Source organism: Capricornis sumatraensis, unplaced genomic scaffold (genome assembly GCF_032405125.1).
Source record: "Capricornis sumatraensis isolate serow.1 unplaced genomic scaffold, serow.2 scaffold1, whole genome shotgun sequence".
Classification (NCBI taxonomy): domain Eukaryota; kingdom Metazoa; phylum Chordata; class Mammalia; order Artiodactyla; family Bovidae; genus Capricornis; species Capricornis sumatraensis.
Genome location: NW_027184612.1, coordinates 5,212,089 through 5,333,342, shown reverse-complemented (window position 1 = coordinate 5,333,342; position 121,254 = coordinate 5,212,089). Strand labels below are relative to the sequence as shown.

General features: G+C 38.2%; 2 protein-coding genes and 1 non-coding gene across 3 annotated transcripts; 2 read left to right on the top strand and 1 right to left on the bottom strand.

The window, feature by feature from the left end:
* Positions 1-34,585: 34,585 nt before the first annotated feature.
* Positions 34,586-34,657, top strand: TRNAS-GGA (transfer RNA serine (anticodon GGA)). The gene has a single exon. It is a non-coding gene; the product is annotated as a tRNA-Ser (tRNA).
* A 9,195-nt stretch (positions 34,658-43,852) lies between these two features.
* LOC138072315 (CDGSH iron-sulfur domain-containing protein 1) lies at positions 43,853-61,938 on the bottom strand. The gene is made up of 3 exons (XM_068963430.1): positions 61,812-61,938; positions 54,470-54,675; positions 43,853-44,308 (listed from the first exon to the last, which is right to left on the bottom strand). Exons 1-3 carry the CDS (start codon positions 61,834-61,836, stop codon positions 44,219-44,221), a joined length of 321 nt encoding a protein of 106 aa, XP_068819531.1. The 5' UTR covers positions 61,837-61,938; the 3' UTR covers positions 43,853-44,218.
* Positions 61,939-63,526: 1,588 nt separating this feature from the next.
* On the top strand, positions 63,527-114,351 carry LOC138072297 (inositol polyphosphate multikinase-like). The gene is made up of 6 exons (XM_068963403.1): positions 63,527-63,716; positions 83,727-83,812; positions 90,213-90,309; positions 97,598-97,770; positions 112,553-112,634; positions 113,729-114,351. The coding sequence occupies exons 1-6, from the start codon at positions 63,527-63,529 to the stop codon at positions 114,349-114,351; spliced, it is 1,251 nt and encodes a 416-aa protein (XP_068819504.1).
* Positions 114,352-121,254: the final 6,903 nt, after the last annotated feature.

Here is a 121,254-nt window from a genome sequence, read left to right as displayed (position 1 = left end):
CGTAAACTGGAAGGCCACCCAACATAGCCGGAGAAGCGTGGGCTTTGTGGACTGACCCCTCTCTTGGGATGGAATCCAAGCTCTGATCCCTATCCACTGTATGACCTTGTAGCACTTAAATTCTCTAAGCCTCAGTTTCTGCGTGTCCAAAGAAAAATAATCTCCATATATTATTGTAAGAATTAACTGATATTAATATAATGTGCCAAACACACTACCTAATATGTTGAAAATGCTCTATAAAAATTATTTCCTTGTTTTTATGTATATGATGATGATTTTAAGATCTCTCTTTCCAGCCAAACTCTCACCCCAGTTTCAGCATTTCATGTCCAAAAACTTCCTGGACATGTCCAGCCTTCTTCCCTGTGGCCAGGAATCAGATTGTGTTACAAGGTGAGGGTTGGAAGAAAGCTTTCCTGGAAACCCTAAACAATAGCCACCATACCATTCTAAATGCTTACAAAGAGCAAGGAACAAAAATCCACTCAGGTAACTTAAAAGAAAATGTTCAGGGAAATAAGATAGTGAAAGAATGATAGAAATATTAATAGAATCTGAAATTTAATTTAGAAGCCTCTCATTCTACCTTCTCACCACCCTCTACATCCAAAATAAACATAAAAACTAAAACCAGTCTGGAGTCTGAGTACTCTCTTATTTTCCTTTTCCTGAGATCTTGGTTCTCTCTGTATGCTGGCCCACCCTCATTTTTCCAGCTCCCCCTTAACTTCTCTTGTACAGGGTATGAGCTCCCACCATCCTTACTCCACTTTCTGACACTCTTCAAGCTACTGTTTCTGCTGCTAAATGGCCAAGCCTTTTGGTACTCCCTATTTATCTCCCTAAAGGGAAGAATCCCTTTGACACAATTCATCTTTTTACTTCAGGCTATACATTTTCAGTTAGTGAGCAAAGAATAGATTGACTACTCTTGGATTAGTTTGCCAACCATGGTCCAATCAGCTGTGGGAAATTTGAAGTACTTTGGGGCAAATAGGTTTCTGAAACACACCAGCAAGGTCATATGATCCTGCAGAGAGGTGTACTGGGGCTAGCTTGATGCGCCATCTTTGGGCTCCTGAAAGTGGGACCCTACAAAACATTGCTCTTCCTTTTCATAGGGCAAGTGTGAGAGTGTCCTTGTAAATAGGGGAGAAACAGTCTGGGTTTGGGCACCAGCTGCGTTGGAGAGTTACATTCCCAAACTGATAGTATCTGGATATAATGCAGCAAGTGAGGCCATCCCCAGCCACTCGCACTATGGGGAAGCACTAATTCCAAGTAAGTGCTCATTACCAGGAAGCCCAGGAAAAAAACTTCCAGTGTTGTTAAATGGACAGTCCTGATAAGTCAGTCTGTCACCACTCTATAGATAAAAACAAACAGTCAGAGATGACAATCAGGGCAGTTTCATTCAAAAGACACTGAGAGTCTAAGACACTGGCATTAATTTCTCCCTTTTCAAGGCTATTGTGTGTGTGTGTGTGTTCAGTTGCTAAGTCATATCTGACTCATTGCAACCCCATGAACTTCAGCATGCCAAGCTTCCCTGTCCTTCACTGTCTCCCAGAATTTGCTCAAATTCATTACCATTGAGTTGGTGATGCTATCTAACCATCTCATCCTTTGCTGCCCCCTTCTCCTTTTCCCTTCAATCTTTCCCAGCATCAGGGTCTTTTCCAGAGTTGGTTTCTAGGTTACTATACATACTACTAAAAGACATACGATTCATATCACTCCATTGCTTAAAAATTTCTATTAGAAGTTCAATGCCTCTGTGTACTGAAAAACACTTATCCCAATTTGTCCTTAGAGGCCTCATTTTCATCTTTTAGCTCACACATGGTCATGTATCTATGCACAATATAGTCTCTTTGCATAGAATGACCTCCCACCATGCACCTGACAAACACATCCTTCATGACCCAACTCAAATGATACAGACTTTATAAGAGGGATTGTGCTCACTTTCAGAAGCTCGTATTTCAGGATATGAAACAGTCATTCTTAGCACTTGGAATATGGAATGGTTGCCAAATGCTGTTTATTGGGGAAAAGCATGATCCTGGGGAAGAAACTGAAATAAGGAATTAAACCATTTGGAGAAGTTTCTGGAGAGGTTTGCTCATTGAGTAAAAGAGCTTCTTGGGACCAGGAGGAGAGTGCTGACTCTTTGATAGAATCAAAGCAACAATCTGGGCAGTTTAATGAAGACCCTAGAGAAACTAACACATTGTTCTCATCAGAAATTTTCAGAGTAGAGTGAAAAGGAAGGGTTTGATGAAAAGATTCAGGCGTTCCTGATGACTGTGGCATGATGGAACAGGGCATGAGTCAGGAGTCCAGAGTCCATAGTTTCTGAACTTAACCATGGATAACTGGGGCAAGCAGAGTGTCTGCCCTGCTAGGAATACCACCACCAGCTCTGCCTCTTTGGAACAGAAGTTACTTGTTTCCTAGGTACTTCTGGGAGCAGCTACTGATTGCCAATTTTGCTTCTCTTCCACCTGTTCTCCATGAAAACACATTTGTCTCTGCAAATATAAGAGCTCCTTTTGGTTTCTTCTTTGTGCCTCTTTGTGGCTGTGCTTTCAAAAGTCTTTGTAGGGCTTCTCTGGTGGACTAATGGTTAAGAATCCATCTGCCAATGCAGGGGACATGGTTTCAGTCCCTGGTGTGGGAAGATCCCACATGCTGTGGAGCAATGAAGCCTGTGCACCAAAACTACTGAGCCCACACACCACAATTACTGAATCTGGAGCACCTAGAGCCTGTGCTCTGCAACAGGAGAAGCCACCAGGATGAGAAGCTGAAGCACTGCAATGAAGAGTAGCCTCAGCTGTCTGCAGAGAAAAGCCCATGCAGCAGTGCAGCCAACAATAAGTGAATAAATAAAAGTCTGCGTGAAAGACCTCCCCACTCAAGTGCTCCCCTTTCTTTTGACCTCTGCATGCTCTTTTCGGCTGATGAGACCTCTCATTTGTCCTAGAAGAGTCAACCCACGGTATGGTCTTCAGACACAGCAGGACCTTTTTCCCTTATGAGTCTATTGTCCCATAACTGAAAACCAGAGTTATCAGGAGGCGAAACTCAGTCAGGAGAGTTGGGATGGCTCAGAACAGGTGTTTGGCACACATATAATTCAAGCATTCTCTCTTGAATACCTTTAAAAGTATTTCCAGAATATCTGTCTGCTTGTTGACTCACAGATTCTATCCTTACACCCCCCTCACTAACTCTCTCTAGCTATAGGCCAGAAGATTCAAGGCGACCATTCCCCAGCTGGGGCTTGGGCTTGAAGCATGAACTTCCTTGTGCGCAAGTAAATCTCCATAGGGTCAGAACCCAGTGTTGTCTGAGTGTCTGCTTGAAACTAGGCCAGAACCTAGAAGGGTATTAAGAAGGGCACCGAGCAGACAGCCTCAAAAGTTGTGAGGTCAACCGTAAACTTTTCAGGAGTGACAGGCAGGTACTTCCTTGGGTATTTTCTGTTACGTGTAACCTTCTAGGGCCTATGTGTCCTTCAAAACTGTTTTTGTCCATTTTTTAACATATTTTTTAAATGGTTAATTAAAACCAACTGAGTGCTGAACAGCAAGCACAAGAATGTTTAAGTATTTTTTGTTTTCTGTTTGATGACGTCTGAGAAGGAAAATGTTCTGTGGTTCCAGTCATAATCTATTTTAATAAAGTTTGAATCAGCCCTGTGTATTAGGCAGGACTCTCAGGAGAAACAGAACCAATAGGGTATATGGTACATAGATATATAAGAGGAGATTTTTCATAGGGATTTTCTTACATGATTATGGGGGCTGAGATATGCCATGATATGCTGTCTGTAAGTTATAGAACCAGGAAATCCAGTGGTGTCCAAGTCTGAAGGTCTAAAAATCAAAGTAGCCTATAATGTAATTTTCAAACTTAGGCCAAATGCCTGAGACTGAGGAAGAAAAGAGAGGGGTATTGCTGTAAACTCTGGAGTCTAAAAGTCCCACATCAGGGACTCTTGTGTCCTCCTATGTCCAAGGGCAGGAGGAAATGGATGTCTGAATTCAAGAAGAGAGAGAGACAATTTGCCCTTTCTCAGTTTTTTTCTTCTATTCACCCCTCAAAGGATTAGATGACACCTGCTCACATTGGTGAGGGTGGATCTTCTATATTTTATTTTATTGGAGTATAATTGGTTTACAATGGTCTGTTAGTTTCTTCTGTACAGCAAAATGAATCAGCTTTGCATATATATATATATATATATATATATATATATATATCCCCTCTTTTATGGATTTGCTTTCCACTTAGGTCACCGCAGAGCACTGGGTAGAGTTCTCTGTGCTGTCCAGTCAGCTCTCATTAAGTGAAAAGTGAAAGTGGAACTAGCTCAGTTGTGTCCGACTGACTCTTTGTGACCCCATGGACTATACAGTCCATGGAATTCTCCAGGCCAGAATATTGGAGTGGATAGCTGTATCCTTCTCTAGGGGATCTTCCCAACCCAGGGATTGAACCCAGGTCTCCCACATTGCCCGTGGATTCTTTACCAGCAGAGCCACAAGAGAACCCCAAGAATACTGGAGTGGGTAGCCTATCCTTTCTCCAGGGGATGTTCCAGACCCAGGAATCGAACCATGATCTCCTGCTTTGCAGGTGGCTTCTTAACCAACTGAGCTATCAGGAAAGCTCCCCCCTCCCCACCCCAGTTCTCATTAGTTATCTATTTTATACATAGTAGTGTATATATACAGGACTTCCCAGGTGGTACAGTGGTAAAGAACCCTCCTGCTAATGCAGGAGATGCAAGAGATATGGGTTTGATCCCCTGGGTCAGGAAGCTTCTCCAGAGAAAGAAATAGCAACCCACTCCAGTATTCTGTCTGGAAAATCCCATGGACAGAGGAGCCTGGTGGGCTATAGTCTATGGGGTCATTGCAGTTAGAACTGGCCATGGAATAACAGACTGGTTCCAAACAGGAAAAGGAGTACGTCAAGGCTGTATATTGTCACCCTGCTTATTTAACCTTTACGCAGAGTACATCATAAGAAACGCTGGGCTGGAAGAAGCACAAGCTGGAATCAAGATTCCTGGGAGAAATATCAATAACCTCAGATATGCAGATGACACCACCCTTATGGCAGAAAGTGAAGAGGAACTAAAAAGCCTCTTGATGAAAGTGAAAGTGGAGAGTGAAAAAGTTGGCTTAAACCTCAACATTCAGAAAACGAAGATCATGGCATCTGGTCTCATCACTTCATGGCAAATAGATGGGGAAACAGTGGAAACAGTGTCAAACTTTATTTTTTCGGGCTCCAAAATCACTGCAGATGGTGACTGCAGCCATGAAATTAAAAGACGCTTACTCCTTGGAAGGAAAGTTATGACCAACCTAGATAGCATATTGAAAAGCAGAGACATAACTTTGCCAACAAAGGTCTGTCTAGTCAAGGCTATGGTTTTTCCTGTGGTCACGTATGCATGTGAGAGTTGGACTGTGAAGAAGGCTGAGCACGGAAAAATTGATGCTTTTGAACTGTGGTGTTGGAGGAGACTCTTGAGAGTCCCTTGGACTGCAGGGAGATCCGACCAGTCCATTCTAAAGGAGATCAGCCCTGGGATTTCTTTGGAAGGAATGATGCTAAAGCTGAAATTCCAGTACTTTGGCCACCTCATGTGAAGTGTTGACTCACTAGAAAAGGCTCTGTTGCTGGGAGGGATTGAGTGCAGGAGGAGAAGGGCATGACAGAGGATGAGATGTCTGGATGGCATCACTGACTGGATGGACGTGAGTCTGAGTGAACTCCAGGAGTTGGTGATTGACAGGGAAGCCTGGCATGCTGCGATTCATGGGGTTGCAAAGAGTCAGACACGACTGAGCGACTGAACTGAACTGAACTGAAAGAGTCAGACATGACTGAGTAACTGAGCATACACACACACACAGTGTATATATGTGAGGGTGGCTCTTATTTACTCAGTCTAGTGGTCACTGTCTCACACTCCCCCAGCTGTCTTGACATCCATTAGTTCAATCAAGTGGACACATAAAGTTAAGCACATCTGGGTAGCTAGAACTCTTCTTAAACAGAGCAGCTGAGTCACCTCATTCTTTAGCACAGTGTCCAGCAAACAGGCTACAGACTGTTTTCTCTGAGGCAGAGCAGTGTTTCACTGAAGTCCCCGAAGCTAGGACTAGGATTGTGGAAGGCAGGACAAAACAGGGGAGAGGGCAGATGAGCAGATGAGGCTCTAGGCCTGGCTTCTCTCAACCTCAAAAGGAACTGGAGCAGTTCAGTATGTAGCTGTTTTTCTAAACTATCTTAGTGGACGTGGGTAAGTTTCCTCATATAAACATGGGTTTAATAGCACCTACCTCATATAATAAAATGAGCTAATGCATGTGATGCGCAAGCACAGTGAGGGGATCATGGCACTTTTCAGAAAAATGTTAACTGCTATTGTGTTTGGATTCTACTTTAGACTTGGTTAGAAGGTTAGCTTCTATGTACTTGAAAAATGGGTTTGGGACTCATTGATGTGGCCCTCATTAAAAAACTGTTTTGATAAATTATATAACTAGTACATGAATTCATTTGTATAAATTTTTTTAAAGAAGCAACAATGACCATACAGCAGTCTCCCCTCATGTTTTCTTCTCTAAAATGAGGGGGGGGGGGAATCTCTGTAAGAAAATGTCATGAATTAACTCAGTTCAAATTTTTAATGTAAAACAGATTAAGGCAGTGATAGTCCTAGAGTGGAAAGCTATATGTAGAGAGAATTTTATTCCCTGATTAGACGTGGTCTACTCTTTTGAAGAATTCTTCCTTCTCAGATCTCTCTCTCTTTTTTGCAATTCCATTTACCAATTCTCTCCCTATGCCAGGACATCTCTTGCCTCTCCACAAGTATTTTCATTAACTTAGTTTTTTTCATTCTTTGATACAACTTGTTATATTAGGCTATGATATAAATATTATGGATGCAGCCTTTCATCTTCACCCCCACATTTCATTGCTCTGAGAATTTTCGTTCTATTTTACAACAGTTGTTCCTTTTCCATTTTATATTGCCATGTGGTGGTAAAGATTATTCTTTAGAGGCAATATATGACTGCCCCACTGTAAATTCTCCAAGTAATCCAGGACAATTAATGACAATTTACTGAGAAAGGGATGCTAGTAACTTTTCTCCCCAGTTTAAACAATATTAAGCATGTCAATGCTATAAAAGCTATTTAACATGGACTTCCCTGGTGGTCCAGTGGTTCAGAATCCATCTGCCATTGCAGGAGACACCAGTTTGATCCCTGGTCCAGGAAGATTTCACATGCCACGGGGCAACTAAGCCCATGTGCCACAACTACTGAGCCCAAGTGCTGCAACTACTGAAGCCCGTGTGCCTAGAGCTGCAACTATTGCAAAATTTAAAAGTAAAAAGAAGTCAGCTGCTTGGCAAACAGTGAAGGGAAAACATATTTGTCCAGGAGAAAAAAACCGAGACTTTTACTTGTGAGAGAACTCCACCCATTGCTGGAGTTCTGCAACAAGAGAAGCCGCTGCAATGAGAAGCCCATGTGCCACAACTAGAGAGTTGCCCCCGCTCACAACTAGAGAAAGCTGGCACGTGGCAATGAAGACCCAGCCAGCCAAAATTAACTAAATGAATAAATAATGAATTTTTAAATAGTTGTTAAACAAGTCTACATGATATAGCCCTTTAACAAACAAAGTCATTTCCAGGTGCCCTGAATCATGGCAGGATGTGCTTTTCTGCAAAGTCTAATAGGATCTAATTATGCACAGTTAATGCAAACCCAACTGCATAATCAATTCAAAACTGCAAGGACTCCAAAAATCAGTCTGGCCTGGAAGACCTTTCTATATATAAATATATATTTCTGCCTTCTGAAAGGCAGAAAGGGGATTACTTCTGACTTCCTAAGGGAGTTTGGTGGTTGGGCTTACCTTGGCCAAAACGGGATAAAGTGTGCATTCCTAATTTCTTTCTGTATTTCTTTCTCCTTTTCAGAAACTTTCCTCCAGAATATCCTTCTCCTACCTTCCCTCCTCTTTTCCTTCTCTTTCCCCTTCCCTCCCTTGCACTTAAGACTGCACAAGAGACTTTGCTTAACCCTCAGGGTGATAAATGTTCCTTAGCGTTTAAAAATCCATGCCTTCAACCTAAAAAGAGAAGGAATAAATCTTGAGGACATTATGCTAAGTGAAATAAGCCAATCACTAGAAGACAAATACTATGCGATTCCACTTATATGAGGTATCAAATTCACAGAGCAAGTAGAATAGTGGTTTCCAGGGTATAGGGAACAAAAAATAATAAAAGAAAAGAAAATATAAAGTAAAATAGATTGTCAGAAATCCTAAATGACATCCCAATTGTAAATATTTAAATCCAAAAAAAGTCCACATTTAAATTAAGGAAATCACTTTTAAGCCCTTTTTACATATATAGAAACTAAGATTTAAAGAGGAAAAGTTATTTTGTGAGGTCACATAACCTGTAAGTGACAGACCAAATATTCCATGTTGTTAGCCATGGCACTTTAGTCCCTTCCACTCCACTAGAATACACTTTTTCTAAATGTATAATATATGCTGTCTCAACAAATAATCCCCCTCTCTTGAGAACAGTTGATCTCTCAGTGTGGGATGTGGCATTCACTCTGCCAACCCTTCTATTAGAGAGACAGCAGATGGGTGACTCAACTCGGAGCCAGTCCCTTTTGCACACTGTCTCTGGCTTTTATTTGTGAGAGAACTCCATCCATTGTTGTCCTAAAGAAAAGATACATACTCTATCATTAGATGATCAGGAAATGCAAGAGATGAGAAGAGATTGAAAATGAAACAATCTACCTTGTAAAACTTAAAAAGAAGTCATCTGCCTAACAAACAGTGAAGAGAAAACATATTTGTCCAGGAGAAAATGTGCAAGACTTTGGGCAGAGGCCCTCTGTTTGCTAGGAGACAACTGTGCTGTTTTGATGCTTTCCTGTTGGGAAATCAGTTTAATTCAGTTCAGTCGCTCAGTCGTGTCAGACTCTTTGTGACCCCATGGACTGCAGCACGCAGGCCTCCCTGTCCATCACCATCTCCTGAAGTTTACTCAAACTTATGTCCATTGAGTCGGTGATGCCATTCAACCATCTCATCCTCTGTCATCCTCTTCTCCTCCTGCCTTCAATCTTTCCCAGCATCAAGGTCTTTTCAAATGAGTCAGTTCTTCACCTCAGGTGGCCAAAGTATTGGAGTTTCAGCTTCAACATCAATCCTTCCAATGAGTAAATATTCAGGACTGATTTCCTTTATGATGGACTGGTTGGATCTCCTTGCAGTCTAAGGGATTCTCAATAGTTTTCTCCAGTACCACAGTTCAAATGCATCAATTCTTCAGTGCTCAGCTTTCTTTATGGTCCATCTATCATATCCATACATGAGTACTGGAAAACCATAGGGAAATGGGAGAGGGCAATTGTATAGAAATGGGAAAATGTCTGGCTTTTGACAAAAACATCCCATAAAGGTGCACTTATGTAAGTGACTGCTATTTAGTTAATTTCTTAAGTCTCCCCAGCCCACCACTCTAGTAGGGGATGGGAAAAAACTGAGTCACCTCTGAACATTAACATCCTACCGACCCCCAAATAAAATAAATGTTTGGCATCTGGATTGAAGTTTCTTTTGCCTTTGCAGGAAAAAGGAGGTGGAATTAGTGAGGATGTAGGTGTTGTAGTTACATAGCTACTGTAGCCTTCATACCTTAAAAAAGAAAATCACCTTATTCTGCTGGTGTTAAAATATCTCAGAAAACTGACAGGTTTAAGAACATTAAGCCTCTTGGAATAGTTTTCAGATATTTCTAACACAGAATGCTGGGGAAGGGAAAGGGAAAGAGAGAGAGTGTGGGAGAGAGAGACACAGGAACCACAAGAGAGAAAATTCATTATCAGAGGCAGGGAAACTGCAAAGTCATCTCTGAATGTCATTTAATACTAGATTCCACAATCCCCTGGGTTACTGTGTAGTTTAGCATTTGGGCAGCCATAATACAGCTGCCCTGAGCTGAGATTATAAAGGAGTAAAATTTAATGACAATTACATTACATAGAATTATAAACACATGAATTGACCCAGTGGCATGCCAAGTGAGCTGTACACCCTGGGTACAGACTATATGAGGCTCATTGTAGAGAATTTAAGAATAATATAAAACTGCCTGTGATAAAATTCTCCTACCCACAAAAATATTTCATTGATGTAAATTCTAGACTACTGCTGCATCTCCTTTTGAGTTTTTAAAAGTACCTTTACTGTGATATAATCCACATACTGTAAAATTCATCTGTTTATACAATTAAATAATTTTTAGTATATTCACAGAGTTGTTCAGCCATCACCACAATCTGAGTATGGAACATTTTCATCACCTGTTGGGTTTTAGTAATACATATGTAAGCTTCTAATTAGCACATCTTTATTACTAATCCTTAATAGCTGTGCATACTACACAGAAGTTAATCTAGAGAATTCCAAATATACTGTTGACTTCTGACCCAGTAGAATTTAAATATATCCATTCATTTGGAAAATAAGATCATAATGATCAAGAATTGTTAGGTCTCTGGGAAGTTTTTGCCTCCAACCCTTGTAATATATATATTCTTAACATTTTAACTGCAGATTCAAAATAAGCAATAATAGCTGTAAGCTTTTTGTTGTTGTTGTTGTCTTTTTTTCTGGTATGAAAATTTTAGATAAAGTTAATCAGATATGAAAATGCTTGCAAACAGTGAGAACCAGACTTGAATATCTGACAAAATACCACACCTTGAAATTGCTCCCCATAGAGCTATGCATAGAAATTGAGGATTAAGCTATACAACAACCAAATGTAAGGAAATGGTATATTTACATTAAAAAAAGAAGAAGAAGAGCTCAAAGAATGCTCAAAGGAACAATGAAAAATCCTGGTCTTACATTGCTAAAAGAAATCAAAAGTCAATGTTTGAATCCCAAGCTCTGGACACCCATTTTAAAGCAATGAATAAAAATAAATGTCAATATTTACTATTATTCGTTCATTTTTTTAGATCTTGTAATGTGATACAAAAAGTTGAAAGTGTTTACTAAATTGCCGAGAAAGTAATCTCTGAGAAAGAAAACATTTTAATAGAAAATGTTTGATTGTGGGGACATTTGAAAGCCTCTAGAATCATTCGTGAAGACAAAGACATGAAGCATATTGCAGTTTCTGGAATTTCTTGTTAAATTTTATTTTTATAACTCTGCCAAATTTATCCTCATGTTTAAGCCTTTCCCTAACTCTTTGTCTGTTTTTTTGTGTGAAAGAAACTTGTCCAAATTAAAATTATTAAAACATGTTGTTTGCTCTAAAGATAGATCGACAAATCTATTGAATGTGAAGAGATGAAGAAGGTCTGCTTTGATGAAGTCACTGACAAATTTCTCTAAGTCAACACCCCCAAAACAGAAAATGTAATGTTAATTATTTCCGTCACAGACAAATCTGTACATATTTTTCTTTTCTTTCAAGAAATACATGAGTGCAATTTTAAAACAATGCTTATTTTTCCTTTGTTTTACTGAAATATTTTTAGTTTTTACCAGCATGCTTATAGATAGATAGATAGATAGACTTTTTTTTGTTTTATATATATATATATATATATATATTATATATTATATATATGAAGCTAAATAAAACAAAAATTTCTCCATCTCTATTTCTTTTCTGGCCACTATTATTATTTATTCCCTTTTATAATCTTACTGAGGCTTCCTGAGTAACACTAGTGGTAAAGAATCCACCTGCCAAAGCAAGCGATGTAAGAAACTCAGGCGAGTTCAATCCCTGGGTTGGTCAGATCCCCTGGAATAGAACATTGCAACCCACTTCAGTATTCTTGCCTGAAAAATTCCATGGGCAGAGGAGCCTGGCAGGTTACTGTCCATGGGGCCACAAAGAGTCTGACATGACTGAGGGACTGAGCACACACACACAACACAATATTGCTAAAGCTAATTTTTTCTTGTAGAATAGAACGTGTTTAAAGCAACAACAATAAAATAATCTGCTCTGTCCAGTAAGCAAGCTATTTGATCACTACATTGATCATCTTTGAAAATTACTTTTACGTTTGGTTTCTTTTTTTTTTTTTTTTCAAACCTATGTTATCATAAATAAAGATAAACTTAGCTGGGAAATTCCTGGCAGTCCAGTGGTTTGGACCCTGTATTTTCACTGCCCTGTGGGGTGGGGTCGGGGGGGATGGGAGTGGTGGGGAGATAACATTAATGACTTCCTGAGAGCACATCTGGTATTCACATGTGTGAGATGCTAAGACAGTTTCTCCAGTGCTTGAATCAATCATCCCAACTCAGTGGGTAGGTCTTACTGTTTTCAACTTACAGGTGAGGTTTAGAGAGGTTTAGCAAAGTAAACCAGAGAAGGCAATGGCACCCCACTCCAGTACTCTTGCCTGGAAAATCCCATGGACAGAGGAGCCTGGAAGGCTGTAGTCCATGGGGTCACTGAGGGTCAGACACGACTGAGCAACTTCACTTTCACTTTTCACTTTCATGCATTGGAGAAGGAAATGGCAACCCACTCCTGCGTTCTTGCCTGGAGAATCCCAGGGATAGGGGAGCCTGGTAGGCTGCCATCTATGGGGTCGCACAGAGTTGGACATGACTGAAGTGACTTAGCAGCAGCAGCAACAAAGTAAACAAGTTTACATAGTAACATGCTTTCTAACTACTGGATTTGAATCCAGGTCTACTTGGATGAGAGGCCTTGTGTTGTTGGTGTTTACAGCCTAACTGGGAATTCAGAACCCATAACTGAAGATTAAAAAGATAAAATAAATAATACATATCAAGTGCCTGACCAACAACTTTACTGAGTCAAAAAATGGAGCCATTAAAAAAAAAAAAAAACAAAAAAAAAAGAACCATCATTAGGAGCTCTCGCAGTTGAGCAGGTTTTGTGGGGAGAACATGGAGCAGGGCCTGGAGGAAGTATTTATATACAGAACTATAAAAGAAAGAGGAATCTGCCTAAATATACACATACAAAATATACATTTTCACAGAAAAGATAGCTATGGATAAAGCACATGCATATTCTTTTGCACCTTTTAAAAAATTTAATATCAGTGCATAAAGGTATGCCTTAATTTTCTTTAATATTTATTCATTTATTTTTGGCTATGTCCAGTCTTAGCTGCAGCACACGGGGTCTTGACTTGGGGTATGTGGGCTTAGTGGCCCCTTGACATGTAGAATCTTAGTTTCCCAGCCAGGGGTTGAACCTGTGTCTCCTGCAGTGGAAGGTGAATTCTTAACCACTGGACAACAAGGAAGTCCTGAATTTTTTATTTTTAAAAATAGTGAAAAAATTCCTTCATAGAGGTTGGCACTAGTAGTTTTTAACTTACCTAGGACCAAATTATTTTCTTGTAGAAACAAAAGATTGATCCAGGCTTTCCTGGTGGCTCAGTGATAAAGAATCCACCCGCCAATGCAGGAGGCATGGGTTCAATCCCTGGTCCAGGTACACACCACATGCCGCAGAGCAGCTAAGCCTGTGTGCCATAGCTACTGAGCCTGCACTCTAGAGCATGGGAGCCACAAGTACTGAAGTCCATGCACCCTAAAGCCTGTGCTGGGAAACAAGAAAAGCCACCATAGTTAGAAGCCCGAGCACCAAAACAAACAGTAGCTCCCCCTCTCCACATCTAGAGAAAAGCTCTTGCAGAAACTAAAACTCAGAACAGTTGGTGGAGGTGGGGAGAGGTTGGGGGGGCAGGGGAGTGGAGTTGGGGGTGGGAAAGATTGATCCATTAGTATTTGTCCTGTCTTCTGGGTCCAATAAAGCAGCCTACCATGAAAGTGCAGTCAATTCATTTCAGTCCATATTTCTGGAGCCTGTGAAGACTGAGGGGGAGAAATGGGAACATATTGCGAATACTAAGAGAAGAAAAAAAAAAAAATCCTTCTTCACCAAAACACCCACTTTCACACAGGAAGAAAGTACAGAGAAATCTTGAAAGAAGAGCCCTTTCATTTTTTTTTTTTTTTCCTAAGGCCCTCTCACAGCCTTGAGAAGTCTAGGACAGGCAAGGTGAGGGGGTTGGGGGTCCCAGTCTTCAGACAGGCAGGAAACTCTGGCAACAGAGGTCAGGCTTGAGTAAGTGCACTGAGAAAATGGATATCATCAAGGTGCTCAGCTAAGAAAAAGTCTGGGTGGTTGGTAGTGGAGAGGAGGGAGAAGCTTTAGAAGGGGAACCAGTGGGAAGGATGTATCGGGCCTCTTGAGAGGCAGAGAGGAAAGAGATTATAAAAGGAAAAGGTAAGGGGAAAGGATTTGTTGAAAATAGGTTTATTATAATCTCTTTCCTGCCTTTATCTCTTGAGTTTTTTTCTCTTTAAAGCCACTTCAGTACCAACCTAGACTCAAGACCACTGTTTTCCTTCTATTGAGATACAAGCCAAAGCATCTGGTGGCCTCATCTTCCTCTTCTTGCCTCTTTCCTTCTCTGTACCAAATGGTTGGTGCAAACCCCGGCAGATGGTTACCTCCTTTGTAAATGGGATCTTATCCCTGAACTCCTTACCCACTGCAGCAGACAGGATACATAATGTAGGGTGAATCAATTATCGAAATGCAGGCAGGATTTGCTTTGCTGAAAAAACTCTGAGCTCTTTCTACTTCCAATTCCATCACCAGGTCCTCCAGAAAATATCCCCTCATATATCAACCTCAAGAAGAAAATACAGATAAGATGCTGCTGCTGCTGCTGCTGCTGCTGCTGCTACTGCTAAGTCGCTTCAGTCTTGTCGGACTTTGTGCGACCCCATAGATGGCAGCCTACCAGGCTCCCCGTCCCTGGGATTCTCCAGGCAAGAACACTGGAGGGGGTTGCCATTTCCTTCTCCAATGCATGAAAGTAAAAAGTGAAAGTGAAGTCATTCAGTCGTGTCTGACTCTGTGCGACCCCATGAACTGAAACCCACCAGGCTCCCCTGTCCATAGGATTTTCCAGGCAAGAGTACTGGTGTGGGGTGCCATTGCCTTCTCCGAGATAAGATGCTAGTGGGAACTAAAAGTTCAGTAACTTTATAAATTCATAGACTAGAAGTTTGGAAAGAATGTTAAAGGGTCACGTGGTCCCATCATTCAACAAATATGGGAATTTCCAGACCAGTGCTCTCTAATGACAAGAAACTCTAGTAAGTTTGGGAACAGACAGCTCCAGGGATTGTTTCATCATTAACACTTCTTTTTACAATAAGTCTAAACTTGATTTCCTTGTACTATTCACCTTGTAATATCTTTAGTCATGAAATAAATTTAACTTCTCACTCCTTTGAATGCTTATAGTACTTACTGTCTATGTAATTTCTGTAGGACTTATTATAATTTATATGAGATATTTAATATGACAGTTTATCAGGGAACACCTATTGCTGCTCTATAATGTAGCAGGCATTTGCTTACATCCTATTATTATCTCAATGACTAAAACAGGTTCATACCCTCGAATCTGGAAGTATGTAAGACCATAAGCAGATAATAATAATAATTGTTAAGTGCTATCTGTACTAGAGGTTTGAAGAAAATACTGTGGAACAACAAAGGAGGAAATAATAGAACAGATGGATGGGGTACCATGAAAAAACACTTACTTCATCATTAAATAAATATTTTATCTAGGCTTTGCATTTGGCAGGTGAAGGAATGGGGAAGTGATTTTAGGAGACGTTGGTTTCAGAGATTTCTTTTGGGCTCATAGAAAGGCAAATTAGAGCTTGGAGACCTGCAATTCCTTGCTCCTTGTGGTGGACAGACTTTAAAGATGGCCTTCACTGATGCTTGCCTCTGGTATTGATGCAATTGTGTAATCCCTTCCATTTTATTGTGGGTGGGTCCTGTATTTTGCTTCTAACCAACAGAACATTGCAAAGGTGACAGTCTGTCACTTCAGCAATTTTACTATACGTGGAATAATGCCCATCTCAACAGCAATGATGAAACAAAGTCTGTATTGGGAGGCCTACATGGTAAAGAACTAAGGGTGGCCTTTGGCCAGCAACCAGCCAAAACTGAAGATGGCATCTGCTGATAGCAAGAAACTGAAGATCTCAGAACAACTGGCCACCCAGAACTGATCTCTGCTAACAATCACCTGAGTTTGAAACAGGTCCTTGCCCAGTCAGACCCTGAGATGAAACGAAAGACTGGCCAACACTTTGATCTTTGGCCCCATGGGGCCCTGAAATAAAGAGTCATGACCCACAAAAGCTGTGAGATAATAAATGTGTATTGTTTTAAGCTACTAGATTTCTGATGATACTATTATGTGCTGCATAACAGTATTGCTATAGATAAGTGATACCTCAATGCATTTTCTCTTCCTGTTCCTTTTCTTCTTCTTCATTATCTTCCTTTGTTTTAAAGCATCTCCTTTCTTCACTCTTTCTTTCTTTCAAAGAGAGGAACTAAGCTGACTTTTCTGCCAGTCAGTCCAGAATGTTCTCTCTCCTGTGTATTTATTCGGTTACACTGGGTCTTCGTTACTGTGTATGGGCTTTCTCTAGTTGCGATGCGTGGGGACTACTCTTGGTTGTGGTTCACAGGCTTCTCATACAGTGGCTTCTCTTGTTGCAGAGCACAGGCTCAAGGTGCATGGATTTCAGTAGTTGCAGCATGTTGATTTAGTTGCTCAGCAGCATGCGGAGTCTTTCATTCTGGACCAGGGATCAAACTTGTGTCCCCTGCATTGGCAAGCAGATTCTTACCTGTCTGGGGGAACTCCTCTCTCTTCTATAAATACAGCATGTAATAACTTTCGCATTCATCTTTATCTAGGAGTGAGTGAAAAATGGAACTGCGCCATTGGGTTTGTGGAGTCAGAAAGATTTGGGTTTGAATCCTGATCCATGCACATAATACCTATATGAACTGAGGCAAGTTAGTTATTGAATCTCTCTGTGCTTCACTTTAAGTAAAATGGGCATAAAATTATTGAACCAGGGCGGAAGATTTAAATTTTAGGAATTTCCTTGTAGTCAAGCTGCTTCTTCTATGGGCATCTCTAAATACTATGCACTCTGAGCAGCAGAAGCACTAGCAGCTAACAGTTCTCTCTAGCAACGCCAAGTAGCATTAACTGCTGCTGCTGCTGCTGCTAAGTTGCTTCAGTCATGTCCAACTCTGTGTAACCCCATAGATGGCAGCCCACCAGGCTCCCCCGTCCCTGGGATTCTCCAGGCAAGAACACTGGAGGGGGTTGCCATTTCCTTCTCCAATGCATGAAAGTGAAAAGTGAAAGTGAAGTCATTGTCGCTCAGTCGTGTCTGACTCTTAGTGACCCCATGGACTGCAGCATACCAGACTCCTTTGTCCATAGCATTTTCCAGGCAAGAGTACTGGAGTGGGGTGCCATTGCCTTCTCCAAGTATTAACTAGTGCCAAATATAAAACAGGTCCTGATTGTACAGGAGTCCTTCACTCTTATAACATCTGGGGAAAATACCATTAGATATTAAATTTTAAGTCCTGGTTAGTTCTTCTAAGAAAATGTACTTATTCATCTGGGGAGAGGAAATAATTTGCATATTTATTTTAACCTATTGAAATAATGGGAGATTTCAATTTTGCTTTTATTTTGCCTTTATAATGATTTAAACAGAGATGACCCCATTTTAGCAGGCTCTGATGGAATACACACCATTCACTTAAAGAGTATTCCTAGTGTCTATTTCGGGCAAAATGCATTTTACAAAATTCACCTATCCTAGAAATGAGAAAATATTTTATAGAGGAAAGTAGTCAAGTAAATTAGGGAAAAAAAAAAAAAAACATTCCTTATATTGTTTAAAAAGAGAAGAGAAGACAGAAGAGAAGTGGCTGTATTCCTACTCCCAACAGACACAGGAGATGAAAGGACACTTTAAAAATCAGGTGTCCAGAATGTCCTGGTCTCTACCACAGGGCTTGGCAGTCTCTGTATTTATAGCTTCTGCCTAGTGGAGAGAAACTGAGGAATAAAAGGAAGAAAATAAGGCAGAAATGAGAGGACAGGAAGGAAAAGGACTGGGAGGAGCACATTTTTTTTGAGAAACTTCACTCTCCTTTTTTAACTCAATCACTCTCAAGGGCTACAGAAAATAATCCAAGGCCTTCAAGAAACAAGATGAAGCTCACATGCTGGGCATTTCTCAAACAGAAGTCTTAGTCTCACCAGGGTCTTAGTCTCATCAACATTATCTTGAGAAGACAGGCTAGGTGGAAGTAAGTGTAGGGAGAAACATTAAGCGCTAGCTACTTCTATATGGGAAGTAGAAAAGGGAAAGGAACAGAGAAGTTTATCCTATAGGAGAGGCTATAACAGTGTTTGAGAAAGGATGTAAAAGCTAAAGTAGAGATAGTAGAAACTTTCTTCTGGTCGTTCACCCCTTTGGACTGTAATGTTGGAACAGGACTGTGGAGGCCCTTTCGTTGTTGGGTTACAGGGAAATAGGTAGAAGAGGAGTCTGGGAGAAGATACATGAAAGCTGGGGCAGCACTTGGGGGTTATCTCTGGGCAGTAGCCATTTGCCATCTGGTTCAGAGGAACTTCAATAATTTCACATCTTGAATGCCCATCCTGGTGCTTCCTGGCCTGAGCATCAGCCCTGCCAGGGTCCCTGCCCAGGAGCCCCTCAGGTTCTTAACTATATTTTCCTGAAATCAGTGAGGCTAATAGCTCAGCCATTGGGCCAAATGCCCCTATTCCTTTTTCTTTTCTAGTTTTCAGCGCCCTGGAATGAAGTACTGAAGTATCATTACTTTTCCTTCCAAACAACAATACCACCACCACACAGGTTTTAAAGGAAGTTCACTCTATGATAAATATTCGTCCACAGTTTGCTTTTCCCATATAAACATTTCACAAGGATCTTCCCAAGGTTACAAACTCCAGAAGCAAAGATATACCATATATAAGAAAGAAAGGGATTTCCCTGGTGATTAGGGACTAAGATATCGTGCTTCCAATTGCAGGAAGCTCAGATTCCATTCCTGGTCAGGGATCTAGATCTCACCCACAGCAACTAAAATATCCTGCATCCTGCAGCTAAGACCCAGCTTAGCCAACTAAATATATATTTTTAAAGTATCGAATTAAAAAAACATAAAAAGTAGTGTTTCTTTGGTGTACAGACACAGCATAGAACTCATCCAACTCCATGGAATAGAATTCCTCCACCACCTACCAAAGGTTCCCCCAGTCCTCCATTTGAAACCCTCTGTCAATACATATGGGCTTCCCTGGTGGCTCAGATAGTAAAGAAACTGCCTGCAATACAGGAGATTTGGGTTCAATTTCTGGGTCAGGAAGATCCCCTGGAGAAAGGAATGGCTCCCCACTCCAGTATTCTGGCCTGGAGAATTCCGTGGACAGAGGAACCTGGTGGGCTACAGTTCATAGGGTTGGTCGCAAAAAGTCGGACACAACTGAGTGACTAACACACACATCACTATGTATAATTTGCATGTCCTGACTCCAGTATTGTCATTGGATTTGGTGCTATCCTGCTGTTACCATTAGTGCCCAGAGAAGAGCTACATCCAATGGGGACTTGTCACATGCAATGAGCCCTGCTTCCTCTGCTTTCTCCAGACCTCCCAAAAGGAACCATCCACATCCCAGATCTTACAGCCCTTTAGTGGCATCGTGTTCTGTGCAGCCCTCAGTGTTCTGTGTGCGGCCCCTGGAGAGCATGACATATCCCTGCCTGTCTTGTCCAGAGTGCTCAGATATGGTCTCAGCTCCCAGCTCTAGGAACACTCTGCAAGACCAATCTCTTCTTATTGTCCAAAACCCTCTCTCCCTTGGCATACTCTACCTTCTTCCTTCTCTTTCTTGGTTTGGATCTTTTAAATCCCTTTGCTACTCCCTCATTCCTGGGGTTTAAATTGTTCTTATTGCTTGGGTTATCAGATGGGGCCAGGGATTTTCAGATTTTAAAGGTAGAACAGGTGGTGCTAGTAATAAAGAACCTGCCTGCCAATGCAGGAGACATAAGAGACATGGGTTTGACTCCTGGGTCAGGAAGATCTCCTAGAGGAGGGCATGGCAACCCACTCCAGTATTCTTGCCTGGAGAATTCCATGGACAGCAGAGCCAGGCAGACTATAGTGCATGGGGTTCCAAAGAGTCAGACATGACTGAAGAGACTGAGCACACAAAGCTAAGGCAAGCAACAAGGAAGAGGCACTTTCTGTGCTCTGTACAACTGATGGAGTACCTTAAAAAAAGCCAGCTTTTCATGCTGTTAAAATTAGCCTCCTGTCAACACAGCTCCAATAGGCTGAAAGGATGTTTGTCTCCTTCTTGGCCTTGAGTTGCATTACCAAGGCTCCTGTCTGTTTTCACAGGCTTAGTACATATCACGAGTCATAAAAGAAATGTGAGGAAAAAAACCTTGCCCATCCATGCCTTACACCACTGTGTCTCCTAGAATTTTAAAGAAACTATTTTCAGTTTTTATTTATAGAACCTCACTCCCTCTCTCTCTCCTCCTCTCCTCTCTGCCAGTTTTCCCCAGCAAACCCTGGGCATAAGCCCATGGGGGGAATAGAGACTTGGATCAATGAAAAAAGTGAGTAAAAACATCACGTGTTACTTAAAATCCCAACTTCCCAGTGATGACTAAGGCTTTGGTACTAGATTAAAAGCTTGTCTCCTTCTCTCTTTAAATTATAACATATTTTAAGCATACAGAAAGGCCAAGTTATATAAAAGACCCCAGTTCAATTCCTACTACTCAGATATAATGAATGTTTATGTTCTGTGATGTCTAATATTACAGATAAAGACATTTCATTCCCTTAGTTCTTTCTGGAGAGGTAGCTCCTCTTTTGAAGTTTTGGTGATCTTGGTATATGCTTTTATAATTTTATCCCATTTCTGAACACATAGCTCTGTATAATATTGGTTATATAATGTTAGATATACAATGCATATGTATCAGTTCAGTTCAGTTCAGTCGCTCAGTCGTGTCTGACTCTTTGAGACCCCATGAATCGCAGCACGCCAGGCCTTCCTGTCCATCACCAACTCCCAGAGTTCACTCAGACTCACGTCCATCTAGTCAGTGATTCCATCCAGCCATGTTATCCTCTGTCGTCCCCTTCTCCTCCTGCTCCCAATCCCTCCAAGCATCAGAGTCTTTTCCAGTGAGTCAACTCTTCACATGAGGTGGCCAAAGTACTGGAGTTTCAGCTTTAGCATCATTCCTTCCAAAGAAATCCCAGGGCTGATCTCCTTCAGAATGGACTGGTAGGATCTCCTTGCAGTCCAAGGGACTCTCAAGAGTCTTCTCCAACACCACAGTTCAAAAGCATCAATTCTTCAGTGCTCAGCTTTCTTCACAGTCCAACTCTCACATCCATACATGACCACTGGAAAAACCATAGCCTTGACTAGATGGACCTTTGTTGGCAAAGTAATGTCTCTGCTTTTCAATATGCTATCTAGGTTGGTCAAAACTTTCTTCCCAAGGAGTAAACGTCTTTTAATTTCCTGGCTGCAGTCACCATCTGCAGTGATTTTGGAGCCCCCCCAAAAATAAATAAATAAAGTCTGACACTGTTTCCGCTGTTTCCCCATCTATTTCCCATGAAGTGATAGGACCAGAAGCCATGATCTTCGTTTTCTGAATGTTGAGCTTTAAGCCAACTTTTTCACTCTCCACTTTCACCTTCATCAAGAGGCTTTTTAGTTCCTCTTCACTTTCTGCCATAAGGGTGGTGTCATCTGCATATCTGAGGTTATTGATATTTCTCCTGGCAATCTTGATTCCAGCTTGTGCTTCTTCCAGCACATATATATGTATATACATATGTATATAGATGTTAAAATATTAGCCATATTGGTTAATGATTTAATCATTATAACCAGATAAATATTATTCAGAGCAGAGCCACATGCATATATTTTTCTCATTCTGTATCATATTTATTTGTCCTAGAATTTATCATGCATCTACTAACTCCAAAATGACTTATCTGTTATTGGTTTGGCCTGGTGATCATTGGCTATTGGTTCATATTTTTAAAAAAGGCACTGAAATGCTGGCTTCAGCCTCTGAGTGTGTCAACAGGGTTTGCTGACCCATAGGTATTACTTTAAGGTTATCTATTTAAATTACAATTGTCAGTGTTTTCTCGCAACTATTCTGAGTTGGGGTGACACTATGAACCAGATGTTTGTGTCCACCCCACCTTTAAGTTTATATGTTGAAACCCTAATGTATTTGGAGGCAGGTCCTTTGGCAGGTAATACATTCATGGATATGGAGAACCTATTATGGGATTAGTGTCCTTGTAAGAAGAGCGAGAGGATTAGTCCTCTCTCGGCTCTCTACCATGTGTAGATACAACAAGGACACGTTCATCTGTAAACCAGGGAGTGGGTTCTCACCAGTCAGTCACCAGATCTTCTGAGCACCTTGATCTTGATCTTAGCCTCCAGAACTGCGGAAAATAAATGACTGCTATGTAAGCTACCCAGTCTATGATTATTCATGTTCAGTTTAGTTTAGTTCATTTCAGTTCAGTCGCTCAGTCATGTCTGACTCTTTGAGACCCCATGAATCGCAGCATGCCAGGCCTCCCTGTCCATCACCAACTCCTGGAGTTCACTCAGACTCACATCCATCAAGTCAGTGATGCCATCCAGCCATCTCATCCTCTGTCGTCCCCTTCTCCTCCTGCCTCCAATCCCTCCCAGCATCAGAGTCTTTTCCAGTGAGTCAACTCTTCACATGAGGTGGCCAAAGTACTGGAATTTCAGCTTTAGCATCATCCCTTCCAAAGAAATCCCAGGGCTGATCTCCTTCAGAATAGACTGGTTGGATCTCCTTGCAGTCCAAGGGACTCTCAAGAGTCTTCTCCAACATCACAGTTCAAAAGCATCAATTCTTCAGCGCTCAGCCTTTTTCACAGTCCAACTCTCACATCTGTACATGACTACTGGAAAAACCATAGCCTTGACTAGACGGACCTTAGTCAGCAAAGTAATGTCTCTGCTTTTCAATATGCTATCTAGGTTGGTCATAACTTTTCTTCCAAGGAGTAAGCGTCTTTTAATTTCATGGCTGCAGTCACCATCTGCAGTGATTTTGGAGCTAAAAAAAAATAAAGTCTGACACTGTTTCCACAGTTTCCCCATCTATTTCCCATGAAGTGATGGGACCGGATGCCATCATGTTCGTTTTCTGAATGTTGAGCTTTAGGCCAACTTTTTCACTCTCCTCTTTCACTTTCATCAAGAGGCTTTTTAGTTCCTCTTCACTTTCTGCCATAAGGGTGGTGTCATCTGCATATCTGAGGTTATTGATATTTCTCCCGGCAAACTTGATTCCAGCTTGTGTTTCTTCCAGTCCAGCGTTTCTCATGATGTACTCTGCATATTCATGTTACAGCATCCCAAACTGAATAAGAGTGGAAGGAGAAGTGTAAAGGAGTTATAAGCAACTCATCAGGAAAAGGAGCTGCAGGTTTTCACATTTAATAACAGATATCAACTTAACCCTTCTGTTTTCAACCCAATTTCCTGCTAAGTTTAGGGCCTGGAATGCAGTGTCCACTCATGACAACCTTTCCTCAGAATGAATTTCAAGTCATCTTTCAGAGAATGGAGGCATGGGAGGGACAGACCTGCCCATACAAGCCTCACAGGAAATTTGATGAGGGGTGTATACAGCTTCCTAGTCAGATGTTGAATATATTCTCTTGTTTTTAGTGCCATACCCCTTCCCCCGTGGTCACAGTTACTCCAATTCCTGAATCTCTATAGATTTCTATTTTCTTATCAACATTTTTACCATGAGATTAAAAAAAAAAATTTTTGTTACTACAAAAAGTTGACAAAAAACATAATATATGTCTGCTCCAATATCCCCCACCCCCCAAACTCCCAGTTTCTTGTTTGTTTTTAAATTTTATTTATTGGGTATTTGTCATGCAAAAAAAAATTTGTTTTTAAAAATGAAGTAAAAAATGATAGCTTCTGTGTTTGTGTTATAAAATTCCGTCCCACTTCAGGAGTTAAGAAATACTGTCATTGGAATTCCCTGGCCGTCCAGTGGTTAGGACTCTGCCTCTTATTGCTGAAAGCCAGTGGGGGAACTAAAATCCTACAAGCCGCACAGCGCAGCCATACAGATATACATGTAGGGACTTCCCAGGTGGCACAATGGTAAAGAATCTGCCTGCTAACGCAGGAGACACAGAGATGCAGGTTTGATCCTTGGGTTGGGACGATCCCCTTGAGGAAGATATAGACACCCGCTCCAGTATTCTTGTCTGAAAAATTCCATAGATAGAGGAGCCAAGCAGGCTTCCATCAATGGGGTCTCAAAGGGTCGGATAAGACAGCACACACACACATACACACAACAACAGTTCTGTTTTTGCTTCCAGACAACAACTGTTTCATACAACAACAGTTCTGTCTTTTCTTCCAGAACTTTATAATCTCTCATCGTCTTTAATTTTGAGAGAGGATTAGCAGTTATTTTAAGATCTCAGGTAGCAGCAGGTATCCCATTCTTTCTTCCCAGCTGGCTATTTAGTTGTTTCAGCACAGTCCTGTGAATTGTTTATTCTTTTGGTGATGATTAGAAATACCACTTTTCCTTTAAGTTTTTAATTGACTTAATGTCCTTTCTAGGAGGTTTCTATTCTTTTCATAGATTTTTTTTGGGGGGTGTGTGTAAATTCATGCTCCATTATCACACCATTTCAATTATTATTGTAGCTTAATAACAGGTTTAACTATCTGAGGTTGCTAATTTGGGGTTTAATAATAGGTTTTGCTTTCCTCCTACAGCAATCTGGAGAATGCTCTGTAAATGCTCAGGTCAAAAGCCTTGCAGTAATCCTTTCTCTTTTTCTAACAGGCTACATTCTAACAGACTACATTCATATCAGTAAAATCCAAGCTATTCTAGTTTCAAACTATATCCTGCATCTGACCAATGTACTACTATTCTATCCCAGATGAAGCTGCCATTATTTCTCTCAATTGAGTTATTGGAGCAGACTCTGGAATGGTGTCCACATTTCTGTGCTTGGTGTCCCTACAGTTATCTCCATACAGAAGCCTGTGTTGTATGTAAGTCAGATGTTAGCCTCCTCCTCAAAAACCTCCAGTAGCATTTGATCTTACTCAGAGTAAAGACAAATACAAAGCTCTAACCTCATCACCTCCCACTCCTTCCTTCACTCAGCTGCAGCCCCAGGGGCCTCCTTGCTATTCTTGAAACACATAAACAAAAAACACTTAGCATAATTTACTCCAGGTCATAAAAACTGCTGATCTGCCACCCATAACTTATTTTCCTCAGATGCCTATTTCAGTAGGCAGCAAAGAGGAAAGAAAGGGAGAAAGAAGTGCAAGTATGCTCATGTCATAATTTTTGAATAGATAGTAGTAAGACTCTACCTAACGAAATAGAGGAGAAAGTCTATTTTATAATAAAGGTAACAACTAAAATAAAAATATGAACTTCCCCAAACTGTCAGATGAAAAACATGTACCATTATAGAACAAGCAGAGTGTATATAGTGAAAATCTATTGTGAAAAAACTAAAAATAGGAAGGAAATCCTTACAAAAACTATGGAACTGAGACTCATCTAACTATTGTATCCATAGGAGGAAATATGTTAAGAACTACCCATTAAATAAAAGACTCCTTAGTTCAGTTCAGTCACTTAGTCGTGTCCAACTCTTTGCGACCCCATGAATCCCAGCACGCCAGGCCTCCCTGTCCATCACCAACTCCTGGAGTTCACTCAGACTCACGTCCATCGAGTCAGTGATGCCACCCAGCCATCTCATCCTCTGTTGTCCCCTTCTCCTCCTGCCCCCAATCCCTCCCAGCATCAGAGCCTTTTCCAATGAGTCAACTCTTCACGTGAGGTGGCCAAAGTACTGGAGTTTCAGCTTTAGCATCATTCCTTCCAAAGAAATCCCAGGGCTGATCTCCTTCAGAATGGACTGGTTGGATCTCCTTGAATGGACTGGTTAGATCTCCCTGCAGTCCAAGGGACTCTCAAGAGTCTTCTCCAACACCACAGTTCAAAAGCATCAATTCTTCAGCACTCAGCTTTCTTCACAGTCCAACTCTCACAACATACATGACCACCAGAAATACCATAGCCTTGACTAGATGGACCTTTGTTGGCAAAGTTATGTCTCTGCTTTTCAATATGCTATCTAGGTTGGTCATAACTTTCCTTCCAAGGAGTAAGCGTCTTTTAATTTCATGGCTGCAGTCACCATCTGCAGTGATTTTGGAGCCCCCCAAAATAAGGTCTGACACTGTTTCCACTGTTTCCCAATCTATTTGCCATGGAGTGATGGGACCTGATGCCATGATCTTTGTTTTCTGAATGTTGAGCTTTAAGCCAACTTTTTCACTCTCCACTTTCACTTTCTTTTTTTTTTTTTATTTATTTATTTTTTATTAAATTTTAAAGTCTTTAATTCTTACATGTGTTCCCAAACATGAAACCCCCTCCCACCTCCCTCCCCATAACATCTCTGTGGGTGATCCCCATGCACCAGCCCCACTTTCACTTTCATCAAGAGGCTTTTTAGTTCCTCTTCACTTTCTGCCATAAGGGTGGTGTCAACTGCATATCTGAGGTTATTGATATTTCTCCCGGCAATCTTGATTCCAGCTTGTGTTTCTTCCAGTCCAGCATTTCTCATGATGTACTCTGCATATAAGTTAAATAAGCAGGGTAACAATATATAGCCTTGACATACTCCTTTTCCTATTTGGAACCAGTCTGTTGTTCCATGTCCAAAGACTCCTAGTGAATTATAAAACAAAGACCTTTATGCACTTCTCTATGTTTATTCTGTACATAAAGTACTAAAATTATTCAGAAACTTTGTAAAGAAAAGGATGAACAAAAATATCCTAGGGAAATACAAATAAAAGGAAGTAAAAGTGAAAATTGCTCAGTCGTATCTGACTCTTTGTGACCCCATGGACTGTACAGTCCATAGAATTCTCCAGGCCAGAATACTAGAATGGGCAACCTTTCCCTTTCCCTTTCCCTTTTCCAGGGGATTTTCCCAACACAGGGACCGGACCCAGGTCTCCCACATTGCAGGTGGATTCTTTACCAGTTGAGCCACAAGGGAAGCCCAGAGTCCTAGAGTGGGTAGTGTATCCCTTCTCCAGTGGATCTTCCCAACCCAGGAATCAAACTGGGGTCTCCTGCATTGCAGGCAGATTCTTTACCAACTGAGCTATCAGGGAAGCCCAAAAGGAGGTAGAGTTTAGGATATTAATATCATATGAGATTAAATTCTGGAAAACAATCACAAAGATGATACTTCATAAACTGTCCAATATACAATGAAGTTCTTACAGACAGTTATGCCCGACTCATATGTACAATTTGACCAAAATGGTTGGAAATTACAGGTGAGGATGGGGGTGTGGTAGTGACAGAGAATCTGGAGGCCCCTGTATTGCTGTCTATGGCCTGTTTTTCAGTCACTAAGTCTGTCCGACTCTGCGACCCCGTGGACTACAGCACCCCAGACTTCCCTGTCCTTCACTATCTCCCAGAGTTTGCTCAAACTCATGTTCATTGAGTTAGTCATGCTATCTAATTATTTCATCCTTGAATCATCATTTGAGTACCATGTTCACTTTTTAGGATGTATCCAGATACTGCCTGTACAGTTATTTACCTTATGCTTTTCTTTGAAGTGACATATTCTTTAACTGAAATAAGTTTATGTAATATAAAAACTGGTAAATATGAATGTCATATCTAAGAAAGGAAGCTATTCCTCAGATTTGAGAATGTAGTTCTATGTTACTAAATTCTTCAAATAAAGCCAAAAATCTACCTTATTCTATAAAAATCTTCTGATTTTCTTTTAATATTAGCTTAAAAGGGCAAACAACACTTGCCTGTGGCGCTTTGGGCCTTGCATCTACCAGTTCTTTGTGTTCTGTAGGTGCTGGGGACACACAAAAGGGAAATCTCCCTCTCCCTCTTCTCCTTTCATCCTCAGCCACTGATAACACCATCTGTGACTATAAACTCCTTATCTGAACTGTAAACGCCTTAAGAGCAAGGATTATGTCCTAATTGCATCCCTCTCTGCCTCCCTTCCCCTCCCAGGGTTTCTGGTACTTACCAGGGGTCCATTCATTCATTTTTTTGTTCAACAAATGTTAGGTAGCAGGAAAAATATTTCATAGCTTAATTGAAAAGGCTTACAAGTATAATTAGGATTCAGAAAATAAGCAGAGTTCTGTGGGCTGCAAAGAAGGGACACCTAATCCTAACAGAGAGAGTAGGGATGGTTCCCAGAGGAGGCAATAACTCTCTGAATTGATTGATTGTTATTAAAAAAAAAAATGTGTGGGGAGGCATTCCAAGAAGAGAAAGCAGGGTGGTATGAGATTTAAATTAGGCTGGGGTTGCTGATTCCTAGAGCACGCGTTGGGAATGATTAATGACAGTGCTGGAGGATAGTCAGCCTTGGTCACAAACAACTGTGTTGAATCTGTAACTTCATACGACAATTAGCACTCTGCACAACTTGATGACTATTCACTTTTTTTCTCAATGGGTTTTTTCCCCTGCATTCTATAAATTTCTTGTTATTTTCTGACTGGGAACATCTCATTTATCCTTCATGTACCAGTTCAAATGCCAGTTTTTTTGAAAAATGATCTCAACCTCTCTGTAACTCCTTTTATTTTTGTTGTTCAGTTGCTCAGTCATGTCCCTAATAATGGAATTTGAATTGATTGAACCACGGTACTTTGCACATACTTTTATTTTAGCTGTAATTATTTTGTTTACGTGAAAGTGAAAGTGTTAGTCACTCAGTCATGTCTGACTCTGTGACCCTATGGACTGTAGCCTACCAGGCTTCTCTGTCCATGAAATTCTCCAGGCAAAAATACTGGAGTGGATTGCCATTTCCTTCTCCAGGGGATCTTCCCAATCTAGGATTTGAACCGGGGTCTCCCGCATTGCAGGCAGATTCTTTACTGTCTGAGCCATTATAGTTATTATTATTAATTCTCAAACTAAGCTGGGAATGTTTTGAGGTCAAGGGCTGCTTTTTAGTACATCTTTGTCTCCAAAACATCTGTTAAGATATTTCATATTTGTTCCTCAAATGACTATCTCCATATTAGTGTCTTGGAAGTACAAAAGGAATGGGAGATTGTCATTAACTTCTCAGAGGAAATAGCATTTGCGGATGTTGAACAGAAGTGACATACACACAAAAAAAGTGAAGGAGGGCATATATGCAAATGGAATGGCACACATGAAGATGTGCCTTTTTAAATAATATAATTTATTTTTTATCATGTATTTTGGCTGTGCTGGCTCTTTGTTGCTGCGAGCACGCTCTCTCTAGTTGCAGTGCTCAGGCTTCTGTTTTAAGTGGCTCCTCTTGCTGTGGAGTGTGGGGCTCTAGGGTGCTTGGGCTTCAGTAGTTGTGGCTCACAGGCTTCAGAGCAGGGGCTCAGTAGCTGTGATGCATGGGCTTAGCTGCCCCTCAGCAAGTGGAATCTTCCTAGAGGGTTAGAACCTGTGTCCCCTGCATTGACAGGTGGATTCTTAGTTACTAGACCACCAGGGAAGCCAAAAAATATGATTTCTTATTAAATCATTTGGATTAAAATGATTGTCCAAGTGATTAGTGGGGATAAAGAAAATTTGATAATATTTGCCTAGGAGGAAGATTGTAATAAAATTCCATTTCACACTGAGCTCTTCTATTACTTTATCCTTGTTCAAACATTTTTGAGGTGGTGGAGCTATTTGTTCTTGTGTGTGCATGGGCTAGTGCCGTTGAACAGAGTATTATGACAGGTCTTCTAGTCCTGTGTTGTTGTTTAGTCACTAAGTCATGTCCAACTCTTTTGTGACCCCATGGATGGTAACCCCCCAATCTCCTCCATCCATAGGATGTACCAGGCAAGAATAGTGGAGAGAGTTGCCATTTCCTTCTCCATGGATCTTCCTAAACCAAGGATCAAACCCTTGTCTCCTACATTGGCAGGTGGATCCTTACCACGGAGCCACCAGGGAAACCCATATTTTATCCCTTACTAAATGTATTTTAAGTTTGTTTTTGGCTCTCCTGTGAAGTCTTTCCCAACTATTGAAACCTCAAGGGCTCCTGTATCCTTTCTGAATTTCTCTGGACTTTCTGCTGGTTTGGTTCAGTTCAGTCACTGAGTTGTGTCTGACTTGCAGCACGCCAGGCTTTCCTGTCCTTCATTAACTTCTGGAACTTGCTCAGACTCATGTCCATCGAGTCAGTGATGCCATCCAACCATCTCATCCTCTGTTGTCCCCCTTTCCTCCTGCCATCAATTTTTCCCAGCATCAGGGTCTCTTCCAATGAGTCAGTTCTTTGCCTCAGGTGGCCAAAGTATTGGAGTTTCAGCTTCAGCATAAGTCCTTCAAAGAATATTCAGGATTGATTTCGTTTAGGGTTGACTGGTTGGATCTCCTTGCAGTCCAAGGGACTCTCAAGAATCTTCTCCAATACCACAGTTTAAAAGCATCAATTCTTTGGTGCTCTGCTTTCTTTATGGTCCAACTTTCCCATCCATACATGGCTACTGGAAAAACCATATCTTTGACTAGATGGACCTATGTTGGCAAAGTAATATCTCTGCTTTTTAATATGCTGTCTAGGTTAGTGATAGCTTTTCTTCCAAGGAGCAAGTGTTTTTTTTTTAACTTCATGGCTGTAGAAACCATCTGAAATGATTTTGGAGTGCAAGAAAATAAAGTCTGTCACTGTTTCCATTGTTTCCCCATCCATTTTCCATGAAGTGATGGGACCAGATGCCATGATCTTAGTTTTCTGAATTTTGAGCTTTAAGCCAACTTTTTCACTCTCCTCTTTCACTTTCATCAAGAGACTCTTTAGTTTTTCACTTTCTGCTGTAAGGGTGGTATCATCTGCATATCTGAGGTTATTGATATTTCTCCCAGCAGTCTTGATTTCAGCTTGTACTTCATGCAGCCCAGCATGTTGCATGATGTACTCTGCATATAAGTTATATAAGCAGGATGACAATATACAGTTTTGATGTACTCCTTTCTCTATTTGGAACCAGTCTGTTGTTCCTTGTGCAGTTCTAACTGATGCTTTTTGACCTGCATACAGATTTCTCGGGAGGCAGGTCAGGTGGTCTGGTATTCCCATCTCTTTCAGAATTTTCCAGTTTGTTGTGATTCACACAGTCAAAGGCTTTGGCATAGTCAATAAAGCAGAAGTTTTTCTGGAACTCTCTTGCTTTTTCGATGATTCAGCGGATGTTGGCAATTTGATCTCTGTTTCCTCTGCTTTCTAAAACCAGCTTGAACATCTGGAAGTTCATAGTTCATGTACTGTTGAAGCCTGGCTTGGAGAATTTTGAGGATTACTTCACTAGTGTGTGAGATGAGTGCAATTGTGCGGTAGTTTGAACATTCTCTGGCATTGCCTTTCTTTGGGATTGGAATGAAAACTGACGTTTTCCATACTAGACCATTCAGGTATGACTTAAATCAAACCCATTACAATTATACAGTAGAAGTGACAAATAGATTCAAGGTATTAGATCTGATAGTGTGCCTGAAGAGCTATGGACAGAAGTTCTGCTGGTACATCTTCTGCAAAGGCAGGATTATTTCTTTTGCAATTGTATACTTTTTATTTTGATTTGTATTTGTAAAGTGACTTTTTGACTTGGAGCTGATACATGCAAAATATAAATATTTATGAGAAAGAGAAGACAAAGAAAAAATAAAAAATGAAAAACAAAACAAAAAATATGTAAATATTTACCACATATATAAATACACAGAGAGAAAGAACTGACTCTTCATTTCACCTTCCCAGATAATTATAAGTGTATTGATCCTTCTTACCAAGAAGAAAAGGGCTTTCCTGGTGGTTCAGACAGTAAAGAATCTTCCTGCAATGCAGGACACCCAGGTTTGATCCCTGGGTCAGGAAGATCCCCTGGAGAAGGGAATGGCTACCCACTCCAGTATTCTTGCCTAGAGAATTCCATGGACAGAGGAGCCTGGCAAGCTACATACAGTCCACAGTGTCAAAAAGAGTCAGACATGACTGAGTGACTAAGATAGAAAAATAAATCTTATTTCTCTTTGGAAATTAGGAGATTAAGCCTAGAGAAATGTACTTCACTTAGGAAGTATTTTAAAAGTTTCCTATCATTTAAGATGTGTTTGAAGGCAATAGGAGATTAGAAATATTATTTGATATTACACATGGACTGTTACCAAGCTCTTCTCCTGCAAGTGTGCATTTTTTCTGTGCTTACTGATAAAGAACAATCTCAAATCCACTTGCTTTCATCTGCTTATTATTTAGAGTTTGATTCTGCCCTTAGGGTTTACATTCTCTTCTTCGTAGGACACTAATAAAAACTGAACTGGATGAAACAGTTTCTTTGAAATCTTGTTAGTCAACAGTACTGTTCAGTTCAGTCACTCAGTCATGTCCGACTCTTTGTGACCCCATGGACTGCAGCACACCAGGCTTCACTGTTCGTCACCAACTCCCGAAGTTTACTCAAACTCATGTTCATTGAGTCATTGATGCCATCTAACCATCTCATCTTCTGTTGTCCCCTTTTCCTCCTGCCTTCAATCTTTCCCAGCATCAGGGTCTTTTCCAATGAGTTAGTTCTTCACCTCAGGTGGCCAAAGTATTGGAGTTTCAGCCTCAGCATCAGTCCTTCCAATGAATATTCAGGACTGATTTCCTTTAGGATGGACTGGTTGGATCTCCTTGCTGTCCAAGGGACTCTGAAGAGTTTTCTCCAACACCACAGTTCAGAAGCATCAGTTCTTTGGTGGTCAGCTTTCTTCATAGTCCAACTCTCACATCTATGCATGACTACTGGAAAAACCATAGCTTTGACTAGACGGACCTTTGTTTGCAAAGTAATGTCTCTGTTTTAATAAGCTGTCTAGGTTGGTCAGACTTCCCTGGTGGCTCAGATGTAAAGCATCTGCCTACAGTGTGGGAGACACGGTTTCAAACCCTGTGTTGGGAAGATCTCCTGGAGAAGAAAATTGCAACCCACTCCTGTATTCTTTCCTGGAAAATACCATGGATGGAGAAGCCTGGTAGGCTATAGTCCATGGGGTAAAGAGTTGGACACAACTGAGCGACTTCACTTTCGCTTTCTTTCTAGGTTGATCATAACTTTACTTCCAAGGAGCAAGCATCTTTTAATTTCATGGCTGCAGTCACCATCTGCAGTGATTTCTGAAGCTCCCCAAAATGAAGTCTGTCACTATTTCTACTGTTTCCCCATCTATTTGCCATGAAGTGATGGGACCAGATGACGTAATCTTAGTTTTCTGAATGTTGAGTTTTAAGCCAACTTTTTCACTCTCCTCTTTCACTTTCATCAAGAGGCTCGTTAGTTCTTCGTAGTTGTTCTAATCTCAATTCAGTTCAATTCAGTTGCTCAGTCGTGTCCGACTCTGCAACCCCATGAATCACAGCACACCAGACCTCCCTGTCCATCACCAACTCCCGGAGTTCACTCAGACTCAGGTCCATCGAGTCAGTGATGCTATCCAGCCATCTCATCCTCTGTCGTCCCCTTCTCCTCCTGCCCTCAATCCCTCCCAGCATCAGAGTCTTTTCCAATGAGTCAACTCTTCTCATGAGGTGGCCACAGTACTGCAGTTTCAGCTTTAGCATAATTCCTTCCAAAGAAATCCCAGGACTGATATACTTCAGAATGGACTGGTTGGATCTCCTTGCAGTCCAAGGGACTCTCGAGAGTCTTCCCCAACACCACAGTTCAAAAGCATCAATTCTTTGGCGCTCAGCGTTCTTCACAGTCCAACTCTCACATCCATACATGACCACTGGAAAAACCATAGCCTTGACTAGACGGACCTTAGTTGGCAAAGTAATGTCTCTGCTTTTGAATGTACTATCTAGGTTGGTCATAACTTTTCAGATTAAATGTTAATAAACTTGCAAAATGAGAAACCTCCACTCTACCTAGTACCTTGCCATAGAAATCTGTGGCCAGGTCTCCCCCTGGTGGTCATGGTAAAAAGTACATGAGAGTCTTCAGAACTTTGCATTTCTCACTAGGAATTTTCATTCTTTGGAGTAGACATTAATAGAAAAGCTGCTGCTGCTGCTGCGTCGCTTTAGTCTTGTCCGACTCTGTGCGACCCCACAGAAGGCAGCCCATTAGGCTCCCCGTCCCTGGAATGCTCCAGGCAAGAACACTGGAGTGGGTTGCCATTTCCTTCTCCAATGCATGAAAGTGAAAAGTGAAAGTGAAGTCGCTCAGTGGCGTAGGACTCTCAGTGACCCCATGAACTGCAGCCTTCTAGGCTCCTCCGTCCATGGGATTTTCCAGGCAAGAGTACTGGGGTGCGTTGCCATTGTTTTCTCCGTAATAGAAAAGGCTAAAGGACAAAACGGGCTTCCCTGGTGGCTGAGAGGTTAAAGCGTCTGCCTGGAATGCGGGAGACCCCGGTTCGACCCCTGGGTAGGGAAGATCTCTTTAAGAAGGAAATGGCAACCCACTCCGGTACTCTTACCTGGAGAATCCCATGGAGGGAGGAGCCCAGTAAGTTACAGTCCACAGAGGACAAAAGACTTCCTTGTTGGCTCAGTCAGTAAAGAATCTGCCTGCCAGTGTAGGAGACAAGGTTTCTATCCCTGGGTCAGGAAGATACCCTGGAGAAGGAAATGGTAACCCACTCCAGTATCTTTGCCTGGGAAATCCCATTAGTAGGAGGAGCCTGGTGGGCTACAGTCCCAGGAGTTGCAAGAGTCCAGTACGACTTAGTGACTAAACCACCAAAGGACAAAAGGGGAAGGAGAATAATGTAACAATGTTTGGGTTACTTTTCTCAGCTTAAATTTCCAATCTTATTACCTTTGTGTGGTATGCTTATTGCTTCAGTTTTTTCCAGCTTCTTGTTCAGGATACTGATAAAATAAAGCAAGTAACAATCCAAGCCTCCTTACACTCAAATCTAAATATGGTTGGTTGGCTATAGTTCTAACCAAACAATAGTTTTTGATTAAGAAAAGGTTTCTTTGAATTGAAATGGTCACGGCAGATGCAATAGCAGTGATTCCTACAGCATTTTGATACACTGTTAAACAGCTAAAATTCAATAAAGGACAATAATAACTGAGTACACCTACCTGGGGCTGAGCACAGTGTGAAGTGCTTCACATGCATTTCATCTTCATGACAGCTCTGTTAGATAGCCCTATCATTGCTGTTTTACAGGGCTCAACTAGGTTAAGTGATCTGATCAAGTTCACACAGTGGAAAACACAGAGTCCCTAGCTCTTAGTCACTTCAGTTGTGTCTGAGTCTTTGTGACCCTATGGACTGTAGCCCATCAGGCTCCTCTGTCCAAGGGATTCTTCCGGCACGAATAGTGAACTAGATTGCTATGCCCTTCTCCAGGGGATCTTCCTGACCCAGGGATCCAACCCATGTCTCTTACATCTACCTGCAATGGCAGGTGGGTTCTTTACCACCTTTAATGCCACATGGAAAGTCCTTTCACTTCACTATCTTTTTGCTTTGTTAGGGACCCTCTAGCATGCTCATGGATGGGCAGTGAGCAACTAGGATGATTTTAGTATAAATACCCAATTAACCTTCTTCAAAATTACTTTGTTGTATAGTAATTTTAGTACACTCCAGTACCCCAGTTGTTTGGGGGTACTGGGGAGATTTATGTAATGATTAAAATTTGAAACATTTTCTTTCCCAGGGCTGAAAAAAAGTGAGTCGTGCAGCATTACCAATGTCTTGGCAAATCAAACACCAAAAGCACAAGAGAATCACAGAACTGTAAACTGAACTTGTAAGTCACTAGAATTATGGAGTTATTAAGGTTCTTGCAAACAGCTGAGAAAAGAAACTAAATGCAAAGGAGAAAATGAAAGATATACCCATTTGGATGCAGAGTTCCAAAGAATAGCAAGGAGAGATAAGAAAGCCTTCCTCAGTGATCAATGCAAAGAAATAGAGGAAAATAACAGAATGGGAAAGACTACAGATCTCTTCAAGAAAATTAGATATACCAAGGGAACACTTAGTGAAAAGATGGGCACAATAAAGGACAGAAATGGTATGGACCTAACAGAAGCAGAAGATATTAAGAAGAAAGATCTTCATGACCCAGATAACCATGATGGTGTGATCACTCACCTAGAGCCAGACATCCTGGAGTCCAAAGTCAAGTGGGCCTTAAGAAGCATCACGACAAAGTTAGTGGAGGTGATGGAATTCCAGCTGAGCTATTTCAAGTTCCAAAATATGATGCTGTGAAAGTGCTTCACTCAATATGCCAGCAAATTTGGAAAACTCAGCAGTGGCCACAGAACTGAAAAAGGTCAGTTTTCACTCCAATCCCAAAGAAAGGCAATGCCGAAGTATGTTCAAACTACTGCACAATTGCACTCATCTCACACACTAATAAAGTAATGCTCAAAATTCTCCAAACCAGGCTTAAACAGTATGTGAACTGTGAACTTCCAGATGTTCAACCTGGATTTAGAAAAGGCAGAGGAACCAGAGATAAAATTGCCAACATTCACTGGATCATAGAAAAAGAGAGTTCCAGAAAAACTTTTACTTCTGTTTTATTGACTACACCAAAGCCTTTGACTGTGGATCACAACAAACTGTGGAAAATTCTGAAAGAGATGGGAATACCAGACCACCTGACCTGCCTTCTGAGAAATCTGTATGCAGGTCAGGAAGCAACAGTTAGAACTGGACATAGAACAACAGACTGGTTCCAAATAGGGAAAGGAGTACATCAAAGCTGTATATTGTCACCCTGCTTATTTAACTTGCAGAGTACATCATGCAAAATGCTGGGCTGCATGAAGCACAAGCTAGAATCAAGATTGCTGGGAAAAATATCAATAACCTCGATATGCAGATGATACCACCCTTATGACAGAAAGTGAAGAAGAACTAGAGTCTCTTGATGAGAAAGAGGAGAGTGAAAAAGCTGGCTTAAAACTCAACATTCATTGGGAGAATGGCATTGAAATATGTATATTATCATATGTGAAATGGATCGTCACTCCTGGTTTGATGTATGATACACGGTGCTCAGGGCTGGTGCACTGGGATGACCCAGAAGGATAGGATGGGGAGAGAGGTGGGAGGGGGGTTCAGGATGGGAAACACATGTACACCGTGGCAGGTTGATGTCAGTGTATGGCAAAACCAATACAATATTGTAAAGTAATTAGCCTCCAAAACACTCAATTTTAAAAAATGAGTCTGAAAAAAACAAAACAAAACAGCTCAACATTCAGGAAGCTAAGATCAAGGCCTCTGGTCCCATCACTTCATGGAAAATAAATGGGGAAACCACGGAAACAGTGACAGACTTTATTTTCTTGGGCTCCAAAATCACTACAGATGGTGACTTCAGCCATGAAGTTAAAAGACACTTTCTCCTTGGAAGAAAAGCTATGACTAATCTAGACAGCATATTAAAAAGCAGAGACACTACTTTGCTGACAAAGGTCCATCTAGTCAAAGGTATGGTTTTTCCAGTAGCCATGTACGGATGTGATACTTGGACCATACAGAAAGCTGAGTGCCGAAGAATTGATGGTTTTAAACTGGGGTGTTGGAGAAGACTCTTGAGAGTCCCTTGTACTGCAAGGAGATCCAACCAGTCAATCCTAAAGGAAATCAGTCCTGAATATTCATTGGAAGGGCTGATGTTAAAGCTGAAACTCCAATACTTTGGCCACCTGATATGAAGAACTGACTCATTGGAAAAGACTGTGATGCTGGGAAAGATTGAAGGCAGGAGAGGAAGGGGAAGACAGAGGATGAGATGCTTGGGTGGCATCACCGAATTGATGGACATGAGTTTGAGTAAACTCCAGGAGTTGGTGATGGACAAGGGAAGCCTGGCATGCTACAGTCCATGGGGTCACAAAGAGTTGGACACGATTGAGCGACTGAACTGAAAGGTTCTTCAGGATCAGGGACTCACCTCAAGTGCATATGCTGGATGGCACTGTTAAATTAAGACATGTAATTCTCATGGTATAATATTCCCATAACAAGAGAGTCTACAGCAGGTGGTTTTCAGGGTCAGGATAAAAACAGTACCCAACAATGAAAAGTCAATGTTGTTTTAGCTTCTGTGCTAGAAGCAGCTTCCCAGTGGGTCCTGAGAAATAGTATTAAGTGAGAAAGGGATGAGGTTGCTTTATATGATGATCAAAATGCTCTTCGCCCAAAGAACTGCAGAGGTGAAGAGATAAAGGTTCATGTGATGACTGCCAGGCAGAATGCAAGTTGGAAAGATAAAGGCTGACCAATTCTAAAAATATAAAATCATAATGATATTAAAGGGAACATATAATATCTTATTGTTTAGAATGAGGAGAGGAAGTCAGTATCAAGAAAGTTTATGGTAAAAGAGTGCTGTGTAGAGATGGAACACATAAGTGAAACTCCACTTTTCATAGTTGGGAGATTTCAAAATAAATTTAACACATTTAGTTAGCTAAGTTTAATGGTTGATACAGACATAAGAGACACCATCTTTCATGCCTATTTTATACATGGAGTGAGATGGGCTGCTGCCTAACCCAATAATGAAAGTTGTCAGTCAGTATTATCAGCAGAAATCCAATTTACCCTATAGTAGTGAGCATGTAGAGGCAGTGGGCAATGTTCAAAGTTATTTCAAATTAGAAATAAAGCTGAGAATCTATAAAACTCTATATGCTTACAAATGAAAAAAACTTTTGAAATAGCACTTGAAGAACCAAGTCTTGACAGAAATTGGCTTCTGTTCATCTGTAAGGGTCAAGCTGGAAGAACAAGAAAGACATAGACTATCCTCAAAGACACAGGTATTACCGCAAGTGAAGAACATCTAGTTTCTACATGGCCTAGCTGACAACATTCTCAGCCTGGCACTGTTCAGTTCCATATTTGAGGTTGAACTGCCTTTAATGTTGTTCAGAGATCTTAGGATAAACATCATACCAATACCCTTAATTTAAAATCTGAATGATATTTACCCATTTACTGATTAACATTTGATTTCTAGTCTTTCCCCTTGAGCATGATTACTGGTAACTTCAGCTCAACATGCAATTCTTTTGTTTATGAAATACTGTTTAAGTCCATAAAAAATACTGTTAACTGCACATCTGCATTTTCTGAGAAAAGTATTTCCCCTGCATTGGCAGGTGGATTCTTTACCACTGAGCCAGTAGGGAAGCCCAGATTGACATTATTTTTAATCTTGATCATGATAGTAAGTTGAGTGTAAGTAAAATCACTTTTCCTACATTAATAACTTTGCATGAAGTTTCACTCATTGTCTTAAGTCATATATGAATATTTTCAAATTTGCAAACTAAATATCAAGATCAATGAACCTATTGTTTTAACATCTTTATAAAATAATAACTAAGTCCCAGAACTTTAGAAAAACTCTTGGTTTAGTGGTTCCCAGACTTTTAGATTTCATGGAGCAGTTCAAGTGGGAGCTAATATGAGGCTGTCAACACTTTATTTTGCCAAGAATATTGGAACCAACTAATACTACTAACAATAGTATTTCATAAAACAATAGTTCAATACCACAAAAGTAGGGATTAATCATGTAATAAAAATGGAGTTCAAGTTGATCGTCTATCAACCCTTTTTTTCACCCCTTTGGGGATGCTGAAATTTTAGTTGTGGCCTAGAATTGGGGAACAAATGCCTAACATGCCATTTTGTCCAAATGTTCTAATTAAAAGGCTAAGAGGTGGCTTTGCCTGACATCAGTTGGTGTTAAAATTGGGGAGGAAAAGCACAGCTCCTGACAGCTAGTAGAGTAAAATACCCTGAGAGACTCAAGCATCAAACATGTTGCTAATTAGGAGGAACCTTAACCAATTAAAAAAGTTATGTATTTATTTGGCTGAGCCAGGTCCTAGTTGCAGTGTGCAGGTTCTTTAATTGTGGCATGTGGGATCTTTTACTAATAGCTGCTGTGTGTGACTCCTTAGGTGAAGCATGTGGGATCTAGTTCCTTGGCCAGGGATTGAACCCAGGCCCCCTGCACTGGAAGTGTGGAGTCTTAGCCATTGGACAACCAGGGAAGTCCTACCAATGTTCATTTTAAAATCTCTGATAACTAATATAAAATCAAATAAATCCACCTACCTGGTAGAAAGAATTGGTGTACTGACTGCACCTGTTATAATGTCAAGGAAAATAACCCAAATCATAAATTATCATAATAATATAAACTATGTCATAGATGATATAATCCAAACTGTGAGCTCTTAATTCTATAAAGTGTTTTGTTCTCAATTACACAGTCTATAATAAATGCTTAATGAATATCTGCATGAATAGGTGTATATCACTCTAAATAGCTGCAAAACAATTTCTTCATAAGAAACTTCCCAACCTGGCAGATTCTTACTGCAGAAATCCATAAAACATAAATGATATAAAGAAAAAAAGATAGTGATGGTATGGGGGAGTCCCACTTGCTTGATCTCTAATCAAAGGAAAAAGCAATCAGAAGTTTTAAGGTGTTTAAGTGAGAACAGTAACTGTACACAACACCTACTTAACTTTTAGGTTAGTAACATGAAAAGGTTTTAAAATCCTAAAGGAATTCTAGTTCAAAAGCATGTAATAGAATTTTACATGACCCTGGAACTACACTTATCTAATTAAATGCTATAGTAGATCTGCCTTTCACAATAAGGTGGTCATTTCCAATTTTACCATAAACATACTCACCCACCTATACCATTGATAAAGTTTTGACAATTGGCACTAGTTTTTTTTCTTCCGCTAGCTATAAAAATGCATGACTCATAATTTATCATTTTAAATTCAAAATTAAGACTACAGAATTCACTGGTGGTCCAGTGGTTAGGATTCACAACTTCCACAACAGGGGACACGGGCTCAATCCTTTATCGGGGAACTGAGATGCCACATGCCATGGCCAGAAAAAAAAAAAAAAAAAAAAAAGCTTAGTCTGTTTAAAGGATGTCCTTTCATCAGTAAATCTGGGAGTTCATAGATGTATTTTTCTTTAAAGCAATTCACCTTTAAAAGCATGATGCTATTGCTGACCTAGTCATACTTATTATTAAAAGGGGGGAAGAGGCATGAAAAAATTCACCCTAAGAATTTTTCAGGTAGAATCAGAGTTTGTATACCATTGCCAAAAGCTCTGCCTCTCTGTACACTGGTGCCAGTCAAACCTCAGAGATGGTTTTGGATGTAGTAGAAAGGATGGCTTTTATTGCTTTACCAGGCAGAGGAAGACAAACCTGGCTTCACCCTTGAAACACTGTCTCAACTGGAGACCTTGATGAGGGTTTCTCAAACAGTGGATCAAAAGTGGGCTCTGATTAAGATAAGGAACTCCTAATCTTGATGACTATGCCAAAGCCTTTGACTGTGTGGATCACAATAAACTGTGGAAAATTCTGAAAGATATGGGTATACCAGACCACCTGACCTGCCTCTTGAGAAATCTGTATGCAGGTCAGGAAGCAACAGTTAGAACTGCACACGGAACAACAGGCTGGTTCCCATTAGGAAAAGGAGCACGTCAAGGCTGTATATTGTCACTGTGCTTATTTAACTTGTATGCAGAGTACATCATGAGAAACGCTGGGCTGGAAGAAGCACAAGCTGGAATCAAGATTGTCAGGAGAAATATCAATAACCTCAGATATAAAGATGACACCACCCTTATGATAGAAAGTGAAGAACTAAAGAACTTCCTGATGAAAGTGAAAGAGGAGAGTGAAAAATTTGGCTTAAAGCTAAGCATTCAGAAAACAAAGATCATGGCATCTGGTCCCATCACTTGATGGGAAATAGATGGGGAAACAGTGTAAACAGTGGCAGACTTTATTTTTGGGGGCTCCAAAGTTACTGCAGATGGTGACTGCAGCCATGAAATAAAAAGACGCTTACTCCTTGGAAGAAAAGTTATGATCAACCTAGACAGCATATTAAAAAGCAGAGACACTACTTTGCCAACAAAGGTCCATCTAGTCAAGGCTATGGTTTTTCCAGTAGTCACGTATGGATGTGAGAGTTGGACTATAAAGAAAGCTGAGTGCCAAAGAATTGATGTTTTTGAACTGTGGTGTTGGAGAAGACTCTTGAGAGTCCCTTGGACTGAAAGGAGATCCAACCAGTCCATCCTAAAGGAAATCAGTCATGCATGTTCATTGGAAGAACTGATGCTGAAGCTGAATTCCAATACTTTGGCCACCTGATGCGAAGAGCTGACTCATTTGAAAAGACCCTGATGCTGGGAAAGATTGAAGGCAGGAGGAGAAGGTGACAACAGAGGATGAGACGGCTGGATGGCATCATCGACTCGATGGACATGAGTTTAGTAAACTCTGGGAGTTGGTGACAGACAGGGAGGCCTGGTGTGCTGCAGCCCATGGGGTCGCAGAGTCGGACACGACTGAGTGACCGAAACTGAATCTTGATGAGTATTTTTGCTCCTTTTAATCTTGCCTCAGGTGATTTCTTGGCTGCTCTTCTCTTGATTTGCAACTGTTCAAATCTACCCTTTGGAATTCGTGGAAGATCACAATGAAATGGGGGACAGAAAGACCTGGTAGAAAGCCCCACAGGGTTCCACTCAGTTTCAGTAACTTTAGATTTTGTGAAGATATGTCTTGAAGACAAGTTTAACTAAGACACGTGCACTACTTAAAAACTGGTACACACAATTTTGGGATCAACTCTATCTACCGTAATATACAAACCAATATGTTAAAAAAAATGCCAATGAGCATGTTTAATATAATAACACTGATGTTTGGTTTCACTGACTTCTGTTACTTCCAAGGTAATTCTGGATTCTACATGACCGATTACTACTGAGAATTCAAGCATCTGCAAAGAAATGAGTTTACCTATTAACTTTGTCAGTTTCCAAATATGTCTGCCTATATACTATTCCTGTCTTCATTATTTTATTGCTCCTAAATATCTTCAGTTTTCATATTCTTTCCTAAATCAGCAATGAAATGCAAAGTTACTGGTCTGTCTTTGAAGAATATTACATAAAGAAAAACTTGTCTTCAAATTTTTGCTTTTAAGATTATATAACTTAAAAGAGGATGTAATTCTTATGTTTCTCTCCAAAATAGTTTCTTTTGTAACCATATGCCTGGTAATTGAGAATGAGGAAATAAAAATCTTCCCATGCCTTTGATCTACCCTCATTATCACCATTTCTGCCAAGGATGTGTGTTTAGTGTTCAAGAGACTTGGCATTATGTGCTCCAATTCCTTCAGTGTCCCCAGTTCAAGTGCTTGCCACTTCTTGGTGAGAATTCTGGAACCTAACATTTTAAGACATCCTTCATGACAACTTAAAATCTCTTATTACTTTCATCTAAATTTTGACTATTGGTTTCCTTAATGGATTGATGAAATTTCCAGGAAGATGAATACAAAGAAGTTACTGTCCCTTTATTACTGACCTGGCCCACTTATAATTAAGCAGAATTAACATTCATTTTGATTGAAAACCCAGAAACTGTATTTTCTTAGTATCAGTATTATGATCAAGGAAAAAACCAAGGTCATAATAGGCTTTTCCTAGATTGTTATTAGGAGATTAATGTAGCTTTAATCACACCCATTTTACTTTCTAGGCTAAGTAATATTAAATGGTGATTAATTCTTTGAAACTTACAAGTACAATCTGCACATACATGATTTTGAGAATAATTTAATACGTTAACTTTGACATACAACTATATTCTAATGTCAGTTTTAAATGTAAAGAAACAGATCCTTACATGACCAAAATAACCCACAGGCCATGAGATTGGTTTTTTGTTTTTCCTTTTTTGTTTCAACAGATGTGCACCACAATGGTTCCACATGTAAGGCAAATGCCGTGAATATGAAAGCTACAGTTTACCACACATCTAGAACCCAGGGGAGGTGAATTAGATGGAAGTGGTAGTCATTCTAATTAAACAATCAGGAAACATCATGACAAGTTGGTTTGCAGCATCAAAAGTGTCCATTTAAGTGTCTTTTTTCTTAATGATCAGAGGTCCCACGTTGTCTCCAGTTTCTTCATTGTGTTTTGTGTGAGATCCATCACAGAGTGGGAACTAGGAAGAGAAAGAATGTGAAATGTCTAACTGCAAAATCAATATTATGTTTGGCAGAGTAGGGTGTCACTTAATTCACATATATAACACAATAACTCAGTAGATTTTTCTTGGCTACCTTAGAGATGGTTTTCTGAATGAGCATACGTAAAGTGTACACACTAAGGAGGAGAAAGAAATTGACTTGTGGATAAAACACAGATCATTAACTGCATTTCCATTTGTGATATCTGCTTATGGATGTGAAAAACCTTTTTTATGTTTATGTACTAGTCATATTTCCTTTCTAGTGAATTGTATCCCTGACCTATCTACTGGAAAGAGTTTAGGTTCATAATTTGTTCAAAATCAATCTGTTCATTATCCTTTTGCTAATCAACTTTATAGCAATTTTTCACCCTAACCCTTTTTATTTTGCTTATTTGTTCATATCTTTAATTTCTGTACTTTCATACAAATAAGCCAGTATTTCCCTTGTTAACATCCATCATGGAGACTTCTTTCTCCTGGAGATGTGATAAATTTCCATTTGTTTTCAAGATCTCACATTGGGGAAAAGGGACAAAACTAAATATTTAACACGGTGCTTCCCCAGAGCTCACTGCAAAATAAGAAGTCCTGCAAAATATTCTGATTTGGTTTCATTTCGTATACAAAAAACATATACAGTTCTCTTGGTTAACAACATATATTATTATTTTAAAGAGGAACTACTATTAAAAACACACACACACGGGGTGGGAGTTGGGAGGGGTGGTTCAGGAGGGAAAGGACATATGTATACCTGTGGCTGATTTATGCTAACGTATGGCAGAACCAACACAATATTGTAAAGCAATTATTCTCCAATAAAAACACACACAGATACACAATTTTAACCTCAAATTTCCTAGGCTGACTGGATTTACAAACACTTCTTTGATGTCCATTATCATCAGGTTCTGTGGAGTGCCACTTGCAAAATGCTGTTCTAAGAACAGCACTTAAGAATCTGTTGCTTCAGTATTATTAGAAGTGATTGCCTCCCAAATTGTTATACATTCATTCAAAATTTTATCAAAACTAAGTCTACATATAAAGTGCTTATTTATAGGTTCCACATTATCTTATTCATCAGCCTATTACGAGATAATGACTGTGTTTAAAATTGCTTCAGTATTAGGTAGGGCTGGTTTTCCTTCACATTTCTTCTTTGTTAAAACTTTCCAATTTACCCTTTACCTATTTATTCTTCCAAATAAACTTGGGAGTTTTTTGGCCAAGTCCTATTTTATTTCTCTTCTGTTCTTCATCCTCAGGTCTCATGCATTTTTCTGATATGAACATTTCTGCTTTATATGTTTTACAGGCATTAAGTATATATTTCATATCTGACTATTCTTGATATATATCACATATATATAAATATATATTTGTGTGTGTGTGCCTGTATATCACTGGTTTTTTGCAAGTATATCCTCTTTATTGTTAAATGATGAAAATAAGAATTCAACAATGTTTTTAGGTGTTTCTCAGGATTTTATAATTATCAGTAAATTATTTTCTTTCCTTCTATATTTTACCTTTTATTTTTATTTCATGTCAAATGATGATACCTAGAATCTTTGTTTTATTCTTTTTGTCTGGAATGTAACTTCACTCTAGAATAAGGTATACTCTTCCACTGAAGGAGCCTATTTAGAAGAGTAAAGTGCTAGGAGTCTTGGTCTGAAGAGTAAGATCACCTTATTACTCCATCAAGGAAGTATAATTTTCAGTACCTGAAACTAGACAATGATGGTATATAATCTTTAACCTTGATGAAATGTGTCAAAGACTAAAGTGACATTCAGTTGATGTTAAAGAAGTTCAATCTTAATTTTACTATCTGTATATAATTCTGAGAGGCAGTAAATTAGTTAAAAACTACCTTGAAAAAAACTCAAGTTATCATCATATTGTAAATTTCTAGATGTAAAATCTATCCTGGGGTAGCAATACAAATGTGATATATATGAAATTTAAATTGTTTCTGTCAATAAGATGTGGCACAGTATATTCATATTACAAACAAGTCCTTGTAGAAAAAGATGAACTCAAGCTTTCAGGGTTTTCTTGCATGGATGACAAAACAGGCCATATAAAAATCAAATGGAACTGTATTCCAAAGCAAAGAACAGCATTTCAAAGTGACATATATTTAATATACAAACACAGGTGATTTTACAGTGAGAAAAAAGGTTTGCATTGTTAAAAAAAAAAAAAAACTCCATTTTTAAAATAGGGATTGACATATACACACTACTGTATATAAAATAGGTTAACTATTTGGTTAATGTATACAGGAAAAGAAACTAGAGTGGATATACGTATATGTATAACTGATTCACTTTGCTGTACACCTGAAACTAAGACAACATTGTAAATCAATTATACTCCTCCCCTCCTCCAAAGGGCTTCCCTTGTGGTTCAGCTGGTAAAGAATCCTCCTGCAATGCAGGAGACCTGGGTTTGATCCCTAAGTTGGGAAGATTCCCTGGAGAAGGGAATAGCTACTCACCGCAGTAATCTGGCCTGGAGAATTCCATGGACTGTACAGTCCATGGGGTCACAGAGTCAGACACGACTGAGTGACTTTCACTTTTGTTTCTCCTCCAGAAAAAAGGAGTGACTAAGTAGACCCTGGCTATTTCTTAATTAACTTTTATGCTTTTTTTTTCTAAGTATATAAACCTCTGCATGCCTTTAAAATGTAAACTCAGGATTCAAAATCATTCTGTTCAGAGGCCAATACATCTTTTAATAGTACTTCCTATATTACCTAATATTAGTCAGAATAATTTCCCAAACTTCATGTGAAGATTAGGCATTCTGTATTTATCCATTAGTTCAGTTCAGTCGCTCAGTCATGTCGGACTCTTTGCGACCCCATGAATCGCAGCATTCCAGGCCTCCCTGTTCATCACCAACTCCCAGAGTTCACTCAGACTCATGTCCATCGAGTCAGTGATGCCATCCAGTCATCTCATCCTCTGTCGCCCCTTCTCCTCCTGCCCCCAATCCTCCCCAGCATCAGAGTCTTTTCCAATGAGTCAACTCTTTGCATGAAGTGGCCAAAGTACTGCAGTTTCAGCTTTAGCATCATTCCTTCCAAAGAAATCCCAGGGCTGATCTCCTTCAGAATGGACTGGTGGGATCTCCTTGCAGTCCAAGGGACTCTCAAGAGTCTTCTCCAACACCACAGTTCAAAAGCATCAATTCTTCAGCACTCAGCTTTCTTTACAGTCCAACTCTCACATCCATACATGACCACTGGAAAAACCATAGCCTTGACTAGACGGACCTTTGTAGGCAAAGTAATGTCTCTGCTTTTCAATATGGTATCTAGGTTGGTCATATTTATCCATTAGAGATTTCTTATTTTAAGATGATGAAAAGATTAAACTTTTTTTTTTCCCAACAAACAACAAAGAGCCAAAATGAGTTATTTCAAGAAAGGGTTAGCAATTTCATAAAAATGTGCTATATGTATTACTGAAATATATTTATTAAAATTAACTCATACATCTAAATACAGTATAAACTAATGAATGGTAATTATTGGTACAAAAATTCAAGTGGCAAATTATCTGACAATATTTGTGTTTTTCAGAAAGTATCTTATTTCATTTTTTACCTTTCTGTGCAGGAGAAAGAAAACATGTGGTGGATATATACTTTTGAGCATAATCTAGGAAGTACAGCAGTTTTTGTATTAAATAATAATATAATGAAAACAAATTTTATTAGCCCTCTTTCATTTAAAATTTTAAATGTGTTAAAAATGTCAAGCAAAGAGCTGAAATTTTTAAAAAAAAGGTATATTTAATTCAGTTCATGTAGTATCAATACTTAAAAGAACCAGAAAATTGATGAGGAGAAAACGTTTAGCTCACAGATGATTCTAAATTTGTTCTAAGATGTCACTGTTTATTTATTAACAAATCCTGGGGAAAATTTTGAGAATTAAATTGGCTGCCTTCTCTGTATGTCCAGAAAATATCCTATCATTTGTTAACCCAATTAGAAAATTACAAATCTTAAGCAGCTTTACAAGTAGAGAAGACAGGGTGTGGAGAAGAGATGGGAATAAATGTTTAGGGGAAAAAACCCTAGAGATCCTTGTTCTCCTCTTGGAAAGTTAGCAGACTTGGTAGGATGTTCATAAGAAAACACAAAATGTGTTTCTTCTTAATGGTTGGTTCTCACATCCCAAATTAAGCTGTTTCTGTTTTTAGGGAGATTCAACATAGAGGTAAATAAATACTCCTTGAATTATCTATTCTACTTGCAAAAATTTAAAAAAAAAATTGAATCTTCTTTCTCTAAACTTTGTATTTTTAATTAGAGTTTGGATTATAATTTCCAAGGAGGCTGCCTGGGGCCATCTGGCTCATTACCATAAATTGTTCTGAGGAATGAACTTGCTTTGGTTGAGAAAGAACATAAAAGCAATGAGATCTTTGAGACTACAAGAGAGAATATGACATTTTCTATCATTCTTATGTACTTAACTTTAGCAATGTTAAGCATAAGATAGTAGATATAATAGGAAAATACATAAGAAAAAATTAAGACTTTACAAGACTGTCTTCATATGGATTGGGCAAGCAATGTAACCAATATTTAGAATATTGTGTCTGTGAAGAAAGGGAGTCAGTGCAACACACCTCTAACCATTAATGGGATGGAGACTTTCCATAATCACAGCCCAGCTCCTCAAAACAAAAACAAACTCACCACTAACAAAAAACTGCAACTCAAATTCTGAAGTTGTAAAGGAAAGAAAATGATTCTCCAGTTACATTTCAATTTCAGTTGAGCTACTGACATGAACTGGCTCATCTTTCCCCTTATTTCTTAGTCTGCTTTCTCCTTCGGTCCTTGTTCAAACTTTCTCCTGCCTACCCAATGGCCACCACATAACTCAGTAAATGATGTAACCTATTTGAGGTGTGTAGGGGATGGGAATCTAGTAAGACTGCTGAAAACTGTTCCCTTTGATATCAAGGTTCCCTCATCTTGTTTTGAAAGACTATTTCTTGTTAAGGGCGAATCTCAAATCATTGCTTGTCCTTTTGTTTCCTTCCAGTCTCTCAACCCACCATGGTCTCAGATGGGATTTCTCCCTGTAGTTGTTTTAATCATTTCCTTTGTATTGGCTCCTTTTTCTCTCACTTTACTTAGGGATAGCCCTTTTGTGAAATACTATCAAACAAGCTAGTTTCTGAAGAGCAGAGGCCACACTAGGGGGGCGGGGTGTGGGTGAGAAGAGAGGAGGAATGAACCATGTTGCTGCTGCTAAGTCACTTCAGTCGTGTTCGACTTTGTGTGACCCCATAGATGGCAGCCCACCAGGCTCCCCTGTCCCTGGGATTCTCCAGGCAAGAACTCTGGAGTGGGTTGCCATTTCCTTCTCCAATGCATGAAAGTGCAAAGTGAAAGTGAAGTCGATCAGTCGTGTCCGACTCTTAGCAACCCCATGGACTGCAGCCTTCCAGGCTCCTCCATCCATGGGATTTTCTAGGCAAGAGTACTGGAGTGGGGTGCCATTGCCTTCTCCGAACATGACTAAGAGATCTGATTCATTAGGTCTGAGAAAACTACTCAAAATGTTAGAAACACAAAACAGGTTACTAGTGACTGTATCTTAAGAATGAATTAGAGGGGAGATGGACAAATTAAGAGTATAGGATTAACAGATACAAACTACCACATGTAAAAAATAGATAAGCAATATGGATTATTATTATTGGATATAATAATATCCAATATCTTGTAATAACCTATAATGGAATATACTCCGCAAAAAAAAAAAAAAAAAACAAACCCAAACTGAATCACTCCACTGTACACCTGAAACTTACACAATATTTTTTTTTTAACTTTTTATTTTGTATTGGGGTATAGCTAATTAACAAGCAATGTTATGGTAGTTTTAGGTGAACAGCAAAGGGACACAGCCAAACATATACAATGAAACTTACACAATATTGTAAATTGACTATACTTCGATAAAAAAAGAATGGATTAAAATTGAATTAGTTTATATCACATGAAACTTTTTTTTTGGATAGGAGCTTAAATTTTGTTATATTATTAATATTATAAAAACAACTGGTTTATATGAAGAAAAACTACTGAATGTAAACTCAATATAGGCATCTAATCAAAGTTATCAATTATAGGCCTTCTGTGCATAGACATGTAAATATATGACTTGGCACCTGTGTGACAACCTTAAAGAACCTCAGGAATGTGTGGAGTTTTCAAAAATTTCTGGAGAACAAGCACATCCACTAATTTGAAAAGCATTCACAGTGATCTCTGAATCCACTCATGTGAGAATAAAAAGTGCCCAAGCTTCAGTGAAAATTCAGAACTGACAAATCACAGATGCAAAGAGGATTAATAATGACATAAAAGACAAGCCTAAAAAGAAAGAAGACATTGAGAAAATGGAAACATTTAAACCATTAGCTTGTGTCCATTTGTGATTTTTCCTGAAATACTTGAGATCTTAGTTTGTAAAAGCCCATATTTGCTTTATTGACCCTTTGTTGCTGTAGTTCAGTTGCTTAGTCATGTCAGACTCTTTGTGACCCCATGGACTGCAGCATGCCAGGCTCCTGTCCTTCACCATCTCCTGGAGTTTGCTCAAGTTCATGTCCATTGAGTTGGTGATACTATCTAACCATCTCATCCTATGCCACACCTTTCTCCTTTTGCCTTCAGTCTTTCCCAGTATCAGGGTTAATTCCAATGAGCTGCATCTTTGCATAAGGTGGCCAAAGTATTGCAGCTTCAGTTTCAGCATCCATCTTTCAAATGAATCTTGAGGGTTGATTTCCTTTAGGATCAACTGGTTTGATCTCCTTGCAGTCCAAACACTCAACCAAAGCAAACACTCTTGGCTTCACTCAAGCAGTCATCGTATTTCTTTTCTTTTCCATGCAGTGTCATATTTATACATTCATACTGTAACCAACTTGGACACAGCTCCTATTCTAATTATTCTGTTCAAATGATGCCAAAAGGTCAATTGCCTAATTGCTTTACCCCACAGTCTTAGTTTAACAGTCTATTCACCTCCTTGTCTTTTGCACACACTGATGTTCATAACAAAATCTTCTTTGAAACTTTTCCCTTTTTCACTCTGAAGCCACGATATTCTTAGTTTTCATTTAACTCTGGTGTCCATTTCATCTCCTTTTTTGACTCTTTTTCCTTTTTAGAAGACACAGAAAATTCTCCAAAGATTTCTTACTTAGCCCTTCCTTGATTTTTATCTGTACCAAGGATCTGCTGCATTCCTATTCTTGACTCACAGTTCTGCTGATTGCTATCTCCAACCCTGATGCCTCAACTTTAGTCCCACACTTCAGACTGCTGTATGTTTCTATTCAAATGTCACCTCAATGTCACTTTTGATATTGCAATTTTCATTGGTGTCCTGAAAAATCAGCCATTCACTCTGAATTTCTTATTTCCATTGATGGCACCATCTCATCTAACCCTACAATCCTATCTTAAGCAAGACACTTCAGTGAGCTTCAGTTTTCCTCCCTCAATCTTCCACACAAATCATTCACAGTTAATCCTTCCTTCACTGGCTAATCCTTCCTTCAAAATGTTTCATATATCTGTTCATTTTTCTTCATTCCCACAGTGAGCACTCTGGTTTAAGTATAACTTTATGTCTGAACTCCCCGACAGGGTGCTCCCCCATGTTGGGAGGCAAACTCCTTTCGAAGATGAAACAGGAGGGAAGGGCGCAGGGCACAATCTTTAAAAGAATGATGTAGCCCAAGGACATGACATAAACCGATTAGAACCAAAAAGGTCCAAGATGGCAAACAAGTCAACTTCCACTAGAACTTAAGCCTCCATATAAGATCAATGGAAAGCTGGGTTCCAGTCCCCACCACATGGGCTACAGTCCCAAGCAGGGTTCTGGCTGTGTTCGAGACCCTGCACATGGGTTCAAGTCCCAGTTTGAGGTGAACTGTTTCCTTGGTACTTAAGATTTTTGATTCGGACTTATTCTTTTGAGGAAGGAGGTACAAGGATCAGAGTAGAGTCTTCATTGATTCATCTTCCCAGGGGGCAATTGAACTCCTATGGATATCACTATGCCTTTCCAGAAAATTTGAGCCCACAGTGTAACAAGCTCTTTCTTTTATTTAAAGCACTCATAGTGCACCAACTATACACATCTATGACACCTGCTGTTTCACTATTTTAAGTGTTCTCATGCATGTATCTAGTAATAGAAACTAAATGAACTATTTTAGATCATTGACTAAAGGACCAATACAACTCTGGACTTAGGATTCATGTCAATGTATGGCAAAATTAATACAGTATTGTAAAGTAAAATAAAGTAAAAATAAAAATAAAAAAAAAAGAAATTTCTAAAGATATTACTAAATTCTTAATCTAAGTGGTCTGTCATCACTGGATTATACAACATCAACCGCAGCCAGAGAAGGGGGTAAGTAGGATTGCTTTCCAGTACCTGGTATGTGACTTCTTCCTTATCTGTAACATGTAATTTGTGATAATAGATTTCCACTGTGGGATGAGGTCCCGAATACAACATGCTTTCAGAAATAGATACATCATTTTTATTGTCTATGTTCTTAGGCCTCATAGTATCAAATCTATTTTATTTAAATGCTAAATAGTGGCAGTACACACAGTATGTCATTGTATTTCTCTAAATATGCCAGAAATTCTAAAGTCATTCAATGTATGAAGCTTTTCAAGATGACCTTAGAAGAACATTTTACCATCTTTAGATCACTAGCTGTCATCACTATCTAGAAGCTGCATGTATCACAGGCATACTTCCAAATGGAACTTGATAAAATGCAATTCTCACAAAAGAAAAAAAGATACAAAAAAATCTTGTGTTAGATATTTAAATATAGGAGTTGCAGCTTAAAGAAAGCTTAGGATACAGGGTCAGTCCATATGTACTAGGTAAGAAATCTTCAGGGGCAATTTTCTCATAGTTTCTCTTGATATTTCTTTTTTTAAACTAGCAGTTAATTTTTATTTATTAAAAAAAAAAAAAAAACTTTCATTTTCTATTGAGGTATAAAATAAAGACTCAGTCATGTCTGACTCTTTGCGACCCCATGGACTATATAGTCCATGGAATTCTCCAGGCCAGAACATTGGAGTGGGTAGTAGCCTTTCCCTCCTTCTCCAGGGGATCTTCCCAACCCAAGGATTGAACCCAGGTCTCCTAAATTGTAGGTAGATTCTTTACCAGCTGAGCCACAAGAGACGCAAAAGAATACTGGAACGGGTAGCCTATCCCTTCTCCAGGGGATCTTTCTGACCCAGGAATCGAATCCAGGTCTCTTGCATTGCAGGAGGATTCTTTACCAACAGAGCTACTAGCTGATTAATAAACAATGTTGTGATAGTTTCAGGTGAATTTCTAGATATCTCCAAAACTTATCCTAGAATCCAGGAGCTTGAAATCCCAAGAGGAGGAAAAAAAAAAAAAAAAAAGACCTATTTCTCTTTGCATTTATTTATTATTTTAATTTTTTGTTTCTCTTTTTATTTAGGCTGCATACTCCTTTTCCTGGGATAGGGGACACTAAGACACACTTGGGGAAGAAATTCTAAACATAAGCAAAGGAATTTTTCCCTCTTCTTTGGCAAAGAATATGGTTACATTCACCTGACTCAACAAGGCTGTGATGTAACTTTATTGCGTGGTGGTTATACATTTCAGTAAATATATTCCTGAAGAGTACACAGAAAATAGAGATTCCATTAAAAAGAGAAAGAAAAGAAGAAAGGATGGTGGTGGTGGTGGTGTAGTTGCTAAGCTGTGTCTGATTCTTGAGACCCTATGGACTGCAGCCCACCAGACTCCTCCGTCCATGGGACTTTCCAGGCAAGAATACTGGAATGGGTTTGCCATTTCCTTCTCCAAGGGATCATCCCGATCCAAGGACTCCAGGTCTCCTACATTGCAGGTGGATTCTTTACCGATTGAGACACCAGGGAAGCCCAAAGAACAGATCTTAACAATTCATGATGATGCCAGCTTGACAAGATAGTTTAAAAAGGAATGTTACATTAAAAATGACATTGACATAAAGGACTTGTTTCTCTTACCTTTTTGGACCTCCAACAACGGCAGTACACGGCTTTATCTCCCAAATCCTCCATGTCAAAAGCATGTACTACCTTGGGGTTGTCTTTCTGGATGTGAGGGTTTACCATAGATTTGTTGCGATGATCTTTAACATAAAATCTTTTGTAAGCTAGATAACCAATTGCAGCTGTTCCAGCAGCAATGGTAACAGCTGCAATCCATTCAACTAGAGTAGGGAAGGAAAACAGGAATAATTATCAAAACCAAAACGCATACTTATAATCTAACAAGAACGTTCAGGAAATGCAAGTTTTGAGTATTAAGTATCCCAACAGTCAAAGGTTTTTAACGTTAACAAAATGATCAGAACACACTGGTGTAGTAGTCCCTTGTTAAAACTTTCCCCAGCCCTTACTGAGGCAATTGTATATTTTCTATTGAGTGATGTTAGTTAAATTAGTGAGCCTGCACATATCTATTGCTTAAAAAAAAGGCAAAAAAACCTCACACATAATGAAATCCAGATTACAAATAAGGCCATAAAAATTCAGATTACAAACAAGAACCTCTTATCCCTCTTACTATCAGGAGGTGATTATGTTAACAAAGTGATTCATTTAAATAGTAGGTCCTATAGTCATTTAAAAAGGAATAACCTCAAAGAGAAATGCAATCCAAAGAAAAAGCAAGAAAGGACAAAATTAAACCAAGCCTTAATATTAAACATTCAGTCACGCAAATTTTTTTTTTTAATTTCAAAGTGTCTCATTAAAATAAGAACCAGAATATACTAATTTCATAGAAAACATAATATAATTACAGTTAGATTCTCCTTTAATAAATTCTAAATTTACATGATCCACTAGTGAATGATGTGAATTCTCCACAAATTCATTTTAAATTTAACGACTGTTTGTATGGCTGAGTCCTTTCACTATTCACCTGAAACTATCACAACATTTTAAACCCCAATACAAAATGGTTCAGTGTTATAAAAAAAAAAAAATTAACTAAAAAAAAAAGACATTTTCCTGCCCAATTATTTGTTTGACTAATAGGCCATCTATTTGTTCTTTTTTTAAAGTAGCTTTTCAAGGATCCTTTGGAAATCCAAGCACTTAACAACTACCCCAGTTCCAGAGAATTGTGGAGAGAAGAGGGTGCTGCATAGTCTGGTTAGCCTCAGCCTCAGAGGAGAGTTGTCTAGTCCCAGCATGGAGTGGACTGCAGGAAGAAGTTGAACAGGGGTCAGGATAAACACACTGGACTGCGTCCCAGCATTTCCTGAGTCAGATCTTCTCAGTGTTTGAAATAAGTTCCCAGACTATCAAATAAAGCCCTAGAGAGATAAGTACAAAAAACACATTCCAAAGCCAAATAAAAACATAAAATGAATAATTAACTGTATGGCTTACTTGCACTACTGAGTCAAATTTCTTATTGTACTAATGTGAGTAATCATTGAATCTAATTGTACCTTACATAAAACTGGAGCTCATTCTTACAAAACTCTAATGGAAGGAAATAACCATTCTCACACTTAGTTCCTTTTATCTTAGTCTTCCCTTCTAGCTTGTTTAATAATTTAGTTTTTATCAAGTGTTTCTAATTAGCATGTTCCTTGGCTCCTGTTTTCAACCACAGTATTTTTCTCTGCGAAAAAATTTAGTTTGTTTTTCTGGCAACGTAACCCTTCTATTCCTCTCTGCTATAATCCCCTAGAACAAACATTAACTTTATACCCTTCCCATGTGCTGCATGACTGCAAAAAGTTAATAAGTCATTTGATAGCTTCAAACCTTTGGCCTCATTGAAAGATATTTTCAGCTACACGCCTTGTATAGATTTGTCTTGAATGCTATGTTTCATTAATCAAACATTTTTCAAAAATTTATTTCTTTATTACAAATGTTATTTTTTTCCTCAGTGATAAAGGTTATAGATTTTTTGTTTTTGGTGCCACTGTGCATCTTATGGGATCTTAGTTTCCTGACTAGGGATTGAACCCAGGCCCATGGCAATAAAGGCATGGAGTCCTAACCTCTGGATTGCTGGGGAATTCCCTGCCTTGAATTTTACCTGCTTCATAGTATCATTCTGTGGCAACTCCAAGCAGGGCTGACACTAGCTCTGGATTTCTAGTTTGATTCAAGATCTTCGTTTCTGATGCATTTTTTCAATCATGGAATTCCCTAGACAAAATGTCAGGAGGTATGGGAATCCACTTCTTAGCTAAGGGAAAGCCACTCTGAATAGCTAATTACCCATCACAAACTGGGCTAACATAGAGCTTCAAAGGTATATATTCAATTACGTCTTCTGAATGCTGAATCCTTAAGGCAGACTTAAAAGCGGCAAACAGCCAAAAGACTGAAATAAAATAATTCCCTAAATGCTGTTGATCTTAGTTACTACTTACTTTGGAGGTGCAATTTGAAGTATTGCTAACATATATGTTTTAATGGTGCTTACATATTATATAAACGTCTGAGATTGAAAACATCTGCAACTGGCTAGGATTAATTTGTCTCAAAACATGTACTCTGTTACCCTAACCCAAGGAGGGTCACTTATGACAGTACATAAATTTCACGGCACCATATGTGTGCTAGGGAAATGGCTTTGCATTTGCTCCAATGAGTTTGATAGAATCAGAGTCAGATAAAGTCTTAAGAAAACAACTTCCATCCCTCCCTCCTTCCCAAATTCTAATTCTCTAACCTCATTACAGACAAATATAAAAGTTCCCAGAATAAGAAAAATGTTGCTGTTTTATCATTTCATTACTGCAGCTTGAATCAGTCTTTCTGGCAAAAAGCTATGGATGCCACTGGCAACTCTAGGGAAAAGAGAGAAAAGGAAACTATATGGAGATAGATGAGAATAATGATGGATTCCAAAGTCAACAATTACAATGGACAAAGAATTGAAAACCCAAGACAGTAAACAGATAAAAGCAATAAGCAAAACCCTAACATTTAGTTCTTGACAGTGTATACACCTATGAAGAACAGACACAATCTCAGGGTAAACAAGGGATTTTATCAAGACCTAATTTCTAAAGAGATTTCAGTTGGCACCTTTCAGACATTCTTTCAAAACTGGGGTCCAGAAATATCCTGAGCTTTATTTCTGCCTCTTCTAGTTATCCTTACTTCCCTTTTTTGTATGCCTCTCTCAATGCACAGTAGTCCTATAGTTAGATCAAATGCTTCCTTTGCTTAACCATGCTTTCTATCCATACAATTATCACATATGCCAATATAGAAAATACAAAAAAATACATTTTTAAATAATCCTTCCCTTTCTTACTTTTCCCTTGGCTTACATTCTTTGTATATATTCTTTGGTTTTCTTAGTATTAATTACAGATATAGAAAACATCAACTTGTTCCCAAATCCCACACCCTCATTTATAACTCATTTCTTAAATTTTCTTTACTGTGGGAATCATTTGCTTTAACCCAAGACAGAAATCTCACCCTGCTTCTTTTCCTTTAGCCTCTTTTCGGCCCCAAACTGTCCTCTCCTATCCAGTGTCAACTGCCATGGAATCAGAATGTACCCTCCACCTCAGGAGAGGGGGAGGGGAGCTGTGCTTAAATCTCTGCCTTTCTTGGGTCTACCTCAGATCTGTAGGCTATGCCTGGTAATGTTTTTCTTTCCAGGACAAGTGTACAGGCAGTGTCCAATGTTAGTTCAATAAAAAGATGTAACAGATTCCTAATTTGAATTTGCTACTGCGTCTGTCTATACTACTATCACATTGCTCTCACAAAAATGACTTCTCTTTGGCCTTATCTTATCCTTCAGCATCAAAGAGTGGAATTCAAATACTTCCTGAGATTAAAAATAAAACTTCATTATGGAACGCTTCAGATCAACACAGAAAATAGTGTAATGAACTCCCACTTACCCTCACTCAGCTCCAACAAATATCAATTCTCTATCAATTTCGTTTCATCGATAGCTCCCAAGTCCCTTCATTATTTATTGCTTATAACCTATAGGAGCTATCTCCTTTATTTGCAGTATGATCTGCACATTCCTTCTCAGATAAAAAACAAATCCTTTAAATGACTTGATAAATTTATTGAACCCAAGCAGTATTTTTATATGTTGAGATTAAATGGAATGGAAAATCATAGTTAGTTTCAATAAAAGAGACAACGATATAACAGAGGATTAGTTTTGGTTATATGCATTGTAGTGGTGGTGGCTTCCTTGATGGTTCAGCGGGTAAAAAATCCCCTTGCAACATAGGAGAGCAAGATTGGAAAGATTCCCTGGAGAAGGAAATGGCAACCACTCCAGTATTCTTGCCTAGAAAATCCCATGGACAGAGGAGTCTGGAGGGCTACAGTCCATGGGGTCCCAAAAAGTCAGATACCACTTGGTAACTAAGCCACCACCTCCATTGTAGTGCTCAGGGTTTGGGTTACATAACAAAGCACAAGGCAGACAGCCTAACACCTATTTTCTACCTTGAGAGTAAAGTAGAAGGAAAGGGATTAAATTAAAGATGAGAGCAGATTCAGTGAGTTTTAGAGATACAGAGGAGCAAGAAGTTTAGTAAACTTCCTAGAAGTCATCTATTGGGTATGAGGAAGAGTCATTCGAGAATGGGGACTCTGTAGCAGTGAAAGCTGCTTAATGTTTCTTATAGTTTCTAAAACTGCAATAAATATTTGGTGTCCTATAAAAAGGGGCTTTTCAGGTGGCACTAGTGATAAAGAAATCTGCCTGCTAATACAGGAGATGCAAGAGTCTTGGGTTCAATCCCTGGGTCTGGAAGATCTCCTGGAGTAGGAAATGGCAACCCACCCCCATATTCTTGCCTGGAAAATTTCATGGACAGAGAAGTCTATCAAGCTATAGTCCATGGGGTCCCAAAGAATTGGACATGACTGAGCACACATACAAACACACACTCACAAACATTACATAGAAAGTAAGTTTGGTATAAGAATGTCAATTATACATCAGTAAGGAAAAAAAAGTGGGTACCAAAAGCCATCTCTCTGACTGCGATTGTTGGATTACAATTCCAATTATTCATCCTCATTGCCTCTACCAGATTCATGTCCTGACCTGATCTTCATTCATCTTATTTCTAGCGCAACCATTATTTTTTTTTAATTTATTTTATTATTCTTATTGTAATTTATTTATTTAATTTTTGGGTGAGGCGAGTGGCATACAGGATCTTAGTTCCCGGACCAAGGACGGATCCCAGGACCCCTGCATTGGAAGTGAGTGACAGTTGCTCAGTCGTGTCTGACTCTTTGCAACCCCACAGACTGTAGCCTGCCAGGCTCTTTTGTCCATGGAATTCTCCAGGCAAGAATACTGGAGTGGGTTGCCATTTTCTTTTCTAGGGGATCTTCCCCACCCTGGGATCAAACACAGGTCTCCTGAATTGCAGGCGGATTCTTTACCATCTGAGCCACCCCAGAAGCTTACTATTATAAGAGACACTACTAAGTATAAAGATAGGTCAACTTAAAAAGTATCAGCAGATAAATGCTTGACTTTATCTTATAACTATAGACAATACATTAGAATACGTAATGAATTCACACACCTTTTCCATAGGAATACCTAAAACAGAAGTAGCAATAAAGCTGTAAATGACAATCATCAATCAGATGAAATAATTTAGATGAAGCTTTTCTCTAAGAGATTTGCTACTCCATCTGTTCCAAGTCCTAAACACCAGACCCTCAAGGAAGTCTCCCACCCATTATTTTTTTACCTGAATATAAATAAGAATTCTGCATGCATATACACATCCTTTAATTTTTTATTTAACATTTATTTATATCGTGCTTTGTTGTTACGGTGGGTTTAGTTGCTAAGTAGTGTCTGACTCTTTTGTGACCCCATGGACTGTAGCCCACAAGGCTCCTCCGTCCAGTGCCAAACACCATCCTATTCCCTTTATAACAATATAATATATACACAAACTATAAAACATATATATATATAATTCACTTACTTAACTGAGAAAAGACATGATCATCCTCCCCCAAATCAAAAGATTTAAGCTGATTTTCAATCTATAGCAATTAACAGGTTTGGTTTAAAAACAGAGTAGAAGAATTTGAGATCTAAATGGATCTGTCCCTTGCCACACCACAGTATTTGTGGAAGAAGGCACCCGTAGAGGTGATTTACAAAGGCTTTGGGCCCCTCCTCATAGTCCTCACAACAATCTTTATGCTTTTAGGTGAAATAAAAACTTTCAAAACTTGAAAATAAGTTGTGCAAATAACCAGCTCTTATATACTGCATTAGTAACTTAAAAAGGTCATGCATTATCACTCTCATTCAGTTAGGTAACTTTTGGCTACAAGTCAATTTTCCAATTTATAGAATCTATTACAAAATTAGGGCACAAGTTACCAGGGATCTGTTATAGAATCTGGCAATACATGAATCAATAAGGCTATTTTAAATTAACTTCTGGACAATCTTTTTACCTAACTACTTTTACAGGGAACCAAACCTTGAGGTGTGGTGTTTTATATCTGGGCAAAGATCACTTCTATCACGCAGCGGGTATACACTATTATATTAACAATTATACTACCACTAAGAGTTGCTATAAAGTGAAGCTCCATATTAATTGACTTCTAGAAAGTCCCTTAATTTTAATCGGACCTTCTCTGAAGTAACATTTCAGAAAGCTGGGTACCAGCACTAGGGAAGCAAGGCTGAGAAACGTGAAACGAGCTGTTTTTTAATCCTTGCTCCAGGACTACCGCCACCGAGCGCCAGATGCTAGAGGCATAATTGAAAAAAAAAGGGGGAAAAAAAAAACCAAACTGGTAAAACTGAAGACCTCGGATTGGGTTTCTTCCTTTCAAAAAAAAATGTGCAAAACTAAAATGTGATTAGTCATGCCTCGCTTGAGAGCTGCAGGAAATCCACGTTTTCGCTCTACGGTGATTTAAACCTTGAGACGGGGGAAGTTTTTTTTTTTTTTTTTTTGCTTTTGTTTTTACCTTTCCTTTTTCCCCAAGTCTTGTGACCTAACAGAGAGGAGTTTCAGGGGAGAACAAGAAAAGCTAGCAGCGTAGCGGGCTCATTAGGATTTAGGGTTTAGCTAGCTAGGGGAAACGAGGTCTACACCTGGGGAGATACCTGCATGGCCCCCATGGCACTTATGCCCCGCGATCGTAGCCTGATCTCACCCCCTTGCCCCATGCGGCCCGGGGAGCCTGCAGGCCCGCGGAGCTTTTGCCCTTCTGTATTTCAAGGTTACAGGACTGGCGGGAACGCACGGCAGCAGTATCAGTCCAAGCAGCTGCAACCAGTGCGCAGGCCGACAGCCGCACCCACTCCCATGCCCCACTTCACCTCGTACGCTGGAAGTCATACTCATGGCGCCGACGATTGCAAGGGTGTGCACAGGACACTGAGCACAAACCGGCTCTCGCGGACAGCAGGAGTCAAGGTGCGACAGGCGTACGTCCTAAGGGCACTGACTCCAGGCAGCTACCGCGCAGGCGCAGCGACTGGCCGTCAGCACGTGTGTATTAAGCACCCGGGCTGATACTGAGCATGCGCGGAGCTGAGTCCCGGACCTTTAGGAAGTGTTGAGTACGGATTTTGACAGCCGCAAGAGGAGGGAGGAGGGAGAGACCGAGAGAGGTAGCAACTGAGTTTGCGCAATCCTGAGGGGCTTGGTCCTGGAGCCCAGCGGACCCACCTTTGGAATAGAGTCCGGGCCAGGTTTTATGTCTCTCCCAGGTTTGCGGATTTATGAGGGCAGATTGTATGTGCTGATATAACACTTGCCATATTCGGATATCTAAGATTTCACTCCCAAATTTCTTGCTTAGTCTGGTACCTGTAAGGCCAGGTCCAGTTTTAATTTGAAATGCCAAACACAGGAACCAACTGTGGTGTCCCATCCCAGAATCTCGCCCTCGCTCCCGGTGTGCACTGCTCCCCGCCCCCCGCCCATTTCCCCCCCCTGATTTCGACACAGTTCTCCATCTATGGAGCATCTTGGAACTTGGGTTAAGGGTGCAGTGGGAGAGAGAGAGAGGAAAAAAAAAAAAAAAAGCCTGCTCATTTCTTTTAAAAAACGTACTCACTTAAAAAAAGTTAAGATTATTTCCTATCTTCTACAGTCTGAAATTAGTGTCGGTTTCAAAATTTTTTGAATAAATTGTTTATAACTTGTTATAAGTTGTTTAAAGGCACCAATTTGGTGAGGAGGATAGGATTACTTAAAGGGTGTTTCGAAGGCTGCCTGGTTTTACTCCTATTGTATCTTTCCGGAGCGGGGAGTTGGAGGAAGGTGATTGCGGTAAAAGGCGGTCTCCCAAGCTACCCAGGGCAACGGTTCTGCCTCCCAACTCTTAACGAGTGACTGACTGCCTCATACAACTGCAAGAACCAGACGTCTTTAAGCCGGGGACGCGCTGAAGCGCGTACTAAATGAATGAAGTAACAGCCAGGGCTGCACCAAAAAGGCCCATCGGGTGTGGATGAGAAAAGCTCCGCTCGTGCTCGCCCCTTCCAGGTCCTTCCGCTCGCCCGGGCAGCGCCAAGCGCGCGCCCCGCCTCGGGGGGTCCCGTCGGGCGGCCTCTGGGCATGCTCAGTAGCGGCGAGTCGCGCAGTAGGAAGCTAGCGGCAGAGGCGGCCGTGCAAGCGGCGCTGACGCGCGCGCGGCAGCTAAGGGGACTGGAGGACGGCGGGAGGGGGCGGGGGCGCGGGAGGTGGGGCTGTCGTCGCCGTCAAGGCCCCGGGGAGCGCGAGGCGCCGCCGCCGCCGCCGCTGCTCTTGTCCTTGGATCTGTCTCCAGGGCTGCGCCGGGATCGGCAGCCGCGGCGGCAGAGAAGCGGAAACCTAGAGCCGCCCCGAGCGGAAAATTGGGCAGGGGAGCGCCTGCGCCTCCGCGGCGTCATGGGCCCCCTCCCCGGGCCACAGCGGGCACCAGCCGCAGGAACCCCCGGGCCTCCTCGCGGCCGAGCCTGAGCGACCCTCGGGTCCTACGGAGCGCTCTCCCTCCGCCCTATTTTTTCCCCTGCTATCGCGGCTGCTGCCGCCTCGGCTCTCCGTTATGGCAACGGAGCCGCCATCCCCTCTCCGGCTTGAGGCGCCTGGCCCCCCAGAAATGCGGACCCCACCGGCGAGCGAGACCGCCCCCGAGGGCACTCCGAAGCCGGCGGGCGGCAGGCTCCGCTTCCTCAACGGCTGCGTGCCTCTCTCGCATCAGGTGGCTGGGCACATGTACGGGAAAGACAAAGTGGGTAAGTGGGGGTGGCGCGGGGCTCGCCGCTCCCCTTCCGCCTTCGCGAGACCCCGGCCGGCGGAGGCACCGGGGGCTCACTGATGGGGCTGGACGCCTGTGCTGGTGTGCACGCCGCACCCTGGATCTCTTTCACTTCCCCCCAGAGCCTCGCGACCGGTGCAGCAGGGGCTTGAAAAGTGGGGCGATTTCTGGGATGTGGGGTGTCAGGCCTGCAGTGGGAGATGGCGAGAGAGGAGTGTCTGGTCTCCCCAGGGAGGGTGGATATTGATTGGAGACGGCGTTTATTGTTAGTGAAAATAAGGAACTTCGTTTTTACTGGATGGGGAAGTAAATTCTCCCCTGAGCACAAGGTCTGTTTATTATAGGCGGGTAGCTAGTATTGCAAAAGAAAAGGAATGAAACGCAGATGATGCTAATTTGCAGCTGCATAGCTAGAGGGGAAGAAAAAACAGTTTTGTTTTTTAATGTTTGTTTGTTTGGGTTCTGTTTTGTTTTGGGAAAGCTTGTCCTCGTTTATCTCTCTCCCCCGCCCTTTGGAGAGGTTTTTCTGATGGCTCTTGGATTTCTATGGGAGGCGTGGTTTCAGTAATGCTGAAACTCGGATTCATGGTCGAAAATACACCCTGCTGTTGTACCAGGATGGTACACTGTTAAGACAGTCATTCTTGATCATCTTTTTAAGACTGTATCTTTAGCCTGTGTAATACATTTTTTGAGTCACAGCGTTTAAAGCACAATCCAGGGCCTTTTTATTCTCTTGGTAATGTAAAAGTTCAGTTTAGGAACTGGAATTCACCTGGCTTACTCACACTGGTTCCTAGGCCATGATTACTTGGGGAAATCAGATGAGTATGTGAGTAATGCGGATCTTTGACCTGGAAACCACTGAGGACGATTTGGTTTGTGCTGGTAAGATGATTCTGGCTTAGGCTAGTAAGATAATACTGACATTTTAAGCTGAGATAATAGGCCAAGACTGGTGGTTAAGTGACAAACCTAAGGTCATACAGGTACTGTGTGGAGAATATGGAAACCAAGGGCCCTGCCTCCTAGCACTTTTTTCCCACCATGTTCTCAGGTGGCCCAGTGGTAAAGAATCAGCCTGCCACTGCAGGAGACTGTGGAGATGAGTTCCATCCCTGGGTGGGGAAGATTCCCCTTGAGGAAATGACAACTCACTCCAGTAATGCTTGGGAAATTCCATGGGCAGAGGAGCCTGGCAGGCTGGCTACAAACCATGGGGTCCCAAACAGTTGAACAAGACTGAGTGAACACACACACATTGTGCTTGCAGAAAACCACTCAAACAAGGATTTTTGAAAATGGATGGGACAATGTATGTATGTTAATTGTCAGAGAACAACATTTTCCAATACTTTTATCTACTTTTCTCTTTTTCAAAGTTAGGAGTTAATGATGAGTCAATTGTATTCCTTTCTTCCCTTTAAATTGTTAAATTGTTACTTCCTTAGAGACTGAATCTTTTTATTCCAGTAGCCTCCTGAGTGGCCTGAGGCTCAGTTAAACTCCGGAAATGTTGAAAGAGTGAAAATTATCAGTTCTTTTGATACACCTAGGTTAGGAAACAAATAATTGTTCTCAAGTGCTTAGCTTAGAAGTAAGGAACATTATCAAGGTGCTTAGAATAGCACCTTGATAGCATTCTTCTATATGTCCCCTCTGTTAATGGAAGTTTGAGAGTAATTATGGAATACTTTTTAATAGATTTATACTACATACCTATTGATTTATATTAATGAATTATAAAGATGATATTCTAAATAATATTCTAGAGGCATGACAAAAATAATTGTTTCCCTGAGGGCCCCTAAGATGGACTTATGTACAAAGGAGAATGAACAAAATATCCGAAACTGAACCACAAACACGTTAGTGTAACCACTGCTTATCAAAGTATGTAATAGTGAACCTGTTCAGAGTTATCTGTGACTAATAACTAATGTACCTTAAAGCTACATTGTAAACAGTGACTGAAAGAGTTTGTCATCCAAATGAACTAATCAAAGGAGTAGTATAGATTCTAGAAGCTGGAATCCTTAGCTTTATTTATTATTACATTTAACTTAAAATGTTATTAGTGAAAGGACGCCTGATGATGATAATCTACTTTATTCATAGCATGGATAACCAGATGGTCAGTAATTCAAAGTTCGAGTTTATTATGTCTCTGTACTATCATAAATCACTTAGAGTTGTAAAGTACATATTGTAGTTCAAGATGTACTTTGGCTATCAACTGAAATTCTCAGAATAAACTTTGCTAAAGACATTGTGGATTTTTAAAAAGAAATTATTACTATTCATTTAGTAAGCAGGGTTCTTCAATTTAGGGTTAATGTCTTACCTATTTCCAAGAGGGATTTGTTGGCTTTATTAAATTAAAATATAAAAACATATATAGCACCAAGTACTTGAATAGAAAAATATATCTTATATTATAACTGCTTAAGGTTATGTTATAGTTCTGATATCACGAGCTATATTTTTTGTTCTTCAGTGAAATTATTTCATCAAAGTATATGTCTTGTTTTTAAGAATACAAAATATTTGCATTTTCAAGTTGTAAATTGTACATGATCTTTCAAGGTAAAAAGTTCAAATATATATCAGTGCCTTTCCCCCTATTTTCCTTCTCCCAGGGCAATCACAAACACTGGTAACTTTCTGGTGTATCCTTTCAGGCCTTTGTTTCTGGTCACATATGTAAACACAATAACACACTTCCAATTTTTCGTGCAAGTATATCTGCAACTTCTGGCTTTCATTTTGTATTGTGTTACATAGTATGTCATATTTTCATGCTTATACTTCATCTAAAAAACTTGTATGGATAGTGGATAGTGTAGTATGGATATGTCATAATTAGTCCTCTGGAGATGAAATTTTAGATTTTCACTATTTTGTGTGTATGTGTTAAAAATAATGTATTAAACAGTCTTGTACATCACAGTATACCTTGCACATTATACAACCTTTTTTTGGCTATGTGCAGGCCTTGTAGGATCTCAGTTCCCTTGACCAGGGATTGAACCAGGGCTTCAGCAATGAAGGCCTGGAATTCTTTACCACCAGGGAACTCCTGGGTCTTGTTTTATACAACTTTTTTATAGATATGTTTCACAAAAATGTAATTGCTACCAATTTGAAATCCAAAAGCTTGCCAAAATGTAAAATCCTTTTTTGTTTTGATATTTAACATGTACCATTAATTTCTTTCAAATGTCCTTGAGGTTTTAAACAAGTTGAAATCAGGTATTTGTATCTTAATCCAATTTAGGATATAGAAATGAAATGGTCTATAGGGAAAAGAAGGATTTAAACTGATATTGTCCTGGGGGGAAAACCCACAACTGTTTTGGCTTACTACTGGTCTATTTTTTTAAGATACCCTCTGAAACTAATTGACTTAAAATAATTTCAGGCTTCCAGAAGAGTTATAAGAATAATATAGGGAATTTAACATTTTTCTGAATTTATCTCTCTGTATATACATATTTATTTTTTTCTTGGGCTTCCCTGGTGGCTCTGTGGTAAAGAATCCACCTGCCAGTTCAGGAGACGTGGATTTGATCCCTGGGTTGGGAAGATCCCCTGGAGAAGGAAATGACAACATACGGCAGAATTATGTCTCTGAAATCCCACGGACAGAGGAGCCTGGTGGGCTACAGTCCATGGGGTCACGAAAGAGTCAGATATGACTTAGCGACTGAACAACATTTTTTCTTTATTATTTGAGAGGCACTACTATCATTACTTTCTTTACACAGTAATACCTCAGTGTGTAAACTTAAGAATTAGTGTGTATTTCTGTAACCACAGCACATTTAACAAATATGGAAAATTTAACAGTTTGATACAGTGACAGAGCTGTGGAGCACAGCCCTTAGCACCTGACTGTCCCTGAGCTCCATTACCATCTCACACCAGACACCCGCACCCCCAAACAGGTAGCGGTCCTGTTCTGCCATTGGTTGACACCACAGTGGGCCTCTCCCACAAGCAACTGTCAGTGAGCAACGGGTAGTGGTCCTGCTCGGCCATTGGCCAGTGCTGTAGTGGTCCCCTCCCACGAGCAACCAACTGTCGGTGAACTACCATTAGTGGGGGATTCAGCCAACAGTTGGGGGAGTGATGGTCGCCAGGGGGGAGAGTGAGGTAAGAGGCAGACCCCAGCCTTTGCCTCGGGGGCCCCTCCAGCTCACCCAGTCTTGGGCCGCTGGATGATCTGGGGGGCCCAGGGAACAGACTGGGCGCTGTATTCCAGAGCCCTGGCCAGGGTCACCCACTGGCCTGGCCCAGGCCTGGGGACCATAGTGAACCTCTCCTCTACCCCTGCCTGTGCCAGCTAATGGCAGTGGTGGTCTGCATGGGGCCAATCTATGGGCGTTGGCCCCTGCCATTTGGACGGCCTGAGGAGCCTGAGGGCCAGGTGGGTCCAGGGCACTAGGCTCCCTCACCGATGACAGTTAGGCAGGGTCTGGGGACCTGGCCCTGAGAGAGCCACCAGCTGAGATCTGCCTCCTCTTGCTTAACCAGGACCTGGATCTCAAAGGGTGAAAGTTGTGCCTTGGGACCTGGTTCTTTCTTATCAGAACAGAAGATAACACATTAACACATAATTTGTTTGGTGGAGATTTATGGGAACATCATTACCTGATCATGACCTGACCTCAAGAACAAAGGATCTGACCCTGCAACAACTAACCACACCCCTCGCTCACCTTTCCTTTAACACTGCTTTGCTGATAGCCCTTGGGAAGTTTGGGGTTTTTAAGGCATGAACCACTGATTTCCTTGCATGGCCCTGCAGTAAACCTTTCTCTGTTCAAGTTTGTTTTGGTATCGTTTGACCTCACTGTGTGTTGGGCACAGTAACTTGTGTTTCGGTAATAATACAGTACTTCATCTATAGTCCATATTCTGATTTTGTCCACTGTTCCAATAATGTCTTATATTTGTTTTTTTCAGGATAGGGTCTAGTCTAGAATCATTTGTTGCATTTAGTTCTCTTGTCTCTTGGAATTCTATAATTTGTAACAGTTTCTCAGCCTTTTTAAAAATGAGAAGATTTTGAAGAGTACAGGCTAGTTACTTAATAAAGTATTATTTAACTTGGGTATATGATGGGTTCTTACGATGAGATTCAGGTTATACTTTTCTGGCTGGAATGTTATACAAGTGATATATAAGATATCCTTTTTAGGGTATCACATCTAGAGGTCCACACTGCCTATTTGCCTGTTATTAGTGATGTTCACTTGATCACCTGGTCCAAGTGTGGTTTGGCTTCTCTAGTATATAGTTAATATTTTCTCCCTGTGTTACTAAGCTGTCTGTGGAGAGATACTTATAAGTTCATGCAAATATTGGGATCCTCATACTTTACTCCTAAATTAGACATCTAATGATAATTCTGCCTGAAGCAGCCTTTACTCTGATAGTTGAAAAATTGTGATTTTCCTTTTTTCATTCTACCACTCTATTTTAATAGTCAACATTCTATAGTCAGTGAGGTTGCAAAGAGTCAGACACTACTGAGTGACTGAGCACTGATTCTAAGAAATAGCTCCAGGAGAGTGCAGGGGTTGGGGGGAGCCCTTCCACTCACAGATTTAGAGAGTAAACTAATGATTATTAGAGGGGATGCACACTGGGGAGCAGTGAAATAGGTGAAGGGGATTAAAAGATACAAACTGAGATATAAAATTAGTTACAATGATGATTAACATAGAGGATATAGTTGATATTTTACTTATTGAAGCATAGTTGACTTTGTAAGAAAAGAAATAGCTCTCTGTTATTCCTATATATGTGTTCTTTTTTATGATTAATTTGCAGTCATAGATTTTTATTTTATAGTGTCATAATCTATTATAGAACTTGTTTATTTTGCTGTTCAAATTGTCCCAGATTTGACCAGTTTGGAGCACTTCCTTCCTTTAACCAGGGAAGTCCACACAGCTCTGGAACCTGCCATTTCTCCAAGGAGCCCTGGTTCATTTTTAGTGGGAAATGGTTGTTAGAAACCAAGATCTGGGTGCAGGTTTGCTTGTTACCACTGGGATGTCACTGCTTCCAGGTCTTTTCAATGGATATTACTAAAAAGTGTGTATAAATATTTTAGAAATCATAATTGCATACTGATACTTCTAGTTTCATTCCAACTCCATGGAGTTCTTTTCCTTTTCCTGATTCTATATTTGTATTTTCCATTTACCTCAGTGAGCACCTGGCTCCCACAATATTAAATTTTTTTTAATCCTATGATCTTCAGAATTTCTGTGCTTTTGTCAAGATTAGATTCCTTTCATTGAGGGTATGTGGTTGGACACTTCTCAAAAGCTCTCTAGATTAGGATTTGTGTGTGTGTGTGGTTATTTTTACTTCCCTCTTCTCCATGGTAATATTATTCATTTGAAATATGTTTGTTTCTGTTTAAATTCATTTCGCTTCCTTCAGTGATCAGTTTTTGAATGCTTATAAAATTAATATGCTTCCAAAAGCAAAACTTTTCACAAAAGGTGTATCAGAAGTGTTACTCTCTTCAGTATTACTCCATCCCATTTCTCAGCATCCCTTGTAGGTTAACCAGTTTCATTGTTTTTGATTTATCTTTTCTGAATTTCTTGTTCTAGAATTAAGCAGATCTCTATTTTCTTCTTTTCCTTTCTTCCGACAAAAAGTAGTATGCTGTATATACTCTTTTGTACTTTGTTTTTTAAAGTTAGCAGTATTTCCTAGAAATCAGTATTAGCAGTTCATAGAGTGCTTCCTTATTGCCTTTTTACAACTTAGTACTCCATTGTGCATATATACCTCAGTTCTTTCAGTTTCATATTGGACTTGTTTTACTGATTTGTTTATCCTAGCAGTAATACCTCACTGTCTTAATTTAAACTGCTGTATAATAAATCCTGATGTATGGTAGAATAAACATCTCACTTCTGATTGTCTTGACTATTTCTGGCCATTTACATTCAGTGTAAAAGTCTTACACTAGATTTTACCTAAATAATTGATGCTACTCTATATCATGCTTCCTTTTTAAGGAATTTAAAACATTTCTGTGTTGGGAAACTTCAAACTTAAAAGTTGCAAATATAGAATAACAAACTATTACATATTACCATTCATCTGTATTTGGCTGTTAATATTCTGCCACAATTGCTTGGTAATGGTTTTGTGGAACCATTTAAAACCAAGTTGCAGGCATCATGACCTCTTGTCTATCTACTAAAAATAAGAACATTTTCTTACCTAACCATGGTAAAATTATCAAATTCAGAATATTTATCACTTTGCTTTTGCCACTATTCCTATGATATTTCTTTATAGCAGTTTTCCCTAATATTCTTTATAGCAGTTTTCCCCCATCTAAGGTTATATACATTGCACTTAGTTATTATCACCCTCTAGTTGCCTGTCATATGGAGCAGTTCTTAAATTTTTTCCTTTATCTTTTTTTAACTGTGAAATATTTGAAGACAATAGGCATATGACTTTTAGAATGTTCTTCAAGATTCTCTAATTATTTCCTTATGATTAGAATCAGATGAATGCATTTTTCTAAGAATACCAAATGAATTATGTTGTTTTCTTGAAGCATCATCTCATACAGCACAGGATATCAGTTGCATTACTGATGTTATAACTTTGATCAGCTGATTAAATGATGTCTGCCAGATTTTTCCACTGTTAAGTTTAATGTTTCCTATTGCAGGTAAATAATTTGAGAGGAATATTTTGAGACTGTTAAACATCCTGCATATCATTGGCATTTTCACCAAATGTTACAGCACTCGTTAATGATATTTGACCAACTCAACTTATTACCGTGTTAGCTGGAAAATGATGTTCTAATCTCTTACTCCTGTTACATTTGGTAGTTGGCATTCTTCTTTAAGGAATACAGATTTTCCTTCTCTCTCTAATTCGTAGGATGGATGGCTGGGTTTTCCAAATTTCTGTGGATCTTAGCCTTTATTGTTGCTGCTTAATTTTGATGCTCAATTGTCCCAGATTTTGGCAGTGGGAGCTTCTTCAACCTGGCTCCTGTGTCTTTTTAATGTTCCCATATTTTGAAGCATTTTCTCACTTTGTGGCATGAAAAGATGTCCCACGTTCATCTTATACCTTTCGGGTCCCAGCCTTAGAATAAGACACTATTTTCTCAAGAATCTAGTTCATTTAGGGGTTGTTGTTGTTCAGTTGCCCAGTCATGTCTGACTCTGCAACTCCATGGACTGCAGTATGCCAGGCCTCCCTGTCCCTCACCATCTTCTGGAGTTTGTCCAGTTGGATTCATGTTTATTGCATCAATAATGCTGTCCAGGCATCTCATCCTCTGATGCCCTCTTCTCCTTTTGCCCTCGATCTTTTCCAGTATCAGGGACTTTTTCATTGAGTCATCTGTTCGCATCAGGTGACCAAAATACTGGAGCTTCAGCATCACAGAAGAGTAATGTCTCTGTTTTTCAACACACTGTTTTGGTTTGTCATCGCTTTCCTTCCAGGAAGCAATTGTCCTCTGATTTCATGGCCTGTAGTCACTGTCAACAGTGATTTTGGAGTCCAAAAAGAGGAAATATGTCAATACTTCCACCTTTCCCCCTTCTATTTCCCATGCAGTAATGGGGCCATTCCATGATCTTAGTTGTTTTAATATTTAGTCTTAAGCCAGCTCTCTACTCTTTTTCACGAACACAAAAGAATACTTTACACATGGACATCACCAAATGGTCAATACCAAAATCAAATTGATTACATTCTCTGTAGCCAAAGATGGAGAAACTGTATATACGGTCAGCAAAAGCAAGACCTAGAGCTGACTGTGGCTAAGATGATAAGCTTCTCATAGCAAAAGTCAGGCTTAAACTAAAGAAAACCAGGAAAAACACTAGGCCAGCCAAGTATAATTTAAATCAAATCCCATATAAATTCACAGAGGTAATGAATAGATTCAAGGGACTAGATCTAGATAGCAGTGTGCCTGAAGAACTATGGACAGAGGTCTGTCATATTGTGTAGAAGGTGGCAAACAAAACCATCCCAAAGAAAAAGAAAAGCAAGAAGGTAAAGTGCTTATCTAAGGAGGTTTTATGAATAGTGGAAGAATGAAGAGAAGCAAAAAGCAAGGAAGAGATGGAAAGGTACATCCTTTGGGGATAAATCGTATTTAAAAATCAACATCTGGGCAACAGGTATACTCATTGCTTCTTGATTGTTATTACTATTGGTCCTTTCAGCAGAATGAATTAAGAAATAATTTCTTACTGGTAAAAATTAAAATTAATATTCATATCTATAATTAAAATCTAATATCACAGGGTTCTTCTCCCTGTTCTATATTCCTATCTCCCTTTTTTCTCAGAAAACTGTCTTCCCAAACATCAATACATTTACTCATCTTGGAATATTTAAATCAATTGTGCGTTCCTGGATTAAGGTCTATATGTTTGTGATAAATTGTTGTTCAGTTGCTCAGTCATGTCTGACTCTTTGCAACCCCTTGGACTGTAACATTCCAGGCTTCCCTGTCCTTCACTATCTCCCAGAGATTGCTCAAACTCATGTCCATTGAGTTGGTGATGCCATCCAAGGAACTTGTCCTCATGCCCTTCTTCTGCCTTCTGTCTTTCCCAGCATGAGGGTCTTTTCCAATGAATCAGCTCTTTGGAAGCATCAGGTGGCCAAAGTATTGGAGCTTCACTTTTAGCATCAGTCCTTCCAAAGAATATTTAGGATTGATTTCCTTTAGGATTGACTGATTTGATCTCCTTGCATTCCAAGGGACTCTCAGAGTCTTCTCCAACACCACAGTTCAAAAGCATCAGTTCTTCAGCACTCAACCCTCTTTTATGGTCCAACTCTGACGTATGTACGTGATTAATGGAAAAACCATATCTTTGACTGTAGGGACCTTTGTCGACAAAGTAATGTCTCTGTTTTTTAATATGCTCTCTAGGTTTGTCATAGTTTTTCTTCCTAGGAGCAAGCATCTTTTAATCTCATGGCTGCAGTCACCGTCCACAGTGATTTTGGAGCCCAAGAAAATAAAGTCTGTCACTGTTTCCATTGTTTTCTCATCTATACACCATGAAATGATGAGAGCAGATGCCATGATCTTAGTTTTTTGAATGTTATTTCAAGCCAGCTTTTTCACTCCTCTTTCACCTACATGAGGAGGCTCTGTAGTTCCTCTTCGTTTTCTGCCATTAACATGGTATTATCTGCATATCTGAGGTTATTGATATTTCTCCCAGCAATCTTGATTCCAGCTTGTGATTTATCCAGCCTGACATTTCACATGATGTACTCTGCATACAAGTTAAATAAATAGGGTGACAATATACAGCCTGACACACTCCTTTCCCAGTTTTAAACCAGTGTGTTGTTCATGGTGGGTTCTAACTGTTGCTTCTTGACCTTCATACAGATTTCTCAAGAGGCAGGTAAGGTGGTCTGATACTCCCATCTCTTTAAGAATTGTCTACAGTTTGTTGTGATCCACACAGTCAAAGACTTTAGCATAATCAATGAAGCAGAATTAGATGTTTTTTTTTTTCTGGAATTCTCTTTCTCTTTCTGTGATCCAGCAGATGTTGGCAGTTTGATCTCTGGTTCCTCTGCCTTTTCTAAATCCAGCTTGTGCATCTGCAAGTTCTTGGTTCATGTACTGTTGAAGACTATTTTGGAGGATTTTGACTATAATAACCTTGCTAGCATGTGATATGTGTGCAATTGTGGGGTAGTTTCAATATTCTTTGGCATTGCCCTTCTTTGGGATTGGAATGAAAACTGACCTTTTCGAGTCCAGTGGCCACTGCTGAGTTTTCCAAATTTGTTTGCATGTTTGGATTTGGTTTCTTAGTGTTTTTATTAAAGATTTCTGTGACTGTATTCATTTGAGATAATTGCCTATAATTTTAAGTCTTTGTTGAGGTTTTTAAAAATGAATATGCTGGCTTCATAAAGTGAGCAGGAAAATGTTCCCTACTTTTCTTGGTAAAACTGGTATCTTTTTCTGTAAATGTTGGATAGAATTTACTAATGAGCACATTTTGGCTTCATTTGTCTTAGTATATTTACAAATATGAAATCAATGTTTTTGGTATACATAAAACGTTAATACTGAGTCGTGTGTGACTCTTGTGATCCCATGAGCTGTAGTCCGACAGGCTCCTCTGTCCATGGGATTCTCCAGGCAAGAATACTGGAAGGGGTTGCCTTTTCCCTCTCCAGGGGAACTTCCTGACCCAGGAATTGAACCCAGGTCTCCTGCATTGCAGGCAGATGCCTTACCAACTGAGCTATGCAGGAAGCCCTTGGTATACATCAGTTCAGTTCAGTTCAGTTCACTCAGTTGTGTCCGACTCTTTGAGACCCCGTGGACTGCAGCACACCAGGCCTCCCTGTCCATCACCAACTCCAGGAGTTTAGTCAAACTCATGTCCATTGAGTCAGTGATGCCATCCAACCATCTCAGCCTCTGTCGTCCATTTCTCTTCCCACCTTCAATCTTTCCCAGCATCAGGGTCTTTTCAAATTAGTCAGTTCCTTGCATTAGGTGGCCACAGTATTGGTATACATAAATTAACTTAAACTTTTTATTCTCTGTCTAAAGGTGTTTGTACACTTTAAATTTTTTTTTTTTTAATTTTATTTATTTTTGGCTGTGCTGGGTCTTCATAGGCTTTTCTCTAGTTGCAGTGAGCTGAGACTACTCTTTGTTGTGGTGTGTGGGCTTCTTACTGTGGTGGCTTCTTTTGTTGCAAAGGATGGGCTCTAGGTGCATGGGCTTTAGTGGCTGCCGCACATGGGCCCAGTAGTTGCAATTCCTGGGCTCTAGAGTACAAGCTCAGTAGTTGTGGCACACAGGCTTAGTTGCTCTGTGGCATATGGGATCTTCCTGGACCAGGGATCAAACTTTGTCTCCTGCATTGACAGGTGAATTTTTTACCACTGAGCCACTGGGGAAACCCCTATCTAAGCTGTTGAATTTATTGGTGTGAAGTTCATAATTCATTTATGCTTTTAATGTTTGTAGCATTTGTAGTGACATCTCATCTTTCATTTATTTCTAATAATGATTATTTGTTTTCCTTGATCTGTCTAGCTAGAGGTTTATCAGTTTTATTGATCTCAGAGAACCTTTTAATTTCACTGATTTTTTTCTGTTGTCCATTTTTATTGCATTGTTTTTTTTTTTTTTTTGCTCTTGTCTTTCTTTAATATCTTTTCCCCCCTGCATCTTAAGTTGGAACCTTCTTTCTTTTGCAATATAAGCATTTAAAACTATGCATTTTTCTGTAAGCACTATGTGGTACTTTTAGTTGCATTCCACAATTTTGATATGTTGGTTTCATTATCACCTAGTTAAAATGTTTCCTAATTTCCCTTGTGAATTTTGATCCATGGATTAGTTAGAAGTGTGTTTACATTCTGTCTATTTGGTATTTTCCCAGATGTCTTATCATTGCTTATCATTGTGGTCAGAGAATATTCTCTGTGTGATTTTTTTTCTGTAGTCCAGCAGATGGTCAGTTTTGGTAAAAGTTCCATTTATACGTGAAAAAATATATATATTCTGTTGGACGTAGTATTCTATAAGTGTCAGTGTAGTCAAGTTGTTTGATACTGTTGTTAAAGTTTTATATATCATTACTAATGTTCTGAATACTTGTTTTTATGAATTATTAAGATAGTAATTGTGAGTTTATCTTTTCAGTTTTTGTTTCACATATTTTGAAACTTTGCTACCATTGTGTCTTAATGAAACCTTCTTATCATTATGGTATGTCCTTTACATTCAGTATTTCTTTTCTTGAAGTCTATATGACATTAGCGTAGTTTGATATATAAGAATATTAATATATCAACTATCTTATGAGTAGTATATCTTTTTTTAATCCATCCTTTTAACCATTTTTGTTTTTGTATTTAAGGTTTGTATTAAAATGTCTAGGAGGTTTTTTTTTTTTTTTTTCCCATAGTATGTATGATTCTCTGGGCTTCCTGGCTCTATAGTTTGTTTTTATTAGTTTTAGAACATTTTAGACATTGTCATTTTGGTCATTAAAAAAAGTCTTTTTAATAACTTGGTTACATAATTGAGATTATACAGAGTATGTAATTATTTAGTGTATATGTTTTCCTGTGTCAAGTATGTTTTCTATTAATGAAAGCAAAATATGTTTATTATAGAAATTTCTGGAAAAAGTTACCCCAAAAAAAGAAAAAAGTTAAAAATTACCTAGACTATTCTATCTGCAGATAGAAAAAACACACAGTTTTTTTTTCTCTTTTTGTGTTTCAATTTGGGTAATTTCTGTTGCATGCAGAAATTGCATGCATGTGTGTGCTAAATCACTTCAGTCATGTCTGACTCTTTCTGACTCTATGGACTGTGGCCTGCCAGGCTCCTCTGTCCCTATGGATTCCTTGTCCCCACATTTACTGATTTCTTCCTCTGTTGTTTTATGTCTACTGGTAAACTAATAGAAAGCAGTTTTTAATCTCTCTTACCATGTTTTTTTATTTCTTACATTCCATTTAACTCAAAATTTATCTGTGCTGAAATTCCTCATCTTTTCATGCATGTCTTACCTTTCCTGTTACAGTTTTTAATAGATTAATTATGGTTATTGTAAGTTTGATAATTATAACATCAGTGTAATCTCTGAAACTGTTCTGTATGTTGCATTATCTCTTGGCAGTGTTTTTTCCCTTAGTTTTTTATATGACTTGTGATTTTTAAATTAAAATCTGGATATCATATGTAGGACTGAAGTAACTGAGGCAAACAGTATTTATGCCTGAAATGAATATACCTCTTCTGCTAGGCTGTTAATGTTGGTGATTGAACCAGTCTAGTCAGGAGTAGAGCCAAGTGTGAATTATGTTGTAGTTACCTTTTGTTGTAGATTGACTGTTGTGCCCTCCAAAATTAATATATTGAAACACTAACTCCCAATATGATTGTATTTGGAGACAAGGCCTTTAAGATTAATGAGGAAAGGCTTCAACCCATCTTCAGTTAGTTTAGTCGCTCAGTCGTGTCCGACCCTTTGCGACCCTATGGCTTCCCTGTCTATCACCAGCTCCCAGAGCTTGCTCAAACTCATGTCCCTTGAGCCGGTGATGCCATCCAATCATCTCATCCTCTCTGCCGTCTGCTCCTGCCTTCAATCTTTCCTAGCATCAGGATATTTTCCAGTGAGTCAGTTCTTTGCATCAGGTGGCCAGAGTATTGGAGTTTCAACCTGTCTTGTCTCTCTCTTTTATAAGTTTTGTCTCCTCCACCCCCCCGCCCCCCCTCCCCTATCCAAATTAGGGCTAGCTAGGAAGGGGGTGTGTTTGTTTCACCTGAGGTATTGGTACTTCGATTTTCTTTTGTTCTGTTTTTGAGGGCTTTTCCGTTTGTCTTTTAGCCATTCCTTTTTCTTATTATAACTAAACAAGATCATAAGGTGGGGCCTGATCCCATAGGATTAGTGTACTTCTAAAAATAGACATGAGAGCGTATCCTCTTGTTTCCCCACCATGTGAGGACACAGTGAGAAGGTAGGAGCTGTCCACAGGCCTGAAAGACGGCTCTTGCCAAGGTACCTGGCACCTTGATCTGGGCCTTCAAGCTCTATAACTGTGAGAAAATAGATTTGTGTTGTTTAAGCATCCAATCTTTGGTATTTCAGAAGTACAAGCAGACTAACATACCTCTAGTGTATCTTGGGCTTGAAATTTCTCTGTTTTAATCTTACGTTTAGAGTGAGAGTGATTTGCTGGAGGATTTTTCTCAGTATTCCTTTCCAGCCCTCTGCTTTAGGTCTTCTTTGCACCCATGCTTCAGAAGTTTTTTTTCTCTATGTTCATGCCCCTCCTCCATCTGTAGACTACTGTTGCTTATTGGTGACAGACCATGTCAGAAAGTGAGAGCTGGCCCAGGGCATGGGGGTCTTGGATTTTAAGGGCTCGGTAATTTCATGTGCTAATGAGGGTGGTGAGTATTCTTGTTACGTCTGGGAAGGGTGGGGATTTCCCAGGGTTTGGGCCACTGCCCACCTTCTGACCTTTTATGATCTAACTGTCTCAGCTTAAGTGGGGGTGATTTTTAGTACTGGTTGTGGTTGTATGTGTTCAGTTGTGTCTGACTTTTTCGACCCCATGGCCTGTAGCACACCAGGCTCCTCTGTCTGTGGAATTTTCCAGGCAAGACTATTGGAATGCATAGTCATTCCTTTCTCTAGGGGATATTCCCGACCCAGGGATCGAACAAACCCATGTCTCATGTCTCCTGAATTGACAGGCAGGTTCATTACCAACTGTACCACCTATTACAATGAAGGTATAATGAACTAAAGGTCAATGATTGGGCTGTTCTCAGAGCCACCTTAGTTTTAGCTGGTTCCAGCCAGTCTGTATCCCAAGGGTTGCACCCCTTCATTTATCTAGCATGTGTGTCCTACCCTTTTCCCTCCTGTCTCATGCTCCTTTTTATTTTTTGTGGGAGACAAACTCTTTAGCAAGTGAGTTTCTTTCTCTTCCCCCAGCAATAGGCCACCTCTGGAGTCAGGATTTATCATGCTTTTCTGGTTCCTGTTTGCCTCCAGGATTAAGGATTTTTTTTTTTTCTTTTACTATTCTCCCCATCTTTGTGCCTTGGGGGCAACATGATTTACTGCCCTTACCCTAGAAGTTTTAGAATTTTGTTCACAGGGGAAAAGGTTCTGGTAGGAACTGTTTTTTCCTGTAGTCGTGTTACCTGAAAAATTGGGTTTCTCTTGGTGGGTGTTGAGCCAAAAGACATAACCAAGTCAAAGATCGGGAGAAGAAGGATTTATTACCTATAGCAAGTAAGGAGCTCTTTCCCAAAGCAATGTCTCCCCAAATGGTAAAATTGGGGAAACTTTAAGTTAAGGAATATTCATGAAGGGGCTTGAGGAGAGAATTCAGTATAGAATTGGTGCAGAGATCGACAGAGTCCAAGTTTTAGTTGATTGAAATCGCAGAGGGTTCGAAAAGGAAACCTCATCATTCCATCCTTCACTTGAGTAGGGGTGTAGTTCCTGAACAGCTATGATCTGTATCAGATTGTTATAATATATAACTTGAGGAGGAACTAGGACTTTATCACTGAACTATTGTTTCTTGGGGCTTCCCTGGCAGTTGAGAAGGTAAAGAATCCATCTGCAATGCGGAAAATCTGGGTTTGATCCCTGGATTGGGAAGAACGCCTGTAGGAGGAAATGGCAACCCACTCCAGTATTCTTGGCTGGAGAATCCCCATGGACAGAGGAGCCTGGCAGGCTACCGTCCATAGGGTCGCAAAGAGTGGAACACTAGCGAGCGACTAAGCACAGCACCGCACATTGTTTCTTGACTGCTTTTCCTTTGTTCCTGCAATCCTTCACTTCATTGTTCAATTGCTAAGTCGTGACACTTTGTGACCCCATGAACTGCAACATGCCAGGCTTCCCTGTCCTTCACTATCTCCCAGAATTTACTCAAACTCTTGTCCATTAAACTGATGATGCCATCCAACTTCCCTTAAGATTGTTAATTACTGAGTCCTGTTCAAGGGCAAGCATTGTGGCCAGGCTTAGATCCCCAAACAACTTAGACCTAAAATGATTTCTCTTATGTCAAGAAAGCTGTGCCTGGTTCTTTTTCTCCAGGGACTCCCTGCCCTATCTGCTTACAGGAATGGTGTCTACTTCCTCAAGGACTGTACCTTTGAGGGTTGCTTTTTATCTTTTTATTCAGTTTTTTTTTTTTTTTTCTTTTATTCCAGTCTTTTTCTTGGACAGAGGAGAGGGGTTTCTGGAAAAGATAATGCAAGTGTTTTGTAACTTTTTGAAGTCAGTATTCTCTCCCTAACCTGTATTTTGTTATTGTTAACTGTTTGTTAAAAATATTAGCTAAATTATTCTTACTGCCTTGTAAGGTAGTCCCATCTTCTTGCCATGTGCTACCATAAGCAAGGGAATGTTCCCATTGGGCATATCATAGTGGTTAGATTATATGTTTGTAGTTTACAGTCTCAGTGCGCTAATAGTTTCAAGAAAAGTTATAATTTTGTAGATTATCTAACTTTTCCTTATTTTAAGATGGGAGTGGCGTTCTTTCAGCTTTTTGTATACTATGTAGAAGTGGAAGTCCAGAATTATTTTTCTGACCCATTCTCATTTCTCCTTATGATACTCCAACTGTGTATTTGTTAGAATACTTGATATTATCCTACAGGCTGCTAGTGCTTTATTCCGTTTTTCTTTTTAGATACTTTTTCTCTCACTGCACTAGTTTAGATATCTTCTATAGACCTTCCTTAAAGTTTATTATCAGTCTCTTCGATTGCCTGTTCTTAATCATCTGCTGATAATTGTATTTCAGATACTGTGTCTTTTTACTTCTAGAATTTCTTTTGGTTCTTTTTTAGACTTTGCATTTCTCCCGAAGTATCTATTTAATGTTGATATCCAGTTTTTCCTAGAGTTTCTATTGCATCATACTTATAATTATTTTAACATCCTTGTTTGGTAGTTATAAGTACTCGTTCATCTATGTGTCATCATCTGTTGACTGTATTTTCTTTTGGTTATACATCACACTTCCTTCTTTTGTTATGTCTCAATTTTTAAATTGAAGTTTGGATATCTTATTTTAAATAAAAGTGAGAAAAAAGAAAAGAATGCTGGGAAGTGAAATATATTATTTTTTGTTTTGTTTTGTTCCACATAGAGTATAAGCCCTTCCCCTCTGTTTAGCGTGAGGAATGATAAATCATATTCCCTCTAGAATTTAGTTGAACTGGGGCTGGGCTGCATTCTTAGATTCAGTTCATGTGGTGTTGGCCCAGCCTTCCAAGATGTTTCTTTTCTTATCCTGACTGTTTTTCAGCTGTGAGGGATTTGGCTGCAGTGTAAGATACTAGTGGTTTACTTTTAGATCCTATAATTCATTCACTGGGAGAATGCCTGGTATTACTGTCTCCTTCTCCATGGCTTCTTTCTCTGAAAACCTGGAGTGGTATTTTTCAGAGTGAATAGTGTGGGAGAATTGCTGGATAAAGCAATCTGTTTTTGTATGAGGACTATTGTCTCTAATCCATCCTGCTACTCCACACTGTTGTCTACAGTCTGATTTCTGCTTGCCTGCTAAGATGTTTGTCTAATGGCAGACTCACCTGTATCTAGATGAGGTATCTGCTTCAAGGTGGGGAAGCTTCATAGTTCTCTCTTCACTGATGAATGCTCCCTGCTCCCTCCCAATTTAGCTCATCAATCCTTTTTTTTTTTTTTTTTTGAAATAAAGTATTTTTAAGGTTTATTTATATATTTATTTTTGGCTGTTGATTAAATTCTGCATTTTTGTTGTTGCTGCACACGCTTTTGTCTAGTTGCGGAGAGGGGGCTAATCTGTAGTTTTGGCGCATACACTTCTCATTATGATGGCTTCTCTTGTGGAGCACAGGCTCTAGGGCTCGTGGGCTTCAGTAGTTTGTGGCATAAAGGCTCAGTATCAGCTCCTGGGCTCTAGAACAGAGGCTCAGTAGTTAAGGTGCAGGGGCTTAGTTGCCCTGCGGCATGTGGGATCTTCCTGGATCAGGGATCGAACCTGTGTTTCTTATGTTGGCAGGCTGATTGTTTACCACTGAGCCATCAGGAAGCTCCAGGGCTTTTTTACATCTGCCTTTATTCATTAGCCCATTGAAAATATTTGTTACCATGGGTGTGAAGGCTCTCCCAGACTTTGGGAACAGCTATGTTAGACTGTTCTTTGAAGTCCCAAAATCTTTTCATTACTTACCAACCAATCTTACCCATATGAATTAATGTTTACCTTCCTTATATTCTATAAGTAGCACTTAAACAAACTCAATCACTATATCTTTTAGGTTGATAGTTTGTAGATTAAATTCTGCATTTTTGTTCTTAAAAATTCCTGACACTTGCCAAAGAAATAGAAACTTAAGTAGTGTATTTTATCAAAATTGGAAGTAGATTTATTTGAGTTCTGTTGTGTTCTAACTGGCATGATTTTATGAAATCTCAATATATGAAAATTTAAAATTTTCACATATAAATGAAAACCAGCCTCCCCTTTGAGTGGGCATGTCGTAAAATGGTGCCTCTTCTTGTCCAGGCTTGGTGCCTGATTTCAGCTCCTACATTTCGCATTGGCTTGTTGCCCTCATGCTATCAGTACAGCTTTACACAGTGCATCTGACTCAGGAAAAAACTTTAGTGGCTTTCTTATAACAGATGAGATAAACTTAAAAAAATGAAAAAATGGGAAATTCATATAGAACCACCATTAACATTTTTTTGTTTGCTTATAAAAGTGGGATCAGTTTATGCTGCTGCTTTTAATTTGCTTCTTGAAAGTGAAGGTCACTCAGCCGTGTCCGACTCTTTGCGACCCCATGGACTATACAGTCCATAGAATTCTCCAGTCCAGAATTTGGGGTGGGTAGCCTTTCCCTTCTCCAGGGGATCTTCCCAACCCAGGGGTCAAACCCAGGTCTCCCTGGGCATTGCAGGTGGATTCTTTACCAGCTGAGTCACAAGGGAAGCCCAAGAATACTAGAGTGGGTAGCCTATCCCTTTTCCAGTGGATCTTCCTGACTCAGGAATTGAACCAGGGTCTCCTGCATTGCAGGTGGGTTCTTTATCCAACTGAGCTATCAGGGAGGCCCGATTTGCTTATTTAACTATTAATTAATATCTCCTGGAAAATCTATTGCTGAAGAGTTTCTATAAAAATTTAAATATGTTCTATTTATCAGAAAGTCTGACGGGGCTATAAGGGGCATAACAGTTGGAGACACCAAAAGGAAGCTATTTAGAATTTGTTTTCCTGGTGCTTTGCCTATAACAGGCACTGAAATATGTTGTTTAAATGTTTCAGTTTCTGAAATAAATAAAAGGAAACTTAAATTTATGAAATTGGCTGTTAAAGCATTTTAGAATATCTTATTTTTGTTCTGTAGGTATACTGCAACATCCAGATGGCACAGTTTTGAAACAATTGCAGCCGCCTCCAAGGGGTCCAAGAGAGCTGGAATTTTATAATATGGTAAGTGAGGTAAGATTTATTTTGTTGTATTCAAAGTGCTTTTCATAATTTTATGCTGCTGACTCAGTAAGAAATACATTTGATAACATGTCTTCTTAGTACACTGTGCGACTGAAACAATAGCTCAAAAAAATACAATGTTTATCTTTACTAACATATTCTATATTCTCTATTCTATTTCATTTTTGAGTGATTCTTATTTTGATATACTGAATTAATTTTGATTGATGGGTTTTGACCTACATTTTTGAAAAATACTTAGATGATAGACTGTATTTTTCAGAAATGCTGAGTTTAAATAAGTACTTTTTTTTTTTTTACTATAGAATTTCTTAGAGCTTTGAACGTGAGCTAGTGTGTACTGTGAAACTCCAAAGGAGAGTAGAGGGGAAGGGTTGGTGGACAGTTAACATTTAATTAACCTTATTACTAGGAATAATTTTTAGAAGATTTCACAATGTTTTGCAACCATCACCTCTATCTAGTTAAGAAAACATTTTTAGCACATGCAAAAAACCCTGTACCCAATTAAGCCACGATGTCCTATTCCTCCCTCAGCCCAATGTCTTCCACCCACCAACCTGCTTTCTATGGATTTAGTTATTCTTGTGGCTAGCTTCTTTTGTTAAGCATGTTTTTAAAGTTTGTGGTAGGCATTAGTACTTTGTTCCTTTTTGTGGCTGAGTAATACTTCATTAAATTTACATACCACATTTTGTTTATTCATTCACTCATTGAAGGACATTTGGATTGTTTCTATCTTTTGGCTTTTGTAGATAAGGCTGTTATGAACATTTATGTATCAGTATTTGTTTGAATACCTGTTTCTAATTCTTTTAAATATTAGAATTGGATATGGAGTGGAATAACTGCATCATATAGTAATTCTACATTTAATTATTTGAGAAACTGTCAAAAGTGTTTCCCAAAGTGCCTGCCCTATTTTACATTTTCACCATTAATATATGAGGATTCCAGTTTCTTTATATCCTCATCAACGCTTGTTAGTTTTGTTTTTGTTTTTAAATGGGCATTCAAGTGAGTGTGAAGTGTTAATCGTATTGTAATTTGCTTTGATTTTCATATGTGACTTGTAAATATTTCCCCTCTTCTCTGAGTTGTCTTCATTTTCTTGTTAGTGTCTTTTGAAGTGCAGACTATTAGTGTCATATTTAATGTCATGAAGGTGAATGCTCATATTTTCTTTTAAGAATTTTATAACTTTACCTCTTAAATTTAGGTGCAAGTAAAAAGATAATGCAAAACAAAAACCAAATGCTTGCTAGTAATGCTTTACCAACTCATTTAACAACAACCTGTGGGTTAGATACACTGTTATTATTCTTTTTATACTAAAGTATGATTAATTAAAATAATTTGACCAGGATCATTCAGATAGTTAATGATGGTCCCTGGATTTGAACATAGGCAGTCTGGCATTAGAATATGCTTTCAATTGCTGACACTTCCTCTTTTTCAAAGAAAATATTTTATATTTACTCTGTAAAAGTCTTGCACATACTTTGTTGGATTCATTCTAAGTTGGGTTTATTCTTATTTTTTGTTTCTATTGTAAACAGAATTTTTTTGAGTTAAGTTTTCCAATGGTTGCTAATACACAGGAATGAGATATTTGTGTGGTGTTCTTACGTGCAGTAATATTGGTGAACTCGTAGTAACTTATATTTATCTGAGACTTTCTAACAATTTTAGTTGCTTTCTGTATAGATGGTTACATCTTCTGTGATTGGAAACTCTATTTGTCCCTTTTGAATCTATATACTTCTATTGAGGATTTCTATATAGTTCAGTGTGATGAACTGAAGCAATGGTGGGGGGAATCTTCTCCTCATTTAGTAAAAGTGTTTCTAACATTTCCCTGTTAAAGTATGACTTTCAAGCTAAGTTTTTGAGAGATACTTCTCCACAGATTAAGGAAAGTGCTTTCTTTGTGAGTTAAGATTCTCTCAAGGAACAAATGATGCACTCTATCAGTTTAATAAAAGGACTGTTTACAATGATGTAGTCAGAGTTTAAGGTCACCTGCAAGAGAGAAGGCTATACCATCTGTAGGCCTGGTCAGCATGGAGAGGGAGTGGTTGCTGGAACTCAGCAAGGTAACTTTAAGAGAAGACTTGGACTGATAAGGAGGAAACTAGAGAAGTAAATAAGTGACCTCAGCTGTTCACCAACTCCCTAGTCTCTTGTACCAGGAAGAGACAATGCAGGAGGGCAAAGATTTTCTGTATCTGTTGAAATGATCATGAGTTTCCTCTTTTAATCTGTTAATGTGGTAAATACCCTTGTGCATTTGCTAAGTTGTGTCCAACTCTTTTGACCTCATGAACTATAGCACACCAGGCTTTACTGTCCTTCGCTATCTCCCAGAGTTTGCTCAGACTCATGTCCATTGAGTCAGTGATGCCATCCAACCATCTCATCCTTTGTTGCCTCCTTCTCCTCCTGCCCTCAGTCTTTCCCAGCATCAGGGTCTTTTCCAGTGAGTCAGCTCTTCATATCAGGTGGCCAGAGAACTGGAGCTTTAGCTTCAGCATCAATCCTTCCAATGAATATTCAGGGTTGATTTCCTGTAGGATTGACTGATCTGACTTCCTTGCTGTCCAAGGGGACTCTCAAGGGTCTTCTCCAGCACTGCATTTCGAAAGCATCAGTTCTTTGGCACTCAGCCTTCTTTATGGTCCAACTCTGACATTTATACATGACTACTGGAAAAACCGTAGCTTTGACTGAGATGGATCTTTGTTGGCAAAGTGATAACTGTTTTTTAATATGCTGTCTAGCTTTATCATAGCTTTTCTTCCAAGGAGCAAACGTCTTTTAATTTTGTGACTGCAGTCACTGTCCACAGTGATTTTTGAACCCAGGAAAATAAAATTTGCCACTGTTTCCACTTATCCACTTTTTCACTATCTATTTTCCCTATAGTGATGGAACCAAATGCCGCAATTTTAGTTTTTGAAAGTTGAGTTTTAAGCCAGCTTTTATACTCTCCTCTATGGAATTCTCCAGACAAGAATACAGGAATGGGTAGCCATTCCCTTCTCCAGGGGATCTTCCCAACCCAGGGATTGAACCCAGGTCTCCTGCATTGTAGGCAGATTCCTTACCGTCTGACCCACTGGGGAAGCCACTGGTAAATGCCATAACAGATTTCTAATATTACATTACCTTTGATTTTTGAAATAAAACATACTTGGACATGTCATTTTTGTTTTTTAATAATATGCATTACTGTGTTTTGTTTGCTAGTGTTACATATATAAGATTTTTTCCAGCTATGCTTATGAATGAGATTATTATTTTCTTCACATATTGTCCTTGTCTTGTTTTGATACCAAGTTTCCTTTAGCTTCATAAAATGAGTTTTGAGGGACATTCCTTTTTCTTTTCTGTGGAAGAATTTGTATCAGATAAGTATTTTATTCCTTAGACTTGATAAAACTTACCTATAAATTCATCAGAGCAGCCTGTTCACTTGTCTCTTTTTTTTCCATAAGTCCTTTCCATCTTTCTTTTCATTTGTTCCTGGGAAAGGATATATTTTTTAACTAATGATTCAATTTCTTAAATGTTTTGATTTTCTTTGTTAATGTGGTATTAAAATATAGATTCTAGTTTTATGTAATTATCCACCTGATAAAGTTCTTCATAGTATTTTTTAAAATGCTATGCTAGTTTAATTATGACTCCCTTTTTATTCCTGCTTTTTTTTTTTCTGTATTAGCTTGACCCAGAGCATTCTTTACTCTCCCTCTTTCAGTATCTCTGTCCTCATCTAGGACTGATCCTAAGTTCAGAGATCCTTTGGTTCAGGTCTTCAGAGTGGACCTCTGAGCCCAAATATCACTGTTCAGCTTAGTACTTTGGGTTTCCTCTTTATTTTAGATCTCTGTGAATTTCCTTTTTTTAATCATAGTAGATCAGCTATGCATTTAAGAAAATATTATATTTTATCCTACGTTTCTAGGTACAGAGTTGTTTAGGTTATCTTGTTTGGCATGTTGTAGTAAAGATCAGTCTTACTACTTAAAAAAAAAATATTTAACATAAGAGAAAGTTTATGTTTCTACTCTTCTAGTTCTTTTATCTTTTCACTTATATCGTGGACTTCTTCAGGTTAAGCACATAGAGGTGTATTTGGCTCCTCCATCTTGTTAGGTCATCATGAATACTGTGTCTTCAATGTCTTTGTGCCAGGAACAAAGGGATTTGATAAGGTACACCTTGCTTTTAATTACCTTGACCAGGAAGTGACTGATATCATTTCTGCTCACATTTCAGTAGGGGAAGCTGGAAAATAACAGTATATCACGTTTGGTGAGTTTCTGCCATACTTGAGTTTATTAAATAGAATTATGTCATATATAACTACTTGATGTGAATGTGGTTTGACATATATAATTAGAATTCTGATACTGAGATTTCATAAGCATTTTACATGAGTAAACTTAAATGGCTTTGAGTACTTAGGTAGACCATATTTGGCAAGAGTTAATGGGTAAGATGTCTTGCTAGTCATTATTATTAGTAGACCTATTTGGCAAAAGTTAATGAGTAAGATGTCTTGCAAGTTATTATTAAACCTTTTATTTTGTATTGGAGTATAGCTGATTAACAGTGTTATGATAGTTTCAGGTGGATGGCAAAGGGACTCATCATATATATACATGTATGCATTCTCCCCAAACTACCCTCCTATCCAGGCTGCCACATAACATTGAGCAGACTTCCCTGTACTATACAGTAGGTCCTTGTTGATTTTCCATTGTAGATATAATGGTGTGTACCTGTTAGCCCAAACTCCCTAACTATTCTTTTCACTCACCCTTTCCTGGACAACCACAAGTTCTCTACCTGTCTCTGAGTCTGAAACAAAAAATATTTTCTTTCTGCTTTTCTAGAAGAAAAATTAAAAATCTAGTTCCAGAATATCTGCATATTGTTTTCTAGAATTATTACTGGTTATAAATAAAATAATTAAATGAACAGTACTTAGACTTACACTGAGTTAAATGATACATTTTTTAAGGTAAAATCACAATTTCCTTACAGATATAAAATAAACACATGTTAAAGATTTTGTTTAAACTCATTTAATGAGGTAAGTGATGTGAAAATATTGACTTTGTGTGCTGATACCAAACAGAAATATGGAAATAGTTATGGAAGAGAGAGAAAAAGTGACTTTATTTCTTTGCCAGGCAAAAAGGGAACCCAGCAGGCTATCCCCTCAAGAACTGTGCCCCCATCTCTGGGCAATAGGGAAAGGTCTTAACAGACATGAGGTGGGGGTAGGAGATAAGGATCAAAGCAGTGACTGGCTTGCATTCTTCTGATGGGTTAGTGGTGAGGTAAGTAGGAGTCAGTGTCATCAGCTTTCAGGTTCAAACTTGTCTGGGGTCAAAACAGCTCAAAGATCATGTTGTGTGTATCCCTTGATGGGGAAACAGGAACTTCCTGCAAGGCTGCTCTTGACTGTTTCTTCCTGGTGTCACTTCACCTCTCTTTCCTATTTAGTAACTGCTTGCATCTGCCCATTGGAACTCAGGGAAGGTCATGCAGGCTGAATGAAGCCTCTTTCTTAAAATCAAAGAAATAGGGGATACGGAAAGGCTTTGTGCTCAGGAGCCTCACAGGGCCCTACTTAGTATCAGAAAGAACTAAGCCAACATTAAAACTAGTTCAAAAGAAAAGTCAAAGAATCACAAATTTATATGGCATAAAGGGAAGGTGAAATGAGTGTACATAAGAACACTGTAAAGTCTCCCTTTCCAGGGAGGTTGGAGGGAAGTCAGTAATCCTCCTCTGTTGCTGTTAAGTGGTCAGTTGTGTCTCACTCTTTGTGACCCCATGGGCTGCAACCCGCCAGGCTCCTATGTCTACGGAATTTCCCAGGCATAAGTATTGGAGTGGGTTGCTGTTTCCTTCTCCATAGGATCTCCCTGACCCAGGAATTGAACCCATGTGTCCTGCAAGTCTCCTGCATTACAGATGGATTCTTTACTAACACTGAGACTCCAGGGAGGCACAGATCCTCCTCTGGCCAGAATTTATTCTTTGTCTATGGACAAGAATTCTTTCGCATTTGCTAAGAGTTATCTACAGCTTACTTTGTTGTAAAATAGTTCAAGGACAGTGAAAGGCTAGAATTAGATAACCAAGAATATGCTCTAAATAATACAGAGTTTCTCATTGGAGACACATAGAGATTTCTTTTTTTCTTTTAGCTTATTCCAGACTTAAACTTATTAAATTCCAGTTAAAACTCATACTAGATAAATTATGATTCATTGTATTATGTTATTTGAGAAATGTGTGGAGCAGTTAGAAAACATTACAAGGAACTAACTTGGAAATGTTCCATTTCTCTTTGTTTCAGGTTTTTGCTGCTGATTGTACTGATGATATTCTTTTAGAGCTACAAAAATATTTGCCAAAATATTATGGCATCTGGTCACCTCCTACTGCACCAAATGGTAATCGTTTCTTTAAAATCCATCTTTTAGTCTTAATTCATGAGAACTGCTTTTTAAAAGATTTAAGTAAGATTAAGCCTCGTATTATTAAAACAGAATATATGTGTTTTTCTTACTACTCTTTTTCTTATTCATAAGAAAACTAATTAATATTTTGCTTTTCATAACCAGTTTCTTAAATAGCATATACAAATTAATGACCAATTTCTTAAACAATTGAATGAACATATATATATGTGTATATATATATACACACACTAGTACTTAATACTCTTAATTATCAGATGTTCTTTTTTCCAAACATTTTGAGCAATTTCTTTTCCCATTTTGAAAAAATAAAAATCAAGAATTTTCTTTATATAACTTCCTTCCTATCTTCTGTTTTGTTCCTTCATTCCCTACTTGCATGCTTTAAAAAAAATATTGGTAATTTTCTTATAGAGGACAAAATTTTTTATGTAAGGGCACAGAATTTCTCTCTTAATATTAGTTAATACTTGAAGCAGTATTTGCCACATTAAGGCCTTTGACAGAACAGACAAAAGTCAGTTAAACTGGTAACATGACTGCTAACCATTGAAGAAGATTCATGAATGAGGGAAGAATTTCAGACTTGACTGAGTTTAAGAAAAACCCATAGTCTTGCTAAAATGCAAATTAATAGGCTCAACTCCCAGACATTTTGATAATGCATATCTGTGTTGGAGTTCATGATACGCTTATTAAATGAAAGTGTGTTTGTTGTTGTTTTTTTCCTAGTGGATACAGAGCTTGAACCACATTTTGAGAACAGGAGATGGGAACTCAAGTTTGAGCTTGTTCTTTCCTTCAGTTCTTTGTCAATCCTTGTGCTAGGTTTCATTAATAAGGAATCATAGTATCTCTTGTGAGTATCCTCAGATAATAGTAAGTCAGTGGCTCCCCAGGATTTGTAGGATTCTTTGTGCTTCATTTGAGGAGGCAAGGGACTTGAGCTTTGCTCTGCTCTGCTTTTCCTTTCTTTGCCTCCTTCCTCTCCTCCCCCTTCTCTTCTCACTTTCCTCTGCTTCCCTTTCCCTTTTTCTTTTCTCCCTCCTTTTTTCTTTCCTTGCCTTTCTTCCCTCTTCCCTTCCCTCCTTTTTCCTTATCTAATCTGTATCTAGTTAAATGTTAAGTTTAAAAAATTATTTAGAAGGGGTAGAGAGAATTCTCTGGTAGTCCAGTGGTTAGGACTCCACACTTCCACTGTAAGGGGCACAGGTTCAAGCCTTGGTCAGGGAACAAGATGCTGCATGTCACAAGGCACAGCCAAAAAAAAAAAAAAGTGGGTCAAATAATTGAGCCAACAGCATCATTATTTTGAAAAGAGAGTATACAAGAAGAATCTGGGTAAGAGAAGAAATGTTTTAATTGAAACATTTTATAGTCTAGAATTATATAATTTAAAATAATTTAAAAATCAAAGACTTGCTAGCAATCAACGCCTTTTTGGTTTTCAATACCAAATAATCCTGAGGGATATCTATGCTAATGTAGAAAGATCAGTAACTTTGAAGTCAGAAGGCTTGGCTTCTTCGTTGGATATTTCCAAATTTTGTAAACTACTCTAACTCATTAACCTTTTGGAGCTCCACTTTTTCTTCTGTTGAAAATAATATCACGTGGAGTTGTGAAAATGCATGTAATTTATGTGAAAATGCTTTGTAAACTCTGAAACTCTTATTTTGAGTATAAATGGAGATGTTGGTACTACTAAGTTGAAAAGATGAGGTGATGAAAATGAGAAAAAAGAGGAGAAAATATAAAAAGAAGTATACATGTAAATAGATGTGGTCCTGTAATACCAACAATTGCCTTAGGAAATTTCCTATTCCTTTGTAATCTTTTGAAAAATATTTTATTTTTTTAAATTAAAAACATATTTTTTCTTTTTGGCCACACTGCAACTTCCTGGGAGTTCCTTTGATCAGGAATTGAACTTGGGCCACAGCAGTGAAAGCACTGAATCCTAACCACGGGACAGTCAGGGAACCCCCTTCCTTTCTAGTTTTTAGCTCTGGAAGTAGAACTGCACCACAGAGATTGTTAAGCTTTGGTCTTTCTGATTTTATCATTTTGATTGTAAATGAAACAAGTATAAGATGGGAAACTTTTTGACATCTTTAGTCTACAGGATCATGAAAATAAATATTTTCTAAATTTTAATAGAACATTGTGATTTGCATTACTATACTTTACATAGTATTAAATTGATATAATTTATTTCTCAACTCTTTTTCCCGTCTTTCTACTTGAGCATCTTTATTTATTTATGGCTGTGCTAGGTCTTCGGTTACTGCATGTGGGCTTTCTCTGTAATTGTGGTGAGCAGGGGCCACTTTTAGTTGCGGTAAAAGAGCTTTTCATTGCAGTGGCTTCTCTTGTTTTGGAGCAAAAGCTTGGGGCTTCAGTAGTTGCTGCATGCGTGCTTACTTGCTCAGAAAGCATGTGGAATCTTCCCAGATCAGGGATCAAACCCGTGTCCCCTGCCTTGGCAGGAAGATTTCGTATCCACTGCTCCACCAGGGAAGTCTCAAGGTAAAGTGTTATACAACTTTGTATAATTCTTAGAATCCAAAGTTGTAAAACATAGAAATATAGAAAGTTTTGCCAGTTTGCACAGCAAGTTATTGTCACTTAAAGGAAGCATAAGGATGTCCTGACCAACAGTTTTTTACCTTTTAAATTTTTTATGGCAGTTTTATTGACATTTAATTTATGTACCATAAATTTCACCCATTTAAAGTGTATAGTATAAAAAGAAAAAAAAATAAAGTGTATAGTATAGTAGTTTTAAAATTAGTCATAGAGTTATACAAACATCACATTAGCAAACCTTAGAATATGACTAGTGTTTTTTTTTTTTAAGGTAAAGCATTTGTTACAATTATATTTGAAGATTTGAAACTAGTTATATATGTTAAATCTCATTTTACTTGTGTATAAGCACATAGATACCTAATTACATGTACCATCAAAATTTATTTGGAGGAATAGAAAAGTATATCTTCAAGTAGGTTTGAGCAAATTGAGAGTTCTCAAATGTAATCTCTAGTCTCATTGATTGATAGATTTATGGATCTCACTGCTAGTCAGGTTTTAAGAAGCATGGATTAAAATAAGCTGTTCCCTTTCTCCCCCTTCACCCTACATTTGGAGACTCAAGGGCTCTTCTATTTATAATCCCTTATAGTTCAAGCTTCTGTTGCTCTCAGAAATAGCTGATGATTGATGTAAAAGGCAGAAGAAAGGCGTCCTGTTTTTCCATTTGGCTTCATAAATGGGCAGGGTTTCACCACCCGGCCTTTTTTACATTTTTGGAGGTTCAGAAATGAAGATGGTAGCCAATGCCTAGATAGGGTGGGAACGAATGTGATGAAACTTGGAACCTATGTTGTAATGATCTATATCATCTATATTCATTAAGAGGATCTGAATAAATCTTCAACTCTCTAAATGTCCTCACCTTTGTCTTTCCTTTAAAGGAATAGTTATCTCATCTTTACTGTTTATAATTATTTGCAGATCTTTCAGTTTTCCATAATATTTCAAATGTTTTTATTTTTTCTCCTTTGTTACTGGGGAATTTTCTGCCTTTTTTTTCTTTCTTAGTATCAGGACTGTATTCCAGCAGCAGAATATTTTTATGTGTAATGTATTAGAAAACAATGTAAGTATTTAATTTATATATGATAATTATATTTAATTGTATATATTTGAATAGAAAATATATTGAAAATAGAAAAGCTTTTTCATTCATAGTAACCTTGTGTAATCTTAAACATACTATCGTCAGTAGCATGAAATATATAAATATTTTGAGCATATTAACCTTATTGTTGGTACAGCCACTGATAAGTCTTAACTTAATAGACTGCTTATAAAAGCATGAAGTGGTATATTTTGGACTACCTGGTAGATATTTTTTATGATTTTTACCTCAAAAATTTAAAGAACTATAGAAATTCTATATACATTTTCCATAAATTAATAGGTAACAGATTTCTCTCTTACAACCATAGAAAACTATACTTCTAGTCAGTGTGACTTCTTATAATGAGATCCATATATTTATGAAAAGTAGATGTCCTGTTATTTATTACACAAATATTAAGACTAAGCTTAATGGATTATCTCTTAGATTTGAGGTTCACAAATGTCAGTCTTTAGACCTCTGACAGACTGACTGGCTTCATCAGAATCTGTGGTACTAAATAGAGCTTTTAAGAATTTAAAAAAGTAAATATTGTTATTTTTGATCATTTATATGCTTTATATATGCATTAATTCATATGTATATATGAAAAAATCAACTTTTCTTTATTTTTTAATATTTAAAAATATTAAATGTTTTTTAACTTTTACTTTCCTTACAAGTTACCTCATAGCAAACAGTCATAATTATTTTCCAAACATCATATCAATATAGTTTAATTTATTTCCTTGACTTTGGTCAAAATGAACCTAAACTATTCCAGATAGAACACTATCTTATTCTTAGTCCATCCGATTTTTGGGACATATTTTCTATATACCTAAAAATTGAGAACTATTGTACCATTCTATACCCAGAGGGGCTTTGGCTGAGTGTCCTTTGTTATCTGTAGCATTGCCTTATAAATGAGGCTCTCCTGTAGTTAAAATGCCTTTGATCATTTAAGTTATTGTCTTGAGATTGACTTACTTTGAATTAAGCTCTCTCGCATTTTTTTCAGAGAGAATCAGTATTCAAATTTATTTCTAGTGATGATAATCTGAAAAAAAAATCAATTTAAATCTCAGTTCCCACATCATGTCTCATTCCCCTATTTTATTCAGAAGAAACTGTGGGAAACTGCTAGATATATAACCTTTTTTTTTTAACTATGCATCTCTAAAGCAGGTTTTGATGTTGATTTTTTTTTTTTTTTTTTAGTAACTTGGAAAGAGAAACAAGAATCTCAAAATTTCAACTTTTCACTTAGAGAACCAAAAGAATACAGTAAACTAACTCTCAGTAGGCCTTAATTTAAGGATTATGAACTTAAGGCTAATAATCAATAATTTAGCCATTTATATGTGTGTGTGTGTGTGTGTGTGTGTATATATATATATATATATATATATATATATGTTTTATATGATTTGGTAATTCAAATCAAATAAAGCATATCAAGAATCTGAAAGTAAGATAAAAACACATTTGCCTAGTCAAGTATTAGCCACTCAGTCACGTCCAGCTCTTTGCGACCCCGTGGGCTGTAGCCTGCCAGATTCCTCTGTCCATTGAATTCTCCAGGCAAGAATGTTGGAGTGGGTTGCTGTTTCCTTCTCCTGGCGGTCTTCCCCACCCAGAGACTGAACCCAGGTCTCCTCCATTGCAGGCAGATTGTTTATCATCTGAGCCACCAGGAAAACCCTTGCCTAGTCAAAATAAATGTCAGATAAAACTGATGATACTTAGGCCTGTTTACTGAAGGAATGGCTCAACTTATTACAGGATGAAGAAGGCCAAACCCAAAGTCCCTTTGGGCAGAAAGAAAATGAGAAGGACAAACATTGATTCACTCAAGCAGACATTTATTGTATTCCTACTGTAAGGAGAGTTTGTATTTGTATTTTTCCCTTTCCCAAGAGAGGATGAAATAGGGATTTGAAAAAAGTCTTTAGCTTCTCTTGTTTCTGTTGTTTGTTCAAAAAACAGTTTTTGTTTTTAATCACTACCAAATTGGCAGGTAGAAAATAATAGCCTTACACTGAACTGTAGATGCTGTGATGTTTAGCGAGATTTGCACACTGTCTATCTTCCCATGTATAGCCTTACCTCACTAAGGCCTTCAATGTTTCTTGAGTTATGGAAATTAATGATGATAAACTTGTGAATGCTAATGATTTACTGTATTGAGATCTAATTAGTCTCTTGTGATATTTGAAACATAAGCCTTGTTACTGAAATTTCTATACAGTTTTAGGGAGAGGATGGATCCCTTTGTTTCTCTTTCCTCAAGGTAGCTGAAAATGGGAAGAGTGTGAAGGGGACTGCTGTGCTTCCTCCTTCCCCATCTTATCATACTTTCCTGTGGTTACCTTTTTAAAGTACAGAAATGGGGTGGGTTCCAGTTTCTTGAGTAGGATATTCCTACTTGTCTCATTATGTCTCACCATCAACAGGTTCATGTCTGTGTCCAGACCTTTTATGTTGTTGAAAATGTCCCTTTGTTAGAACCTTTCTTTTAAATGTGGCATACTTCTTTTAGTTTCTGTGAGTGCTAGTCTCTTAGGCTACAGTTCATTTTTTGTCTCTTAACTTCACCTGGTTCTACACAATCCTCCCTGTCTCCATTTTCCTTTGACTAAGGGAAAAGATTTTAAAACATAAATTCATTTATTTCAAAAAATCAAACCTTGTTACTTTGATTAAAAAGTAAAATATTTTCTGTTTGTAAGGAAAGGTTTTTACAATAAGTGCTTCTTATGACATGACTGAAATTTGTGATCTCATTCAGAATTTTGTTTGGGAAGATTTATTCACCTAGGAAGGGGGAAAGACTTTCTTTTCTTACTTGTTTCCCTCAGTGCACCCAGACCTGTATTTTCAACCTAAAACTATAAGGTCGGCTACAGTGTATGGTAACTGAGATGTTTGTAATTTTTTTACTTGAATCTCCCATTATAATAGTTTTCTGAGGGAAGGTGTAAACAGGATGCCAAAGTTATTTACAAATGAACTTTTGAGGACTTTTTGTGTTCTGAAAAGCAGGGTGTTTCTTTTTCCTTTAGGACTAGTAAGTCTAGAATGTATATTTGGCATCAACATCATTTGGATTAATTTACCTTTCTTAACCTATACCTGTTGTATCCTCTGTGGAAAGGATTTATTCCTTTTACTATTCTTAAATGAAGAATTTAAAAAATTGTTAGAATAATAAGATGCCTGCTGAGGTACATAGGATGTAAATCATGTTCAAAAAGGGAATGTATTCAAGGACAGTTTTTAAAAATTATCTCATTCCCTTTTTAATGCTCTTGGAAGCCTTATATCTAATTCAGACCTTTTATTTATGGTTGAATATTTATTCCACCTCTTGCAAGAGTTTCTCTGTGATATTTATACCTGTTATAAAATTTATTAGTCAGTCTTTTTTTTTTTCCCTCCAGGTGAAGTAATAATAATTGTTGACTCTGGATTAGTTTTAACTTTTTTCTCAGTTTTAAGATTTCCTCATTTTTGTTTTCTCTTAAGTAGTAATATGTTTTCCTATTACTAATTAGGGTTTTTCTTTAATAACAGATTTATACCTAAAACTGGAAGATGTGACCCATAAATTTAATAAGCCCTGTATAATGGATGTAAAGATAGGGCGGAAAAGCTATGATCCTTTTGCTTCATCTGAGAAGATTCAGCAACAGGTCAGCAAGTACCCATTAATGGAAGAGATTGGGTTCTTGGTGCTTGGCATGAGGGTAAGAGTGATTTTTAGTGTAATACATACATTTCTCATTACATGTTTTCTTGAAGGTTATAGATGTCACATATATTTTAGAATTAGGTTATCCATAACTCCTCAGTGCAGGCAGAGATTTTTATCTCTTGTTCACTGGTATATGGGCAATGTCTGGATTTATTCTGGGATGCAGTACATATTAATAAGTGAATGAGTGGCTGAACCTCAAAGCTCTGACTCTAGTAATTTTATTTTAAAGAAGTTTTAAGTTTAGTGCAAAAGAAATAATATGATAAATAAATGTGATATTATTTGTGATTTTTTTTTTCCCATGAGAAAAGTGCCAGTAATTTTTTCTGTATATTTAAAACAAAAAAGGGAAATAAATTAGGTTACTGGTTTAAGAATGTGATTTAAAGCCATTGTTTTCTTTGCTTATTTTTCCTTGGACTGGCAATTTACAATGGGCTCAGGTGGTCAGTTCTGATCTCATCCAGAGTCCCTCTTGTGACTGTACTCATCTGATGGCTCCTCTGGATCTAGTTGGTCCAAGTGACCTCACTCTTATGTCTTTCAGTTCAGTTCAGTTCAGTTCAGTTGCTCAGCCGTGTCTGACTCTTTGCGACCCCATGAACTGCAGCATGCCAGGCCTCCCTGTCCATCACCAACTCCCGGAGTTCACTCAGACTCACGTCCATCAAGTCGGTGATGCCATCCAGCCATCTCATCCTCTGTCATCCCCTTCTCCTCCTGCCCTCAATCCCTCCCAGCATGAGAGTCTTTTCCACTGAGTCAACTCTTCGCATGAGGGGGCCAGAGTACTGGAGTTTCAGCTTTAGCATCATTCCTTCCAGAGAACACCCAGGGCTGATCTTTAGAATGGATTGGTTGGATCTCCTTATAGTCCAAGGGACTCTCAAGAGTCTTCTCCAACACCACAGTTCAAAAGCATCAATTCTTCGGCACTCAGCTTTCTTCACAGTACAACTCTCACATCCATACATGACTACTGGAAAAACCATAGCCTTGACTAGACGGACCTTTGTTGGTAAAGTAATATCTCTGCTTTTCCATATGTTATCTAGGTTGGTCATAACTTTCCTTCCAAGGAGTAAGTGTCTTTTAATTTCATGGCTGCAGTCACCATCTGCAGTGATTTTGGAGCCCCCCAAAATAAGGTCTGACACTGTTTCCACTGTTTCCCCATCTATTTCCCATGAAGTGATGGGACCAGAAGCCATGATCTTAGTTTTCTGAATGTTGAGCTTTAAGCCAACCTTTTCACTCCCCTCTTTCACTATCATCAAGAGGCTTTTTAGTTCCTCTTCACTTTCTGCCATAAGGGTGGTGTCATCTGCATATCTGAGGTTATTGATATTTCTCCCAGCAATCTTGATTCCAGCTTGTGCTTCTTCCAGTCCAGCATTTCTCATGATATACTCTGCATATAAGTTAAATAAGCAGGGTGACAATATACAGCCTTGATGTACTCCTTTTCCTATTTGTCTTACAAGTTGATATTAACTGTTGGCTGGGCTTTTTCCCATCAGGTTCCTTCCAGAAGGCTGACTGGAGCTTCTACATGTACTATATACATTTTAGGAAGGCAAGAATGAAAGCTACGAGGTCTGTTGAAATCTAGGTTAAGAAGTTACCTTCTGTCACTTTTATGAAATTATATGGGTCAAAGTATGTCACAGGGCAATCCATATTCATAGGAAGGAGAAGACTCCACTTCTGGTTGTGGGAAAAGAGAAGTCACAATATGAATGGCAGTGTGCATAAGGATGTTGAGGCCCTCTTTGCAAAGAGTATGCCATAGTTAGGTAATGTGGAATGAAATTCTGTAAACAAGTGATGCCTATTTAAACCTTCACTGTTTTCAAATCATTCACCCTTCCACTTTCCTCTTCTTAGGAGATAATTTTGGCTCCTGCTTCAGAAAAAAATAAGCCATTATACAGGGTTTCCTTTAATTTCCAGCTAAGAGACATAAACATCTAACCTGCATATGCTTTCATTTCCTCATTATTCCTCTCTACATTGAAGAATTTTCCATCCTGCTGTCAGAGGCAGCCCTTCCCTTTGCCCTCTGGATTGTCTTTCTCTTCTGCCTCTTCTCAACCTAATATTGTTGATTCTGTCTTGTTATTTTATTTTATTTTTTATCTTCAACTTTGGTCTCTCTTTAGTTGTTTTTCCTTTTTGTTTCAAATAATGTTCAAATCACTCTCAATTGAAAAAGAAAAAAATCAAAACCCACTTTTATCCTGCTCTGTTCTGCAGCAGTGCATTTAAATTGCTTCCTCTTCGTACCCAAGCTTGTTATATTTGTTACTGTTTCCTTACTTGCCATGCTGTATTCTTTAACCCATTTTAATCTGGCTTTAGCTTCATCATGCCACCAGACTGGTGCCTCATGAAGGTCCCTAATGACATCTCTGTGTCACTAAATTCAAATGGCATTTTTCATTATTCATCTTACTTCACTTTTAAAAGCAGTCTTCAACATGACCATGTCCTCCTTGAAACATTACTTTTGTGTCCATAACACTGCAGTCTCTCCTGTTTTTTCCCTAAGAGCACTTTGCAGTCTTTTTTTTTTTTGCCAGCTCATTTCTTTGTTCTTTAAATATTGAGATATTCCATTTAGTTCCATTTACTGCCTTCTGTTTCTTCTCAAGTAGTGTCCTTTATTCTCATTGATTCAGTTTCACTTACACTGATAACTCCTGAACATACATATCTAGCCTCTGGTTTTTCTGTGATTTCCTAATCTATATAGCTAACAGCCTATTCAACATTTTATTTGGATAACTTAAAGACATCTAGGACTAACTGTAAAAAACTGACTTACATCCCTTTTGCAAAATAACAACCAAAGCATTAACAGCAAATCTCTTATTCTCCGTGTCAGTGAATGACATTATCATACGTCCAGTTTTATGAAGGAGAAACCTTTTAGTACCATCATCTCTCAAAGCCATCCATCAATTTTGTTGATCTTAATTTTCAAGCACCTGAGTACCATTTTCAAAATTACTCCTCTCTAGACAAGTATCTTACCTCTCAATTTCAGTTTTGTTCTCTTCTGGTCTGTTCTCCAGACGTTTTAAAATGTATATCTAATTTTGACATTCCCCAGCTTAAAAATTCTTCAGTTGGTTTCCATTGCCTTTATATGTGTGTGTGTGTGTGTGTGTGTGTGTGTGTGTGTGTGTGTAAATATAGACACACATTAGAAATAAATAAGGCACTGCCTGATTTTGCTCTCTGTGTGTTATTTCCCCAGACAAATAGAGGTTCCTCTGTTTGTATTTTTTAATAATGTTTTTATTGAGATATGATTTACCCACCATTCAATTCACTCATTTAAAGTAGCAGTTCATTGGTTTAGTATACTCATAGAGTTGAGCAGCCATCAAAGTATTCAACTGTAGAACATTTTTTTCATCACCTAAAAAGAAAAGCTATACATATCAGCAGTCACTTATTTCCTTCCAACTCAGTAGCCATAGACAGCTCTAATCTACTTTCTGACTGTATAGCTTTGCCTCTTCTGGACATTTCATATAAAGGGAATCATGTAATACAATAGGTAGTCTTTTGTGACTGGCTTCTTTCATAATGTTTTCAGAGTTCGTCCATGTAGTTAGCACAAATCTGTATTTTATTCTTTTTTGTTTTTGTATGGATATACCACATTTTGTTTATCCATTGATCAACTTCGGGTTGTTTCCACTTTGGGGCTGTTATTAATAATGCTGTTATGAACATTCATGTACAAGTTGTTACATACATATGTTTTTTAAGGTATGTAGTTCCTGAATTTGAGATTAGTGAATGCCATGATTAAATTTAAATTTTAAAGAAACTGCCAAAGTGTTTTCCAAAGTTCTTACACCATTTTATATTTCTACCAATGATGTATAGGAGTTTCAGTTTCTCTGCATTGTTACCCAAAGCCCAAACCTTGTTATTCTGCCTCTCTTCTTTTTTTATAACTTATTCTAGTGGGTGTGAAGTGGTATCTCATTCTGGTTTTTATTTACATTTCCCTAATGGCTCATGGAATTGAGCCTCTTTTCATGTGCTTATTTATCCATGTGCATCTCATCTTTGGAGAAATGTCTATTCTGGTCCTTTGCCCACTTTTAATTTGGGTTATTTTTTTCTGTGGGTTGTTTTTTTACTTTTTTGATAATACCTTTGGAGTACAAATAATTTTTTTGAAGTCTAATTTAATTTTGCCTTTTATTGTTTGTGCTCTTGGCTTCATGGCTAAGAAACCATTGCCTAACCTCAAAGATCACTGATCACAGCTAACATAGCAATACAGTAATAATGAAAAAGTTTGAAATATTGCAAGAATTACCAGATGGGACACAGAGACATGAACTGAGGCAAATGCTGTTGGAAAAATGGCTCCGATAGACTTGTTCATTGTGTTTTCTTTTTCTTGGGTGTATAATGGTAGTTCTTTTTTTAAGTTTTTGAGGAACTTTCATACTGTTTTTTATAGTGGCTGTACCAGTTTACATTCCTACTAGTAGTACTCAAGGTTTGCCTTTCCTTCATATTCTCAACAGCACTTGTTAGTTTTCCTATCAAATTGTGTGACTTCTTTATATGTTTTGAATATTAACCCTTTACCAGATACATTGATTTGTAGCAGGTATTTTCTCAGAATCACACTGTCTTGTTTTTGGAGCAGGGGGGCTGTACCACATGGCTTGCTAGATCTTAGTTCCCTGATCAGGGATTGAACTCTGGCCCATGTCAGTGAAAGCACTGAGTGCTAACTACTGGACCACCAGGGAATTCCCAATAACCACACTTTTTTGATTAATGTAGCTTTGGAATAACTTTTGAAACTGGGAATTGTTAGACTTCCAACTTTGTTCTTTTCCAAGATTGTTTGGACTACCTAGGGTCCCTTCAACTTCCTCATGAATTTTAGGATCAGTCTGTCAGTTTCTGCAAGCAAGTGTTCATCTGGGATTTTGGTAGAAATTATGTTGATCTGTAGATTAATTTGAGTTCTCCTAATTTTATTCTCATGGCTTTCCTTTGTATAGTAGTTAGCAGTTTATAATTACATATAGTTTGCTTATCTGAGAAAGGATATGATTGCAGTGTGAAATAATGAATAAGAATGAGAATATAAATATAGACTAAATTATATAATTCTAGAATATTAAAATTGGGAGATATAACTTGAGTTTTAATAGGAGTTCTATTAGGATTTTTTTTCAGATAGTTATTTCCTTAGTGTTTGGTAAATTTATTAAACTGTTCAATCACAATGGGTTTATAGATTAGTACTAAAGATAGAGTTGGATAATTTTAGAATAAGTGTTCCAAATTTAAAAAATTTTCCTCCAAGACAATCATGCCCAATTTAAATTCAAAAAACAAAACAAAACAAAATCCAAAACCAACCCTCACTGAATATACTGAAGTTTACCAAATATATCAGTTTTAAATTGTTTTTCTATTATGTTTAACCAGTAAGTAGGAAGAGGTTTGGTGGGCAAAAGAAAATGCCAATTTACTATTTCCTTATAATTAATTAATTATATGCCAGCAAAGGTCTGTATAGCCAAAGCTGTGGTTTTTCCGGTAGTTGTGTATGGATGTGAGAGTTGGACTATAAAGAAAACTGAGTGCTGAAAAATTGATGCCTTTGAACAGTGGTGTTGGAGAAGACTCTTGAGAGTCCCTTGGACTGCAAGGAAATCAAACCAGTCCATCCTAAAGGAAAAATCAGTTCTGCATGTTCATTGGAAGGAAGGTCTGATGCTGAAGCTCCAATACTTTGGCCACGTGATGTGAAGAACTGACTCACTGGAAAAGACCTTGATGCGGGGAGGGATTGTGGGTAGGAGGGAAAGGGGACGACAGAGGATGAGATGGCTGGATTGCATCACCAACTCGATGGACATGAGTTTGGGTGAACTCCGGGAGTTGGTGATGAACAGGGAGGCCTGGTGTGCTGTAGTCCATGGGGTCGGAAACCGTCAGACATGACTGAGTGACTGAACAGAACTGAATTATATATAATTATTTCTTATATAAATATAAGGAGTTTATTCATATAAATATATTTATAGGAACTTATTACATTACGGAATTTATTGCATATAAATACATAATTTCCTTATATAAATTCCTGACATTAATTAATTAAATCTTTTGGTTGCACTGTAAGCATGTGGGATCTTAGTTCCTTGACCGGGAATCAAACCCATGCCCTCTGCATTGGCAGCACAGAATCTTAAGCACTGGACTGCCAGGGAAGTCCCAGGAATTCCTTGTTTTTAAATTACTGTCAACAATTATACTGTTATTTCCTTGACCCAAGATGGTATAGATGATAAGACTCACTTTGATTTAAAAACAAAAGATTTAAGATAATTTGTAACAAAAAAGAAACAAAATAGGAGCTATAAGAGCATATCAGTCAAGAGAGGAGGAGTATAAAGTGACTTTGGAAAAGAGAGTATTTTGAATTGGCAACAGGGAAAATAGGTAGAAAACCAAGACACAGAGCATTTTTTGAACTAGTTGATGAAAGGTGATTGTAAGTTTATGTAAGGAGCATATATATAGGCAGGTGGAGTGTATTTTAGCTTAAAGTATCAGACTTGAGACAAGTAAATATATTAGCAGCTTGCTTTGGGACTTTCTGCCTTTTTCAAGTAGCGTTCTTAGTGGTCAACTATTAAGTGAATGAATGGTTGTTTAATTTTCCAGTTTTATATTGACTTTTTAAACATGTGCTGTATAACTGTGGGGATTATTATATTTATTGGACTTCCCTGTTGGCTCAGGCAGTAAAGAATCTGCCTGCAATGCAGGAGATTTGGGTTCAATTTCTGGGTGGGGAATATCCCCTAAAGAAGAGAATGGCTAACCACTCCAGTATTCTTACCTGGAGAATTCTGTGAACAGAGAAACCTGTTGGGCTACAGTCCTTGGGGTCGCAAAGAGTCAGACATGACTGAGAGACTAACACTTAAAATATTAACTGCAAATAATTGAAATACAATTTGTAGAAATTCACCTGAAATTTCTTTAAAACATGTAATTCAAGATTTTAGTTGATTTATACTTGTCATTTTCTCCCCCTCCTCATGTCTTCCAGGTTACCTTTCCTTTAAAAAAGATTAAGTATCTTTTTTGTTACCTGTTTAGATATTTTCAAGGTGGCACTGTTAACTCTTGATTTGCAAAAGTCTTTGTAACTGATCAAGACTGGGTAGTGGGTTGAGATTGGAGACATTCTCAGATCTCTTTACATTCTAGCTTTAACTAGTAAAGTAGAAGTAAACAGACATGCCTGAAATGAATACAGCATTGTAAATCAACTATACTTCAATAAAAAATAAATGAATAAATAAAATTAAGTAAGTAGAGAGAGAATATAAATAAAGGTGTCTCATTGAAACTAGTTAGCTTTAATCTGTAGCTGAAATCTAGATTTTTCATATGTGAAATTTAATTTAGCTCAGAAAATACATCCCTGGATAGTAGAATGGTGAAGTTTTGAGAATCCTTTTTTTTTGGATTCTATAAACATTTCCTAGTTGGTAGTTTCGGAGAAGGCAATGGAAACCCACTCCAGTACTCTTGCCTGGAAAATCCCATGGGTGGAGGAGCCTGATAGGCTGCAGTCCATGGGGTCGTGAAGAGTCGGACACGACTGAAGCTACTTAGCAGGAGCAGCAGTTGGTAGTTTACATGACTGCTGCTGCTGCTAAGTCACTTCAGTCCTGTCTGACTCTGTGCGACCCCATAGACAGAAGGCCACCAGGCTCCCCTGTCCCCGGGATTCTCCAGGCAAGAACACTGGAGTGGGTTGCCATTATATGACTGGGTATTTGAAAATTCTTCTCATTTATTTTTGTATTTAATTTTATCACATTATTTATTTTCTCAATTTCATCTTTTTATTTCAAGATAAGTGACACATGACATTGTGTATGTTTGAGCTGTACAGCGTGTTGATTTGATAAATTTATATATTGCCATCTTATTGCCATATAGTATTAGCTAATACCTCTGTCACTTTGAAAATCCTCTTTTACATGTATTTCTGGGCATAGAGAACATGAGTACTTTTTAAAAAATCACTTTCTGGGTATAATTAACTGTCCTTATGAAAATAATTTTTCTTGTAGTCAAATGTAATTTTGGTATATATATAAAGTGTTTTTCTTCTGTTCATAGTAACACTTTGTTCAAGATAAATTGTTTTTCTTTAAATAGGCTGCTAAGTGTATGTAAAAAGAACACTGTACTATTTGGATTTTTTGAATAAAGTGAAGCATTTGAGATAGAGAGTAATTAGCCATATCATACTGAAAGTTATAAAATACCATTTTCTAAAGCAATGTATTCTTAATGCTTCTTAAAAATATTTAATTAAAAATTAATGAAATACATCACTGTATGGTTCAGATGCCAAAAAGTATAGAAACATATACTGCAAGAAGTCAGCCTCCCCACACAGGATATTATATTAATAGTGATTTTTTTTTTCCTCACCAATGTATCCTTCCAGAGATATTTGTTCCTATATTGCAAAATCATCTACTTTGAACACTGTTCTGTATCTTGCTTTTTTTCTGTTTAACATATAATGGAGATTTTTCCATAGTGGCATTACCAGCTGTCTGTAATGGATCTTTTGACTTGTTTCCAGTCTTTTGCTATTACGAATAACGTTTGAAATGAATGACTGGAGACCTTCCTCATTTCACCAGTGTGCTAGTGTATTTATGGAATAAGTGCCTAGAGGGGAATTGAGCTTGTATGCATTTATAATTGTGGTAGATACTGGCAATCTGCTTGATACAAAGCAGTGATTTGGAACCAGGTCAGTTCAGTTGCTCAGTCGTGTCCAACTCTTTGCAATCCCATGAACTGTAGCATGGGACTATTGCAGCATTCTAACTGTTGCTTCTTAACCTGCATACAGATTTCTCAGGAGGCAGGTCAGGTAGTCTGGTATTCCCATCTCTTTAAGAATTTTCCACAGTTTGTTATGATTCACACAGTCAAAAGCTTTGGCATAGTGAATAAAGCAGAAGTAGATGGTTTGAACCAGGGGCAGTTTAATTTCCCAGGGAGTCATTTGGCAGTGTCTGGAGATACTTTTCCATGGGGATTGTTTTGATCCCTGTCTCCTGTACAATGTCACAAACCTCATTCCGTAGTTCATCAGGCACTCTATCTATCAGATCTAGGCCCTTAAAATTATTTCTCACTTCCACTGTATAATCATAAGGGATTTGATTTAGGTCATACCTGAATGGTCTAGCGGTTTTCCCTACTTTCTTCAATTTAAATCTGAAATTCGTAATAAGGAGTTCATGATCTGAGCCACAGTCAGTTCCTGGTCTTGTTTTTGTTGACTGTATAGAGCTTCTCCATCTTTGGCTGCAGAGAATATAATCAATCTGATTTCGGTTTTGACCATCTGGTGATGTCAGTGTGTAGAGTCTTCTCTCGTGTTGTTGGAAAAGGATGTTTGCTATGACCAGTGCATTTTCTTGGCAAAACTCTATTACTTTGCCCTACTTCATTCCCCATTCCAAGGCCAAATTTGCCTGTTACTCCAGGTGTTTCTTGACTTCCTACTTTTGCATTCCAGTCCCCTATAATGAAAGGGACATCTTTTTAAGGAGTTAGTTCTAAAAGGTCTTGTAGGTCTTCAAAGAACCATTCAACTTCAGCTTCTTCAGCATTACTGGTTGGGGCATAGACTTGGATTACTGTGATATTGAATGGTTTGCCTTGGAGACTAACAGAAATCATTCTGTCGTTTTTGAGATTGCATCCAAGAACTGCATTTTGGACTCTTTCGTTGACCGTGATGGCTACTCCATTTCTTCTGAGGGATTCCTGCCCGCAGTAGTAGATATAATGGTCATCTGAGTTAAATTCACCCATTCCAGTCCATTTTAGTTTGCTGATTCCTAGAATGTCGACATTCACCCTTGCCATCTCTTGTTTGACCACTTCCAATTTGCCTTGATTCATGGACCTGACATTCCAGGTTCCTATGCAATATTGCTCTTTAGAGCATCGGACCTTGCTTCTATCACCAGTTACATCCACAGCTGGGTATTGTTTTTGCTTTGGCTCCATCCCTTCATTCTCTCTGGAGTTATTTCTCTACTGATCTCCTTAGCATATTGAACACCTACTGACCTGGGGATTTCCTCTTTCAGTGTCTTATCATTTTGCCTTTTCATACTGTTCATGGGGTTCTCATGGCAAGAATACTGAAGGGGTTTGCCATTCTCTTCTCCAGTGGATCACATTCTGTCAGACCTCTCCACCATGACCTGCCCACCCTGGATTGCCCCACGGGCATGGCTTAGTTTCATTGAGTTAGACAAGGCTGTGGTACTAGTGTGATTGGACTGACTAGTTTTCTGTGAGTATGGTTTCAGTGTGTCTGCCAAATTCAGACTTAAATTGAAGAAAGTAGGAAAAACCACTAGAACATTCAGGTATGACCTAAATCAAATCACTTATGATTATACAGTGGAAGTGAGAAATAGATTTAAGGGCCTAGATCTGATAGATAGAGTGCCTAATGAACTATGGAATGAGGTGTGTGACATTGTACAGGAGAGAGGGATCAAAACCATCCCCATGGAAAAGAAATGCAAAAAAGCAAAATGGCTGTCTGGGGAGGGCTTACAAATAGCTGTGAAAAGAAGACAAGCAAAAAGCAAAGGAGAAAAGGAAAGATATAAGGATCTGAATGTAGAGTTCCAAAGAATAGCAAGAAGAGGTAAGAAAGCCTTCTTCAGCGATCAGTGCAAAGAAATAGAGGAAAAGAACAGAATGGGAAAGATTAGCGATCTCTTCAAGAAAATTAGAGATACCAAGGGAACATTTCATGCAAAGATGGGCTCGATAAAGGACAGAAATGGTCTGGACCTAACAGAAGCAGAAGATATTAAGAAGAGGTGTCAAGAATACACGGAAGAACTGTACAAAAAAGATCTTCACAACCCAGATAATGACGATGGTGTGATCACTCATCTAGAGCCAGACATCCTGGAATGTGAAGTCAAGTGGGCCTCAGGAAGCATCACTATGAACAAAGCTAGTGGAGGTGATGGAATTCCAGTGAGCTATTTTAAGTCCTGAAAGATGATGCTGTGAAAGCGCTGCACTCAATGTGCCAGCAAATTTGGAAAACTGAGCAGTGGCCACAAGACTGGAAAAGGTCAGTTTTTATTCCAATCACAAAGAAAGGCAATGCCAAAGAATGCTCAAGCTACCGCACAGTTGCACTCATCTCACATGTTAATAAAGTAATGCTCAAAATTCTCCAAGCCAGGCTTCAGCAATATGTGAACCGTGAACTTCCTGATGTTCAAGCTGGTTTTAGAAAAGGCAGAGGAACCAGAGATCAAATGGCCAACATCTGGTGGATCATGGAAAAAGCAAGGGAGTTCCAGAAAAACATCTACTTCTGCTTTATTGACTATGCCAAAGCCTTTGACTGTGTGGATCACAATAAACTGTGGAAAATTCTGAAAGAGATGGGAATACCAGACCACCTGTCCTGCCTCTGGAGAAATCTGTATCCAGGGCAGGAAGCAACAGTTAGAAATGGACATGGAACAACAGACTGGTTCCAAATAGGAAAAGGAGTACGTTAAGGCTGTATATTGTCACCCTGCTTATTTAGCTTATATGCAGAGTACTTCATGAGAAACGCTGGGCTGGAAGAAGCACAAGCTGGAATCAAGATTTCCGGGAGAAATATCAATAACCTCAGATATGCAGATGACACCACCCTTATGGCAGAAAGTGAAGAGGAACTAAAAAGCCTCTTGATGAAAGTGAAAGTGGAGAGTGAAAAAGTTGGCCTAAAGCTCAACATTCAGAAAACGAAGATCATGGCATCCAGTCCCATCACTTCATGGGAAATAGATGGGGAAACAGTGGAAACAGTGTCAGACTTTAGTTTTGGGGGCTCCAGAATCACTGCAGATGGTGACTGCAGCCATGAAATTAAAAGACACTTACTCCTTGGAAGGAAAGTTATGACCAACCTAGATAACATATTGAAAAGCAGAGACATTACTTTGCCGACTAAGGTCCGTCTAGTCAAGGCTATGGTTTTTCCTGTGGTCATGTATGGATGTGAGAGTTGTACTGTGAAGAAAGCTGGGCGCTGAAGAATTGCTGCTTTTGAACTGTGGTGTGGAGAAGAGTCTTGAGAGTCCCTTGGAGTGCAAGGAGATCCAACCAGTCCATTCTGAAGATGATCAGCCGTGGGATTTCTTTGGAAGGAATGATGCTAAAGCTGAAACTCCAATACTTTGGCCACCTCATGTGAAGAGTTGACTGATTGGAAAAGACTTTGATGCTGAGGGGGATTGGGGGCAGGAGCAGAAGGGGACGACAGAGGATGAGATGGCTGGATGGCATCACTGCCTCGATGAACGTGAATCTGAGTGAACTCCGGGAGTTGGTGATAGAAAGGGAGTTCTGGCGTGCTGGGATTCATGGGGTCTCAAAGAGTCGGACACGGCTGAGTGACTGAACTGAACTGAACTTGAGACTGAACTGAACTGGACTTGAGATACTTTTGTTTGCCACAGTTTTGGGATAGTCAGTTTTCCTGGTATGTTTGAGACCTGATTTTAGTGAACTCTTCAGATTCCATTGTTCATTTTCCCGTGAGTAAACATGCTCTTTGTTCATCAGATACATTTCAAATACCTTTTTTTTTTTTTTCTGTTTGTCTTTTGATATTTGAATGGCAAAAACACTATCAACATTTTAAAAAGCATATTGTATGTGGTAGATTGAGTTTTAGTTGGAAATGCCTTCCCTGGTTACCAGTTATTTAAGGATTCTACCATCTTTAGGTGGGAAGGCATTTTATTTTGTTCACTTTGATCTTTGATGTATTTGGATTAATATTAATATTTTAGTATAAGTTATAAATACAACTTATTTTTTTCCAGATCCCCACTGAATGAATGATACTAACACCATTTAATAATCATTCATCTTTTTCTACTGGTTTAAAATACCATTATCACATACAGGCTTCTCATGTGTTTTTGATTCTATAATATGTTTTATTAGAATTATTATCCTGAAGAGATATCTCTACTCCTGTGTTCATTGCAGCATTATACACAATAGCCAAGATGTGGAAACAACCTATCTGGGAGCAACCTAAGTGTTCATCTACAGATTTATGGACATAGAAGGTGTGGTTCTTTACACAGTGTAATATTATTCATGCATTATAAAGAAGGAAGTCCTGCCGTTTGCAACAACATGGATGAAACCATGCAATAATGCAATAAACCAAAGAAAGACAGATACTGTGTGGTGGCACTTACATATGTAGTCAAAAACAGAAACTCAAAAGACAAAGCTGATTTCATAAAAAGAGAAAATGGAATTGGGCTTTCTAGGGACTTGGGGAAGGGAGAAATGAGGAGATCAGAAGATACAAACTTTCAGTTGTAAGATAAATTCATATAAGCTAATGTATAGCATAGTGGCTACAAGTGTGCTAAGTCGCTTCAGTTTTGTCCAACTCTTTGCGACCCTGTAGACTGTAGCCTGCCAGGCTCCTCTGTCCATGGGATTCTCCAGGCAAAAATATTGGAGTAGGTTGCCATCTCCTCCTCCAGGGGATCTTTCTGACCCAGGAATTGTAGCTGCGTCTCTTATGTCTCCTGCATTTGCAGGTGGGTTCTTTACCAGCAGTTTCACCAGTTAATAATACAATATTCTTGAAATTGGCTGAGAGTAGATCTTATATACACACTAAAAATTAGTTAACTGTATGAAATGGTGCATGTGTTTATTTTCTTGATCTTAGTAATCAATCTACTATGTTTAGTTTTAATTCAGTTGCTTAGTTGTGTCCAGCTCTTTGAGACCCTATGGACTGCGGCACACCAGGCCTCCCTGTCCAACCCACTTCAGTATCCTTGCCTGGGAAATCCCATGGACAAAGGAGTCTGGTAGGCCACAGTCCATGGGGGTCTCAAAGAGTGAGACATAAATGACCGATTAACCCTTTCACTTTTCCATTTAATCTCTTTTACATTTTATCTTATAAGTACTTTGCACATAAGGTTCATGCCTTCTGTTTATTCCTTTGTTTAATTTCTTAACTTGATTTATAAATGGAGTCTTACATTTTCTAGTCAGTTGTTTGTATATATGAAAGGTTATTTTCTATTTACTAATTTGTACTGTCACCATTTCAGGTTTTTACTGTTTGTGTTAACTTTTTAAATTGATTTTTCCAAATATATAACCATTATGTACAAAGGGTAATATTTTTTTCCTCCTGTTCAAATTATGCCTCTTATTTCTTGGTAATCTATTTGGATTTGCTAGAAGCTCTGGAACAATATTAGGTAATAATAATGATAAAAGGTATTGTAGTAGAGTAGTTTTTGTGGAAGTTTCTTCAGTTTTAAGACAGATACTTCCTTATTTCATTTTTAAACTTGAGACTAACTTTTGATGGATTGAAATGGATAATTTTTTCATATTGGAAATACTTAACTATCTTTTTAGAGAGTTTTCATCAGTAGTGGATATAAATATGCTAAATGCCTTTTCAGCATCATTGATATGACACTATGACTCTCTTTTTTCATCTTAAATCCATTAGAATGAATTATATGAGTAGATCTTCTCATCTTTAGCCATCCTTTCATTGCTGGGATAAAACCCCCAGGGTTAAGGAGTATTCATTTTTAATATTCAGTATTTTTTTCTGACAGGTTTATCATGTTCATTCTGATAGCTATGAGACAAAAAACCAGCACTATGGAAGAAGCTTAACAAAAGAAACTCTAAAGGATGGTAAGGATTGAAAAACCATACTTCAGTGCTTTTTATTATTATAGAATTAATCAGAATAATTCTAAAGTGATTTCAGTTTTAATTCTTCTTTGGTGTAGTGATTCAATTCTCAATTCTGTCTTAACATATATACTTCTAAAATGTGTATGGCCGAGATATTATAAAAGCAATGATAAAAGACTTGCATATATAATGTTCTGTTAAAGTTTATTATTAACTGTACCCAGGATGAGGAAGAAATTGAGTAGTGTAAATAGTTGAAAAAATGTTTATGCTTACAAAATACTCATCTACGATGTGCTCTTAACAGTTGATACTTGCCTTGGTAAACTTAACCAATAGCAAGATAACATTCAGATTGGCTCTATATTAAAATATTTCTCAGGCCAATATGAATATATATTTTTAGCAGTTTTTATACCAAAGTAGGGGAACAGCAAAAATCAAATTCCATGAATTCCCAAATATGATAAAATATGCATAAATAATTTTAAGAGGCCTAATATGATAGGTTAAAACATTAAGTCTCAATATTGAATAACATACTTAACTTGGACTACTGCTAGTCTGCAAAGTGAGCTCACCTTTTGTGAAAAGGCTGGTTTAATTAGTATTGTTGAGAGCATGAAAAATTAAGTACAGTTATGATTTGGTATTTTGGTAATGGGCTGTTGACATAATTGAAAATGATTATGCTTTGACTCTAGGTTCTAGATTAGTTCATGATTCTAACAAACATATAGTCTTACTATAAAATTCTTCATAATAGCAAATGAAACAAATCTTGGAATCCTGTTCCTTAAGAGAATATATATAGATGGCACTAAACTAGTAGTCTACCTGTAGTAAATTTCTTGTCTAAATAATGTATTTTGCTTTACTTAAGTGTCATTTGTATGTTTTCTAAGAAGAACATCTTCACCAGAAATTAAGTTGGGTTCCAAGATTCTGTGTTTAACTGGAATTCTTATCTGTTTACTTAATTGCAGGGGCTGATGGGAGAAAGTTTAATAATTGTATCTAAGATGAAATTACTTTCCAAGTGATGGTTATTACATAATTTCATTATAATCCTAGTATTTTCCTTCTTATAGGAGTCTCCCATTTTTTTCATAATGGATTCTGCTTAAGAAGAGATGCTATTGCTGCCAGTATTCAGAAGATTGAGAAAATTCTCCAGTGGTTTGAAAGCCAGAAGCAGCTTAACTTTTATGCAAGTTCATTGCTGTTTGTTTATGAAGGTTCATCTCAGCCAACTACTACAAAATTGAATGACAGGACTTTGGCAGAAAAGTTTTTGTCCAAGGGTCAGCTCTCAGACACAGATGTACTGGAGTACAATAATAACTTTCATGTGTTAAATTATACAGCGAATGGAAAAATAGAAGCTTCAGTGGGTAAAAGCTTGTCCAAAATGTATGCTTGTCACAGAAAAATGTATTCAAAAAAGCATCACAGTCAGACTTCATTGAAAGTTGAAAATATAGAGCAAGACAATGGGTGGAAAAGCATGTCACAGGAGCGTTTAAACGGAAATGTACTTTCCCAACTGGAAAAAGTTTTCTACCATCTTCCCACTGGTTGTCAAGAGACTGCAGAAGTAGAAGTGAGAATGATAGACTTTGCTCATGTGTTCCCTAGCAACACAGTAGATGAGGGATATGTTTATGGGCTGAAGCATTTAATTACTGTACTGCAGAGCATATTAGACAATTGAATCTTTTGCTGCAGTCTTTTAAAGGGGTGGGGCAATCATAACAAAGAGCAGCAGTTAATAACTCTGCACTTGTAGTGCTGTGTAAAAAATTTGTATTGTGAGTCTACATTTTGTCTTTATACTTTTGGTAGAAGAGTTAACTTTTTTATAATCTTACTCAGGAAAACTAATTATTTGTTCATTAAAAAACTATAAAGAGTAAAGAAACTTAGGAATGTTATGCAGGGAATGTGGTGGTACGTGGCTTAAATGTCTGTTGGCTCAAGCAAAATGCAAACTATTATTCAATCATAATGAGTCTAGTTTGTTTTCTGTAGCCATTTATCATGAAACCTCTGTCTACCTGGCCATGGTGAGCCATATCTATAACTCATTACATTATTAAAACACTTAAAAAAATGTAGAAAGCATAGGCTGATATCCTTAGTATTGCTATGTATGAAGTTATTAAAACTGGAGAGAATTCTACAGAAAAAAGTTATTCTTTAGGTTTTGTATTAAAAGTTCAAACCAGCATATCAAAAGGTGCTTCTTAGTAAAATGATTTAGAATTATTGCATTCCAAAAGCAGATTTTTTCCTTTCATTTTCACTTATATACATACTTCATGAAAAAGATCATTGAAATGGATAAAAACAACAACAACAAAAGTCTTAAAATTAAGGGCACTTATTAGTCTTGCCAGGGTTAGGGAAAAGAGAAGATATTTGCCAGGAACAAAATATTTTTTTTTTAATGTTTAATTTATGAGAAAATTGGAATATGTATTTATTACATTGTGACAAGTATTTATAAACCATAAAGTACCTTGCCTTTTACTCTGTAGCTTCAAAAAGATGGATGATTGAAGCTCTTTTTGTTTCCCCTTTAAATAACTCATTTTGAGGTTTTTCTTTTATAATTCATGTATTTATATGTGCCCTTTTAGTTAAGCAGTGGTATGACTGTATGTTGCTAAAAAGCGTTTTTCAAAATTCTAATAAGCAGTGAAGGACAACATTCAGTTGTCAAAAATACTGTGTGTAAATTAGTACATCATACAGAGCTTGGTGCATATCTAAATTCATGCTTCTGTTTCATTCTTACTCAAAACAGTTTTATATCATATTCAAGAGAGAGATTATAATTTAATTTCATGAAAGGGACAGTGCTAATTTTCTTGGAAAAAGTCGATCTGTAAGTATTATCTCTGTTTCACATTCACCACCTTAAAAAAAAAAAACACGTTATTTTCAGAAACATTTAAAACTTTGAAATTAAATTTGCAAAAATGTTAAATGTTTGTTTTCATTGAACTTTGATTTACCAGCAAAATGTCTTAAGTAATTAATAGTCTTGTCATATTCTTGGAAGTTGTTTTAGAGTTGTAAACTGTTAGACTCTTCCCTTTCTTTCCCCCTCAGAATTAAAATACCCTTTTTTAGTGTGAAGGAAAGTATCACAGTTTTATCCCACCTTCCCAACCCTCTCTCTGAATGTACTTTTGTAATCATCTGAGCACAAAGAGAAGTATGAAATTAATTCTATGCTTAGTAAATTTATTAAGCTTGTATACCTTTAAAATTCACATGCATTTATTATAGCAAAATTTGATTATTTTACATTTTTTATTTAGGGTCAGTGTAGGTATTTTCCATAAGGACTTCATATGTTTGCCTATTGCCTAAATGGGTATTGCTGTAGCTTTTTTTGTGGGGATGAAATTCAAGTCATAGTGAATAGAAATTTTGTTTTGCTTTTTTCATCCTACAATGTGGACTTTTGTTGTTGTTGTTACTTGGATAGTGATTCAGTAAATCTTAAGCTCAGATAATTAAACACTATTTTGAATCTTAACAAGATACTTTTTAGTATGGGATAGTATCAACCTATTACAATGAATTAATAAATTTAAGTATTATCATATTTTTTGTGCATTTTAGCTCAATAAAATGTGAATCTGTTGTTCCAGATTTTCTTTATCCATATTTAGAAATGATAGATTTGTAAAATCAGTGTCTTACCTTTTTGATAGATAATGTTTTGTTTTTATAAAGTGAGAAATACTTTTATCTTTTGTTCTTCAGGGAAGGGATTCACCTTTTATTCTGTTTACATTTTTTTTTTTAATCACTGTTATTCATTTGGTGTTATTGTATAAGTAAGCTTACATGTAAGAGAACAAGTATTGGTTTTTGGTTATCTACATGTGACTATTTTATTGTCTAGTCCAATCATTTAACATTATGCTGAAATTTACCACTGTGGGGATGAAAGATCACTAGTCACCAAGCATATTTAAACATTTAAATGTTTAAGAAATAATAATAAGGATATAGTTTGGGTTAATAGGATTACCATAGTTTCTTCTCCCTAGAAATCATAAATAATGATTTTTGTGTGTTTCTTATGAAATGCACTCATGAAAAATACTTTAATTATGGATAGTGAATAATACATTTCTCTAATAAAAATTTAAATTGTATAATAGTTTTATAATAAAGTATTTACAGTAATCAGTATTTTAATATGGATAAAAGTTGCATAGATTCAGATAAATTTAAAATTGATGATAAATGCTAAATATTTTATCTAAATAGTTTTTCAAGAAACAGTTGTGAAAATGTGTGTATTAAATGACTCTAAACTGGAGCATGTGGTATTTTCAACTCTGTATTCATTATTTGTTTAATGTGTCTGGAAATTGTACTTTCTGTGCCTGTTTACACTACAATTTGCTATTGTGGGGCTTTAGATTGTGTTCAGCTGAATAAGATTTTTTTTTAAATTTTAATTGAGTATAATTTACTGTTTTATGATTTCCAAGATCTTCATATCTCTGTACCATATATATATATGTATTGTATATCAAATTTATAATGTAACAAGATAAAATTAATTTTCAGAGGTATTTCAGTTGCAGTTTTCTCATTTCATGCAACTGAAAACACTTTTGTTTCTAGGATTTGGAATATTAAAGAACATGTAGGATGAAAAAAAATGGTAGAACAATGAAAGAATTTTATTTGTGAAATTACAGAAATTCTGTCCACTATTTTAAAGCATTGTCATCATTTTAGTACCATCTGCTCTTAGTAGTTTGGCATTTGATACTGTAAAATTTGATTTGCTTTAAAAATTGTTTACAGTGCTTTGTAATAATCTTCCTTATCCAGTGCCTTTAACCTTGATTTGATATATTTGTAGCCTTGGTTATCCTTCCTTACATCCTGTAATATCTTCATAGCCTACACTTAAATTTAAAAAAAGTCACTTTGGTCAAGTGAAGAAGTAGCAATTATCTGCCAGTGCTTTGGGAAAATATGTAATGTTGTCTATGGAGGCCAGGCATCTTAGTTCATTCAGAAATATAAATGGGACAAACATTTTTAACCCCTGAATATATAGTTGTGATCCAATCAGACAAAGCCCTAATATTTCTAACATTCTGTCTAGATTGACTGGGTTCAGGGCTAAATGAAAATAGAGATATGGAGAAATGCTTATTTAAAGGTAATAGTTAACTAACATTCAACTTCATGGGAAGATAAGTAATTGAGTTGAGATGAAGCGACTAACAATATGTTAGAGGTTAAAAATAATAGTTTGCCGCATTGTACCCTCTATTTGACATTTGAGTTCAGCTGTAATTATTGATAGCATTAAAAGGCCTTAATTTTTCTTGCTGGTAAAGGTACGTGTACTTAGACTGATCATTTAGAGTAGTATTTTAACATAGTATTACTGTGAAAAACATTCCATTACAAATTCACAAGCAAATTACTGCACGTTTAAAAAATTGTACTTTTCAATTTACTGCAAGTGTTTTAGACCTCTGTCTTCAAATCATAGGTATTTTAATTTGGCAATGAATATGAAATTACTTTTTGACTTAAATGGTCATATTACTAAAATGCTTATTAATATTTTAGGAAGGTTAGAATCTCCATGTTTTTGGATTTAATATTTAAATTCTTATTACTTATTTTGATAGTATTTAGTAAGAGGAAATAGTACCCATGCAATTAAACAAATTAGAATATACTGTAAAGAATTGTTTTTTTTTTAATTGTTGAAATTTGTCATCACTGGGGTTAAATTTTGGCCTGGTATTCACTTACAATATACATTAACACATTTAATTATGAAGTAAAATAGTCTTAAGTATGATGTATGATACACCTATATATAAATGAAAATGGTGTGCACAAAGACACTTTACTGTGGGAACTGAACTGGAAGATTTATGAAAGCATGTGAAATTGCACCTAAAATTGTGTTGTTAGTGACTATGCTAAATTTATTGTACTTGATGAATGAATGTATTTAGTCTAGTCAAAGTTACTTTGGTTTAAATGTCTAAACAATGTCTTTTTTAAAAAGTGTAATTTGTACTATTGATGAGGGGGGTATTCTTGGACTGCAGGGGTTGTTGTCAATGTGTGATTTGTGTTTTTATAGTGTCATCTAATGTGATATACCAGTTTTTATATAAGTGATATTTAGGTAATTCTAATAACTGTATATTTGACCATTTATTAAAATGTTTTGCATTGGAGCTTTTTTCAGTAATTGTGATATGCTCACAGACTCCTGGTAATTTGAAAATAACTTATTCAACAGATATTTGAGTACATGTTATATACCAAAAACTATAGGAATCATTGGGGAGTCAAAGATGGTTAAGACAAAATATTAATAGAAGTGTATGCATTGGAAATGAAAAAGTATGTAGACTATTTTGTATTAATATTTTTTTCTATCTTTGGAATCAGCCTAGTAGGAGGAATAGACTATAAGAGAAAAATACTGACTTAACTGTGAAAATATATACTATAATTTAAAACTTCAGATATAGGTAAGATATTTTTGCATGTATTTGAAACTTCATGAGTCACTTAGTCTTTCATTCATTGATTAAGGAGAGCACAATCTGACATCTATCTACCCTGTATCATGCACTGTATTTGGCCTTGGAGATTCTAAAAAGCTGAATAAGGGATCTAGTACTTGGCCTCAAGATATACACTGTCTGTTAGAAGAAAAACATGTAAATGTGGGGAAAATGTTATTGGGGCTATGATGCTTATTTATCAATACCCAGCAAAGATGGAGAAGGGGAATCAGTTCTGATGGCATGTAAGAGGGTGAACACTTCACAGCAATTGTGAGTCAAAGCTCTCAAAGGTTGTGTGGTATTACTCATGCCTGCTGCTGTGCACTGTAGGGAGAAGCAGTGCTGTGTGAAGTACACTCCTTCAGTATCTTTGGGATTGGTTTCAGAAGCCCCCACAGATACCAAATCCACAAGTCAAGCGCCTCATATAAAATGGCTAGTACAGTCAGCAGTCCATATTCATGGGTTTCAAATCCATAGATATAGAGGGCCTGCAAACCATATGTAAGTGGACACACCCAATTGAAACCTACAGTCTTTTTAAGACAGGCTCTTTAAGGAAGAAGGAAAAAAAAAGACTGCCTGCCTAACCACTGAAAACAATAGGGAAATCCACTGCCATGGTCTCCAAGTTATGGCTAAGTATAAGAACTAAATAGAGCCTGAAATGAAATAATAAATGAAAATAATAGTAGTATAATTAAGAGTGAAAAGTAATCACTTGGAGATTTTTTTTTAAAATGCAGATTCTGATTCAGCATGTTTGGATGGGGTTTGTGATATTCCTGATTCATGGACCACACTGAATAGCAAGGTTTTCAGAATGTTTTTGTGTAAGGTAGAGTGTATAGTGGAACTTTATCCAAGAAATAGAGCCATTTGAAAGCTAGGAGAGTTCTGGGAAAGAAAATGGTTTACAGTGTGAGAAAATAGAATCAACAAGGGTTCAAGGTAATGGCTATTCTGTTAGGCCATTGAACCTTCCTTTTGCAACAGATCTTAAGAATTCTGTAATCAAATCATAGACATTCATTTTCTGTTATTTGCATGTGAATGTTGACTAATTTGCCAAATGAAGAAAACATCCTATATATGCTTGATAATTATGTTGTACCTGCCATCTAACAACATTCTAGAAGTGCTTTAGGCATAAATGACATGGTATCATTAGCTTAGATACTCTGAAATAGTCAGATCTGTGTGTTTCTAAGAGAAGTTAGTTAAAATTGTTATTTAAGTTAATATAATTTGACAATATGCCTTGGGGTGGGCAGAAAAAAGTGATGAATGGTGGAAGAACCATGTGGACATGTTAGTCTATGGGAGAATGAAAGAGTATCACCTCACATTTTGAAGAATATGAATTTAAGTTAAATATATAGGCTTAACTTAGAGATTATAGAGCTTGGATCCTGTTCAAAGAGTATCTTTGTTGTAAATTTGTTTAGAAGCTATAATACAACTTTAAGTTCTCATCCATCTTAACTTCCGTTTTTCACTCTAATATGGTTGACTGTAACCCATTGTAGTTTGAGCAAGCTCTGGGAGTTGGTGATGGACAGAGAAGCGTGGTGTGCCGCAGTCCAAGGGGTTGCAAAGAGTCAGACACAAAGAGTCAGACAGAGGCTGACTGAGCGACTGAACTGAACTGAACTAAACTGAACTGAACCCATCTAGGTTATGCCAGAGGCAGAGAAGACAGTCTAAGTTGCAGTAGCCTGGCTACCCTGTCAGCAATTATTGCTGCAAACACCTCAAAATGTAAGTGGCATAAACAACTAACCATCTTTTATTATTTGTATGGATCTGTAAGTTAATTGAGTGGTTCTGCTAATCTTGGTTGGACTTGGGCACCTATAATCAGCTGGCAGGTTGGCTGAGTGGGGCCTAGTGAGGATGGGTGGTGAGCTAGTCCAGTCAGGCAAGTCCAGGCATTTTCTCTTAATAGTAGTTTCAGGTCCAAGAGATGATTGCTAAATCCTGAATCAGTGAGGAAGGACTCTACAGAAAGACATGCCAGGAGGCCA

Coding starts and splice junctions, on each gene's coding strand:
- LOC138072315 (XM_068963430.1), bottom strand. CDS start 61,836: ATGAGTATGACTTCCAGCGTACGAG. Junction 54,676..61,811: donor TATGACTTCCAGCGTACGAG/GTGAAGTGGGGC, acceptor TCCCTACTCTAG/TTGAATGGATTGCAGCTGTT. Junction 44,309..54,469: donor GTTGTTGGAGGTCCAAAAAG/GTAAGAGAAACA, acceptor TTCTCTTCCTAG/TTCCCACTCTGTGATGGATC.
- LOC138072297 (XM_068963403.1), top strand. CDS start 63,527: ATGGCAACGGAGCCGCCATCCCCTCTCCGGCTTGAGGCGCCTGGCCCC. Junction 83,813..90,212: donor AGCTGGAATTTTATAATATG/GTAAGTGAGGTA, acceptor TCTTTGTTTCAG/GTTTTTGCTGCTGATTGTAC. Junction 90,310..97,597: donor ACCTCCTACTGCACCAAATG/GTAATCGTTTCT, acceptor CTTTAATAACAG/ATTTATACCTAAAACTGGAA.